The following is a 144,179-nucleotide window of genomic DNA, read 5'->3' as shown; positions in this document are numbered from 1 at the left end:
CTGAGGCACGGATATCTCATTCTTTTTAAGGAGATTCAAGCCCACTGCAGCAAATGTTTTCACCGGTCCAACAGTAGTCCTCTTTGACTTGTCCCCTCCAGGATACAACAGCCTTCACAAAGTATAACTCAACAACTCTGGACAAGAGTTGAGTCCAAAGCTCCACAAAAAAGAACACCTCCTGTAACAAACCCAATAACAAAGACCACTCAATTCAAATTCAAACAACCAACAAGTCTATTTCACTAAATCGTAATTGAAATTACAAAGGAATTTAAGAACTAAATGGAAATGGAAGAACACAAGTACAAGAAAGGGATGAGAAGAAGAACTCATAGAAAGGGGATGAGAGGACTTGGATATTTTCTCAACAATTTGCATAAGTCCAATTTGCTCTCCCAAGTCGTATTTATCAACCCGGATCCCAAACATAGTCTGGCCCAATTGCTTGTTCTCAGCCCAATAGGTCTTGCCAGCCCAACAACTATTTGTGTGATCTTGGTATTCCTATTGGGTTGGACTTGGTTCATAACACCTCCCTTCAACTAATAAGAACTCTCTTTTTGACAAACTTTATGCACTCTATATTTTTCTTGTGTGTTGTGTGTTTCAAACCAAATGAAGACCACCACTATTTATATTAGAAGAAGTCTTCCTAGCAATGAATAAGAAGATAAATGGTGTAGTAAATAGTGAAGATAATGAGCTTAGGAGTTACATAGGTTACAAGAATAATGGAGGAGTTAAGAATGAGATAATGGAGAACCATTACATCTTCTGCCAGAAAAACCGCAAAACGGACAGCCACTACAACGTTCTCAGCAACGTTATAACAAAGTAATGGCAATTAAGCCAAATGATTATAAAGATGACATCAAATGTCATCAACTGCCAAACGGTAGTAATGCACCTAATGATGTGTTATTAGGCAGAAAGCAAATGACATTTAGCAAAGTATAATAATATTGAAATGCCACAACAATCCCCCACTCATTTTAAGTATTAGACAAGTGAGTATATCAGCTGAAGAAAGACTATTATGCATAATGAAGGTATGCTCTGCATTGAACTTTCACTTAGTGAAACAATAATTTTTACTCCAGAGTCGTAGTGGTCTCAGACTTGAACTATGACTGCTTAAGGGAAATAAAATATCACTGCTCACACATAATAATCAAGGTGTTGACATGAGCTTTATACCCAGCACGTTATGGCCTTGTGCTATCCCGATTTCATGAGTGCATTTGAGAATAAGCCCAATTCTCATAGGAAGAGACCTACTTCCACAGTTAATATCTAACTTTCTGTTTCTGTTCTGAATTTGTTTCGGTGTTTTTCTACTGCTAATCAGTAGTCTGTTTAGTGTTGTCCTTCTCTACATCTACAGAGTTATTGCTTGTCATTTGACATATTTTGTGAATCCTATGTAATTAGTGGTGGACAAAAACCAAACCAACCGATAAATCGAACCGAAAAAAGTATTATTAGTTTATTATTATTGGTTAACGGATTTTTAATGATTTTATAAAAAAAATTATCTGGTTATCGGTTTGGTTTTGGTTTTTTGATATTGGGTTATTGGATAAACCGTAACTCATTAAGATTGTAGTAATTTACTGTTTTTCCCGTACATAAATATTAAATATAATCTCAATACCTTACTAGTTAATGCCTTTGCGGTTTAACCTTCAATTCACACTTCACAATGACTTTGAGTTCACAACTTCACATTATACAAAACATCAAAACCTAAAGTAAGAATCATATTCCTCTTAATTTCTCTTTGTATTACACTTGTATAATTCTTTTCATGTTAGTTATTATTGTTTCTATTTTATGAACATTTGTAAGTTACGTTATTGTCTTGTTGTGTCAACTTGTTGGAGACGTTATATATTAGTTTTATAAGCATTTTCTTATTGGTTATAAACTGCACCAATAATACATAAAATTGAACAGAACCAACCGATGTACACCCCTACTAGTGAGTAAAAAAATTGCCCCATAGAAAAATGGATATTTTCAACATAGAAATAAAATTTGGACAAATATCGTGCAATTGAAAAAGCACAAAAGCATAAGAGTTCTAAGAGTTCAATTTTGTAAGGACTTATGTGATTTCTACAATTCCACATTGGCAATGGCTCCTCTCCCATGCACAAGTAAAACTCACAAACCATTCTCTCAATTTCCATCATTTCCAATGGAAGATTTAATCTCGAAAATCCCTACCCTTCCACCAGAGCTCATCACTAAAATCCTCTCAACGCTTCTAATAAAAACCCTCTTACGATTCCAATCTGTTTCAAAGGGTGTGTTTGGTATGAAGGAAAATATTTTCCTAAAAAATGTTTAATTTCTTGGAAAACAAGTGGATTTCTAATTTATTTTCTCATGTTTGATTGGTGAGTAGAAAATATTATCTGAAAAATATTTTTTAATGTTTGGTTGGTGAATGAAAAATATTTTCTAGAAAATATCTTGTATTTTTTTGGCTTGAGACTAGAAAATACTCTTTAAGAAAAAATTACTCCTTTATTATATTTTGGTATTTTTTTTAAAAAAAGTTTTGTTCTGTTTTGTAAGGATTTTATTGCTATGCCGATGAAAAGTCAAATTACTGTTATATAGGAGTAATTTGGGTGTTTAAATTGTATAGTTAGGTTTTTCTCCCTATATATATATAGTGGCATAGCCACATGTAGTTGAGGGGTGTCGATCGACAATCCTTCGTTGGAAAAATACAGTGTAGCTAAAATAAAAATATTTTTAATGTATATATATTACATATTTACACTCCTTGGCTTCTATGCGATTTTACTTCTTTATATTTTGACACCTCTTAGTAGAATTTTGGTTCCATCACTATATATATATATTATCCGTGAAAAGATTAATTAACTAAGCAAGATTTTTTTTTATTTGATATATTATCCGCAAATAATGGTCCTCGTCCCTACATAAATATCATGCTATTGTCTACAACTCATTATGCTTTTGTGCTTTTTCAAAGTGCACAATATTTGTCCAAATTTTATTTGTGTTGAAAATATTTACTCTCTCTGTCTCTAATTATTTGTCCAATTTTCCTTTTTTATTTGTCCATTTTGACAAATAAAGAAAGGACAATTTTTTTACCTATTATACCATCAATTAATTATTTTGAAAAAGGTAGAACTTCTTGAAAATCTTAGTTTTTAATTCACACACTTTATAATTAATAGAGGTAAAATGGTAAACTCACTATGTCAATTGTTGTTTTCTTAATAGGTGTGTCAATTCAAAAGTGGACAAGTAATTAGGGACAAAGCGAGTATTTTTCAATGTTTTTTTGTAATATAAATGGGGACAATTTTTTTTTCTTACCAGCTCTAAAAACGGCTATTCGTGAAATTTCTCCATCCGTCACAAGGTAAGGGTAAAGTCCGCGTATGCACCACCACACCAAACATCACTTGTAGAATTACATGGAGTATGTTGTTGTTGTAGAATCATAAAATTTTGAAAAGATGAGCAAAAATAATTGCTAGCATTTGCTTTACTTGTTCATACTGGAGGCTAATTACTGAAATCTTCACGGTTCCAAGCCTCTTGATAGTTTGTTTATATTGCTCGGACACTTCAAAAATATCACAGTATGCACCGTGTCAACAGATCCAACATTTGTGCGATGACATTTTTAAAGAGTCCGAACAACATAGGTTTCAGCTTGTTGGCTAGGTTTCACTTCACAAAAGTATAGTACATTAAACATAGCAATTCACAGAGCACCTCACTGATATGTCAAATGACAAGCAATAACTCTGTTGTTATAGAGAAGGACAACAATCAACAGACTACTGATTAGCAGTAGAAAAACACCAAAACAAGTTCAGAACAGAAACAGAAAGGTAGATATTAGCAGCAAAGGAAAAACTCGAAACTATATATCATAGCAACTATGACTATGTCTCAGTCCCAAACAAGATGGGATCCGCTACTTGAACAATTGTGTCCATTTGAGCTTCTGCAACCTTCATTCCTGTTGTATCCTCAGTTCGTTTTGGAAAACGGGAGAAACAGGGGTTATGCATCTTTCTGGTGCGCATTACGTGCTCCCCTACAAGGATGATTAGTTTAATAAATTTGCAGAAACCATAAAAAAAATGGAAACATGAACAATTAAAAGGGAGAAATAGCATTTACTTCATCTGTAATTAGCAGATCAACCTCAGCTTGATTACACACACAGCAGGCATTCAAGGGAAGGAAACCTTCTGTTACAACAATCCTACGAGCTTCCTAAAATACTCTCTCCTTGCAATGCCGTCTTTCTTATGTTATTGTTACTAATAAAGTGAAAGAAGAGAAGATAGTTCCGAAGAAAAGACAATTAACCAATTAGCAGCAAGGGAAGACCAAAACTAGCCCACAAGAAACCGAACACTTAGCTATTCGCAGCAAGGGAAAACCAAAAACTAGATACTTTACCCGACCTTAATCTTTGTACAAGAATTGACGAGATTCCTCTGGTTTTCCTAGTTAAGTTTTTTTCAGTAAAAAATAAAAATGAAGTCGTCCTAGATCGCACTTCTTTGTTTTTTACAAAGTCTAGAGCTATAACATATTCTCGAAACACTGCTCAAATAAGAGAAACAATTTCCAGCGCCATTTTGCATGAAGTTGAAGACAAAATTATTGTTACTTGAAAATAGAGCATAAGGGAAAATGACTAACAAGTTTTAAAATAAGCATAATTCAACAACACTTGACAAGAAAGTACTCTTACAAGTTATTTCATTGTTCCGCAACCAGAGCTTTTCAGTCCCATTTTTGTTGCATCCTCAGTCCCTACTGTAGAGAAAGGACAAACTAGGCTTTCAATGTAGATTTCCGCCTCGTCCCAATTATTAGCCTCAATAATCTTTGAAGATCTGAGCGGGTCACCCTTTGTATTGTATATCATGAAACTTGATCCAAATACAACCAAAATTTCACTTCCACTTGCCATGTGTACACGTCTTTGCCCAAGAAATCCATACACCAATTGATCCTTTGAAATCTTGATGGTAAACATCTTCATCCAAGATTCTTTAACCCCATACTCCTTCATAAGCCAAACATCTAACATATATGTTTCGTCATAATCACAAAAGACCAAACGATCACTTCCCAAGCTCAAAACCTCACCTCTTCCTCCTTTCCAATAACAGGGTAGTTCCATCTCTCCCCATTTCCCATAAGCCAAATCGAAAGAAATGATGCTTTGTTTAAGATCAATAACACTAACCCAATGAAGTTTCCCATTTACAAACATACCTGACTGCTGTAGCGGTGTGATACTTGGACAATTATCAACCATTCTCCAAGAATCGATTTTTAGACTATATTCTTTTACCTCAATTTGAAGTGAAAAGTCATCTCTGCCAATGATAAAAATAACGACTACCTTATAATCATCATGGAACTCATCATATCCAAAACCATATACGGAATACACGAAATTAGTTTTAGTTTTACAATCAGACAACTTCTTATACTTTCTAATTGATGGATTCCATAGAAAGAATTCCTTCAGTTGACTAACAAGACAAATCAATCCATTCACAGAACCTACCATATTAAAACAACATGGAACTTGCCTGGGATAATCCAAGTTGTTTGCCCTGATCGATGAGTTATTAAATAAAGAGCTAACACTACAATCTCGAAATGAGTTATTAAATAAAGAGCTAACACTACAATCTCGAAAAGTGTAGGCAGTACGTTCAAACATCATAACCTTATGGCAGGTGTATTCGTTGTTATTAGCATTTAAGCTGAGATGAGTTTTGACAAATTCAGGGCTAGAAATCAAAGCAAGCCAAGATTTTGAAACGCACATGAATTTCAAGAGGGATTTTACCGGAAGCCTCGAAAGGATTTCAGTAACAAGTTCTTCTGGCAGAACAGGAATTGAATTTTCCATGGTGGTTGATGAAAATTGAGAATTGATTTTACTTATATGAATCTCTCTGTACATATACTAAAACCCTATTCGTATACAACTCCTTTTATCAATTTATTTCCGTTAATTCCTAATAAGAGTCAAACTATTCCCATATAATTTTTAATTATTTTGAAATAAAATTTATAAAACAGTTAATAATTCAAAATAAATGTGTCTAAATAAAGGTGTAGCGCACAATATTTCGTAATTCTTAGACTTCTCTTTATCCCCAAATACTTCGTAGTTACTGATTTTAGCGATATTTTTTACTTATTTCCATTTATAGCAATACATAGCAGTATTATGTTAAATCTGCAATATGTATTAAAAGTAAATTAAGTATGCAATATATATGTATTATAACTGTTTTTAAAAATATATTATGCTTGTTTGATAAGAAGTTGACACATTGTATTATAAGTGTATTATAAATGTATTAAAAGTGATCAAGTGAAAAAAAATGATATTGCTATTAATGGTAAATATTTTTTTATTTATAGTATATTTATGTAAGTTTTCCAAAATAAATAATACACCAATCTTTAAAGCTTTGTATTATCACATGCTTTCCGGTAATATCGGGAAAAAAAATAACTGATACACTCGGTCGGTTCGGTTTTCATTGATTTTCTTAATTATTTTTTAATGCAAAAATGTACGACAACTATAATAATTTTTTCTAAAAAGAAAATTGACAGAGACCATCAGTTTTTTACTTTTTTTTTCTCAAAAAAATTAAGGGGTTCCGATCGATTATTGAAGTGCAACACTGCAATTGAAGAATATAAATTAAAAACAACTGAAGTATATCATTACGATACCCTAGGAAAAAGGAAGGACATCTATATATTTAATAACTTTAAACATGGTTTTCAAACTTGTGGACAAATTGATGTACCTCTATATATGAGATGATGATATTGAAAGGTTTTCGGCTAATAAATCACATTTGTTCCTATTTGTGTTTGGGTCTATATGCAGTGGGTGTACGCACGATTTTTTCAAAGCGATGTCACCATTAAAAGGACTAAAATGGCTCAAGAAGAAAATCAATGAAAGTTTTATTTTAGGCCTCTTGGAGGCCTCATTTAATTAGATAATATTATAAAATTTTAAATTAAACCATTCACATCTTCATATTATTAAATAAAGTTTTATACAACATTATTCAACATGAGATTGCATTGCAAATAAATGATTAACATCTTTAAAAAAAAAAATGTAAAACATAAAATTATTGTTATGAACATATAAGAATAAAAATTCAAACACATAATAAAAAAAAATAGAATAGCAAAAAAATATTAATCTGATGTGGAGATTCGAGAGGCAAATAACAATGATTGATGAACAAGAACGGAAAGAAAATTGAACAAACTCACAAGTCAGAAATATACTAATACAAGGATTTAAGGAGTCAACACTATTTTTATTTAACTATAACTCTAATTGATAAAGGAGATTTTGAGTTTTATATTAATTCTAAAAAAAAAAATGTTAGATTTTGAATGAATTTAAGTGGGTGGGTAGGTTTTTAATGAAGGGACCTATTGTTTTGAATTTAAAACAAAAATTTAATAATTTTAAGAAAAGAAAAAATTAAAATGTGAATAAAACAAACAGAAAAAGTGAATAAAAAACACAGAAAGAAAAACGTACCCCCTGGGAATCGAACCCGTGACGTCGCGTAAAGACTGTGGCGCGTCTGCCATATGAGCTAGCTACATTATGTTGCAAGGATTGCCCTGTAAAGTTTTTTACCCTTTAGTTGTTTTTTTATTTATTTTTAATATAGGTATATTCGGTAAAAAAAATCAACGAAACCGTGTCACGTGACAGTGTCTAAATCCGCCCCTGTCTATATGGACAAGGTGCGCTATTCCAATGGACAAATAGTAGTTATGGATCCTAACGAATAGTTTTTGAGATGTTGGGTTAGTATAGAGGATAATTGATCTCCTCGGGTTGGTAGCCCAGATGAAACAAGGATATTCTACCTATTAGTATTCCAATGAAGTTTTCCATTCACAAACTTACTTGACTGTTATTGTGGCACCAAACATCGATAATTATCAACAGTTCTTCGCAAATCACTCTATAGATTATACTAGTAAAATTACCCGCGCCTCGCGTGAGAATTTAATATCACGAAATTTATAAAATAATACTTAAGACCTATCCGTCATTAAAATTAAAACACTATATTATCTTACATACAAGATTAGGTAGTCACGAACATTAATAATTTCATAAGTTATCATTTTGCTTCCAGGAAGTGTTACTATTTGATATATTTGGGAAATCAAATATACATCAACCTGAGATATTAAATTTTCTAATAAATAAATAATCATTTTTGAAGGGATAAATACATTTTAAAAGACCTAAAAAAGTGAACAAATATTCTAATTTTAATGTGTAGAAAGTTCAGCCCTACCTTTTGTTTTACATATATCATTTTATAGTTTCACATTTAAATATATCATAAGAAATTATTAAAATGGAAAATTAAAGGAAGAATGTATCATATTGGACAACAATTCAACTTATCATATATACTTGAAAGAAAAAGATATTACACAAAAGGATTCCGTTTGTTTGGGTGCTTTTTAAAAATCAACGTACCAGTGTGATGGAGTTCAATTTGAAACTACACTTCTATGAAACACTTGTGTATTTATCTATGTCTTTGGGATTAAAAGAGGCTCCAGTCAAAGTCAAATTCCTCTATAGGTCATTTGGCACATCATGTCAAAAGTTATTAATTCTTGTCTTCTTTTCCTAGTTCACTTCGCACATCAAGGTACGATAAGGTTTTTAAGGTCTTTATGTCCTTACAATGGCATACCAAATTTGAATTTTGTCTTCAAGAGATGGTAGTATAGATCTTTAAGGGATTTTTTTATTGTACCTTCAACAATTGCAGTAGAGAAAACTTGCGTGAATACTCAATTAATGTGTGTTATTTAATTTATACCAAAAAATACTTATAACAATAGCTTTGCAGAAACATAAACAACAAATTTTAAAACATGTACTCAAAAACAAAAATTAATAATATAAGCATAGATTAATGACTATAAAAAATATATCAGGATCTATAACAATAGAATGAAAATAGAAAGGAAAAAATTGAGCCCATTGAGTGCACAATGTCCCTTTAATGAAATTATTCCCCTTTAGTACCTGAAATTTAAAGGAATAAATCCTCACTGAATAGAACGATTCTATTCACCAATGTATTGATACAAAAATAACGTTGTCAGTGAGCCACTCAACATGAGCAAAGTACACGAATATTTAATTGTGCTGTAGAAGAAAAAGAAGAAGTTCAGAATTTTCATTGTTTAAAATGAGAGGTAATCCCTCTATTTATAGACAACAAAGGGTAGTGTGAAAAAATACTTATTGTGCCTTATTGGAAAGGTCACAACTCTTTGGAAAAGTTACAACTTTTCGAAAAGTTCACAGTCTTTCATAAAAGTCACAACTTTTCAGAAAAATCGCAACTCTTCGTAAAAGTCGCAACTTTTCATGAAAAGGGAAGGATAGTTTTGGAAATATATAAATTAAAAGGGAATCATGGTTTGTGGTGGTGCCATGTAGGCGGACCTGAGGTTCTCTTTTATATATACTAGTAAAATTACCCGCGCTTCACACGAGAATTTATAAAATAATACTTTTAACTTATCTGCCATTAGAACTAAAACACTATTTTATCTTACATACAAGATTACATAATAACAAACATTAATAATGTAAAGGAAAATATAACATCTTATAATTTATCCTTCAATCAATCTTCTTTAATTTGATTTTATAATTTATCATTTGTCTTTCGAGAAGTGTTACTATTTGATATTTTTTGGGGAATCAAATGAACATCAACCTGAGATATTAAATTTTCTAATAAATGAATAATCGTTGGTGAAAGGATAAATAAATTTTAAAAGGCTTAAAAAAGTGAACAAATATTATTATTCTAACGTGTAAAAAGTTCAACCCTACCTTTTGCTTTACATATATCATTTTAAAATTTCTCATTTAAATGTATCATAATTAATTATTAAAATGAAAAATCAAAGGGAGAATGTATCATCATATTGGACAACAATTGAACTTATTATATATACTTGAAAGGGAAAAAAATATTACACAAAACTATTCAGTTTGTTTGAGTGTTTTTTAATAATCAACATAACATACTGATGGAGTTCAATTTGAAACTACACTTCTATTCCAATCGCAGTGTTGAGAAACACATTTACTACTTCAAGAAAAATATTTACAACTTGTAGTAAACTTGAGAATCTGTCCATATTTCATATAGAATATGAGCAATTAATTTATTTTGTAGTTATCTATGTCTGTGTGCAGAAGAAGAAGAAGAAGAAGAAGAAGAAGAAGAAGAAGAAGAAGAAGATTAGATTTTTTGTTGTTTGAAAATGAGAGAAAATCCCTCTATTTATAGACAACAAAAGGTAGTGTGAACAAATGCTTATTGTGTCTCATCAGAAATGTCACAACTCTTTGGAAAAGTTATAACCCTTCGAAAAGGTCACAACTTTTCATAAAAGTGATAACTCTTCCTAAAAGTCATAACATTTCATAAAAGTCATAACTTTTCATAAACGTCATAAATTTTCATAAAAGTCACAACTCTTCATAAAAGGTACAACGTTTCATAAAAGTCACAACTTTTCATGAAAGGAAAATGCTAATTTTGAAAATAAATAAATTAAAAGGGAATTCTAGTTTGTGGTGGCGCCACATAGGCGGGCCTAGGGTTCTTTATGTATATATATATATATGATATTTTCACCTCAATTTGAACTGAACTTTATGTCTGTGAATGCTAAAGATAACCACTAGCTTATAAACATCATATCCAAAACCATATACTCGACCAAGGTAATTTTAGGATAAGACAATTTCTTGTACTTTCTAATTGATGGATTCCATAGACAAATTTGTGTATCCCGACTGACAAGACAAATGCATCCATTGACAGAATCTTCAATCGAAACACAACAGACTCATTAAATAAAGAGCTAAGACTACAAGCTCTAAAGCTGTACTTAGGACTTAGAGCCCGTTTGGATTGGCTTAAAAATCGGTCAAACCTACTTTTAAGTCCATTTTTTACTTTTGAAAGTGTTTGACAAATATAAAAAACAAGTTCAAAATGACTTAAAATAAATTACGAAGTGTTTGGCAAGGTAGAAAAATGACTTAAAATAAGTCAAAAATGACTTAAAATAGGTCAGAAACCAAAAGTAGGTCTCCCCTACTTTTTATTTTTTGACTTAAAAGTCATTTCAGTTTGATTTTTTATTTTTGACTTAAAAGCTCCTTTTTTTTAAGCCAATCCAAACAGGCTCTTACACTCATCATAACTTGGGGTGGTAAATTGTTTAAATTGACAACTCTTTTTGAACAAGTATTTTCTTAATATACATGACAACTAACAAGGAACCGATGGAGTATCTATTATCTACTTTAACCTAGAGGCAATAGGGTTAAATTGGTCATTCAATAATATAGATTTTAGGGAGTAAATTATGTGTGCAGAGCCATTGGATTCCTGTTATCACACCTGCATTGAAGGAAGTGCACCAATGTATTTGCAGGAGCCGTAAAACTACGTTCTCGAGCTTGAGGTTTGAATTTCTTAACAGTAGTACAGAAACATCAATCAGAATGCACAATGTCCACTGAAAACACTTGGCAGTAAGGTTTCACTGGTTAAGTACATAACTCTGCCATAACACCAGGTGAAGTGAAAATATCTTTTTTTATGTTTGAAATGATTCATGACAGTATCCCTACTACATGCTCTTGTTTATAGTATTTGGACCGAAAGTACTAGTTACAGTTTCTCCTTAACGGAAGCGGATCTATAGCAACCATGACTCGTGTCATCATATGTATAGTAACTTTGAAGTTACGTATGCTCAAGGGTCTTAACTGTATCATCGGTATATATAGTAACTCCTAACTGATGGTTAACCTGATCAACAACAAAATGCATGGTCCTTGGCAGATTAAGGACATTATTGATCCAGAGAGGTCAATTCTCTTTTGTTCATATTTAAAAACAATGAACCTCACATCATCATGTCCATGGTTCTTCCTAACAAGCAGTCAATGATATAGCCGACTGTTATTATGTCGTACACTCATGATCCTGCTCTATTTTAATTTGAACAGAATATTGAAAAGATAGACAACGACTGAATCATCAAAGGATTTTTGCATTAAAAGAATGCTTTATGGTTCTATCTCCTCCTACCAATTAAGAAAAGACGCACACGTCACATAAATTACTAGTCTAAGACAAAACTATATGCAACTTAACTTCTCTTTTCGACACACTACATACGTACTTTGAGGCCTTAAAATGAAACTAGAATAGTAAATTCACATGAACTGAAGAGAATAACAGAACATCGAATGTAGTTTGCCTGTTCTGAATGCATTAAAGATCACCAACGAGGAAAGATTTAAGGAATAAATAGCTGCTTGAATGCATTAATAAACTATATTAAGTTTGTATTAGTATATGACAGAGATAGACAACTTAGTACAAAATGGAGCATCTTTGCTCAAAGTTGTTTAGGCTCGACATCTTTGAATTCCTGCAATGTGCTAATTCAGAATAACTTTTTTGAATATGCTTGCCCTTCAGAAACAGCGGTTATGTATTGATAAATTCTTATGTTCCTTGATGTTTTGATGATCTCCTCACAAGTGTAGGGACCTGGTCCTCTGCAGAGTATGAATACTCGTCCAGTGGTCAAAGTGCTGGACAGCTGGAAAGTTGTCTGCGTCAGAAAGTTAGTGAGCTGCAGAGTACTCCACCAATCAGAAGTGATGAGGTTGATTGTACGTTTGGTAGTATTTCTTCATGGTGTATATCAAACAACAAACAACATTATCATTCATTCATTCAAAAGGGAAAAAGTTTTTTTTAAGCTTCAAGAACAACAAGGGATTTGATCGATAGCTTCAAGAGCTTCTTGTACCAGCTGTTATTTTGTTTGCTTGTAATAGTGCTTACATTGTAGGATTCGTTTCGTTGTGATAAGAAAAGTTTCAACTTGTGTGAATCATTGTGAGTTCTGAGTTAGAGTTAACTTGGTTCTTACTCTAAAATCTATATTAATCTGGATAGGATTAGTATAGTGGGTAGTGTGGTATCTACTCTAGCTCGTCTAAGTAATAGGAGGTGTTACTTAGAGTTGGGATTAGTAGGATAATCTTGGTTTGTAACTGGCTTTTACTTTTGCTTAGAGAAGATTAGTGAAAAGCAGTTCTAAAAGTCCTGGCAGGCCAGGTCGTAGTTTTACTCCCTTGAGCAAGGAGGTTTCCACGTAAACTCTCTTGTCAATCTTTACTTTTCAGCACTTGTTCTTTACTGTTTTAGTTTCAACTGTGCTGAGGACCTGGTTCCATTGATACTGGTGGACGCATACATTCCAGCAAGTGGTATCAAAGCTTGACTTTTCAGTTGGTTAACACCAAGAAAAGAAAGGATCCTGAAGGAATGGCTGCTCCACTCAATATGGAGGAAGGACAATCTTCCACCGGGCCACCGCGTTTTAATGGACAATACTATGGATGGTGGAATAATCGAATGCACGACTACATCAACGCTGATGACTCTGAGTTATGGGACATCATTCTTAATGGACCATATATTCCTACAAAGGAGATGAAGGATGAGGAGCTTACCACCACTGTTGTCAAAACCAGAAAGGACTACAATGAGGCAGATAGGAAAAAGATAGAAAAGAACTACAAAGCAAAGAAGATTTTGGTGTGTGGAATTGGAGCAGATGAGTACAACAGGATTTCTGCTTGTGAGACTGCCAAGGAGATATGGGATTGTCTTCAAACAGCCCATGAAGGAACTCAGCGAGTAAAAGAGTCTAAGGTTGATATGCTTACCACTCAGTATGAAAAATTCATTATGAAGGAAGGGGAAACCATCTTTGAGATGAACTCAAGATTCACCTCTATCACCAACGAGCTGAGAGGTTTGGGTGAGCCTATTCCTGTCTATAAGCAAATTCGCAAGATCCTCAAGGTGCTTCCAAAATCTTGGGAAAGCAAGGTGGATGCCATAACAAAGGCCAAAGATTTAATGACGCTTCCTATGGATGAACTGATTGGGAATCTTCAGACCTACGAGATGAACAAGAAACAAGGGATAACTGTGAAGGAAGGAAAGAAGGAGAAGTCCATTGCTTTGAAAATATCTCAAAGTGAGGTGACTGAAAAGGAGGATGAGATGACATATGTCACTAAAAGATTTTAGAAGATCTTAAAGAAGCATGGAGGCTTCCAAAAGAAAACCCATTCCAGCAGAACTGCTACTGCAAATGATCTTTTCCATAAGTGTGGCAAGCCTTGTCAAAAGCAGGAAACTCATAACACCAGACCTCGCAAGAGGGACTTGGTCCCAGACCATGCTCAAAGGAAGGCACCTGCAGATCAGTTGGTGAGAAAAGCCTTTGCTGTGTGGGGAAATGACTCAAGTGAATCAGAAGAATATGTAGAGTGTCATGAGGATGTTTCAATGATGGCCATTGAAGATGATGAAAGCATTTCCAACTCTATTTTCTCCTTAATGGCAAATTCTGATGATAAAGAGGATTTAGACGAGGTAACTCTTTTTTATCTTAAAGATGATCTAGATAATCTGCCTATTGAAAACTTGAGGAAGCTTGCTGCTCTGCTTATTGACTGTGTTGATGAACGAACCACTGAAAACTTAATGTTGAATAAAAAATTAAGTTTCTGTGAAGCTAAGAATTCTGCTCTCATGTCTCAAGTTGCTGAAATTAGTGAAAGGATAGGAACTCTAGAAACTAGTAACATAACACCTGAGAAGAACCCTGGAAACTCAGTAGGTGGGAAGAGAAAGCTTTAGCATTTTTTAGGAAGAACTGGAAGAAAAGCTAAAAAATTCTGAGTCTAAGTTAGTCGCTTCTCTTGACACAAATTCTCAACTGAGAAAGGATCTGAGTAAGGTCAAGGAAGAATTAAGTCACTCCCTAAAATGGACTGACTCCTATAAGATACTCTCTAATCTGTCCAATCAAAGTTTCAATGGAAAGAAAGGGTTGGGACGCAAACCAATAGAACCTCCCTACAATCCCCATAGCAAATATGTGTCTGTATCTGACAACCTTTTGTGCACTCACTGTGGTCGAAATGGTCATTTGAAAGAAAATTGTGAAAGTCTGAGAAATGCTAAAGAAAGGCATGTGAGATTTGTTAGATCTGAAATGATGTTAAAAAGGGACACAAGGGACCCGGTCCCCTGTATCGTTTCAGTAAGAACATCCTGCCTCACTGGACAGAAAGGTTTCTTATCAGACCTCTTAATAATTACTGGGAACTCCGTCTGAAGTGGGTTCCTAAATCTAACAGCTAATTTCTATGCAGAAGAGAGGAAGGAGTCAGTGTTGGTACATGGACAGTGGATGCTCAAGGCACATGACTATTGTGACATCTTGCAAGTTGATAACTAGGAAGAAGCTTAAAAATTGGAATTAATCATTTTTGGAAGGAATTCAAAAATCTGGAAATTTTGGTTAAGTATGGGGAAAAGGTGAGTTTTGGCCAACTTTGAGCAGTCATAACTTCTATCTCAGGATGATTTAGGTGTAGTTCCAGTTATGTTTGCGAATTTCGTGGAATGATCTTTCCAACGTCGCTAATTTTTCTCGATTTCGAGTTCGTATGAGTGAGTTATGCCCTTTGGAAGTTGGGCCGTTGGCAGGACAGTTTACCCGAAATTTTGTAAGGGTATTTTGGTCTTTTCCTAGCCTTTTCTTTTGGATATATATTAGTGTGTTAGGCTGATTTTAATCAGTTTTTCTCATTTTAAAGAGTGAGAGTGAGGGTTTGAGAGTGAAGAGGAGAAGAAGAGGAGAAAGAGAAGATCAAGCAAGGTTTCGTCAAAGATCGTCGTGGATATCGTCGGGGTTGATCCCTACTAGGTATGTGAGCTCATAGTGTTGGGTTGGTTCTTTCCCCCACACGCCAAACTCGTTTTAATTCTGAGAAAATATTGATTGTGTTTGTTGAAGTTGTTGGTTGTGATTGTGTTGAAGTTCTTGTTGGTTTGGTGTATGTTTCCGGTGGTGTTCTTGAGTTGAATCTATTGTATGTTGAGGGTTTTAATGATTCTAAGTTTTTGGGGTTGGAACCTTTGAGGTTTATATGGTTTAGAGTTGGAAAAAGGAAGGATAAAAGTTGAGTTTTCGGGGAAAAGGGTTGGGGCGTCGCGCCAACCAGCGCGCCCTAAAAGGGGCTCTGAAGCCCAGTCCTTGGGGCGGCGCGCCAGCAGAGCGCCAGCAGGCCCCTTCTGAAGTTGTAGGGCTGGCGCTCCGCGCCTCTCAGAGCGCCAAGGATGCCAAGTTTTCCCTTTCATTCCTTACTTTCCCTAAGGTACATTTAAACCTCCCGAACTCATCCATAAACATGAGATCATTACCCTTGAATTCATAATACAATTCGAGGAAAGCTTGGATCAAAGTCAAGTGAAGTTAGAGTCAAGTCTAGAAGTTAAGAAGTAAGTCAAAGCAAGTCTTTAAAGTTGTTCATGAGTCTTTGTTGAACGTTTTAACTTCATTTTAAGGCTTAAGTTTCAAGTCAAGTAAAGAGTAAAGAGTTTCAAGTTAAGTCAAGAGTATAAAGTTGAGTTCATTTCTCAAAAGTTATTAGGGAACTATGTATTCCCAAAGTAGTTTTAAAGAAATGTTTTCACATTTAAACAAGATTGGAAACTGAGATTTCCTAAGAGCCTTCGGGCTGGTTTTCCAGAAAAAGAGTTATCGCTTTCTAAATGAAGCAAGAAAGGAAACTGAGATTTCCAAGATAGCCTTTGAGCTAAGTTTTGAGTAATTATCTCAAATCAGCAAAAAGAAGTATGTTCTTTTTAAACATAAGAGCCAGTATATTTTGGGAGTAGTATCGAGCATCGAGTTGGGGGAGCGTTCAAGGAACCCACATCCCCCATAGAACCATGTTAGCCACCATGGGTAGAAAAGGATCATACTTTTTAGATGAATCCTTTTTCAGATAGACTAGTGGATCCATTAGGCAGTTCAGGTCCTATACCTTTTGTCACGCCCCGAACCTACACCCTGGGCGGGACCGGCACCCTGAGACCATTTCTGGCCCCAAGCGAACCCTTGGCCTGGCTTTCTTAACTGAGCGGAAACCTAACCCAACAGAATAACTCAATGCAAATGCAAGGTTACAAAACAACTTAACTTATAAAATCTGGCCACAAAGACAACTCAAATCTCAAAATAGAATATTTACATATATACATAGATGAGAGACTCAAAACTAACTGTCTATGAAGCCTCTAAAATACTGAGAGGGGTGTTGGGACAGACCCCGCAACACCCTAATAAAACAAAACTAAGAACACAAAATAATTGAGTCCTCCGGAATGCAAGGAGGCTCACTACTGACTTTGGAGTGCTCAGTTGGATCAACGGCGTACTGGATGCTGATCCTGGGTACCTGCGTCTGCAACATAAGACGATGCAGGCCAACTGGCATCAGTACATAGAATGTACGAGTATGCGAGCTGGAAAGCTAAACAACCACTTAAGCTTGAAAAGAGTAAAAAGGAACTCTTACCTTGGCTCTGTACGACTCATGAATAACTGAACTCAATATATAAAGCAATAAGACACATGTAATATATAAGGCTTGTAAAATAGTATAAACAACTTAGCTTGTTAATGATAAAACAATAACAATTCAACTTTACTTATATAAAAGTAATATAACTTATATGGGAGGTTCTTTAACTGACAACCACCACTATGAGCCCTAATGATGATACAACGTTTTACCTCATGTTGCCCAAGGACCATCATATACCTTGCCGTGATATAGGAAGCTAACTTTACTAAGTGGATCCACTAGCTTAACTTTCGTGATCATCTAAAAAGTATGACCCGAGAAATCCCATGTTGGCGCATGGTTCTTATGGAGAGTTGAGTTAATATGAACTCGTGTCCCCAATTCGGTGCTCAATACTACTCCAAAAAATACTTTGGCTCATAAGTGTCTTTAAACACATCTTTCTTTAACTTGAGATAATTACTCAAAATCTAGCCGAAAGGCTCTTTTGGAATCGATGTTCCTTTCTTACTTAAATGTAAAAACATTTAGAAACTTCTTTGGGAAATACATAGTTCCCTAATAACTTTGGAGAAATGGACTCGACTTTATGCTCTTGACTTAACTTGAAACTTGAGACTCTTCACTTGGCTTGAAACTCTATACCCTTTACTTGACTTGAAACTTGAGTCTTAAAAATGAAGTTAAAACGTTCACTAAAGACTCTTGAACAACTTAAAAAAACTTGCTTTGACTTACTTAACTTCTAAACTTGGCTCTAACTTCACTTGACTTCTAACTTCACTTGACTTGGAAACTAACTCTCCTTGAACCGAATTATGAATTCAAGGTGTTTGATCACATGTTATGGATGAGTTTGGGATGTTAAGATGTACCTTAAAGTATTGGAAACAACTATAAAACATAGGTACTTTACCAAGGAATATGTATGAAAAAGTGGAGAATGAAGGTAACGGGAAGGATTGGCGTCCTTGGCGCTTTAAGAGGTGCGGGGCGCCAGCCCTCAAACTTCAGAGGGGCTTGTTGGGCACTCTGCCAGGCTCCAGTCCTCAACTTCAAAGGGGCCTGTTGGGCACTTTGCCAAGCGCGCCAGCCCTCAACTTCAATGGTTTCAGCCCCAATCACTTAGAAACATAAAACCCCTCAACATACAATAGATTCAACTCAAGAACACAACTGAAAACATATCCCTCATCAACAAGAACTTCAACAACACAACCAACAACTCCAACAACCAAAATAAATATTTTCTTGGAATTAAAAATGAGTTGGCGTGTGGGGGTATGAACCAACCAACACTATGAACTTACATACAATAGATTCAACTCAAAAACACAACCAAATCATGTCCCAAATCAACAAGGGACTTCAACAACACAATTAACAATATCAACCACACAACCAACAACTCCAAACAACACAACCAATCTTTTCTCAATAATAAAACGAGTTTGGTGTGTGGGGGAAAGAATCAACCCATCACTATGAACTCACATACCTAGTAGGGATCACCCCCGACGATATCCACGATGATCTCCTTGATTGCTCTTCTCTTTCTCCTCTTCCTTCTCTTCTTTCTCTCTTCTCTCCCAAGCCCTAGCTCTTTACTCTTTAAAAAAATGAGACAAACTGATCTAAAATCAGTCTAACACTTTAATATAACCAAAACAATTGATTAGAGAAAAGACCAAAATACCCTTAAAAATTTCCGGACAGAAATCTCTGCCAACTGCCCAACTTCCAAAGGGCATAACTCACTCATACGAACTCGGAATCGAGCAAACTCAGTGGCGTTGAAAAGGTCATTCCAAGGGCTTTCCAAAAATATCTGGAAATACACCTAACTCATCCTGAGACAGGAGTTATGACTGTTTGAAGTTGACCAAAAACTCATTTTTTTTCCACACTTAACCAAATTTTCTAGATTCTGAATTTAGCCAAATTTCCAAATTCTGAATTTTTCGAAAAATGACTACTTCCAATTTCAAGCTTCTTCATATTCATTTTAAATTGTCAGATGTTACAATATCTCCCCCTTGGGAACATTCGTCCTCGAAGGAGTTTACTCTTACAAGGCTAAGGGTGTAACATCAATTCAAACACCCAACAAGCAATCATGCAACAACAACAACAACAACAACAACAACAACATGCCCACTATAATTTAAAGAGCACTAAGAAGGAAATTAATACCTTGATCTGCGAATTCAAAGAGATATGGATATCTCTTCTTCATGTCTTCTTCGGCTTCCCAAGTAGCTTCCTCAACAAATTGGTTCCTCCAAAGGACCTTGACTGAGGCCACATCCTTTGTTCTCAACCTACGAACTTGCCGATCTAAAATTTGAACAGGAATCTCCTTATAAGATAAGTATCCTTGATCCTAATATTTTCAGTTGGCAGGATCAATGAAGGATCCCCTATGCACTTCTTCAACATGGAGATGTGAAATACCGGATGGACCGCTGCTAGCTCCTGTGGTAGCTCCAACTCATAAGCTACATTACCAACCCTTTTGACTATGCGATAAGGTCCAATATATCGGGGACTAAGTTTCCCCTTCTTACCAAACCTCATAACCCCCTTCATGGGTGAAACTTTCAAATATACCCAATCATCTACTTCAAACTCTAACGCCCTTCTCCTAACATCAGTGTAGGATTTCTGGCGACTCTATGCCGTTTTCAACCTCTCTTGAATCACTTTCACTTTCTCCATAGCTTGGTGAACTAAATCTGGTCATATCAACCCTGCTTCACCAACTTCAAACCATCCAATATGAGATCTACATCTTCTCCCATAAAGAGCTTCGTATAGAGCCATCTGGATGCTGGAGTGATAACTGTTGTTCTAGGCAAACTCACTGAGGGGTAGGTGATCATCCCAATTACCTTTGAAATCAATCACACAAGCCCTCAACATATCTTTTAAAGTCTGAATAGTGCGCTCTGCTTGCCCATCAGTCTGAGGATGAAAGGCAGTACTTAAGTTCACATTTGAACCCAAGCCTTTCTAAAAAGATTTCCAGAACTGTGCAGTAAACTGTGCACCTCTATCTGAAATAATGGAGACTGGGACTCCATGAAGTCTCACTATCTCTTGAATATACAACTTGGCATAATCTTTTGCTGAAAAGGCAGTCTTATGGGTAGAAAATGAGCTGACTTTGTCATTCTGTCGACAATCACCCAAATAGAATCATGTTGTCTGCGAGACCTTGGAAACCCTGTGATGAAATCCATATTGATCATCTCCCACTTCCATTTCGGAAGTTCTATTCTCTGAGCCAAACCACCGGGCCTTTGGTGCTCGACTTTCACTTGTTGGCAATTTGGACACTTAGCAACAAACTCTGCAATGCCCTTTTTCATGCCATTCCACCAATAAACTTCTCGCAAATAACGATACATCTTGGTGGAACCCGGATGAATGGAATATCTGGAGCTATGAGCTTCCTCCATAATCTTCTCTTGGAGTCCATCTACCATAGGTACACACAATCTACCTTGATATCTCAATGCACCATCTCCCCCTTGTTCAAAAGCTAATACTCTTTGCTTCTGAACATTTGCCTTCAACTCAAGCAAAATGGGATCTTGATCTTGCTTCTCTTTCACTTCTGACATTAATGATGACTCGGCCCCATTCGCCACCGCTATTCCTCCTTCTGCGGAATCTATAAGTCTGACTCCCAGGCATGCCAGTCTGTGCACATCTTTTGCTAACTCTCTCCTTCCTTCTTCAATATGGGCGGTGCTACCCATAGACAACCTGCTTAAAGAATCAGCAACAACGTTAGCCTTACCTGGGTGATAAAGAATACTCAGGTCGTAATCCTTGAGTAGTTCTAACCACCTCCTATGTCTGAGATTATGCTCTTTTTGAGTAAGCACATATTGAAGGCTCTTGTGATCAGTAAATACATCAACATGCACACCATACAGTAATGACGCCATATCTTCAAAGCAAATACTACATCAGCTAGCTCTAAGTCATGGGTTAGGTAGTTCTTCTCATGAACCTTCAACTGTCTAGAGGCATAAGCTATAACTTTGTAATTCTGCATTAAGACACAACCCAAACCAACTCTAGATGCATCACAATACACCACAAAACCTTGAGAACCTTCTGGTAGCGTCAAAACTGGAGCAGTAATCAACCTCTTTTTCAATTCCTGAACGTTTTTCTCACAAGCTTCAGACCATTGAAATTTCACTGTCTTCTGAGTCAACTTGGTCAAAGGAGATGCAATAGACGAGAACCCCTCAACAAACCTTCTATAATAGCCAGCTAATCCCAAGAAACTCCTAATTTCAGTTGAAGATGTGGGTCTAGGCCAATTCTGCACTGCCTCAATTTTTCGAGTATCAACTTTAATTCCATCACCGGACACAATGTGGCCTAGGAACACCACAGACTTAAGACAAAACTCACACTTAGAAAATTTTGCATACAAATCCTTATCTTTCAACGTCTGAAGAACTGTTCTGAGATGACTAGCATGATCTTCTTCATTCCTTGAATAGACTAGTATGTCATCAATGAAGATGATAACAAACGTATCTAAATAAGGTTTGAAGACTATATTCATCAAGTCCATGAAAGCTGCCGGTGCATTGGTCAAACCAAATGACATGACTAAAAACTCATAATGACCATACCTGGTTCTGAAAGCTGTCTTTGGAATATCACATTCCCTTACTCTTTATTGATGATAGCCTGATCTGAGGTCAATCTTCGAAAAACAAATGGCACCCTGAAGCTGATCGAAAAGATCATCAATCCTCGGAAGAGGGTACTTATTCTTGATGGTAACCTTATTCAACTGGTGGTAATCTATACACATTCTAAGGGAACCATATTTATTTCTTACAAACAAGACCGGAGCGCCCCAAGGCGAGACACTTGGTCGAATGAAACCCTTATCTAGGAGATCTTTCAACTGCTCTTTCAACTCTGCTGGTGCCATTCTATAAGGCGGAATAGAGATAGGACGAGTATCAGGAATGAGATCTATGCTGAACTTTATTTCTCTCTTAGGAGGAATTCCGGGTAGATCACCAGGAAAATTTTTTGGAAACTCTCTTACTATAGGAACTGACTGAAAATGAGGCATCTCAACACTAGAGTCATGAACTCAGACTAAGTGATAGACACAACCCTTCGAAACTAACTTTCTTGCCTTAAGGTAAGAAATGAAACGACCCTTAGGCACTGCTGAACTACTACTCCACTCTATGACTGGCTCATTCGGAAACTGAAACTTGACCACTCGAGTTCTACAATCTAATGATGCATAACAGGTATGAAGCCAATCCATACCTAAAATGACATCGAAATCTACCATGTCTAACTCAACCAAATCAGCCATGGTGCTCTTGTGATTGATGGGAACGGGACAATCACGATAGACTCTTTCTGCTAGAATAGACTCCCCAACAGGTGTAGAAACACAAAAGGGTTCACAAAGTCTTTCAGGAAGAACATCAAACTTATTTGCAACATAAGGGGTTACAAACGATAAACTTGCTCCTGGGTCTAGCAAAGCATACACATCAAAAGCAAAGACTTTGATCATACCAGTGACCACATTTGGAGAGTTCTCTTGCTCAAGACGATTGGTGAGTGCATAGAGGCAGTTTGCTCCTCCGCTCGTACTAGAAGTAGCTTCTCTAGGTGCCATCCTGTCTGGGGAGCAACTGAAGAAGATTGGGCCCTACTGCCCAAATTTCCACTACCTTGCTATTCTTAGGGCACTCCTTCATGAAGTGACCCTCTTGTCCACACTTAAGGCAACATGTCTGGCCCTGACGACACTTCCCTGGATGGACTCTACCACACCTAGCATATGCAGGAAACAAACTACCTCCTTGTGCCACACTACCCGAAGACTGTGCTGGTCTAGCCTTGAAGTCCTTCAAATTCTGGCCATTAAATTCCCCTCTGTATCGGGGTGCAGGTGCTCTAGCAGATGATGGAGCAGGTCCCTTTTGCCTTTGCTGGAAGGACAGACGATTTGAATTACCTCTCTGCTGCACGGACTCGTTACCGGTCTTAGCTCTCTTATTTCTGAACTCTTCTATGTCCCTCAGCTTCTCTTCCTCAACCTGCTGCACATAAACCATCAACCTTGATATGTCCATGTCCCCGATAAGCATTGCAGCCCTACCTTCCTTACTTGACAACCGAGATAGCCCAGCAACAAACAAGCTCATTCTATTTCTCATGTCCGCCACCATCTCTGGAGCATAGCGGGATAGTTGTGTGAACTTCAGACTGTACTCATGAACACTCAAGGACTCCTGCTTAAGTGTGAGGAACTCATGTACCTTGGCCTCTCTCGATTCTCGAGAAAAGAAATGCCCCAAGAAAGCTTCCTCAAAACAGGCCCAACTCGCAGGTGGTGCATTCTCAACTATGCCCCTTTTCCACTGGTCGAACCAAGTTCTAGCAACATCCTTCAATTGATACACAGCTAGTTCAACCCGCTCAATATCTGCCACATGCATCACATCAAAAATCTTCTTCAACTCCTCAATGAAGTTTTCTGGATCTTCAGTAGTACTCGAACCCATGAAACTCGGAGGATTCATCCCCAAGAACTAACGAATCCTTGAAGTGTCAGCTCCTTCATGTCGAGCTCCTTTTTGCTGACCAATTTGATTAGTTACAGCTTGACTCAGAATTCTACTTGCCTCTCTGAACTCGGCATTAGAAATTTCCCCTTGATCTTGCACTCCCGGGGCATAAGGTAACTCTTGATCATCAACATAACGTCAAAGAAGTCGCCCTCTACTAAATCTTCGTGAAGGCATGATTATCAGAAAACACGCGCAAGCACGGATTAGAAAGAAACTTTTTAGAGATCAACTCCAACGCACGAAATGAGTGTGAAAAAAGTGAGAAATCTTCCTAAATGTTGTAGCCTCCCAATTATATATGTGGCGCGCTTCACACCGATAACTAGGACACTACAGACATGGCTTCATAGACTCCCTAGGACTCATGAACTCTGGGCTCTGATACCAAGTTTGTCAGGCCCCGAGCCTACACCCTGGGCGGGACCGGCACCCGGAGACCATTTATGGCCCCAAGCGAACCCTTGGCCTAGCTTTCTTAGCTCACTGAAAACCTAACCCAACAGAATAACTCAATGCAAATGCAAGATTACAAAATAACTTAACTTATAAAATTTGGCAACAAAGACAACTCAAATCTCAAAATAGAATATTTCATATATACATAGATGAGAGAATTAAAACTAACTGACTAACTGTCTATGAAGCCTCTAAAATACTGAGAGGGGTGTTGGGACAGACCCCGCAACACACTAATAAAACAAAACTAAGAACACAAAATAATTGAGTCCTCCGGAATGCAAGGAGGCTCACCACTGACACTGGAGTGCTCAGCTAGATCAACGGCGTACTGGATGCTGATCTTGGGTACCTGCGTCTGCAACATAAGACGATGCAGGCCAACTGGCATCAGTACATGGAATGTACGAGTATGCGAGCTGGAAAGCTAAACAACCACTTAAGCTTGAAAATAGTAAAAAGGAACTCTTACCTTGGCTCTGTACAACTCATGAATAACTGAATTCAATATATAAAGCAATAAAACACATGCAATATATAAGGTTTGTAAAACAGTATAAACAACTTAGCTTGTTAATGATAAAGCAATAACAACTCAACTTTACTTATATAAAAGTAATATAACTTATGTGGGAGGTTCTTTAACCGACAACCACCACTATGAGCCCTAGTGATGATACAACGTTTTACCTCACGTTGCCCAAGGACCATCCTATACCTTGCCGTGATATAGGAAGCTAACTTTACTAAGTGGATCCACTAGCTTAACTTTCGTGATCATCTAAGAAGTATGACCCGAGAAATCCCATGTTGGCGCATGGTTCTTATGGAGAGTTGAGTTAATATGAACTCGTGTCCCCAATTCAGTGCTCAATACTACTCCCAAAAATACTTTGGCTCATAAGTGTCTTTAAACACATCTTTCTTTAACTTGAGATAATTACTCAAAATCTAGCCGAAAGGCTCTTTTGGAATCGATGTTCCTTTCTTACTTAAATGTAAAAACATTTAGAAACTTCTTTGGGAAATACATAGTTCCCTAATAACTTTGGAGAAATGGACTCGACTTTATGCTCTTGACTTAACTTGAAACTTGAGACTCTTCACTTGGCTTGAAACTCTATACCCTTTACTTGACTTGAAACTTGAGTCTTAAATATGAAGTTAAAACATTCACTAAAGACTCTGGAACAACTTAAAAAAACTTGCTTTGACTTACTTAACTTCTAAGCTTGGGTCTAACTTCATTTGACTTGGAAACTAACTCTCCTTGAATCGGATTATGAATTCAAGGTGTTTGATCGCATGTTATGGATGAGGTTGGGATGTTAAGATGTACCTTAAAGTATTGGAAACAACTATAAAACATAGGTACTTTACCAAGGAATATGTATGAAAAAGTGGGGAATAAAGGTAATGGGAAGGATTGGCGTCCTTGGCGCTCTAAGAGGTGCGGGGCGCCAGCCCTCAAACTTCAGAGGGGCTTGCTAGGCACTCTGCCAGGCTCCAGCCCTCAACTTCAAAGGGGCCTGCTGGGCACTCTGCCAGGCGCGCCAGCCCTCAACTTCAATGGTTTCAGCCCCAATCACTTAGAAACATAAAACCCCTCAACATACAATAGATTCAACTCAAGAACACAACCGGAAACATATCCCTCATCAACAAGAACTTCAACAACACAACACACAACTCCAATAACCAAAATAAATCTTTTCTTAGAATTAAAAACGAGTTGGTGTGTGGGGGTATGAACCAACCAACACTATGAACTTACATACAATAGATTCAACTCAAAAACACAACCAAATCATGTCCCAAATCAACAAGGGACTTCAACAACACAATTAACAATATCAACAACACAACCAACAACTCCAAATAACACAACCAATCTTTTCTCAATAATAAAATGAGTTTGGTGTGTGGGGGAAAAAATCAACCCGTAACTATGAACTCACATACCTAGTAGGGATCACCCCCGACGATATCCACGATGATCTCCTTGATTGCTCTTCTCTTTCTCCTCTTCCTTCTCTTCTTTCTCTCTTCTCTCCCAAGCCCTAGCTCTTTACTCTTTAAAAAAATGAGACAAACTGATCTAAAATCAGTTTAACACTTTAATATAACCAAAACAATTGATTAGGGAAAAGATCAAAATACCCTTAAAAATTTCCGGACGGAAATCCCTACCAACTACCCAACTTCTAAAGGGCATAACTCACTCATGCAAACTCGGGATCGAGCAAACTCAGTGACGTTGGAAAGGTCATTCCAAGGGTTTTCCAAACATATCTGGAAATTCACCTAAATCATCCTGAGCCAGGAGTTATGACTGTTTGAAGTTGACCAAAAACTCATTTTTTTCCACACTTAACCAAATTTTTCAGATTCTGAATTTAGCCAAATTTCCAGATTCTGAACTTAGCCAAATTTCCAAATTCTGAATTTTTCCAAAAATGACTACTTCCAATTTCAAGCTTCTTCATATTCATTTAAATTGTCGGATGTTACACCTTTGGCCGGGTATAGGATGATCTAGCAGCGTGAGGTCGATCGTTGTATCATCACTATAGCTCTATGTGATGGTTGTCGGTTAGAGAAACTCCACAACAGTTATTGTATTTTTATACACAGAAATTATTGTATATTTATATACATCAGTTCATTTGTATTTCTATATACATCTTAGGCTTATTGTATCTTTGTATACACACAGAGTTTATAGCAGGTTTTAAACAGTCTTTCTTTATATCGCACTTGTTTTAAATTGCCTTATATTGAAGGAAGTCAGTCAGGTTGAGTTGAGTTGAGCCAGGTAAGTTATTCAGTTTCTTTTAGATTTCCTTCTAGCCTTTGTTGCTTAGTTTTCCAGCTCGCATACTCGTACATTCCATGTACTGATGCTAGTTGGCCTGCATCTTATTATGATGCAGACACAGGTACCCAGGATCAGCATCCAGCATGGCATTGATCTAGTTGAGCTCTTCGAAGTCAGTGGTGAGCCTACTTGCTTCACGGAGGACTCGATTATTTTGTTCTCTTAGTTTTGTTTTATTAGGGTGTTGCGGGGTCTGTCCCAACATCCATATCAGTGTTATAGAGGCTTCATAGATAGTCAATCAGATAGTTTTGAGTCTCTCATCTATGTATATATGTAAATATTCTATTTTGGGACTCGAGTTGCCTTTTTAGGCCATATTTTTTATCAGTTAAGTTGTTTTGTGTCCTTGCATTGCATGGAGTTATTCTGTTGAGTTATGTTTCCGCTGAGTTAAGAAAGTCATGCCAAGGGTTCGCTTGGGGGGGCAGCAATGGTCTTCGAATGCCGGCCACGTCCAGGGTGTAGGCTCGGGGCATGACAACTTGAGTCACTCCAAACTTCCTCTCTTTGAAAGCACACCAAGGTGGTGGTGTATCGTTTGGTGGTGGAAAGAAGGGCTCTATCCTTGGTATTGGTAGAATAGGAAGATTGACTGATAATTCAATAAATAATGTACACTATGTGGAGGGTTTAAAATACAATCTTTTGAGCATTTAACAAATCTGTGATAAAGAAAATGAAGTCAAGTTCATGTCTGAAAGGTGTGTGGTTACAAACTGTGCAACTAAGAAAATTGTGATGTCTGCAAAAAGAGTCAAAAATATGTATGTTGCTGATCTTGATTCTATTGAAAGAGTTAGCTTGTTATGTCTGAGTGCTCAAACTAATGATGCAAATCTTTGGCATAGACGACTAGGTCATGTAAGTACCTCTTTACTTAACAAGCTTGTTGTAGGGGACCTGGTCCGCGGACTACCAAAGCTGAAGTTCTCCAATGACAAAGTCTGTGACGCCTGTGTAAAAGGCAAACAAACAAGATCTTCTTTCAAGGTAAAAAAGGGTGTGAGCACTATCAGACCTGTGGAACTTCTCCATGTGGATATGTGTGGACTTATCAGAATTCAAAGCAGATGAGGTAAAACATATATTCTTGTGATAGTTGATGATTTCTCCAGGTACACCTAGAATATGTTTCTGTGGAAAAAGGATGAGACTGCTGCAATTCTGATCACTTTTGCCAAAGCCATCCAATTGAAGATAAATTGCAAGATAGCTAGTATCAGATCTGATCATGGTACGAAGTTTGAAAACTCTATACTTGAAGGGTTTTGTGCAGAAAATGGAATCAATCACAACTTCTCAGCACCAAGAACTCCTCAGCAAAATAGAGTTGTTGAAAGAAAGAACATAACTCTGGTGGAGATTGCTAGAACTATGCTGATTGATTCAGAACTTGCAGTGAATTTTTGGGCTGAAGCAGTTAATACAGCTTGCTATGTGACAAACAGGTGTCTTATCAGATCAATCATCAAGAAAACACCTTATGAGTTGTTAAATGACAAAAAGCCCTCAATTGCTCATCTCAAGCCATTCGGGTGCAAATGTTTTATGCTAAAAAATGGAAAGGATGATTTAGGCAAGTTTGATGCCAGAAGTGATGAGGGAGTATTTGTTGGATACTCATCTACAAGCAAGGCGTACAGGGTGTTCAACAAAAGAACTTTGTGTGTTGAAGAAAGCATGCACGTCAAGTTTGATGAATTGGGTATAAGAAATGAGAACAATGAGGACTACGAGTGTGAGGAGCTGATGAACGAGCAACAGGATGATCAGGGCACAAAAGAAAATAATGTAGAACACTTAGGAGGACTTGGTCCCTCAGGTTTATCTCAAGAAACAGTGTCTCAAAATCTTGAAGAAGATGAAGGTAATTCTGATGCTGACAGAGAACAAGAGATTACCAGTAAGTCTGGATGGAAACATCAATCTTCACATCCACTAGATAATCTCACCTCTCCACTTGACTCAGCAATTCAAACTAGGTCTAAATCAAGAAATCTAGTTGCACATTCAGCATTCATATCATCCATTGAACCTAAGAACATCAAGGAAGCTTTGAAGGATGTAGATTGGGTAACTTCAATGCAGGAGGAGCTTCATCAGTTTGAGAGAAGCAAGGTATGGCACCTGGTCCCCAGACCACTCGACGAAACCATTATTGGGACCAGATGGGTCTTCAGAAACAAACTTGATGAGCATGGAATCATTACTAGAAATAAGTCAAGATTGGTGGTACAGGGTTACAACCAAGAAGAGGGAATTGATTATGATGAGACCTTTGCTCCTGTAGCCAGAATGGAAGCCATTAGAATCTTAATACATTTGCCGTTCACATGGAATTCAAACTGTTTCAAATGGATGTCAAGAGTGCTTTATTGAATGGGAATCTAAAGGAAGAAGTATATGTCAAGCAGCCTCCAGGCTTTGAAGATGCAGGACTGCCAAATCATGTGCTGAAGTTAGACAAGGCTCTGTATGGGTTGAAATACGCTCCTAGAGCTTGGTATGAACGCTTGTCAAAATTCCTTCTTGCAAATGGGTTCAAAGAGGTAAAATTGATAATACACTGTTTTGAAATCCAGAGGAAAGAAGTTGTTGATTGTGCAGGTTTATGTGGATGATATCATCTTTGGAGCCACTACAGATTTACTTTGCAAAGAATTCGTTGATCTGATGAGAAGTGAGTTTGAAATGAGCATGATGGGAGAACTCACTTTCTTCCTAGGCTTGCAGATCAAACAAACCTCTCAAGGCATTTCAATATGCCAAGAAAAGTATATCAAAGATCTGCTCAAGAAATTTAATCTTTTTGAGGCAAAGGTGTTGGATACTCCTATGAGCACAAGTGTGAAACTTGATAGAGATGAATATGGCGTGGAGGTCAATCAGACCATGTATAGGGGAATTATTGGGTCACTCATGTACCTCACTACAAGCAGGCCAGATATAGTGTTCAGTGTAGGGATGTGTGCAAGATTTCAAGCAGCACCAAAAGAGTCTCACATGAAAGCAGCCAAACGTATCCTAAGATACTTGAAGGGAACTCAGGACCTGGTCCTCTTCTACCGTACGGATGACTCTTTTGATCTTATAGGTTATGCTGATGCTGATTATGCAGGTTTTCTTGTTGATCGAAAAAGCACATCAGGCATGGCACACTTCCTGGGATCAGCTTTGATTTCATGGGGAACAAAAAAGCAGAATTCTGTGGCATTGTCTACTGCAGAGGCAGTATGTGGCTGTTGCATCATGTTGTGCACAACTATTATGGATCAAGCAGCAGCTAGAAGACTTTGGTGTACTTTAAGACACTATTTCTCTCATCTGTGATAACACCAGTGCCATGAATATGGCCAAGAATCCTGTCCAGCATAAGAGGAAAAAACATATAGATGTGAGGCATCACTTTTTAAGGGACAATGTTGAAAAGGAGAATGTGGTAATGAGGTTTTGCAAAACTGAAGACCAGTTGGCTGATAACTTTACAAAACCATTAAGTAAAGAATTCTTCATCAAAAACAGATGAGACTAGGGATGCACAAAATCACCTGACCCCTCGACAGATTTGCACAAAGAAATCCTTCTTATTGATTATGTTAAGGAGGGCAGGTATCTATACTTGTTTTACTGCTTGTCATAAAAGAATTCACTTCTGATACCTTAATGCAGGTATACACTCATGGTGTGTTTAGCTGAACGGAAGGTTTAATCACACAGGAAGAGTTTCAAACAGAAAGGAGGACCTGGTCCTCATGAGGTGAGTATCAAGTATACTACACTGTCTAAATGCCAACATCTCTGCCACGTGTCACTATAAAGCTCTAAACCTGTACTTAGGACTTAGAGCCCGTTTGGATTGGCTTAAAAATCGGTCAAACCTACTTTTAAGTCCATTTTTTACTTCTGGAAGTGTTTGACAAATATAAAAAACAAGTTAAAAATGACTTGAAATAAATTACGAAGTGTTTGGCAAGGTAAAAAAATGACTTAAAATAAGTCAAAAATGACTTAAAATAGGTCAGAAACCAAAAGTAGGTCTCCCCTACTCTTTTTTTTTTTGACTTAAAAGTCATTTCAGTTTGATTTTTTTATTTTTGACTTAAAAGCTACTTTTTTTAAGCTAATCCAAACAGGCTCTTACACTCATCATAACTTGGGGTGGTAAATTGTTTAAATTGACAACTCTTTTTGAACAAGTATTTTCTTAATATACATGACAACTAACAAGGAACCGATGGAGTATCTATTATCTACTTTAACCTAGAGGCAATAGGGTTGAATTGGTCATTCAATAATATAGATTTCAGGGAGTAAATTATGTGTTTGCAGAGCCATTGGATTCCTGTTATCACACCTGCATTGAAGGAAGTGCACCAATGTATTTGCAGGAGCCGTAAAACTACGTTCTCGAGCTTGAGGTTTGAATTTCTTAACAGTAGTACAGAAACATCAATCAGAATGCACAATGTCCACTGAAAACACTTGGCAGTAAGGTTTCACTGGTTAAGTACATAACTCTGCCATAACACCAGGTGAAGTGAAAAGATCTTTTTTTATGTTTGAAATGATTCATGACAGTATCCCTACTACATGCTCTTGTTTGTAGTATTTGGATACATAGTAACTCCTAACTGATGGTTAACCTGATCAACAACAAAATGCATGGTCCTTGGCAGATTAAGGACATTATTGATCTAGAGAGGTCAATTCTCTTTTGTTCATATTTAAAAACAATGAACCTCACATCATCATGTCCATGGTTCTTCCTAACACGCAGTCAATGATATAGCCAACTGTTATTATGTCGTACACTCATGATCCTGCTCTATTTTAATTTGAACAGAATATTGAAAAGATAGACAACGACTGAATCATCAAAGGATTTTTGCATTAAAAGAATGTTTTATGGTTCTATCTCCTCCTACCAATTAAGAAAAGACGCACACATCACATAAATTACTAGTTAAGACAAAACTATATGCAACTTAACTTCTCTTTTCGACACACTACATACGTACTTTGAGGCCTTAAAATGAAACTAGAATAGTAAATTCACATGAACTGAAGAGAATAACAGAACATCGAATGTAGTTTGCCTGTTCTGAATGCATTAAAGATCACCAACGAGGAAATATTTAAGGAATAAATAGCTGCTTGAATGCATTAATAAACTATATTAAGTTTGTATTAGTATATGACAGAGATAGACAACTTAGTACAAAATGGAGCATCTTTGCTCAAAGTTGTTTAGGCTCGACATCTTCGAATTCCTGCAATGTGCTAATTCAGAATAACTTTTTTGAATATGCTTGCCCTTCAGAAACAACGGTCATGTATTGATAAGTTCTTATGTTCCTTGATGTTTTGATGATCTCCTCACAAGTGCAGGGACCTGGTCCTCTGCAGAGTTTGAATACTCGTCCAGTGGTTAAAGTACCAGACAGCTGAAAGCTGTCTGCGTCAGAAAGTTGGTGAGCTGCAAAGTACTCCACCAATCAAAAGCAATGAGGTTGCTTGTACGTTTGGTAGTATTTCTTCATGGTATATATCAAACAACAAACAACATTATCATTCATTCATTCAAAAGGGAAAAAGTTTTTTTTAAGCTTCAAGAACATCAAGGGATCTGATCGATAGCTTCAAGAGCTTCTTGTACTAGCTGTTATTTTGTTTGCTTGTAATAGTGCTTACATTGTAGGATTCGTTTCGTTGTGATAAGAAACGTTTCAACTTGTGTGAATCATTGTGAGTTCTGAGTTAGAGTTAACTTGGTTCTTACTCTAAAATCTATATTAATCAGGATAGGATTAATATAGTGGGTAGTGTGGTATCTACTCTAGCTCGTCTAAGTAGTAGGAGGTGTTACTTAGAGTTGGGATTAGCAGGCTAATCTTGGTTTGTAACTGGCTTTTACTTTTGCTTAGAGAAGATTAGTGAAAAGCAGTTCTAAAAGTCCTGGCAGGCCAGGTCGTGGTTTTACTCCCTTGAGCAAGGAGGTTTCCACGTAAACTCTCTTGTCAATCTTTACTTTTCAGCACTTGTTCTTTACTGTTTTAGTTTCAACTGTGTTGAGGACCTGGTTCCATTGATACTATTGATACTGGTGGACGCATACATTCCAGCATATATCTTTCTGGTGCGGGTTACGTGCTCTATTATTAGCTTCATATATTGTAGCTGCAATTTGTAGAAAACGGTTAAAAAAATGGAAACATTAACAATTAAAAGGGAAAAACATAACCAAAGGAACTACTGACATTTACTTCATTTGTTTATTCTATATTAGCATAGGGTAATTGATCAAACAAGTTTTCGCTGGTATCTTACAACATAATGTTGGAAAGATGCATAAAGGGTCATTTCGGAGGGTTGGGAAGTTTTTAAGATAAGTAGCAGATGGAATATTACATCTGCTACTTATACTAACAGGAATTCAAGGGAAGGAAATCTTCCGTTACAACAATATTACGAGCTAAATTAGATTCCTAAAATACACTCTCCTTGCAATGTCGTCCTTCTTATGTTAATGTTACTACCAAAGTGGAAGAAGAGAAGATAGTCCCGAAGAAAAGACAATTATCAATTAGCAGCAAGGGAAGACCAAAACCAGCCCGCAAGAAAATGAACACTTAGCTATTCGGAGCAAGGGAAAAGACAAAACTAGATACTTTACCCGACCTTGATCCTTGTACAAGAATTGATGAGATTCCTCTGTTTTCCCTGGTTAAGTTTTTATCAGTCGAAAAAATTAATGAAGTCGTCCTAGATCAAAAACAACTCTAAGTAGGACCTAAGCTAAGATTTTCAAGTCCTTGGTGCTTCTTTGGTTTTTACACTGTCTCGAGGTATAACAACTGCTCAAAACACTGCTCAATAAGAGAAACAATTTCCAGCGCCATTTAGCATGAAGTTGAATAAAAAATTATTGTTACTTGAAAATAGAGCACAAGGGAAAATGAATAACAAGCTCCCCTGGCAACATAGTCTTAAAAATAAGCATAATTCAACAACACTTGGCAAGAAAGTACTCTTACAAGTTATATGTTACTTCGTTGTTTCTCAACCTGAGCTTCTTTTTTTGTTGCATCCTCAGTCCCTACGGTAGAAAAAGGACAAACTAGGCTTTCAATGTTGATTTCCGCCTCACCCCAATTATTAAAGTTAATAACCTTTGAAGATCTGAGCAGGTCACCCTTTGGATTGTATATCATGAAACTTGATCCAAACACAACCAAAATTTCACTTCCACTTGCCATGTGTAAACGTATTTGCCCAAGATATCCATACACCGATTGATCCTCCGGAATCTTGATAGTAAACATCTTCGTCCAAGATTCTTTAATCTCATACTCCTTCATAAGCCAAACATCTAACATATTTGTTTCGTCACAATCACAACAGACCGAAAATTACTTCCCAACACTCCCATGCTCAAAACCGCACCTCTTTCTCTTTTCCAATAACAAGGTAGTTCCATCTCTCCCCATTTCCCATCAGCCAAATCGAAAGAAATGATGCTTCGTTTAATACACAGTTTAGGATCTATAATAGTAATCCAATGAAGTTTCCCATTCACAAACCTACCTGGCTGCTGTAGTGGCACTATACTTGGACAATTATCAACCGTTCTCCAAGAATCACTTTTTAAACTATATCTTTTTACCTCAATATGAAGTGAAATGTTGTTATATATAAAAATATCAACTACATTATAATCATCATGAAACTTATCATATCCAAAGCCATATACTCGGAGGAAATACGCCAAAGTAGTTTAGTTTTAGGATTAGGCAACTTCTTGTACTTTCTAATTGATGGATTCCAGAGAAACAATTCCTTCTCCCGACTAACAAGACAAATCAATCCATTGACAGAACCTACAATATAAACACCACATGGAACTTGCCTGGGATAATCCAAGTCGTTTGCCTCGATAAATGAGTTATTAAATAAAGAGCTAACACTACAATCTTGAAAGTTGCACACAGTACATTCAAACATCATAACCTTATGGTGGGCGTATTCGTTGTTATTGGCATTTAAGCTGAGATGAGTTTTCACAAATTCAGACTAGAGATCAAAGCAAACTAAGATTTTGAAGCGCACCTAAATTTCAAGAGGGATTTTACTGGAAGCCTCGAGAGGATTTCATTAACGAGTTCGGCTGGCAGAAACGGAATTGAATTTTCCATGGTTGATGAAAATTGAGAATTGATTTTACTTATATGCATCTAGTTATACATATACTAAAACCCTATTCATATAAAACTCCTTTTATCAATTTATTTTGGTTGCTTCCTAAAATGAGTCAAACTAATTAAACCAATTAATGTTTGATAGTGAATTCACATATATTTTTTTAATTATTTTGAAATAAAATTTAAATATTTAGAAGTTACATAAAATATATAAGAGCAACTTTCACATATAGCAAACATAAAAATCATATTTATATGTTATAGTTATAGTTTGCATAATTGTGCTCCATAACAAATTATATGCTTGCTATGGAGCTTTTGATTTGTATAATTCGCTACAAATATCCAATTTTATACAAATTGTTCAGTTTTGTATAAATTCATTTACACATTGTAATTTGTATAATAAGATCTGTATTTGTATAATTATAAGTGTATAGGACGAAAATATATGTATTTGTATTTGTATATACACTTTTCTCTCGCTTTATACAAACACTAACGCATTTTATACATTTTATACCGAAATGTATAAAATGGCTAATTATATATCCAATCAGATGGCAAAAAAAGGGGATGTTTGCTGCGAATTACAATTAAAATAAACTATGTCTATAGTATTTAATTTGAATTAATAGTTTGCTATTTCATACAATTTTCCCAATATAAAATAGTTATCAATTCAAAATAAATATGTCAAAATAAAGGGGGTAGCACACAATATTTTTTTTATAAATATGTAGAAGGAAACTTTGTATAATCATATGCTTTCCGGTAATATCGGGAAAAAAATTGATAGACTCGGTCGGTTTTCAATGATTTTCTAATATTTTTTTAAAGAAAAATCGATGGACAAACGTCGATTATTTTTCATGCATAAATGTACTATAACTATAATATTTTTTTATAAAAAGAAAATGGACTTTAAACATGGTTTTCAAACTTGTGGACCAATCGATGTACCTCTGGGTGCTTGGGCCTATATGGACAACTTGTGTTATTCTGTTAAAGAATGACAAAAGTCCACATTGGTGATTAATGAGATGGGTGAACTCCTTATAAGGCTTGTGCAATCATCCCCCTTTGAGCTAGCTTTTGGGGTGTGAGCAGGAGCGAACCCACATGGAGTTCTCTGGGTGCTTGAGCACCCATTAACTTCCCGATCTTAAAAAAGCAACCACAATTTTAGAATCTTGAATCAACCACTGCTCATGTCTATTATGCAACTTAATCTCTCGAAAATATAAACAATCATGATCTTCCATGTCTATTTACTCTTTCTTTCTCATCGGTCTAATTAGGAAAAATGAAAAGGGAAGGCAAAATATTATTTTCTAGCGACTTCATTTAAGTTCTCCAACTCAAAAAAAAAAAAAAAATCCTCCTTCTTGTTGGTTTGCCTTTTTGGTAATTACAATAGTATGTGAAGGTATATTGTTCCTCCTACTTTTTTCTTGAACCAACCCAAAGAATTCTGATTGGCTATGGCATTGAACTGGAAAAAAATGCTCTTGTTGAGAAAATTTAGCGCTCAATTACGCTTTTTGATTGACATAAGTTTATATTAAAAATAGTGACACCCATAATCGTAAAATCCTAGATCTGCCACAGGGTGTGAGTTAGGACTAAGATCTAATTTAACATGGTAACAGAGCAGGGCCCATCTCACCCAATGTTCGGGCCCCCAAAAGTCAAAGTTGTCCCCCAAAAAATTAAAATTGTCCACGCACTAGATGCTCAGCATGGGACGTGAGGTGGGGTGTCAAAGAATGACAAAAGTCCCACATTGATGGTTAATGAGATCGGTGGACTCTTTATAAGGCTTGGGCAATCCTCTCCCCCCTTAAGCTAGCTTTTGGGCTGTGAGTTAGGCCTAAGACTTAAAGCTGTTTTTTGAAGGCTACTAAAACCTGCATGACCAAAACAAGTAGTACTAATTAATTAACTCATATTCATACTTGTTAATGTTGTGTTTGAATGTGTATATATATACCTGGTTTTCCTTTCAATTTCTGCCATAAATAATCAAAGTGATTAAGAAGGCGGACACAAAAAAGACGGTAAGAGAGCCTGCTGGAATTTTGAATTTGCCAACGCTAGGTTCCATAGTGGCAGCTTGTTCAACAGAAAATGTAATCATTTGTGCATAAGTTGTCCAGAAAAGTATAGTTGTGGCCCAAATTGGAATCAACCTAGCCATCATTTTAACTTCCTCCACTCGAGTGACTGTGCACAACTTCCATGGATTTGGATTTAAATCATGATCCACAAAATATCCTTGTGCTACAATAGTCTTGTATAGCATGACAACATCATACGGAACATCCATCTTCCTTTTCCTTGTAGCAGCCAAAATGACTTGAAATATTTGAACTATAGGACTTCCTGAACTTCTCTTGTACCGATATCTTTTAGTACCCGAGAAAAAGATTATAATCGCAATCACCATAGATATACAACAAATACCATAAGCCCAGCTTCTTCCAACTTCATCTTGAACATAAACATGCACTGTAACTGCTGCCAATATTCCAATACTTAAAATATGGGGAGGTAAATTGTTTGAACAAGTATTTTTTCAGTATACATGACAACTAAAAAGGAACGGATTGAGTATCTATTATCTACTTTTACCTGGCAATTATAGGGTTAAATTGGTCATTCAATAATATAGATTTCAGGGAGTAAATTATGTGTTTGCAGAGCCATTGGATTCTTGTTTTCACACCTGGGCAGAGTGACCACTTCTCTTGTGTTTGGACCAATGTAGTATTTGGACCGAACATACTAGTTTAGGAGACTAACAGTTTCTCCTTAACGGAAGCGGATCTATAGCAACCATGTCTGGTGTCATCATATATATAGTAACTATTCTCAAGGGTCTTAACTGTATCTAGAATAGTAAATTCACATGAACTGAAGAGAAAACAGAACACCCAATGTAGTGTCTCAGTGTACAGATATTTCAAATTTGAACATATTTGACTGAAAATCTAATAACTTTTACAAATGAAACAGTGCATTTGGAGATAAAGTGACTGCATCACCAATCCAATAAAAAATAAAATTTGTCCCTAGAAAGAGCCAGCTTTCCACTTTTGAACTCTACCGGATGCCAGTTCTGATTTTCCCAATCAAATTTGTAGGTTGTTACTTCTTGTAATTTACTACGCAAAAGGCCTGCTTTCATGACTCGAACTCTTCATATTCATTAAACGATCCATAAAACATGAAATCATTTTACTAGTTGTGACAAGGAAGACTTTTCTAGGATGACAATTCCATTGCAAATTTGCATCCACAAAAATCTTAGGAATTTGATCTCCTATATACTTTAGTGATACCAAATTTGGAGAATTGATAATATCCAACATAGGATACCCTTCCCCAGCATCAAAATAGTACAAGTGTTCAAGAGTTGATGCTTCAATTTTAACACGTTGGTTTCTAAATGTCTTAATAGTAACTGACTTGATCCTTTGAAGATTCAACAACTCAATCTTTTCCAACCCAAAACAATGCTCTAGGACGAGACTGACAATCAATGAACATTTATTAAGTAGAGTCTGGAGCATGTTATCGTCTAAACTTATATAAGAAAGAGAAAGCTTTCTCAACGAATTGTAGTTCACCACATCACTAGATAACGGAACACGCTTCTAATTAAAACCATTCAGAACCAATTCTCTTAAAGATTTCGCTGCAAAGATTGTGAAAATAGGTAAGGTGTATGATGTATAGCGAGGAACTCCAAAGATGATATCTTTTACACCATTCTGAAGAGCAATGTGAAGCCACTTATCAAACAAAGGAAAAATTTCTTGGGAATAACTAGAGTCAGATAATTCAAACCTTTCTATAGGGATTTTTTTTTCCATCGTGATATCTCTCCATGATACTATCCACTTTTTTCATATTGTCATTAATCAACTTTGAATTCCAAATTGGGATGAGTCGACCAGACTCGTAACATGTTTTGGAGAGAATGCTCATCTTGGTTGCTTCTTTAAAACTAAGAAAAGAGAGTATGATAAGTGCTAATGCTCCTAGATGTTTTGATGATCTCCTCACAAGTGCAGGGACCTGGTCCTCTGCAGCGTATGATACTCGTCCAGCTGTCAAAGTGCTGTAAAAGCTGTCTGCGTCAGAAAGTTGGTGAAGCTGCAGAAGCAAGGAGGTTGCTTGTACGTTTGGTAATAACTTTTCATGTCTAAATATATCCACACAAAAAAAACTAATTCATTCATTCAAAAGGAGAGAGCCAGCACGTATTCTCAAGAACTTATTAAGAGAAGTTTGCAAGGGACCTGGTCCTTGCAAGACTGCGATGTGAAAGGACGACAAGACATCTGTCAGAAAAGCTGCCACTTCTGATATGGTAGGTGCACAACCTTTCTAAACAGCAGGCTCTCAACCAATGGGCGGTCCCAAGGAGTTTGTGTTCATTTTAATATAGTCTCTTCCAACAAAACACAAACTCAAGACTTGGCAAAAAAAAAAACTCAGATTTTCTCTGAAAAATTTACAAGCTTTAAAAGAAGGCCATCTTCAAGGAAGAACAATACTCATGCTCAACAAAGGGACCTGATAAAGTGTTGAAGCGTCTTTGTTGAGTTTGAGTTTTGTTAGTTTTTGCAACTTGAAATTTCTCAAGAACACTTGCAAAGACTCACTTTCAAGAAGTATTCTCCGGCAAGCACAACTAGGAACTGATCAAGCTGCAAGCATCTGAGTGTGTCTTAGGAGTTATACTTCCGTGCTTATATTGTAAATCTGTTCCTAGTCTATAAAGGATTCAGATATTTTTTTCTGTGTGGAAAGGTCTAAGTCGGTTAGAGTTAGCCGATTTAGTGAGTAGTGTTGTATCTGCTCATTCAAAGTCTAAGTCATCTAGGAGCTAGTTGATTTAGTGGGCTGTGTGGTATCCGCTTAGAAAAGTCTAAGTTATCTAAGGTTAGTGGGCAGTGTTGTATATGCTCTGGCTCATCTAAGTAATAGGAGGTATTGCTTAGAGTTGGGATTAGTAGGCTAATCTCGGTTTGTAAACTTGCTTTTACTTTTGCTTGGAGAAGATTAGTGAAAGAAGTTTGAAAAGTCCTGGCAGGCCAGGTCGTGGTTTTACTCCCTTGAGCAAGGAGGTTTCCACGTAAAGTTGTTGTGCAATCTTTACTTTCAGCACTTAGTTTATTTTCTGTTATTGCAACTGTGCTGAGGACCTGGTCCCATCTAGACTAGTGGACGCATACATTCCAACAGAGTATTTTGTGAATGAGACAATCAGACAATATGTCAGATGTGGTTCTCGTCATGATTAGTTTGTTGATCTCTCTGGAAAAAGTATTAGGTGACTCTTGAATTTATAGCTTTTGGTTTCGTTAATGCATAATTTGTCCTTTTTTCCTTAATTGTTCCGATTGACACTTAAATTCTAGGGAAAAGGGTCTCTGATAAACCCTAAACTTTGTAATTTATAACTCATATACCCTTGTTATAAAAATTACACATATATACCCTGACGTTACACAATTGGCACATATATACCCTTTTCATAATCCATGTATAAAACTCATTCTATCAATTTATTTTGGTACGCGAGATAAGGTGAGATTTCCCAGGATTAAGTTTATACAGAGTTTGATGACTGTATAAATTTATAATATCTGTCTGTGTTCCAAAAGAGTTGTTTTTTAAGTAGGAAACAGAAACGGACAGAGTAAAAGAAAAAATCCCCAACCTGTCAAGACTACATCTTTCGGTTACAAAGGAGTATGCTGTTAAAGAATCTTGGACAAAAATGTTTGTATTGTGTTTACAGTGCCACTTTTAGTTTCAAATTTCTTATGTTTGGACAAAATTTCTTCTTGTACAATCTGAAGGATGAGTCAATCAGATATCCAAAGTTTAATAAGTTTTGTTTCTGCCTAGTCAATTTGCCTTGAGAGCCTACTTTCTCCGGTTTTACAAAATGAACAAATCACAAACACAACAAGAATGAAGGATGCTCAGATGGACACAATTGTGTAAGTACTGACTTGTAAGAGTACTTCCACTGGATACATTTTCTTGTCAAATATGGAAAAAATACATTGCATTTATAACTATTAGATAGCCAGTTCTAAAACGTAAAGTAAATAGTGAGGTGTATGGGGTACCATGCTTTTCCCTAACTATTCTTACAGGGACCTCCTTATCACTGATTGCACCAAACTCCCCACTTTCATTTTGCGTAACCCCAAAGCAATGCTCCAAACCATCTACCATGTACCATAGCCAACTCATTCCTTCTTGTTGACATTTGACTCGAACTTAATCTTGTATATCCTCTTTAACCGGATATATAATTGTTGTGGTTAATCCTTTATATATCATACTTTATCAGAAAAAATCATATGAAATAGAATTTTACAGAAGGTAGCTTCTGATCCACTTTTTCATTATGTCTACTCCCTTGTTCAAATAAAATTTTGTTGAATGATTCAATTTAAAAGTTCCGGTAGATACAAGTTCTTTAATGATCTAAAATAAAGCGTAAAGATAAAGATCTTATCAATAGATTTGGTTAAACTATATCGATAACTAATTAATTAAGTAGAAAAATCTTTAACTATCATGTTTAAATTAATATGGAAATATTAGCCTAGGAACATTCCAACATAATGTTGGAAGTCATTTTTTTCATACACTAAAGAAAATTGAATATTAGAATAGGGTGATCCGATAGCAAAAAAGGGAATAATATCCAAAATAGGTTTTTTTAAATTGTCCTCTAAAGATGTATATTAGAAGACTCTGACAGTAGTACACAGTCCATATAAACTCAAATGGAATCGGAAGCCGCCTATCAACAAAGCAAACCCACAAAGTCAATGTTGCCATTCTCTATCCTTCCACCGGAACTCAATACTGACATCCTCTTAAGGCTTCCAGTGAGTTCCGTCTTGAAAATTAGGACTGTTTCAAAATCTTGTCTTGCTTTCACCTCTACCCCTGAATTTATCAAGGCCCATCTTAGTGTATCTGCTAACCATAAGCTTTTGTTGAGTTTTAGTCAACCCAACTTCAATCTGAAAGAATGTTCTCTTACATCTTTACTTTATAGCTCTGTTCTAGATACATCAGACTTGGATTATCCCATGAAAACATATTTTTGGTTTATTGTAGGTTCAGTCAATGGACTGATTTGTCTTTCTAATAGGGCAAATGAATTGTGTCTATGGAATCCATCAATTAGAAAGCACAAAATATTGCCTAATTTTACATTCAAGTTTAGGGATGCTGCAAGATTTATTATGGTTTTGGATATGATGAGTTTCATGATGACTATAAGGTAGTTGCATGTATTTACCTTCACGGGAGTTTGCCTTTATTTGGAGACTACGTCAAAATATATAGTCTAAAGGATGATTCTTGGAGAAGCATCAATTTTCCCCGGGATTGGGTGAAATCCTTTAACTGTGGTAAGTTTGTGAATGGGAAGCTTAATTGGGCTTATAGGTCTTACTGTACGGGTCCTTTTTGGCGTAAGGGTTGGAACATCATTTCTCTTGATTTGGCTGATGAGAAATGGGAAAAGGTAGAGACACCTTGTTATAGTAAAGAAGATGGTGTTTTTGAGTTGGGAGTGTTGGAAAATAATCTTTCTGTGATACGTAATGGCAATTATGAAGGAACTGACCTAGATGTCTGGGTTATGAAGGAGTATGGGGTTAAAGAATCTTGGATGAAGATGTTTACCTTTCGGTATCCTCATCCTTGTTTGATGTTTTTGTTTAATCCACCCCATTTAATTTCAAATAAAGGTAAAATTTTGTTGATGTGCGGAAAAACTTTCCTGTTGTACAATCTGAAGGATGAATCAATCACCTATCCCAAGTTTACTACGTTTGGATCTGATCTTGTTTCTGTGGAGTCAACTTACCTTGAGGGCCTAGTTTCTCCGGTTTTACAAAACGATCAGGGACACAACAAGAATGAAGTGTGCGAAAGCTCACATGGTCGCAATTGTGTAACTAATGACTTGTAAGAGTTCCACTTTATACATTTGTCTCATGTGTCTTATGTGTAGTTGGTAGTGAAATAGAGCTTGTCTTTTGAATTAACTAAGATAAGAGTCTCTAATCAAAGTTATCTTTGATGCATGTTAATGTAGGCTGCTGCGCATGGGATAGCCTTGCTTCTGCCGCTTTCTACAGATGTGTATTATTGAATTTTCAGGAACTGAAAGCTGATGTTAGAAACAACTGATTCACGCCCCATACTGATTGCACTTATCAAAATGATGAAGCGTGGTTATTCCATGTTCTCAACGTTCACTATGATATGCTAATATTATTTCCATTTCCATATGCAAGAACATATATTTTTGAATGCTAGTTCATTATCTTACTTAGTGAGTAGCTTGAACCTTGAAGGTTTGTTGTGACAAAAGATTGAGTAAGATTCTCTTTTCCTTGAATGTTTGTACGTAGTATCAGGTTGAACTTCGTCTGGCAAGAAGTTAATGTCCCCTTTGTTAGGTTGTTGCTTCATTATCTTAGTCATGATTTGTTCAATATGTAATACTTTTAATCAGTTGTAGAGTTTTTGGAACTCTGTTTATTTGAGTTGTTTTTGCAAAACCTGTGAAGATCAGCATGGTCAATCTATGCTTAGGATCAGGTGTCGTGACACAGAATTCCAGACAAGATCAGCAACATCCGGTTTCGCTTGGTTACCAAACCGTGTAAAATAGTCACTTGTAATTGAATACTTCCCACTGTCAGTAAGGAGGAACTGCCCCTGTGCCTAGCCTTCCTGCATCCTATCGTTTAATAAATTGATCTTCCGCCAATATCAACTGTGCTGTCCAGAGGAGCTTTGTGAGATCAATGCTCCTTTCTTCCAATGATCTTCTAGAACTAAATTGACTAGGTGCAGATTTCGAACAAGCAATGCACCTGGTGGCTGCTAAATCCTGTCTCTTTACCAAAACTTTATAAATCGAAACACAATCACTTCCAATCTTTGGGTCTCAATCATGCCAACCATTTCTTGTGCAAAGTTTTAATACCTTATGTAACTTATTCTTTCTCATGCTAATTCCTCCCCTTTCTCCTTTGTTGCTTTAGTAGCATCCCCTGTATCTTTTGTGTTGTCATTAATTAGCAAGGTTGCAAATGCATTATGAGTATTGATACCTTCGGTATCTTTTCCAGTTTCTTCCTTCTTTTTTGCCATTGTCTGTACCTATTATCTTTTGCATATTTACTTCTTCTCTGCATCCATTCCTGCTTTTTTTGTGTATTTCCAACAACTTTACCACTTCTCAATATTCTGGTCTGTGTGGCAGCAGTGCCCACCTTGTCCTTGTTCTCCCCACAATTCTCTCTGAATATCTTTCCAGTTCTGGATGTAATTTAGCTTCTCTATGTCCTTGTAATTAACAATGATTGCAATATTTCGGTAGATAGTCAACTTAATGGTAATCCATTTAGAATTAACTTCCCTTCTGACTTCATCTCATCCTCTTCTGCAATTTTGATTTCTCTTAGGTCTAGTCTACCTCAACTTTTACCTTTGCACAACTAGCTCTAGTCATATTTTGTGTCGCCATATCTACTGTTAATGGTTTTCCAACTGCAGAAGCCAGTGAGAAACTGCTTCTCTGGCAAATAAATTAGGTGGCAAGTCTGGAAAACTAATCCATGCTACTGCTATGGAGGTCTCCTCCTCTGGAACAAACCAAGGATTCCACTTCAATGGCCTCGTCTGACAGTATAGATTGTGAACCTTCAGATAGTATTTTGGGGTGGGTCGACATCATCTTCACATAGTCCTTCAGTAATGATAGTCGAATCAAGACATATCTATTTTCTAAGAGCCCTATGTTGCATGGCCTTTTGATCTCGCTCTGTGCTGGGATTACTCTGCATATCTATTTTCTAAGAGCCCTATTTTCCCAGAATTGCATATTGTGTTGAACTTCTGATGACTTCCAAGTAATTTGAGGCTCTCCATGTAAATATACCACTGTTTTCCTCTGAATTGGTTTCGTAATCATGTTGTTTTGGTCTGGTTTTAAAACTTCCGAGTACTTTGTAGTGAGGGGTGGAGGTTGTATTATGGATGTGGACAGAGTGGTTTTTAAAACTTCTGAGTACTCTGGTGGAGGCAGTCCGCCGACCACCAGGGCCATTGATGGCAGTACAAAGTATAATCTTTTGCAAATTAAACACCTCTCCGTCCCCTGACATTCCACACCATAATCTTCGACTCTACCATAATATATCCTTACATTATGTATCTTCTGATCTGCAAAAATGTTATTGGCTGCACATCAGATGTTAAGATTTCTCTGCTTCTGTTTGACATCAGTCACAAAGTTGTACTTTGTCGAAATGGTTGCTTAGATCTGTCCTCCAATAGCTTCAGCTTCTTCCTTAATTTTCAAAGCTGAGGCCTCCAGAGATTTGCTCTTGCACAATTTAATCTTTTTCAGTGTTTGAATATCTGCAAAGCTAAGGGGAATCTCCTAGAGCTCGTGACACTTTTTTATAACAAGCCTTTCAAGAAGGGGAAAAGATTCCTCAGACACATCTCATCTTGAGATGTTTAAGTACTCCAATTTCAGGAACTTAAGTTTATGGAACGTGAGATCTCCAAGGCACCACTCTTCCAATTGAATAAAATTTGGAAGACCCCAATGGAAGAAATTATGCTTTCTAAACGAGTACCCCATCGTACTAACTTCTTTAAATTTGAATGCAACTGTAGCTTGGATATATTTAACTTGAATGAGTCAATGGGAAGGCAAAGTATTTGAACCTAGGTAAGACTCTCCAATTGAAAAATCTCTACACAATCTTCATCGCACCAAATATTGATCTCAAGTGCTTGAAGATTAGGACACCTCCGTAATATCATCACCACCAATTTTAATCGCAACTTGCCTTAACATCCTCAAATTTTCCAATTTAGAGAATTCTTAAAAGATCCATTTCCTGTTGGTTTTCAAATCAAAAACAGCATCATTAATCTCAAATGTTTTCATTTTCCAAAAAATTGGTGGTAACACTGGACGCCTGAATGGACACAGCACAATAAAGGTTTCTAGATGGGAAAAAGATGTGATTCGGGATGAAAATAGAATTTATTTGCAGAAACTGCCAAGTAGTGGTTGCAATGTAACTGATAACAAACGACCCACTCTATGGGAACTCAAATTCAAGACCTTAAGAAGTTTCAATTTACTAATGAGATCCATCAAGTAACCTTCAGCTACTTCTTCCAATCTTCCAGATTTGACGTTTTGCATGAAACCTTCCGCAAGCCAAAAATTTGACAATTAAGATGCTGAAATGATGTGGTCCTCTGGAAACATCTCCATGTAAAGAACGCAAGGCTTTAAATAATCGGGTAAGTTATCATAACTTAAATGCATAGTTTTTAACTTCATGCCACCAAGATTCTTCCATCTTCCTTTTTATGATATCAGCTACCAAGATTACCGCTAGGGGCAATCCTTTGCATCTTCTTGCAACTTCTAGACTCACGTCATGTAGTTCAAACTTTTTTCTGCAACAGTTCCCAACTCTCTTTTAGTGTGAGGAATGGAAGGAAATAAGGATTGGTGTGGTGCTTGACATACTCACCCGCTTTCTCAAGTCAAGTTGAAACTACTATTCTACTTATATTCTCATCATCTGGGAGAGATAATTGCAACTCATCCCATTCCATACCATCCCACATATCATCCAATGCGATGAAATATCTCTTTCCCAATAATCTTTTCTGCAACATATCAGCAAGTTTGCCAACCTCATCCACCTTGATCTTGAAACCAGTAACTTGGCTGAAAATATATCGTAATAGCTCTCTCCAGTTATATGTTTGGGAAATGATGTACCATGCTCGAACATCAAAATGAGAAACAATGACTTCATTATTATACAACAATCTCACACAAGTTGTTTTGCCTTGTTCCCCCATTCCAACAATTGGTATGACATCTAGCTCATTTGTCCCTCGAGTCAGATACAGAGAACTGCAGCTTCTATTTTATCTCTTAAAAGATACAAAATTCACAGATATCACAAGTCTAAAACAGAACATATGCAACTGAACTTCTCTTATTTATGCTCTGCTCTGTGTCGAAAATGTTTGTTTCAGTAGAACTCATTGATTATATGTTACATTCACCATGTGCGCTAAATATTACTAAGTAACCCTCACTTCAACCTATCTGGTGCTCTCAATTCTGACGTTAATTTTCAGCAACAAGAGTATAAAGTTAAATGAAGACGAATGCACGACAAATTAAAGGTGATAGGGAGGGGAGATTGTCTTTCTGAGACACCCATGAAATAGAATGTTAAGAAAATTCGTTAAAAGAAAACCAGCGTTGGCATCATCACGTAATTGTGGAATGAAAACTAGTGCAACAACTTTTGTACATAAGTCCCCACAGACAGGTCTCACTCAGAACTCTACTGTGAGTGACATCTTTCAAAATGGAGACTGGAAACTGCCTCGAAGAAAGGGGCACATCTGACTTACCAAAACATCTGTCGAACGACATCTATAAGTAAAAAAGACTAACAAACTGGGGCATTTTTATTGAAAGGGCAAACTATTACATAGTAGTACTGGAACAAAAGTAAAGTAGTAGAAGGACTCGAAGCTTAAAACATGTAAAATAAAAAAAACTAATAAACCATCAGCGACTCCCAAGCACACATACAAGTATATGTGCATTCAATTTGCACATAGAAATAGAATGAACTGCATCACCACTCTAACGTAAAATAAAATTTCTCCCCTTCCTTAAGGATCCTTGTTGCCCGCTCCTCACTTCTGAACTCAACAAGCTGCCCAATCAAATCTAATTTGTAGACTTTTACGTCTTTTAATTGACTATGCAAAGACTTGCTTCCATTAGGAGTAGAATAATTTGGGCTCTTCATATACATTAAACGGTCCATGAAAGATGAAATCGTTTTACTAGTTGACTCAAGGATGAGTCTCTTAGGATAACAACTCCATTGAAAATTAGCATCCACAAAAGTCTCAGGAATTTGATCTCCCTTATACTCTAGTGACACTAAATTTGGAACATCAAGCATATCCAACATAGAAGACTCTTTTGGAACACTAAAATAAGACAAGTGTTCAAGTGTTGGTGCTTGAATTTTAACTTGTTGGTTTCTACCTTTCCAAATGGAAATTGACTTGATATTCTGAAGATTGACCAGTTCAATCTTTTCCAACCCATCACAATAATCACATACGAAACTGACAATCAAAGGACAACTATTAAGTAGAGTCTGAAGCATCTTTTCGCCTAATGTAACATAAGACAGAGAAAGTAATCTCAAAGAATTGCAGTTTACGACACCACTAGATAACGAAGTACGCTTTAGATGACAACCCCACATAACCAATTCTCTTAAAGATTTTGTTGCCAAGATTTTGAAAATAGGCAAGCGGTATGATGAATATTTAGGAACGTTAAAGGCGAGATCTTTCACACCATTCTGAAGTGCAATATCAAACCACTTATCAATCAACGGAAAACCTTGAGAGGAAGAATCAAAGTGTGATAATTCAAACTTTTCTATAGGGATTATTCCGTCCCTATATCTCTTCATGATATTATCCACTATATCTAAATTGTTTCCGTGATAATCAACTGTGACATTTAAATTGGGATGAGTCAACCAGGCTTGCAGCCATGTTTTAGAGAGAATACTCAGTTGTGCTGCTTCTTTAAAACTAAGAAAACAGAGTATTTTGCGAATCACACACTCAGGTAATATGTCAGCTGTCTCTCTCCTTATAGTCATATAATTGTTCATACATACCTTAGGAACCTGTTCTTCTACTTCTGTTTTGCTCGAAAACTCGGTAATCAGCTCTTCGTCTCGCTTCTGCACTTTCCACTCAAGTCTTTCAGTAGATTCAAACATTCTTTCGACCAAAATTTTGTCCTCAGTTGCTTTCTCCCATTAGAATGCTGTTTTTTCTTAGAGGTTTCTATGATACATATTCTTCAATTTATACATATTAGTTTACATAATTCAAAGAGAGAGACGCAAATAATTAGTTACATCTCCGAACTATTGACCATCTTAAAAATACCCTCATACATCTCCGAACTATTGACAATCTTAAAAATACCCTCTTACTTGACTAACTGAACTTAAATACACCCCGATCTTGAAACATGAGTGAAATACACCCTTAAATTCTCGTCAAGTTTAGGGTGTTTTCAACACTTCTCTCTACTTTTAGGTGGCAAATCGGGAGTGTATAGAGGTTGTAACTAAGTTTAGTTAGTAAAGTACAAGGATGTTTTTAAGGTTGTCAATAGTTCGAGGACAGAACTAATAATTACGTCAAGTTACAACCCTTTTTCAGTGACACAGGTATATTTAAAGTCAATTTCCAGCAACTTCTCAAGTATAATCATTTTATAAATATTAAATTATAAATAAGGAAATTAGTAGTATAAGGTAACTTGGACACTACATGTAAATATTATATCAGAATTTAATTAGGATTATAACTCTGTTTACCTGTAATAGGCTTTAAATAGTTTAAACTTGAAGGTTTTATTTTAGCGTGACATATTTTTACCAAATTAAAACCTATGAAGAGAGTAGAAGGATATTATCATAACGAAAGAATGTTTGAATTCGGGGAAAGAATTGGGTGGACATTGCAGAATGTAGATGAAAAGCTGACTAGCGACTTCTGCAGCAAAATTGGAGTAAAAAAACGGGTTTTAAAGGTATGGTTGTACAATAATAAGAAGAAGAGTTATAGTAAATATCAACCAACAATATTACATATAAAATAAGTTCGGGGGTAATAGGACCTTAGTAAAGGTTAGGTGTGTCTCTGGGATTTCGGGCATAGGCTGGGGGTACTTATGCATTTTCCCGCTGAGTAATTGTAATCTGGTGTACTTTTCTTCATTACATACTAGTCATGTGGGGAATTGTCATTCTTTGAGAAAGCTTTCTCTAAATAATGTGACGGTAGATGACAACATGCTACAGGGTCTATTTGGTAATTATCCCTTGATTGACAATTTAATCATTCGCCATTGTCATGGGTGGAAATAGCTTGAGGTGCGGAATCTTCACTTAGCATTACGATAGAGAGTGATGAACAGTTAAAATCCAAGCACCAACTCTTGAACACTTGTCATATTCTTTGGAAGAATTGGATATTGCTGAATATCCGAATCTGAAATCTTTAGAGTTATCTGGCCTTTCTTATTCAAGAAGGGTTAACATTGGCAGAAGTGAATCCTTGAGGGACCTGAAGATCAATAATGTGCTCTTTTTATACCCTCAGAAAATTGAAGTAGATGCTCCAAATTTGGTATCACTTGAGTATGAAGGAGATGATATTCCGCAGCTTAAACTTGCAAAAGAATCAAGTAAATTCAACAACTTAACTCTTAATTCCCGCATATACACTTTAAATGATGAGTGGTTCTGTCGGTTGATGGAATCTCTATCAAATTCTACCTCTTGGTCTCAAGTTTCACTTCATATTTACAGTTGTGATGAGATCAATATGGGGCATTTGAAACAACACTATAGAGTTGCAACCCCAAAAGTAGACGTTTTAGATGTAATTATAGAGTCAAGAGTCGATTTCCCAACATTTGTGGATGCTTTGTTGTGGTGTTTTCATCCTAGGAGACTCAACATATCATCATCATTCAAAATGATTATATATCTCATCAATCGATTACTGTATATGAAGAATTCGAGTCATTCTACTGATTCTCATGGAAACGAGCCTCAACTGAGTCAATTAAAAGAAGTAAAAGCCTACAAATTTGATGGGAAGAATGAGAGTTGGCATCCTGTGAAGCCTGAGAGCATGAAGCTGAAAGCAAGGGACCCTAACGAAATGGAGAAATTTTATTTTTTATTAAATTGGTGATACAATTTATTCTATTGTAAATTGATTGGTCTTATTCATTTATAAAGTTCATTTGGATTTCTGATATCTGTAACTTTTGCATCTTTTTGTGGTATGGATTTTGTCCCAGTAATGACAACTTCCAACTATTCTGTGATAGACCTATGTTGCCTGTTACAGTAAAATATACTCATTTTCAGTACAAATGAATGCGCTTATTTGTTCTTTTTCAGCGTAAGGCCCCAATAAATTTGGATTCGCGTCTAGTAAGATCAATTAAAGGGAGAAGAGCCAATGCTTTGCACAGAGTGTCCCCTCCTTGTGATTGGTCTTTAAATGTTTTCCCCTGTTTTTTCACTTTGTTTGAAATTCGAAGTCAATTATTTTTTTACTGTTTCGATAGTATGAATCTTGATTATTTATGCTTAGCCAAAAAAAAGTGAGGATATATTAGCTCAAGGAATTTCACCACTTCCTCTGCATAACATGAGTAATTGCCTTCTTTTAGTGAACTAGTTTCGGGCACATGCGTTTGCCCAATGCTAAGTTGCATGAAGTTGTTGTAACGATGTATATATATATATCACATCTTCCACACAATAAAAAATACAACCATATTGAAATAGACATCCTAATTATCCATTGGGGATGTTGACCTCTATGATATTAAAGACGAAGAAACCACAAATATTGTGAAAGAAAAATAACTATATGTTAAATGGGTGTACATTTTGATTTAGTAATTTACTAATAGAATAAAAATAGACTAATAAAAAAATAGTTACAAATTACAATAATTGATTAAGAAAAATATATAGAGAACTTTCACATATATAAGAAATATTAGGCAAGATAGAACGCATACTCATATTGCAGCTATCTCAAATTTTCTTTTCGAGAAAATCAACAAAGCCTTTCTTTTGTAATGGAAGATTTATGTACTTTTTTCTTGTAAAGATGGGTCTTAACTTAAGTAAGAGAAAAATAATTAATTAAATTGGAGAATTGTAACTTAAACTTCATGTTAAAATTAAAATGAATTAAATGAAAGAAAGTGAATGAGGGGAAACAAAGTCTCAAACATCTTTACATATTTCACCAGTAGCTAGAGGCCTAATTAGTAGATGGATATGGTCAATATATTGAATTACGTTATTTAATTATTAAGTAACCCTTCAAATTCTTTAGATTTTCTATTTTCAAAGAGTGTTATACTCAATAGAAATTTATAGGATTATTTTAGTAATCCAACCTTTAACTTTGTTGCTTCCCACTTTTAATAGAACTAATAATTCTATTTTTTATTATAAAGTTTGTAAAATAAAATAGTAAATCAGGAAAAAGTACTTTAAAAGCTATACAACTTACATTTGTGGTCACCAAAGCAAGAATAATTATCAACCATGCAAAGACTTAAATCATAAAATTTGAAGTCTTATTGTGTACAATAATTTTTTGTTTGTAGTTATTTATTTATTGAATTGGAATTAACTCGGAAAAGAAAATAGTGATTTTTTAATGGTAAATAAAAGAACACCTCTAAAGAAATCAACAAAAATATTATAAAATGAAGCTAAAAGTAACAATGTGAAAGAAGAAAGTAGAAAAAAATGTAGAGAGATAAGAGATGGCAACTTTCTTTATTCTCTTCCAATTATTCAAAATCTCTTCCGGTGTGTAGAATGTAATGTCCAATGCCATCCTTTATAGTTTATAGGATATAATTGAGGGACTCAAAGGATTGTCATGAATATGTCATTAACATGGATGAAAGGTGAAAGTAACAAACATAATATTAATGAACGTCAATAAATGTGTAACATCTTCATTACTAATATAATAACACAAAAATAAAAAATTCCACTTGAACACATAGAAAAGAAATCTAAGCAGATCTTAGTTAATCTACAATAAAATTATCAATCAAATATTAAGATACAAGGAGTGAAGAGAAGTAGCTATCATCAAAACTAAGACAATATATATCATGGCACAATTTACAGATCGAAAAATCAGTGAAGCACGCAATGATATTTATAGCCAAGAAATATAGAAACTCAAAAGTCAAGTTAGAAAAAAATCATTAAAATATTATTAAATTTCTTTATAAGTGCTATGAAGAAGTGAAAGGACACTTTATATTTTATTCTTTAAAAATAGTTAAATTTCCAAAACTATTAAATCCAAATTTGTAGTTATGTTCAAAGTTGAAGCGTATGACTATATTATACAATATATATACTTACTGAATTGTAATAGATAATATACTAATACACATAGAAGAATATGAAGAAACAATTTTGAAATTGTTAAGATGCGCGTTGCATATATAAATGACTTCTAATAACTTCTTTAAATTAGTAATTGATATGTGGAGAAGCATATAATTATGGTTGATTCATTGTATTGTACTCAATATGATACTTGGCATTTATTTCAACGTATTTTTACATTTTTTGCACAAATTATTAAAGGAGTATTTTCTTTATTTCAGGATTAAAATGTTTTATTAATTATATTAGATGAATTTAATTAAATATTTTATAACATTTTCATTTAGTGTAGGAGTAAAATGGTAATTCAACTTTTCACTTTAGAGCTTTCCTCTTATAATATATATATATATATGATGATATGATGATTATCTCTGAGATACTCAAATATTAGATTGTCCTTGATGCTTGATACTTCCTTTTTTTTTGGTTTCCCATTTGAATTCTTGCATAGGAGCTCATTCGAGAGAAGCGCTCCCTACCAAAGATTTTTCCGTAAGCTCGAACCTGAGACTCCACCACATCCTTTGGTGGTATGCAGTCTCCCAACTTACTACCAGGAATAATGCCTTTTCCTAGAGAAAGTACATGCAATATACAGAACATCCAGTACCAGAAATGTATATTGCTCATCATTCTCAGGCAAAATACATAAGAAAAAACTTCAGATATACAGTACATTCCACATAAACATAGCAAGATAAATCTTCTTTAAATAAAAGATACAATACAGGGTTTTTATCCATAATGAGCTCCATAACTATATTATCATGGCTAATTTTTCAACTGCTAGGGTTCTTTTCACTCACTTCACATGCTTGGTAAACCAGTCCAACATATCCTGATGAGCTTCTTCAGCACTCTGCACAGTCTTCTTGTCTTCCACGTTGTATCGAACAGTCCATCCATGGGAAACACCAGGATAAATTTTCACAAATCTGTCCACCTATTTTGATGGATGGCAATAAAAGAAACGGAAAGGATAAATCTAAAACTCTCTTAAGAAATTCATCAAAGTAGGTATCCACTTATCTCAATACATCCACCAAATAAACAGGTGTGTACTATTTCACAGATAAGTCTTTCTGAAATAGTAAGCTTTAAACATAGGAGTGTTCGCGTACCTCAGGTTTTGATGATAAAATCTCCTCAAACTGCTTAACAAGCTCAGGAGGAGATAGCTGATCTATTTCAGCTCCCAAAATAGCTATTGGTACCTTCACCTCTGCCAAAAGATACATAATCAGCTCCATACGGGAGAGGGAAAAAATAAAGATAAAAAAGGAAATAGGAAGAATCTAAAAAAATGATGCCGTTCAATTTACTCACCATAATTCAAAAAACACTTGATAGCAAATACTACTTAAGACGAAGGAATATCGAAAGCACTAATAATTTTTCATATAAGAATGAAACTAAACTTTGAACGATAGAACAGCAATATCTGGACGGAGTACTAAACATCAAACTGAATCTCCCTGCCTCATGCAGAGAGAGCCTAACTTGACTGAACAAGTCACCAGTATTCTAGTGCCATTGAGACATCAAATGCTTTGTCCCATATGCAACACACTTGTACAAAATCCAGCAGTAATAGCTAAATCCGATCACAAATGATTCTGGTAAAAAACAATCGTACCCTTAATATCATCCACAGAGACAAATGATGGGTGCAATAGCACTGCAGATTGAATGCTGTCAGACTTGGCTAGTTCAACAACCACCTTGCCTGTTAAGAAAACAGAAGGTCAGAATCTTAGACAACTACAAGAAATTGACCCTATACATCCTAGGCAGGCAAGGGATGAATAATCCTAAAAGAGAAAGTTGAACAACATACCACCCCAGCAAAACCCTGCCGCTCCAATTGGAGATATGCCTTTTTCTTTTAAAGCTGCAATAACCTGCTTTGCATCTTCAAATCCCTTATCCTAACAGAACAAAGGAAAAAACGAATGTCACGGCGATGAACCCAATTAAATTAATGTTGCACAATGGAATTCCCAAGCATGATCAAGTTAATGGATGGAAAACTCTGATAATGATGGTGTTGTTTCCTCTTATTCTTGATGCAAATTTATGGCAATATACAAGAAGAAATCAATCAGAAGGCATACTGTTCCATGTGATTGTATCCAGACTTGTATAGGCTTCTCCTTATTTTCAGGATTGTAAGGATCCCCATAAAGAAAATCAGGAACTACCACATAGTAACCCCCAGCTGCAACTTTGTCGGCAAGCTTCCTATATAACAGCAGTTAAGTTTTGGGATCATCCCAAGATAAAATAGAAATTCATGCAGCTTAATTACTGAAAAAAATGCGAAGAACAATCATCCCAACTTCTTCCATTAAAGATACAGTCAGTGGATCAGTCAGTGGATCGCCTGAAATCTGTAATTCAGAGTCTTTTTTTCACATAGGTAAAATCTGTAATGCACACTCCTCTCTCTCTCTCTCTTCTTATTCTTCTTTGTTCTTTCTTTTCCCTGGTTCTGATGGAGTTGTGGTTGTATTTTGTATTTCTGGTGTCTAAGGTGCAAAACGTAAAGTTATCAACAGATAGAAGCACCCTAAAGCATCGACTCTTTATCTTAAAAAAAAAAATGAGTTGTGGCAGTTTAGTAGTTAGCAGTTCATTGTCTAGCGGTCCATTCAAATTAGTAGTCATAGTATTGCTTCGATAGTTTCTTTTCCTTCAAATTCTATTACTATTTGTTGTTCCTTGTACCTCATTGTATTGCAGAATTGCAGTTTCTATTCTATTACTATTTGTTGTTTTTTGTTATTATCTGATGTTTCTAGAACTTCCGTTTACTTCCGAAGGTTTATTGAAAACAGTCACTCTACCTTCAAGGTTTACCCCACTTTGTGGAACTACACTGGGAATGTACTGGGTATGTAGTGTTGTATTCTGGATTTTGATGAATTAACAAACTATGGTGCAAAGGGACCTGGTCCACAGTGGGATCAAGCAGAGGACAGGTCAATGGTGTGCAGCTGTAAAGCTGCAGTGGTTGGCGGGCACTGCAGCAGAGGCGTGGAAAGCATAGCAGTCCTTAACCAATGGCGTTGCTCCTAGGTTTTTGTCTCTCTTGTAAAGAGAACATGATCACAAGATTAAAACTAGTTTTTGCAATCAAGAATATTCAAAAGCAAAAGTCATTCTCAAGGAAGAACAACTCTCATATGCAGCGAAGGACCTGATCGAGTGTTGCATTACCTTCAGTTGTTAGTTGAGTTTAATGTTGTATGCTTTCATGTTGTAGATCTACTCCTATGATATAAAGGAGTGCAGATCATTTCATCTCTTATCATTGTAATTTGAGTTTTCGGCTAGAGTTAGCCAAGTCGTGTTTGTGCAAGTCTATATTAGCTAGAGGTAGTTGATATAGTAGGCAACGGAGTTATTGTTTTGTGTCCTGTAATAGAGGAGTTACAAGGTGTGTAGGATTAATAGTTTAATCCTTTGTAAGTACTCGAGTTTGTATTTACAAGTTGCTTGAAGATTTTGGAGCTTTGAGAAATCTTGTGTAACAGGTCGTGGTTTTTCCTTCCTTCGAGCAAGGAGGTTTCCACATAAACATCTGAGCCATTTACTTTGAGCATTTATCTTAATACTTATGTACTAGTTTTGCCAAGGGACCTGGTCCCTTGACTCGTGGTGGACTCATACAAGCCATAATGTTATTGTTAGTTGTTATAGTCGTGGTTGTATATGATACTGTTATATCCATTAAAGTAAGAAACGAAGTTGTTGACAACAGAGAAGCATCCAAGAGTATACATAAGGTGCAAACATTAGTACAGAAATATATGAAAAAAGGAATAAGGCACAAGTACCCCCCGAGTATGACCAAAATCCTCTTATAGAGGTTTACTATGTCCCCAACTTCTCTTTATTATTAAGAAAGTAGGTTGTCTACTATATTAGATTAAGATCGTAAAAACAGAAGCCCCAGAGACACACCTTAACTAAACTAAGGTCCTATTACCCCTAAACTTATTTTTTTTTGTAATTTTGTACACCTTTTGTCTTACATGGCACACTTCGTGACTCCACGCAATTGAGGCGCGTGAGAGATATTTGGATGCCACGTAAGCCAAAAAGGTGCACAAAATTACAAAAAAATGGATTCAGGGGGTAATAGGGTAATAGAACCTTAGTTTAGTTGAGGTGTGTTTTCGGTCATAGTCTAGAAGGGTACTTGTACCTTTTCCCATGAAAAAATAACAATAGTGAAGTGGAAAAGAAAAAGTAATTTTAGAAGGTACTATTAGACAATTCCAAGCTGAACTTGAGAAGCAGTGCATACCTCAGATTTGGTGCTTCATAACCTGTAAAGTATTCATAACATTAAGAGATTGTCTTCGACATAAATAATAACAATAATCCTTACACCACAATATGCTTCTTTCGGCTCAAAAGAGAGATGTCCAACATTACCAAGGGTCAAAACATCTAATTTTCAGTCTAAAATCCAACATTTGAAATGAAATTTACATGTTTAGATACTACACAGAGAATACACTAGTTCATAACATTTAGAATTGAAACATTTGTAGTAATAGAAAAATCCGCTTAACTACCAAAATAGCAAATGACACAGATAATGGGACACAAGAAGTAGTTTTGAAAAGGAAGTGCTGAGTTCTTTTCCTTCTCCCATATACATCTATTTGTCCTTGCTAATCCAAAACAGGTATTTGTTGTACTCTACAATTTTCTTCAACTTTGAGATTCTCAAACCAAACTACAGCAATGTTTTTCAAAAATAAGTTATTTTATGGTGATTGATTAAAACAACAAAAACATACTCATTGTAATCCCTAGCTTGGGAGATAGAGATTTTGTTACCGATAAACCTTACCCCTATATTGCCGGAACATATTTGCAAAAAAAAAAAAAAAACCACTTTCCATCAAACTGGAAAATGACTTATTCACTTTTGAACAAAGGCGAGCGCCTAACACCAAAGGTTACTTTACTAAGTAAGATACGACAAGAAGCCAAGGCGTAACTACGGCACAAATAATCATCTTTCTACAAAACGATAGTATATCGCTATTCCATTGAACATTTACACATTATTATCAACCTTTAACACTCACAAAGCACTACCCGATTAGTTTCCTCCACAACCCAACCAAATATTTTTCAAAAAAATGTCTTCCATGGTACCAAATTGATCAACAGATTCCTCAATTTTTCTGATAAAAAAAAGGGCAAGAAAGAGAAATAAAGTGCAAATTGAGCAGAACCCAGATGCCCAAATTCATAAAAGACAAAAGGGTTAAAAGGGTTAGTACCATAAACGTCGGAGATGAGAAGAATGGCGTGTTTGGAATTGGAAGAACCAGAGACGTAGGTTTTGAGTCCTCCAAGTTCCAAAATAGATCCATGTCCACTGCTTGAGCTCAAAGCTGGTGGATTCTCGCAGCACTGAGGCCCTGCCATTTTTTGCTATACAGTAAGAGATGGTGTCCTTTACAATCACTGATGAATTTTGGGGAAGATTTATGAGAGAATTTTAGAAAGCAATATCTTCTGTAGTATTCGATTGGCAGGTGAGTTGGGGGACTGGATAGGTTTTGAATAAGCGGTTGGCCACACTGTACTTGAGGAGTTAATATATACGGTTAAATTTATTATTTTTAAAAAGATTGTTATAACAAAATAAATTATTTATTTACGTCATATTTATATAGACCCTATAAATAAATTAATTAAAATTTAAAAAAAAAAGTTCATTAAGTAATTGAGTAGTTTTATTGATATAAAACAAAATTTAATTACTTTATTAGATAAATTTCTAAAGTTTAATCACCTTTGAAAAAATCTTCTTGAGGAAGTTTTCACTTTTTTTTTATAGAATTTTGAATCAACGGAGTAAAGATTTCAATGTTTACCAAATTTTTTGAGTTATTTTCTCAATTCTGATTGATTATCTTTTTGAGATATTAACTCCTCCGTTGACAGTTTCTATAAGTCACAAAATAAAATGGGATGATACATGAATGTGTAGCATTAGACATTTAAATTTATATAAAATTAAATAAATAGATATTTATGGCTTACATAATATATCGTATATGGCGTTTTACGTGCATTATATCATATAGAACGTATATCTTTATTTGTTCTATTTTATGATAGTTTAAATGTTAACTTCTGGTGTCCAAAGTTAGATTAGTCACATTAACAATCAAGCAACCATTTAATTTTATATAGAAGGGGTGATTATTTGATACTTCTGCTTTAGAGAAGAGGAACATTGAGGTTCTTTTTTGACATTATAATATGCTCTGTTGCCTTCAAAAGAAACAATATAATACTCACTAAAATGAAAGTTATAGTTATGGGTGTACAAGTCAAACCGTAAAGTCAAATTGAATCGAAGAATCAAATCAAATTGAAAAAAAAAAAATGATTTGTGGTTTGGTTTGGTTGGTTTTAGCTGTTGAAAAAAAAACCAACCACTCTTGGTTTGGTTTGGTATTAAAAGAAAAAAAGTCAAATCGAACCCAAACCAAACCGAGATAATATTTATATATATAATTTTATTTTATTTATAGATAAAAAATATTATTTATAATCTACTTTGTTGATATATTTTTAGTAAGTTTATAGTTTTCAATGTTTATATATTTTATTTCAAATTTGGGCTTGTAAAATTTTGTAATATATATATATATATATATATATATATATATATATATATATATATAATTTAATTTTATTTATAGATAAAAAATATTATTTATAATCTACTTTGTTAATATATTTTTAATTAGTTTATAGTTTTCAATGTTTATATATTTTATTTCAAATTTGGGCTTGTAAAATTTGTAAATATTTTATTTTGTATTAAGATCCAAAGTTACAATTATATTGTCATAGTTTTTCAAATTCGAAGTTAACAATTTACTTTGTAAATATTTTGTTTTGTATTCAGTTTGCCTCTAGCCTTTAATCTTATTAATTTAACATAATGAACGTTGATATTTCAAAAACAATATTTTGTACTCATGTGAATTTTACCGTCTTTTTGAAAATTTATATTCATTTAACATTTTTTAAGTTTAGCTTATCACACAGGTAAGTGAAAATATATTTGATCTCTTTTTCAAATACCATAAAGTCGTAAAAAACCGAAAAAACCAAAAAACCGAAAAAAATCAAAAGAATCAACTAAAACCGAAACCGAAAAAACCAACTTTATGCGGTTTGATTTGGTTTTTAGATTGGGAAAATGCATAAGTACCCCCCCCCCCTAGCCTATGCCCAAAATCCTTGAGACACACCTAGCCTTTACTAAGGACCTATTACCCCCCCTCCCCCCGAACTTATTTTATATATAATTTTCTACCCCTTTTCGGCCTACGTGGCACTATCTTGTGGGCCTAGCGCGTGTTGACAATTTTTTCAAGGATAGTGTCACGTAGGCCGAAAAGGGGTAGAAAATTAATTAAAAAATAAGTTCGGGGGGGTAATAGGACCTTAGTAAAGGTTAGGTGTGTCTCAGAGATTTTGGACATAGGCTGGGGGGTACTTATGCATTTTCCCTTTTAGATTTAATAAATTGACATAATTGATTTAGGTTTTTTTTAATGAAGAATCAAACCAAACCAACCTATGTACACCCCTAGTTATACATCTTTTTCTCTGATTTTAATAGATTTCTTATGTACTTTTTTTTTTTTTTTGATAATCGAAAATCCGTCTGTGACTGCCCTTTGGACCAATCACAACCTTCTAAACTCGGTGGATAATGGGCCCGTCCCTCTACCCTTCTCCACTTAAATACCGGGCTTCGCTTTGCATGGTTTGGGAATTGAACCTGCGTCCTAAGCCACAAATCCTCCACCTGTTGCCACTTGAGCTAGGCCTTGGGGGCGATTTCTTATGTACTTTGTGTGACATGAATTTCATAGACATGGCTCTTATTACACAGCATCCTCAAGATGTTTGTCCGACTATTTATGTTTTAGACAAAGAAACTCACTTAGTTAAAAATAATACCCAATAGAGTGTATTAGTAATGCAAGTATTAGTAATGTATGTATTAGTTATACTTGTATTAGTTATGCATAGATTATTTTTTATGCATTGTTTGGTTTGATGTATTCAAAATAGTATGCATTGTATAAAAATATTTATTTACAAAAGTATCCTTCACAATTATGGTGGAAAAGATGTAAAAGTATTTTTGAGGGGTAATTGGATCTTTAACCATATTAATGCATGTATTAAATCATTTGCATTACTAATACCTAGAAATTCATGGTATTAATAATACGCTCGTCAATACACAATAGAGTGTATAACTAATGAATTATACAGAGCATGAAAAAATGCACCAAACAAGGGATTACTAATGGGAAAAGGCATAGATTCCCCCTTGAACTTGTCTCGAAAAGTCAGTTACATGCTTAAACAATCACGGTGACCTATTGCACACCTTTAATATTCAAAAGTGAATTTATTACCACCCTGAGACGTGTAACACCACTCTCACATTATGTGGTGTATTACACTCGTTGTCACGTCAGCGCCATGTCAATATTATTATTTTTTTATTTTGTTTTCTTTATTAATAAACTTTTCTTTTATTAACTTTATTTTACTCTAATTAATCTCAAATTAATTCTTTAATAATTATATCTTCTTCATCACTAAATCCCACCCATTTTCAATTCTCATTTCATTGGAAAATCATATCCAGCCCCACCTTCACTATTGATTTTGTTCTTCACCACCATATATCGTCTTCAATTCTTCTTCTTCTTTGTCACCCAACACCAAATATCACCATCACCATTATCAATATTGATTTTTTCTTATTCACCACCTTCAATTGCCTATTTTAATTTTTGCCACCCGCCACCCATCACCACCAAACCCATAAAGTTGCTATCACCACCAAACCTAAAAATTGATTAACAACCAATTTTTTTTTAACAAAGTCAAAAAAATGAAAAAGATAGAAACAATCAACCGAAACTTTTCTAGATAAAATACAATTATTCACTAACAAATCTATGGGAATTAACCTAATTGCGAATCAAAAATAATTGTGCTCTAGCTTTTAGGTTGTGATAAAAAAAATAAAGAAGTGTGATAAAAATAAAGAATGAAGAAGAAGAAGACAATGGGTGGGGTGTGAAGAAGAAGAGGTGTGGGGGTGGGGGTAGAAAAGAGGAGTCTAACTTTTTTTTTTACTTATTTTTCAAACTGACGCGCCTATTTTTTATTTTTGTTTTATTTTTTTTGTCACGTCAGTTTTAGGGGGTTAGAAAATTCACTTTTGAATAGTATAGGTGTATAATAGGTCACTATGATAATTTAAGCGTATAGCTGACTTTTCGGGATAAGTTCAAGAGAGAATTTATGTCTTTTCCCAATTACTAATACATATAATTAATGCACGCATTATTTTTGCTAATACACTCTACCAAACGACCCCTTAGTTTCTAAATTGGGCCATGAATATCTCCGTCTATTCAACCAACATCTTTCACCATGAAGAAATACTTTCATCTAAGAAGAATAAATGAGTTTATGTAGGCTACTCTATATCACTATGAAAATCATTAGTACTTCAAAATTTGTTATGTTAAAAGAAGTGAACTTTATTGTTCGTAATAGTACCTACTCATTTAAAGAAGGTAAATATGTTCTTTAACTTTGAGTGTGCACAAACAGATACTTAAACTTATATAAAATTAAACAAATAAATATAATAGGCACTTAAACTTGTATAAAATTGAGATTCGAAAGCTCTGGGTATGTCTTTTGTTGCTATTAAAATTGCTAGGATAGGTTGGATTCTGATTTTTGTGCAGGTTATAAAGTTTTGGAGGTTCAGATGGTGTGTTAGGGTTGAGAGTGTTCGGCACCTCTTTGTTTAGGGTCAGATAGGATACTTGTTGAGCACTGTTGTTGTTTTGGTACTCACTCCCTTGCTTTTCTACACTTGTGTAGATTGCGGGCCCGATTCGTTCTGATCATCATCTCGCATTAGTGTCCGAGGCTTGCACTTAAGAGTACGCGAGGTAGCTCCTAGTTGCTCCAGCATACGACACATACCTTTATTTTTATGCCTTATTTTGATTCTAGAAATGGAGACATTCACACTTGTTCTTTCATTACATTTGTATTATTATCTAGTGTTTTGTACTCGTGACATCAGATTTGGGGAAGGTTATGTTTATATTATGATTTATGTGATATGTTGTCATCAGTTCTATGTTTTCTCTCGTATTTTCGTGTTTGCCCTTATAGAGGGTAGTTAGGTTAACATGTCTTGGTGGGATAAAACAGGGGCCATCACACCCTATTTTTAGATCGTGATAGAAAATATGAAATTAAATTATGATAAAAAAAATAAAGAATATTATGATTTGAGAAAAAAAATGAACGGAAAGAAAAATAATGAAAACCAAAAATAATCGAAAAAAGGAGAAAATGAGAGGAAAGGAACAAGAAATAAAAAAATTAAAAAAGATCAAGTACAAAAATAAAAGGAACCAATAAATGAGAAAAAAAAAGGGGAAAAGAAAAATAAAAAGAGGACAAACAATTGAATAAAGAAATAAACGAAAAAAAATAAAATAAGTATATATAATATAAAAATTGAGTACGAATTACATTATGGTGTAAAAAAAAAATTAAAATAAATGGACAAATATACATAAAATTTTAAAAATAAAAAAATAACAAGAAAATAAAGAAGTAGAGAAAAAGTAAATGATATAGTAATAAATAAATAAAAAGAAATAAAGTATATAAAATAAATATTGAATATAAGTTGGATTATGGTGTAAAAATAATTAAATGAACAGAGAAATATAAATAGAAAAATAAATAGCAAAAGAACTAAAAAAGAAGCTAAATAATTAAAGTTAAAGGAAATGTGACATTTTCTATAATTAGTGAGGATATTTTATGGAAGGGCATTTAGAGTCTGTTTGACATTACTATTGGATAGTCACTAACACTTATTTTGAGAAAAAAATATTTTTATTGAAAAATGATGTATTTGATAAATTAGTAGAAGTATTTTTAAATAATTACAAATAGTTTACACTTATTGGACATACATGTACTTTTTTCCCTTAATTTTTTTAGAATCCGCGCAAACTCAATGATGATAGATAGAGTAAATAGATGCGACAGAAGTAAATAGGTGATATATATTAGTTAAGATTTTATTTCAGATGTTAACACTTCTATTATAGGTTCTAATTTATACGACTATAACATATACATGACTTTTAATCATTTTTATTTGTACTTACATTAAAAAAAATTAAATCAGTTACGAATTTTTTTCGTTAATCTGTTGCTAAATTGCTTGTAGCTAAATAGAGTTTTAAGTAATCATCACTAAATAAAATTAGTGACGAATTTTATTGTTTTGCTATAGAATTTGTATGTCGACAATTTTTTTTCCTTTTAGTAACAATATTAGCATAATACTCGCTTGATGATTAATATAACTAATCTCAATTTATTTGGAATGATCGTAACATAATTAGTATTGTTGTTATTTCAACATGCTCAAGTAACAAACATAAACTAATATTGAGATAAACCCTTAGAACATATTTTTTTTTTAATTCATTAGCCAATAATAAGGCATTAATTAGATTTACATGAACACCTTAAATTTTAAATAGCTATATAATAGCTAATTAGAAGAGTCTTGCAAGCTCAGTACTTTGCGACTAATGATAACATTTTCTTGATAACCAGTAGAACATTGTGATCCATCACAACACCTACAAACTCCACCAATACATCTTATATCGTAGCAGGTCCAGGTGTCACAATCATGAACATAATCACAAAATTTTACTCCTGTCACCACATCTAAAAATTAAAATATTATTAGCACATCGCTAAATAATTCATAGTTAATAAAAAAAAATTAAAAATTGAATTGATATACAGTTAATATTGACTCATGAGAAACATTGTCAGAATATTTTTTAAAAATAAAATATTATATACAATCATAAATAAGAATAAAAAAACTATTAGGTACTTCAAAATATATTTTTTTAAAATACTATTACGAATTGAATAGATTGGATTTTGTCCCCTTCTTAACTCACTTCACTTGACACCCTTAATAAAATCACAACATGAATAAATCTTGTTATCATTATTATAAAAAAAAGTTGAATAATGTTCATAAAAAAAAAAACAGATTGGCGAAGAAAGAGACTAACCGGATGAAAAGATCATAGAGATAACTATGAAAATCACAATCATCGAAGCCTTCTTCATGTTATATTAAGAAAAATAGTATATATATTTTTTACTTTGAAGTATATGCAATTGTGACAATATATATAGTACAGAGTGCATGAACTTATTGTCAATCTTTCTAGTAAAGAGATAAGATTAAGTAAATACATAAGAGTGATATAATTATTTTCAATTTTGAACTTTTGTTTTTATCTTAAATTTTGGTCAAAGAATTTTTTCTTAGTCAATAAAGTAATAATGAAAAATGGCTAGTATATATAAAGCCTATTTTCGAGATTTATGTGATTATGTCTTCATCTTATGAATCTCCTTGAGGTCTGTAAATAAATAAGTTTAAATACATAAGATTGATATAGTTATTTTCAATTTTGAACTTTTGTTTATATCTTAAATTTTGGTCAAAGAATTTTTTTAGTCTATGAAGTAGTAAAAGAAAAATGAGTAATATATGTAAAGCCCGTTTTGAGATTTATGTCATCTTTTTATGAATCTTTTAAAAATAGTTTGATACATCTTTTTATGAATATTCTTAAATGAAAGTCAGTTTTTTCTTTTAAAGATAGACTCACTTTAAAATTGTTTTCCTATTTTTAATTTGTAACTTTGAATTATGATAATTTGACATGTTTAAGTAATCTCACAAAATAATTTAATACAATATAGCATGACGACATATTGATCTGTCATGTGTCATAATTTCAAATTAATTTTTCACTTTTAATTTGTAGTCTTAAAATTATGACGATTTGATATAATTTGTGAATAATTCAATAGAATAACTAGCTAAATATACATATCAGACTATAATGATTTGCATGTCATAATTTTAAATTTAAATATACACATTCAATCTATAATGACTTGCATGCCATAATTTTAAATTAAAATAGAATAGAGGGAGTAATTTTTATTCGTTAAATATTTTCTCTATATATTTATGTCATCCCCATTAAGGTGATTGTAGAATGTAGTCTTCAAGAACAATAACTATTAAGGATAAAATGGAATAATAATAATAATTTTGACTTACATTTTTAAAACAACAAATAAATGACACGGGTATGAATGAGCTACTTTTGTAACATTCTCTAAACCATATAGTTTATGGGTATATTTAAACATAGAAAAGAGTCAAATATACACCTATACTATTGAAAATAGTTTAAATACACTCATCGTTAAACTTTCGTTTCAAATATACCTTCTAATTATATTTTCGGTCCATATATATCCATTCCACTATACTTTTACATTAATTTATCCTTATTTTTAATCGAAGAACACGTGGTGATCTTAAAAATAAATAATTCATCTCGAATCTTAAATATCTCATTTAATTTGCAAATCCTCCCCAATATTTAATATGTTATAAGAGCAATAAAGTCAGGTTCATTCGTATTTTGACTCTCGATCCAAACTCTAGTTTAAGCTTGACGTGAAGGAGGTGTTTGTTCCACACTCCAGGTAGGTCTTGCATGAAAGGGTTGTGCGGTCTCCACTTATTAACTAGAGAATTGTCACGATCCAAACTATCAGACCGTGCTAGCGCTTTAGAAGAATTCTTACCATCCAATTTAAAATTGATAATTCACAAAAATAAATAAAATTCAACAAATCAACTTAATTAATTATGAAAACCAATTGTCAACATTAACAAAACACATCTTTGAAAATATCTACATCCCTCCTTAGAAACTAGTTTAAATAGTTACAAAAGCTTCTAAGAAAGTACAAATAATGAACGAAAATAAGGCACAACTCCCACCATAAAGAAAGAAGGTAGAAGTTGTCGAAAATCATTATCCTCTTCACCTAAGAAATATCAAAGATCTTGCAATGAGACTATGCCCAGTGGCACAACAAGAGTAGTATCAGTACAAACAACATGTACTAATCAGCACTATACATCAATCCAAATCCGCCACATAATAACATGTAAATAATTAGAACAAAACATTAGACATGAACAATCCACCCCCAATCTTTTAGCCATTGAGTCCCACCACCTTGGATTCATACATTGTATTCCCAAGTCACCCACTTTATTCCACTACCAACTCCCCATTAAGAGTCGTTTCACTTTCCTAGTCAATATTCGCCTAACCTTTTATCACTAATGACTTTTCAAGGCCACACACTATGCTAAGACCAGAGTATTTTTTACTAAATCCATTCCTGATCTCAAATCTACAAACATATAACTCTATTAACCAGTAAACCCTTCTTATTTCTCTTGACTCAACCTACACATGATTCAAACATCATCACAAATAATTTGGACTACCTAAGGATCCCAAAAACATTGTCTATGGTATTTAACATGCAATCCCGATCTTTATAAGGATCACTTTAGCATTTAAATACACTTAATCACTCAAGTACCAACATGTGATAAATACAATACAATAAATAAATTTGGTCCACTGAAGGAACTAACACATAGAGAAAACACATGTACCATGCGTGATACTTGATCCAATCGTTAGTAAATGTGTACTTATGTGGTATATGTGCCAACCAATAAGATATTATATACTTGACGTGGTATTCGAGTCAACCGAATATGTATTGAGCATGGTACCTGAGCTAATTAAGAGATATCATGTATCGGGTGTAGTACCCGTGCCAATTGTTAGTATATATGTACTAGGCATGTCACCCGATCCAACCAGCAATCAGACATCATAATCACAATCAATAAAATCATACTTGTATACCCAAGTAAACATATTCAATTGCATGAGATTGACACAAGCTAGCATTTCAATTTATACTCATTTTATATCTATAACCATAGATTATACAAGTAATACTAACGAAGCAGTTGGCAAGCACATATATAACATCAACAAATATCAAACAAACATCACCAACTCTAAAAGACTCCCTCCAGTCCGTTTCCCGCTCACTATCCAATTAGCCACAATCCAAATCCCTCAGAATAATACCCAACACTCAGCATAAGGTCAACATTAGCTAGTCAAGTCCATTACCACCCCAACAATAATTGGTAATGCATTTGACCCATCCAGATTCCATGCTCGAAGGTCTATACATATAATTTCTCGATAACGGACATAGTATTATATAATTAAAGACATGTCTAACTACCTAGTTAAGACTACCTGAATGCCAATCAACTGTTGAAGAACTCTGATTGCGAGCTTCTGGCTCCATAGGGGCAAATTTTGATGGACGTAGGCCAGAATCCTATAGATTTCAACACTTCTTGTGCTGAAATCCCTCATCTCCATTGTTCCCAAGCTTGGAGCAGCTTATGAGGGTATTTTTGAGTAAACCCTAGCTTATTTTACCATTAAAGAGGAGGAAATTAAAAGAATCCGTGTTTCTATCTCGTCAAGCCTACTATAACGACTGACACGCTGCTACAGTGGCACTGTAATAATGAATTTTTTTTCATTATGGCGGGATGACATCAACCCAAATCAAGTTCCAATTACAATTTTTTCATCGTGCCACCCAATTTAATTTGGTAGTGTATTTCAATTTTTTTGGGATTTCGCACAAGGTTCCTTTTGGGATACGACCCATCCGTCGTTATTCAAAAGGCACCTCGTGTGAAATCTCAAAAAAAAATTAAATACACTACCACATTAAATTGGGGTGGCACAACAAAAATTTTGGATTTTGAATTTGATCTGACTGATGCCATCCAGCCATAGTTGAAATTTTCTTGCTATATCAACGGTGCTATAGCAGCGATAGTGGGGTTGATGGAATAGAAACTCAAAAAGTCAATTTTTTTAATTATTCCTCCGCCACTTCAATAGTAAAATAGACTAGGGTTACTCAAAAGACCCTCTCAAGCTACTTGAAGCTTGGGGACAATGAAGATGAGGGATTTCAACGTAAAGGAAGTCAAGACCCACAAATTTTAGGCCTATGTCCATCAAAATTTGCCCCTACAGAATCAAAAGCTTGTGTTCAGAGTTCTATAGCAATTGCTTGACATCCAGATAAGCTAGGCTTAACTGAATAATTAGACATGTATTTAATTACATAATACAATGTTAGTTACAGGGAGATTATATGTATAGGCCTTCAAACACATAGTCTAAATAGTTAAATGTGTTATTAATTTCTGTTAGAAGAAACGTCGCGGTGACTCAAAAAAAAAAACAATTAATTCAATTTTAAAAGAATTTTAAGAATAAACGAATTTTAAGAGAGTCGCCACCTAATTTTAGGAAAAACTAGGAAACCATTTAAACATATCTACGAAATCAATAAACTATAGGTAAGGGGTTCAAGTTATTCCGAAAGGAAGGTGTTAGGCATCCTTCGAAATCCACAATTGTGGGTCCCGATTGAATTCATTTTTTCAAATTGAGGAGGAGATAAAAACAAATATAAATATATAATAAACAAGTGATAAACACAAGTAATAAAATGAAACAATAATATAAGAAACGACCTAAAGTTTGTCTAACATCGATATATAAAAAATATAATTCGAACTTCATTCGAATAAAGCTTCAATGGGAAGCAACTCTATGTACCTGTAAAGACATTTAGTAAAAGTGTTAGTAATAAATAAATATTAATAAAACTAAATGAATTAAACAATAACTTAAAAATAAAAACCCGTCTTATTAACATTGGAGCCTTGAAAATAGACGGTAATTTCTTCATCGACCAATTTTAACAAACAAAATATATGAATTTAAAATAAATTTCCGTCTTTTAACATTAGAAAGGCCTCCAAAATCGATGAAGAGATTTTCTCATTGGCCAATTTTAACAAACAAAATATATAAATTTAATGAAAGGACAAAATATTTCAAATAATTTGAGAAATATAACCAACATATAAGAAACACCTAATCAAACAAATTACTTATCTCAAAATAATAATAATAATAATAATAATAATAATAATAATAATAATAATAATAATAATAATAAAAAAAAAAAAAAAAAAAAAAAAAAAACAATTCAGAATAAACTTAGAACTAATAAATGAATCTAACATTGCAATGAGGGTATTGTAGAACATAAACACTCATAAGAAAAATGCAAATCAATTCAAAATTATATTATGAAGGAAAAGATAAATCAAAATACTCCTTAAGTTACTCTAACAGTGCCAACAAAATAATATCAGGATCAATGTTTGACCAATCTTTCAAATTAGTGATAAGAAATACTCCAAAAAATATAATAATTAATATATATACGATTCACACAACCATAATATAATAATAATAGCAAATAAACAGATTATTAAAATATTAGTAAATAACTAAAGTAAAATAAACAAAATGGCTCACGGGACAACTTTAACATATTAATATTAGGGCATCTCCAACCCAATCCTCTATTTTACTCTCCAAATATAGAGTTCTCTATTTTTTCAGATAACCAACTTCAACCCAATTCTCTATTTTACTTTCTAAAAAGGAATTTTTTTCTCTCTCCTCCTCAGTATTATATTATTATTTCAATTTCATTCTTATTTTCTTATTTTCTTATTTCAATTTCATTCTTATTTTCTTATTTCATAATATAAATCCTTTATTTCGTTTTCCCAAATAATTACTTTATATAATTTTTAACGTGATATAAAATTATTTTTTATTCTAAATTTTTAAATAACATAAATTGCAAGAAAATATAATATAATACATAAATTAGGGGACAAATTCAAATAAAAGTGACATACAATTACATAAACACTTAATTTTCAAAATTATTACGTTGCTCCCATAAATGCTCTATTAATGCATTACGGAGTTCAAAATGAGCATTTTTGTCCTTAATTTTTTTATGTTTAGCTAAAAATTGTTCAAACCGGAGATTTTCATCTACCACCATTTCTATAGTTGGAGTTGGAACCTCTACGACATCTTGAATTGGTGCATTGAGATCACGTTCATCCTCAATTATCATGTTGTGCAGTATAATTCATATAGTCATTATATCATGTAGCACTTCATTTCTTCAAAAACGTGACGGTCCTGCAATAATTGCAAAACGTGATTGCAAAACTCCGAATGCACGTTCAACATCTTTTTGGCATGATTCTTGTTTCATCGTGAAATATTTCTTTTGTTGGGAATGAGGATCACGAATAGTTTGAACAATTGTAGACCATTTAGGATATATATCATCAGCTAACTAATAACCCATATTGTATTCTTTTCCTTGAATAACATAATGGGCGGGAGGCGCAATACCGCTAGCAAGATTGAAAAATAAATGTGATGACTCTAAAACATTAATATTGTTATTGGTGCTAGGCAAACCAAAATAAGCATGCCATATCCAAAGGTCATAATCAGCAACAACTTCAAGAATAATTGTTGGTGATCCACTACGACCTGCGTATTGCCCAGCCCATGCCGTTGGACAATTTTTCCATTTCCAGTGCATGGAATCTAGACTACCTAACATTCCTGGAAAACCACGTTGCTCACCAATGTGTAGAAGCCTCCCAACATCGTTAGGTGTTGGTGATCTCAAATATTGCTCACCAAAAACCTCTACAATAGCTCAACAAAATCTCTTCATACTTTCAATCGTAGTTGACTCTCCAATTTTCACGTATTCGTCAGTGGAATCCGCTGGCAAACCGTATGCCAACATTCTAAACACAGCGGTAATTTTTTGCAAAGTAGATAATCCAAATCTACCTAGTGCATCAATGCGTTGTTCGAAGTACGTGTCGTGATCTTTAATTGCATCAACGATACGAAGAAACAAATTGCGGGACATTCGATAACGACGGCGAAATATTGCATCATTAAAGTGTGGTGTGGCTGAAAAATAATCACGAAATAAATTATCATCAACCGTCTCACGATCACGATTGATTACCACATGACCTGGAATGGAGACACCTATGAAAACTTCATTAGTATGGTATTGTAGAACTTGTTGGAACATGTAGTTGTTCATACGTAGCTGATTTATTAAATTATCATGGTGTTCTGTACTAGGAAAAAAATCCAAATCTAACGAAGATGATGACGAAGAAGAAAAATCTTCATCATTATTATTAGAACAATCTCCAAGATTGAAATTCATTTTCAAAGGACAAACCAAATTACTTTAATATGTTTTGAAATGAAATGAATGTGCAGACTTCAAGTGGTAAATGGTGTTCATTATATAACATGTAATGTTTTATCTAAAAAATATTAAATGTACTTATGAGAATCTCATCCAACCGTTTATAATAAGATGAAATCCATCTAATGGTGAATATGAAGATTACATTCTATCTTAATATGGTAAAATCTTATCCACACGGTGTATACATTAAACGAATACAATTTTTATTGTTACGTAATAAAGTAAAACACGTGTTAATTAATTAAAATTGTGTAAAATGAATTATTAATTCAAACACATGAGATGCATGTATTAGATTGTTGTATACATTATGTGCGGATAAGTTTTACTTGATTAATATCTACATATAATTTTATTTATCTAAAATAACTTTGAGATAACTATGAGAATCTCATCCTACGGTTAAAAATATGGTGAAATTCATCCATAGTAAAAATCAAAATTACATTCTATCCTATTTATCTACATGTAATTTTATTTTATCTAGAAGTAATTTTTTGAGATAAGGATGAAAATCTCATCCTATGGTTAAAAATATAGTGAAATCCATCCCATGGTGAAAATGAAGATTACACTGTCCTATTAATATTTATAGATAAATTTTACTTATCTAAAAAAAAAAATGAGATAAGGATGAAAATCTCATCCAATGGTTAAAAATATAATGAAATCCATCCCATGGTAAAAAGCAAAACTTACATTCTATATATATAATATTATGTTATGTATTGTATTGTTATCTTGTATTTAAATTATTATGTTATGTATTGTATTGTTATCTTGTATTTAAATTATCATATCATGTATTGTATTTTTAAATTAAATTTTTTCATCTTGCCATTTTAATTTTGCGTATTCTTTATAATGAAAAATAATAATAAAATAAAATTTTATTATTCACGAAAATTAGAAAAAAAAATAAAATACTATTAATTTGAAATTAAAATAGTATATATTTAATAATATTTTTTTAAAATATTATATTACATTTAAAAAGGAATTATGAATATTAGATATTTAATTAATGGAATTATATGTAAAATAATATGTTAATTAGAAACTAATAGAAATAATAATAAAATAATGAAAAGGTGAAATAGAGTGTGAATAGTAATTCTCCAAATTTGAAAAACAACTATTCAACTCTCTAAATTTGAAGAATAGAGGGTGATTTGGAAATGGGTTGGAGTGCCCATTCTCTATTTTACTCTCCAATTATAGAGAATGGAGAGTAAAATAGAGGTGGATAGATTCGAACTCGCTGGTCGTTGGTGCTTGCCGGAATACCTGTAAAATAAATAAAAATCGTAAAGGGGGAAGAAGGAAAGGGACTGGCCATTTGGAGTTGCTATTTTGGGGTCGTTTCCGGTGACTCTTTCACAGGAAAAAAGGAGAAAAACGAAGGGGTTTTGGTGGTTGTTTCGAGTTGGGGTCTAGTAAGGTTTCGTTTGTCGGAAAAAATGGAGATTTGGTTGGTTTTTTGGCTACTGTTTCAGGTGTTTTCCGGTGGTTTGGAACTCAGAGCTCGGTGGTTGTTCGCTGGAAGAAGAGAAACAAGTGGTGTTTTTGGATCGATTTTGGGTTTGTTTCTTGCGAGGGAGATGACAGCGAGAAGGGTTGCTTGGTGGTTCTCTGGTTGGTATGATTCTCACTGGAAAAAGAGGAAAATGAATAGGGTTTTTGGGTGGTCATTTGGTTCTCTCAATAGGGTTTCGCCATGGTTGCTCTGATTTTGGAGCTGGCAGTGGGATTTGATTCGTTTCTGGTTTGGTATATGGAGTTCTCTAGTTGTTGTTAGAGCTGAATTCGCCGGAAAAAATGAGTGAAGGGTCTGGTAAGCTAGAAAAGTGAGGAATAGAGGTTGTTTCAGGTGAGCTCACAAAGCTGTGGTGGTTGAACAAAGAGGCAAAATTGACCAATGGGGTTGGGTGGTAACTGGTCGGAAAGTTCGCCAGAGAAAGATAATGAACTATAGAATAATAAAGTAAAATTTCTGAAAATTTAACCCTAATTCTAAAATTTAGTCACCACCTCTCTAATTTAATGACCAAGCTATTCCTTATATAGAAAATCGAAAACCACATATATTACAATACCACTATCTTAAAATTATGAGCTAAAACCACTAGTTAATAAAATATATGTGTATGAAATTTTATTCATATTTGAATGAATTTCTAGACTGTGCAAAATATCAAGATTAATATATTAACAAATGTAACAATTAAAATGAATATTAAAATATGTGTTCAACGTAACTAATGACATGTAAAAAATGCAATTTAACAAAAATAACGATTTAATTAAAATGAACAAATATTTGAACGTATTTAACCGACTGTAACAAAAATAATGTAATTAAAATTAACTAATAAAAAATCCTGAAATTTTGACAAATAAGGATAAATATTGATAAACTTATTTAAAATTATAAAAAAAAATTGTATTTTGAACTATTGAATAAATAAAACTTAAAAATTATGAATTTTGAATTTTGAATTTTGAATTTTGAAAATGTTAGGTCAAAATTGGGTGTCAACGGGTGTTACCTTTTGATCGTGGGTAATCAGATTATGAGGAAAAATGGTCTAGAACGAGTCTTTTAGAGTAGGTGATGGTTGTTTGATTTCCATTGATGTTATATGTGTTCGCTGACTGCTTCGTTGGTATTACTGTAATAGCTAATTGTTAGGAAGGTAAAAGGAGTATAAACTGAAATGTTAGCTTGTGTCAATATCATGCAATTGCATATATTCACTTAGCTCAGTGGTGATTGCGATATGAGATTGTTGGTTAGCTCGAGTACCATGTCTGGTACAGACTAATGGTTGGCACATGTACTATACATGATATCTCTAATTAGTTGGCTTGGATACCATGTTTGGCATATATTCACTTAGCTCAACTACTATTCCTGATAGGGAATATCTTATTAGTTAGCTCGGGCACCATGCCGGTACAAGTTCATTAACGGTGGGGGTGGACATAAATATCGAAAAATCGAAAAATCAAAAAATCAAATCAAACTGAACTAATTCGGTTCTTCAATTTCAGTTTTTCGATTCGGTGTCGGTGTTATTTTTTCAAAAGTTCGTTTCTCTAATGTAAGAGTCTCAGAACTTCAGTGCACCGAAGAACTGAACTTATATATATATGCATTCTCTTAACTAAAAATAAAAAGTCAATTAACAATTAAATCATTCATAAACAAATCAAAGTAGTAACAAATGTATAGTTCAATAGTTAACTTCAAATATTAATTTCCAAGAGGAACCAAAACATATTTTTTATCAATATACATTATGTAAAGGAACTTGTCTTCGTCCTTGTTTTTCTTGAGAAGTAGCTTGAGGCACAATATTTCTGACAAAGATAAATATAGTCTTTTAGTAGAACAATAAGTGTTCCATGGCGTTTAAATTTAGGTATCTTATACTTTGATTTTGTCCTCATTTTATTTTTTATTCGCACCGAAAATCGATTTAAAGACACCGAACTAAATTGAATCGAACCGAATTTGTTTTGTTTGATATATGGTGCACATTTTTCTAAAACCAAATATCAAAGAAACACATCAAAGTTTAATAAAACTAAATCGAAGAGCCGAACACGCACCTCTAATTGACGTACGGTTAGATCGGGTACCACCCCTGGTACATGTGTTTCTCTATGTGTTGGTTTTGTGAGTAGATCGAGTTTATATATTGTGTTGTATTTATCACAAATTAATCCTTGAGTGGACGAATTGATATACTAGAGTGGTTTTTGTGTAGACCGAAATTGCATGTTAAATAATGGAGAAAATGGTCTAAAGCCCCTTCCATCTATACCCGAAATCCCAACTACACACTCCAACTTCACGGGTGTAATGACCCTCATGGTCATTTCTGTGTCTTGCCTTCTGTGTGTCGTTTAGAGCGTTCTTATAGCGACCCCAAGTCATTTATGACTTGCTGAGACTGACAATTCGGTCACCTGGTCGTTCGTTTGGTCACCAGAGGCGGAGCTCGGGGAGGCAGGTTAGGTGGTAGATCAGATGCATCGGGCAGAGGTGCTCAGGGTCATTTCTACGCAGCCCCGGCGAGGGTGACGACTGAGGCATCTAACGATGTTATCACATGTACGCTATTATTATGCCATCAGCCTGCTACAGTATTATTTGATCCCGGGTCCACATTCTCGTATGTATCTATTTATTTTGCTCCCCGATTGGGTATGAGGTCTGAGTCTTTGGCAGATCCAGTTCATGTTTCGACCCGGTAGGTGAGTCCTTAGTAGTGGATCATATATTACGATCTTGCTTAGTGACTATCCAGGGTTGTGATACTATAATTGATCTTATTTTGCTAGATATGGTTGATTTTGATGTGATTTTGGGCATGGACTGGTTATCCCCCTACCATGCGGTCTTGGATTGCTATGCCAAGACCGTTACTTTAACCATGCCTGGCATTTCCCTAGTGTTGTGGCAGGGTGCTTATAGTCACACACCGACAGGGATCATCTCTTTTATGCGGGCTAGACGGTTGGTTGCTTCTGGGTGTTTAGCTTATTTGGCTTATGTGAGAGATGTGAGTAGGGAGGGCTCTTCAGTTGACTCAGTTCCTGTGGTTAGAGAGTTTGCAGATGTGTTCCTTACAGACCTACCTGGCCTACCTCCAGATCGTGACATTGATTTTGCCATAGATTTGGAGCCCGACACCCGTCCTATTTCTATTCCGCCTTACCAAATGGCTCCTGCAGAGCTCAGGGAGATCAGTGTTCAGTTAGAGGATCTCTTAGGTAAGGGGTTTATCCGTCCGAGTGTGTCGCCTTGGGGTGCTCCTGTTCTGTTTGTGAAGAAGAAGGACGGGACTATGAGGATGTGTATTGATTACAGGCAGCTGAACAAGGTGACGGTGAAGAACCGTTACCCCATGCCTCGTATTGATGATTTGTTTGACCAGCTTCAGGGTGCCGCCGTGTTTTCTAAGATTGATTTGAGGTCTGGGTACCATCAGCTGAGGATTTAGGACCCATTATGGCCACTATGAGTTCTTGGTGATGTTGTTTGGGTTGACTAATGCCCCTGCTGCCTTCATGGACTTGATGACCCGTGTGTTCAGGCCATACCTTGATTTATTTGTTATTGTCTTCATTGATGACATACTGGTATATCTGCGGAGCCGGAGGGAACATGAGCAGCATTTGAGGATTGTGCTCCAGACATTGAGAGATCAGCGGCTTTATGCCAAGTTCTCAAAGTGCCAGTTTTGGTCAGACTCTGTAGCGTTCTTAGGGCATGTTGTATCCAAGAAGGGCATTAGGGTTGATCCGGCGAAGATTGAGGCTATTCGTGATTGGCACAGGCCCACTTTTGTTACTGAGGTTCGTAGCTTCGTCGGGTTAGCGAGTTACTACAGACGCTTTGTTGAGGGTTTTCTACTATTGCAGCCCCGTTGACTCGATTGACTCGTGTTGATGTTCCCTTTGTTTGGTCAGAGGAGTGTGAGGCGAGCTTTTTGAGGCTCAAGGAGTTATTGACCACCACTTTTATATTGACTATTCCAGTTGAGGGGAGGGCTTCACAGTTTATTGTGACGCATCCGGCATTGGTTTGGGTTGTGTATTGATGCAGCAGGGCCGGGTTATTGCTTATGCATCGAGGCAGCTTAAGATCCATGAGCGCAACTACCCCACTCATGACTTAGAGTTGGCGGCGGTAGTTTTCGCGCTTAAGATTTGGAGGTACTACTTGTATGGAGTTCGATGTGAGATCTATACCGATCATAGAAGTCTTCAGTACATCATGAGCAGAGGGACCTTAATTCGAGGCAGCGTCATTGGATTGAGCTCTGAAGGACTACGACCTCTCTATTTCTATCATCCGGGCAAGCGAATGTGGTAGCGGACGCTTGAGCCGAAGGCAATGAGTATGGGTAGTCTAGCCTTCTTATCTTTGAGAAGCGACCTTAGCTTTGGACATTCAGTCCTTAGCTAATACATGGTTCGGTTGGATATCTCAGATTCTAGACGAGTCTTGGCCTTTATGGGAGTTCAGTCTTCTTTGCTTGATAGGATCCGTGGTTGCCAGTTTAGGATGATACCTTGGTGGCCCTTAGAGATCGAGTGTTAGCGGGTGATGGTGGTCAGGCTACCTTAGATCCTGATGGAGTGTTGAAATTTGCCGGCCGCATCTGTGTTCGAGAGTTGGAGATTTGATACAGTTGATACATTTTTAGGCCCATGAGTCTAGATACTCTATCCATCCGGGCACAACGAAGTGTATCGTGATTTGAGGCAGCATTACTGGTGGAGTGGCATGAGAAGAGATATTGCTGACTTTGTTTCCCGTTGCTTGTGCTGCCAGCAGGTAAAGGCCGAGCATTTGAGGCTGGTGGCAGTTCCAGAGATTACCCATTCCGGAGTGGAAGTGGGAGCGTATCACTATGGACTTCGTTTTGGGGTTGCCTCGGACTTCTAGAGGTGTTGACAGCATTTGGGTCATCGTGGATCGATTGACCAAGTCAGCACACTTCCTTCCTGTTCATACTACTTTCAGTGCCGAGAGGTTGGCTCGTATCTACATTCGGGAGGTAGTCCGTCTTCATGGCGTGCTGTTTCTATCATTTCAGACCGGGGTTCACAGTTCACTTCCAGCTTTTGGAGGGCTTTTCAGGAGGAGTTGGGAACCCGTGTCCACCTTAGCACAGCTTTCACCCACAGACGGATGGTCAGTCGAGCGTACTATTCAGGTCCTTGAGGATATGTTGCGGGCCTGTGTTATGGATTTTGGAGGTCAGTGGGACCAATTCTTGCCTTTGGCGGAGTTTGCGTACAACAATAGCTACCACTCTAGTATTCAGATGGCCCCGTTGAGGCCTTATATGGTAGGCGTTGTCGCTCTCCAGTTGGTTGGTTTGAGTCTACAGAGCCTAGGCCGCGTGTACAGATTTGCTTCAGGAGGCCCTGGATCAGGTGAGGGTGATCCAGGATAGGCTCAGACGGCTCAGAGTAGGCACAGAGTTATGCGGATCAGAGGCGTCGACCTTTGATATTCTCTGTTGGTGACCGGGTATTCCTCCGTGTGTCGCCCATGAAGGGCGTGATGAGGTTTGGGAGGCGGGGCAAGCTTAGCCCCAGGTACATTGGGCCTTTTGAGATACTCGGACAGTTGGGAGGTTGCTTATGAGTTGGCCCTACCTCCAGTATTTTCAGCCATCCACCCAGTGTTTCATGTTTCGATGCTGCGGCGGTATGTTCTGATGAGTCCATGTGCTCCAGTATGATGCAGTCGAGTTGGATGATCGTTTGACATTGTAGAGGAGCCAGTTGCCATTCTAGCCAGAGATGTGAGGAGATTGCGCTCGAGAGCCATTCCTGTTGTTAAGGTCCGTTGGAGGCATCGTCCAGTCGAGGAGGCTACCTGGGAGACCGAGCAGGAGATGCGAGAGCAGTTTCCCGGCTTGTTTGAGCCTTCAGGTACTTCTTGATCCTTTCTTTCGCGGACGAAAGTCCTTTTTAGTAGTGGATATTGTAATGACCCTCATGGTCATTTCTGTGTCTTGCCTTTGTGTGTCTTTAGGCGTTCCTATAGCGACCCCAAGTCATTTATGACTTGCTGGGACTGACAGTTCGGTCACCTGGTCGTTCGTTTGGTCTTGGTGCGAGTTTTTGTGTTTTGGAGCTTATGAACCTTGAACGATCATTTTCGATCAAAAGTTCAAGAAGATGACATCGGAATCCAATTCTGACGATTCCATCAGCTCCGGAAGGGTCATTTTAGGCTAGTAGCATGGTCGACATGACTCCCGAGGTTTTCAGTGTGAGTCGGTGCGATTAGGCGTTTTAGCTTTAAGTTTAGCTAAGTTTGACCTTGGTCAACATTTTGAGTAAACGCGCTCAGATGAGAATTCCGTCAGCGTGGTTAGCTCCGGAATGTCGAGTTTGGTCTAGATTGACCCTTCTTTTGTGTCTGGAGGTTTTCGATATCTATCCGAGCCCTTTTGTGGGTTTTGACTTAAAATGACTTTTGGAAGTGGGACCCACTTTTTATCGAAATGACCTCTGATGGAAATTTCGACCGCGCCGTTGAGTCTGGAATATCGAATTTGGTATGGTTGCATATCTCGTTTGCGTGCACGGGGTTCCGAACGAGATCGGAGCACCCCGTCGGAGTTTTAATTTTTGAAAATTGCAGAAAATCTGCTATTATTGCAGAAAAACCAGTTCCCAAACTTCAAACCTCATAACTCTCTCATCTCTCAACCGATTTGAGCGATTCAAAAGGCAAGTTGTGAGATTTTTCGAGGACAACGTGTTGGTGAGCTCGGATAGTGATTTGGAGTCCCCGTTTGAGGTAATTTTCGAAAAATACCTGCTGCCAGACCTTTTTGTAAGCTTATTTTGGAAATTTTTGAGACTTGTTTTCTCAGCCATTTTAGGTCCGATTTTTGATTTTTTAGGCTATCTTGAGTGGTTTTTCGAGGAGAACATTTTGGTGTTGTCAGAGTTTACTGTAGACCGCCCGTTTTTGGTAAATATGTTGAATTAACTGCTGTCCTATTCCTTTAGTTCTTGAGGAAAATTTGAATTTTGGTTGTATGTTGGTACTGTGTTGTTTCTGAGCCCCGAATTGTGTCCCATCATGGAATACAAGTTCGGGGACTGTTAAGAACCTACTTTTGGGGTAATTTCGAACTTTTAGCGCGGGTCCCACGATTCCTGTTTTGACTCCAAAATTGACCCATCTCCGTTTGTTGTGATTTTGGTGTCTAAACGACTGTAATAATGTTGTGATTCTATTTTTGATAGCGGGGGCAGCGTTTCAAGGACGTTCGGAAAGGGAAAGCTTCGGAGAAGTGATTTTGGAGCGCGTGTGATTGGCCTACAGGTAGGCTACAATTTTCCTCTCTTAGATTGAGCTCGAGAATGTGAATGCATGTTGATTATTTGGGATTTGAGTTGGGTAGTTATTGAATCTTGCATAGGTGTTAAGAAATCATATTTTCGGCCTATTTCGGGAATTATCGGGTAACTATGAGCATGCTTTGTGTTATTAATGGACCCTCGGAGTGCTTTCATGCTTAATTCTTGTCTATTTGAAGCATGTTGGGCCTTAGTTTAGGTTTGACTAGGGCTTGCCTTAGAAATACATTATTCGGATCCAATAGGCCTTAGTTTTGCCCTGACGTCGCTCGGCCGGCTTAGATCCATGTAGACTGGTGTAGCAAACTTGAGTTTGATAGTTTGGGCCTTAGTTAGGCGATACTCTTTCTCCGACTATAGTTATCCTTATTTCCCCCGATGTTACGGCTTCACGAATTACATCGGCGACACTAGTTCTACTTCGCGGTTTGAATTTGATTTTCGATTTGGTTCCAAGGACTTACATTGATTGACTAAGTATGGACGGCGTTCCACGGACATTTATGAGTGTGGATCGATTAGGACTCTTTCAGCAGCTACATTGGCACCTTTATAGAGCATCCGATTTAAGTTCCGGTCTCTATTGCCCAGATACTTATATAGAGCATCCGGTTAGAGTTTCGGCCTCTATTGCCCAGATACTTATATAGAGCATCCGGTTAGAGTTCCGGCCTCATATACTTGATACTTGTGATTGGTTAATTGGGTACTTCTGGTGAGCATCCGGTTCGAGGTCCGGCCTCCGTACTGTCAGATTCTACTAATTAGGGTTAAGGTTCTGGTTCGATGTTCTTCGTTCTTGGGTTCTTTTATGCAATTCTCTTTAGTTATAGTTATTCTGTGTACTCGTCGGGCTTAAGGGGGTCCGTTCGCGTTTTTATTTAACTTGCGCACGAGTGTACCTTCTGGGCTTATGGGGGTCCAGTTAGGTGTAGTTAGCTTATAGATTACTTTAGTTAGTTCTTTCTACACTCGTGTGCATTCCATTGTTACTTAGATTTCCGCTCTTGACCATCGGTTTGTATTATTCCTTCTTTTCATATTGCCTTTACTTTTCAAGTTCAGTCGGCCTATGATGCCTACTGGGTACCTGTTGTTTTGGTACTCATGCTACGCTCTGCATCTATTTTGTGATGCAGGTCCGGGCACTAGTAGCCAGCGTTGATCGAGCTTGGAGCAGACTGATCCGGAGACGGGAGTGAGCACACGACGTTTTGTACTTTTCGGTCTCCATCTGTATATATAGACTTGTCTTTTACCTTTCGAGACAGTCCAATCTATGTTGTCCACTTTTGGGACTTGTACTCATTTTGTTAGTAGCTCTGTACTAGTAACTTCCAGGTTCTGGGAGGGATCTTTATTTGTATTTATGTTTTGGTTTGCTTCCGCCTGTGTATATTGTTATTTGTCTACTCTTGTTTAGTTTCTACCCTCAGACCCATTATTTGTTGTTCCGGGTTACGAGTTGGCTTACCTGCTGGTGGGTTATAGTAGGTGCCATCATGACTTGAGGAATCGGGTCGTGACAATGGATGTCCTATCACCCCCTGAACCGTTTAAAACTAAAATAATTTACTCCTTAGACGCTTACGTGGCACAGTGAGTGTATTTCACTCTTTTAGAGAGAGTGAGGACCAACACAGGTAATAAAACTTTGTTTTTGAAATTTTCATAAATATGTGTGTTTTTAGTTATTCTTTTTTCTTATTCACTTCCTTTCTTCTTCACAACAACATAAACCAAATCTCTTCACCACTCACCTTCTCTAAGCCGCCGCAACCGTCACATTCATTGAATTCACCATGGAATTTCATTATTTCTCTTGATTCTAGAATTTTGATTTTTCAATTTGCGCATGAAATTAGGAAATTTTGAAAATCACCTCTTTATTAATATTATTAAAATTGTTAATCATCATTTTACATTTTAAACCACATGGCCAAATGGGTTGGAAGATTCCTATCTTGATTTGCACTAATTTAATAATTTAAATTCAAGTTCTGAAAGAATTTTAAGTTGTCAATGAAATCCATATATGATTTTGAAAATATAAATGGAAAGATCCATTGTTATGTATCCATTACCCCAATTTGAAGAATTCGACAAATGCAACCATGCAACTAACTTGAGTATCAATCAAATGATGGATGAAACGATTAAGAATCAAAATTCTTGACAGATTTTTACTCTTCAAAATTGTCGTTGCGGTCATCGATAATGAAAACATGAAATGTGTCGTCACCTCCTCTTTAACTTGAGTTTTTTTTATATATCAAAGGTTTAAGACTTGATAATATTAATGGTAGGAAGGAAGGAGTGAGTTGGGTTGATTGATGTTTGCAAGGTAGATGAAAATGGTGGAAAAAAATTGATCAATGGAATAAAAGAAATAATATTATAGATTTGTAATTTCACCTTTCAATAATAAAAGTTGAAATTTCATAACTGCACATTTCATTATTGTAAGCTTAACGCCGTCACAAATAAAACTTGAAATTTTATCTTCAATGGCAAAAAAAGTTTCATCAAACAATTGTCAAGAAAAAGAAAAAGAAAAGAAGAAAGGGGCTGGAAAGAGAAGAAAAAAATATAAAAGAAAAATAGAATAAAGAAAATATGATATTTTTTAATTAAAAAATAATATATATTACGTGGCAAGGGCAGTGTATTCACTTTCTAACACAAATCTAGGTGTGACCTTTTAGGGGGCTATATATTCCGTTTTAAAAATGTATAGGGGTAATAAGACTCCCGTGAAGTATAAGTGTGTAGTTGAAAATTCGGTAATAGGTTGGGGTGCATTTGACTATTTTCTCTTAAATAATGTAAACAATGTTTCAGGGATCCTTGGATAGTTCAAATTACTTGTGATGGTGTTGAATCATGTGTGGTCTAAGTCAAGAGAAATAAAAAGGGATTTATCAATTAATAAAATTAGTTAATGGACTTGAGAGGATATAATAGAAAAGACTCTAGGATTGGCAGAGTAGGTGGTTTCGATAAGTCATTATATGATATAAGGGTTAGGCAACGATCAATTGGAAAGGTGAAATTGCTCTTAATGAGGGAGTTAGCAGTGGAATAAGTTGGGTGACTTGGGAATATAGTGTATGAATTCAAGGTGATGATAATCAGTGGCTAAAAGACCGATGGGGATAGCTCAAGTTTTATGTTTTCTTTTGATTATTTACATGTTATTATATGGTGGATTCAAATCGACTGACAATGTCTATCAGTATATATTATTTACTGATACTATTCTTGTTGTGCCACTTGACATAGTTTGGTTGCATGATGTGTTAGGGTTTTGTCTTAATTTTCTTACCTTATTTGAAGTTTATTTTTTCCTAAAAGAAAAGACAAAATATTACCATAAATATTTTTACTTTTCATGAAATGAAAATATATTTTTCTTCCATATTTGGTTGATTCTTTACTTGGATGAAAAGTTAGAAGATCTATAAATTGAAGACCCCTCTTCTCATATCAAACACAACAATAGCATCCACAATGTAGTCAATAAAGAATTTTGTTTATGAGGAGATTTTTCCTCAATAGTTTTAATATTTTTTTTATTAGTTTTTCATATGTAGGCCGTTGGCTAAATCATATAATAATATTTTGAGTTTTAGTATAAGTTTTTGTTATCTGATTTATCAACCATATGATATGCAATTGTAAGCTTCCGCATGATGCCCTAATCACTTTCGAACCCAATAAGGTCACGTGTGATGTTTCTTAGGTGAAGACGATGATGATATCAAACAACTTCTACTCATCTTTCCTGGTGAGAGTTGTGTTTTATTTCCTTTCATAATCTGTATTCTCTTAGAAGCTCTTGTACCTGTTTAGACTAGTTCTTACAGATGATTTACGAGTATTTTCAAAGACAAGTTGTATTATGTTAAGGCTAGAAGTTGTTTTCTGAATTAAATAAGTGATTTGTTGAATTTTTATCCACTTCCGCGGTCCTTTAGTTCAAAATTGGGTGATAAAGGTCTTTCTATCTAGGTGTTAGAATAGGTGTTCATACGACCTGATGAATTTGAGTCGTGACAACACAAATAGACACTTAAACTTGTAAAAAGTTGAACAAATGGATATATAAGTCCTACTTGACATTTTATGTGACAATTCACATCATACACGACATTTTACGTGATATCCTATATATATATAATGTCATATCATCATACGTGTACTTGTTCAACTTTATACAAGAACAAACTACATTATTCTTCTCCTATTTGGGACCTATAATTTCTCGAAAATAGTCTACTTTGAGCTAGAACAACAAATTCATGAGCAAGGACGAATTTAAATGTGTACTTAGGCACTCAAATAATTTCTTTCCACCAATCATCATAATCAACATCATGACATCTATGTCAAACGTGGCACCACGCGCCACTTGAGTGTCTGGGCCTAGTGTAATTTCCTCAGCATAGCGGTGCTACTAGTACATAGCAATTGAGTATCTATATGCGTCTTTGAGTTTCCCTATATACGCGCTAATATTCAGCCACGTGGTTACACGCTCTCCCCCATCTGCCCTATTTCTTCTCTATATTTTTCAGTCTCTGTCTCAGGCATATCGACTGTCTCAATCTCATTCTTCGGACTCTCCGACTCCCTCAGTTTCATGCTCGTAAGTTCTCTTTCTCTGCCCTACATTTGATGTTTTTTTCTTCATCAAGCTGAAATCAAGTATTTATTGAATTGTTCAATTTTTATGGCTAGAAGTTAGAGAGTTGCATTTGTGGTTTGTCTGAGTTAGGGTTCATCTGCGGAGACATTCGTTTGTTGGTGATTTTTTTTTTTTTTTTTTAACTTGTGATAGTAGAAAAGGATGCTTTCAATGTTTCGAATACTGGTTTGCCTTGAACTGACTGAATTTTCTAGTTTAAATTGGGAATGCTTATGATTATGTGTCCATTTTGGGTGTTCCTTCCTTTTTTGTAAAAAAAAAATTGGGGGTCGGGGAAGGGGAGATGGGAAAGGGAATTACAAGATGGGGAATTGAATCATCGCCAACAAAACAAGGTGATTTTTCGATGTGTGTGGGTTGCTTTTGTGCACCTCGACTAATTCCACCTGCTACCTCCCATAGCAACATGTATCAGATAACTCTGACCATCAAGGTTAGGATAGATAGTAAGAATCAACTAGTGTTTTTGTCTCCACTAGGATTTGAATGTGAAACCACGGGATATGTGGTACCTCCCACCAACAATAGGTACTAGGTAGCTTTGTCTACCAAGGCTCGGATAGATGAGATTTCCTTAGGTTAAATAAACAATTTGTTTTGGGTAGTCTTAGATGCACACTATACTCATTTATGGTAAAGCTTTAGAATATGCTCACAATAGAGAGATGCTCTTGTGTGGGTGGTAAAGCAATAAATCTCCATGTTTTATGCTCACACTTGAGATAATATTTCCCAGTATCCTTAACCCCTTTTCCCTTCCTTTCTGGGTTGCGTTCCTTGCGGAGAGTGGTGGGTGGATTTTTTTTGTTGGGAGGGGGCTCAAAAGGCAGGCTCGTCACCATGGCCAGAAGACAGCTCTAGTCAACAATAACATAATGTGCGACTTGACTCTCTTATCAAATGATGCAATATTTTGGCACCTTCTTGTTTGAAAATTGCTACACCCATTTTTGGTGCACATCACAAGTTATTGCGGACCAAAACAGGTGTTATTTACGTGGAGAAAGGTAGAAGGGTAGACCCATTATCCACCGAGTTTCAAACCATGCACCAGGTCCCAGGTGGCCCCCAGGATTTATCGGTTATCAGAAAAAGAATTGGTGCCTTCATTTTGATTATGCCTTGATCATAGTTGTTTCTTTATGTGCACCTCCCTTACATTTTGCTTGTTGTTTCTCCAAGATAAAAAAGGTCCCAGGGGGCGGGCGGAGGAGGTTTTTGTCTATAGAAAGTAGTCTATATACCCCCAAAAGAGATATATATTAGGAAAAGTAAAGGACATGCAATGCAGTTTCAGAAGGTATTGGTTATTTGTCATATCATGCAACATCCTCATCTACATATGACTGAAAGCCTTGTTCGAGTTCTGTCTCTGATTCTTTCTCATATACACTCTGGTTTTTGTAGGCTCACTGAGTAATTTGGAGGTTGGCATTTAAATCCACTAAAAGATGCCGGTCAATCCAAGAGTAAAGAAGGCATTTCGTGCTATGAAAAGTATTGGCATCTCTGAGGAAAAGGTGAAGCCAATCTTGAAGAGCCTTCTCAAACTATATGACAAAAATTGGGAGCTTATTGAAGAGGAAAATTATAGAGCACTTGCAGATGCTATATTTGAAAAGGAGGATGCAGAGGTTCAACCAATCCATCTTTCTTTCTTTGCTTTTCTTTCTCTCATATTTCTGATCAAGTCAGAGCTTCGTTTTTCTTCTTTCCTTAGAAAATCATTAAACGTGCTCAATGGAGTCTGAATTCTCTTGATTGACATCCTATTGCAGGTGGCAGAACATAAGAAGCCTGAAAATAATGAAGTACATGATGTGGTATGTTTTCATGTGTTCAATTTATGTCTCCCTGTAATTTCTATAGGATCTGATATTTTTTCCTTCCCCATTTCTGTTGTATCTTTTATTGGTCCCTTAGCCGCTTGTGCAGCGAGAGGAAGTTTTAGAGGAAGAAGCAGTGCCTGAGGAGCCTGAAAGACCACTAAAGAGATTGCGATTAAGATATCAAGAAGGTCAAGCTTCACCTTCCTCTAACAATTCTAGTGCCGGGACTTCTCTTAAAAGGCCTAGGCGGGAGGAGGAAGGTGAATTATCTGGACCTCGTTATCAGAACCAGTCACAAGGGGAAGCAAATCCTAGTTCTGTTAGGAAAAATCTCAGGTTGAACGAAACTGAAACATCTCCAATCGCGTCCAGGGGTCAGAGTTCGGTTGCTGCTAAATCTTCCCATGCATTAAAACTCAAAGAGCCAAAGACAGAACCAGGTGTAGAATTGTCCTCTAAACAGAAGATGTCGGGATCCCTTTCTTTAATCAAGCCTAAGGATGAACCATATACTGATGATATGCCACAGTTTGAGGTTCCTATTGCTGTTATTCACCCAGGTATTTAATCTTGGATGGCCAAATGTTGATATATACTGTGTCACAAATTATTTTACTTGGTTACAAAATTTTCCTTGCCAATATACAATTTTTTTTCTCTATACTGGAGTTAGAAATGAATACAAGACATAACTAGATTGGTTTACATAGTTTACCCATTTCGTATTCTGGAAGTATACCCATATATTTGGATAGTTCTTGGCATATAGAAGCTATGGAGATTACAAATTTAAAACTTTGCCATCTTGGTGGATCTCTGTATGGAATCTTGATCATTGTGCATAAATTAAGCTACAGTTCATAAATTATTGTACCTTCCTTGGTCTTTGATATTCTCATCAGAAAGTTCCCTGGGAACATCTACAAAGTTTTCCCTTCTAAATGGCTTTGTTTTGATTCCGTAGAGCCGTCAAACAAGGGAGATACTTCAAGTGGTAACACCTCAAGGAGACATTCAGAAACTCCTGAACCTTTAGCGATAGAACTAAGAGGTGGAAGAGATTCAGTTGAGGAAATTACGACTTCATTGAATGGAGTGACAACCAGTCGTGAGCTGATAGAAGTCCAGGATAGATGTCACACTGATGTAGATATTGCCTCCTCACCATCTGGAGAGGTAAAAATCTCTATTTACTGTGACCCAGCTCTTTGTAGATCATCAGATTTCCATACGCCGAGTGTAGAATCAGTTATGAAGATGGTGGAGCTGAAATGTCTTAAATCATACAAAATCCTGGACCCTAACTTTTCTCTGATGAAGCTGATGAAAGACATGTGTGAGTGTGTTTTGGAACTGGGAACTCAACATAGTCCTGAATTGCAATCAACCACAGATGTTGCTGCAGAAAATGATTTTGGCTCGAGAAGCATGACTGTTAATTCCTCAAATGGATTTATGAATTTTGAAATTGATGCTGGGGATGCTCAACCAAAGATACCCCGACCCTCTCCTCCTCGTAATGTTGAAGACTACATTCAAGCTGGTCAGATTGCATCAATGGGCAACTGTGGTAGTATTCCAGAAACTGACCAGAATGGTATTGAGCAGACTAATCCATGGAGTATGGAGGCTCCATGTGAATTAATTCTAGGTGAAATAGGTACATTTGATTCCTTAAATGAGTTGCTGAACTCTGATCTTGGTGCTGGGGAAGCTCAACCAGAGATACCCCATCTCAATTCTTATTTTGGTGAAGACAGCACTCAAGCTGATCATACAGCATCAATGGGCAACTGTGGTATTGCTCCAGAGACCAGTCAGAGTCGTCTTGAGGAGGTGGTTTCGCGTGAAGCGACTCCACGTGATGTAGGGTCTGTTGAAGTCATTGATATAACCAAGGGGCAAGAAAATGTTATAATTTCTTTGGTGAATGAAGTTAATAGCAATCATCCACCATCATTTCACTACATAGCTTCCAATGTGGTTTTCCAGAATGCATATGTAAACTTTTCTCTGGCTCGTATTGGAGATGATAATAGTTGTTCAACTTGCTCTGGTGATTGTTTATCATTGTCCACACCTTGTGCTTGTGCACACATAACCGACGGTGATTTTGCCTACACAAAGGAAGGCCTTATAAAAGAAGAGTTTCTTAAAGAATGTATTTCCATGAATCGTGACCCCAAGAAACACTGCCAGTTCTTTTGCAAAGAGTGCCCATTGGAAAGATCAAAAAATGAGGACATTATAGAAGCTTGTAAAGGTCATCTGATGAGAAACTTCATAAAAGAGTGTTGGTGGAAATGTGGCTGTAGTAAACAATGTGGCAACCGTGTAGTACAGCGAGGTATAAGCCATAAGTTACAGGTACGAATGTGTGTATGTTGATTTCTTTGATCACGTTCATAATAGCTAATGCCTTAAATTTAACTGCTATTGTGCTCGTCCTTTGAGCTCCACAAGCTCCTTCCAAAACCATAGTTGGGTTCCCACTATTAACTTGCTCTATACTTGTTGCTCTTCTTTCAGGTCTTTATGACTCCGGAGGGGAAAGGATGGGGCTTGCGGACCCTTGAAGACCTTCCTCGAGGTGCTTTTGTCTGTGAATATGTTGGAGAAGTTCTGACCAACACAGAACTCTTTGATCGTGTTGCACGGAGCCCCAATGGGGAGGAACATTCTTATCCAGCCCTGCTGGATGCTGACTGGGGTTCAGAGGGTGTCCTAAAGGATGAGGAGGCTCTTTGTTTGGATGCTACATTTTATGGGAATGTTGCCAGGTTCATCAATCACAGGTAAGTTCGCAAAGATGGATCCCAAGTTTTATCTTTTTCTGTATCTCTCCAGCTTGGGCTGGCTTAATCATTAAAATCAAAAAACAACAACCTGATTGAATTTAGGTCTAAATTTGTGTTCCCTTGTCCTCAGGTAAGTCTCCTACTTGACTTTGAACTAGATTTCAGTGCATCTTTGAACTTCTGTATTTTTCCTTTACTTTTCAAATTCACACAACTTTTCTTTTTCACAATTAACAAAAAACAAAAATTTGATAATTCATAATGCTCGTCAAGCAAAGCCCATTGTTGAGTGTCAACTGTTCAATATCCTTCCCATTAAACATCCACATCCTGTTTTATAAATAAATTCATCTCATGTCATGCTTCTTTTCTTACATTACCACGTTTAGCTCCTTTAACTACTTCGCCTCTGGCAGACCAGAGATACTATGCGTTTAGCAATTTGCATCTTCTTGTCATGTAAGAATATTCAAAAACAAAAATGGATAAAAAAAAAACAATAAAGAAAGAGGGCAAAGAGAACCATGCATTTTGTATCTGTTTGATGTTTAATCATACATAGATGTCGGGAACATATTTTGATGCATTTACTTCTTTAATTGTTGTTCTGGTCCAGATGCTTCGATTCAAATTTGGTTGAAATACCAGTTGAAATAGAGACTCCTGATCACCACTACTATCATGTATGCTCCCTGAATCTTTAAACTTCATTTCATCGTCAAGAGCCATTCCTTCACATTGATAGCTTTGTTGGATAATATCATGTGATTGCTTCTTGCAGCTTGCTTTTTTCACTACAAGAAAAATTAAGGCAATGGAGGAGCTCACTTGGGTGAGTAGGCTTTATTTCATTGTATCAATGTGCACTTGTTTTGTTGCTCTTTGATTTGCCACTATAAGTACACTGGTTTGGTTTGCTTCGGACCAACTTTTATGTGTTTTCTGATCAGTTTGCTGACAATTCTATTTACATTGAGCCTATGTTGCACAGACAATTCTCTTCCTCTTAATCACTCTTTCATGGCCACAATTTTTGTTAATTTCTTCCTCTCTTAGTACTTTAGAGCTTGTAATGATGTGATATATCTTGAAAATGTGAAAGTGATGTTTGTGTTTTAGGTTTACTCTAATCATAAAGAGTTAAGCACAATGAAAGTCTCCTCTTTACTTGGGAATTATGGTTACGTATGTTGATCGTTAATGGAGTGAAACCAAATTTAGGTCCCTGATTTTGAGAGTTAATTCAAAATGTCAACTTTCTGTGTTCTATATTGCGATAGTCAACAACACTGAGCTATGTCCTAAATATGCCAAGAAGCAGCATAATTAGATGAAAATTGTGTTGATATCATTGAGAGAAAACATAAGCAGTAATTTGAAAATGCTCAAACTTACCAATTGAAATAAGTCAACAATACAGAAATTGTTGCTCCAAGGAGTGGGGATGTCAAACTACTCCATTATGACACGAATATTAGTAAGTAATGGTGGCTCACCATTTCAACATGTGTAGTCTTTTTGTGCCGTGAGTGTTCGCCTGGTAGAGACAAAAAGATGCTTGCCTAATGCCTCCATACCTTTCAGAATATATGCTTTGCTATTTGGTTAGTATCTGCTTGATGAACATAAGATTTGGCTCTTGCAGGATTATGGTATTGATTTTGATGATCTTGAACATCCAGTAAAAGCATTTAGCTGCCATTGCAGTAGCAAGTTCTGCCGAAATATGAAACGTCCAAGCCGTAAGTAATATTGGGAATCATCTCCTGGTTTTTATGGTTGGAATTTGTGAAAATTGTCGTAGTTAAGTTGTAAACTTGCCCAAATTCTCAAAAAGAAAATATGAATTGTGTCTATCTGCAACTATTGCAGAAAACAATTTTTCTTTAAGTGTGTGTTTACAATTTCTTAATGTAAGTTGGTAATTCTGCCATCCGAACAGATATTACCAATGGAATTGGTGTTATGGCTTGTCACTAGATTCCTGAAAGAAAATGCAGGATCAGTAACTTTGTTTGGTCATTAAGTTCCAGCAGATTCCTAGAAGGAATTGCAGAATCAGTAACTTCATTACTGTTCACCAGTAAACAACAACAGTATACCCAGTGTAATCACACAAAGTGGAGTTAGTTGAGGGTAGAGTGCACACAGACCTTACCTCTACTTCAGAGGTAGAGAGGCTGTTTCCGATAGACCCTCGGCTCAAGGCAAAAATAGTCTAGAAAAAGACGTAATGGAAGTATAAGAGACAACAAATAATAACAAAAACAACATATAGTAGTAGAATAGTACTACAACAAAATAATACTATAATTGAACTACACGAAACAACAGATAGTAATAGAAATCGAAGAACAAGAAACTACAAGAATAACACTATGACTACTCATAAGCACATCAAGGCAATGCACTTCCTTCCTACTAGTATGGATGTACTCCTACCAACTAATCTTCTACCCTAATCTGTGTCCTCCCAGTGTTGTCAGAGGCATGCTTAAGCTTTGAAGCGAAGCTCAAGGCGTGTTGAGCGCTTTGCCACACTTAATGTGCTTATTAGTGTCGTCATCAAGGCTTTAAGACATATTTTCCTTACCAGTAAACCTCTTTAGGCAACACTAAACAATTGATATTTCACTTTATTATTATTATTATTATTATTTTCAAATTCTTTGTTGATAAATTTGTCATTCACTAGTATCTAGACACGTCTGTTGCATGTGTGTCCCATGGAAGTAGTACAAACGATATGAATCAGATTAAAACGGTAGTGTAATGAGTAATTAAATTATTAAATGAAAAAGGTACAAGCTGAAAATACCTTGAATAAGTTGTTGCATACTACAATTACTATTTTTTTGTTACTTGAGTACCATTATGCTATAAATATTTAAACTTTGCTTTAAATCGTAAAGGAAGATTTACAACCCAACATATGTCACCCTAATTGCTATTTACAAATTACAACCATAAGCACATGCATGAAAAACTCCAACCTTGCTTATAAATAAGTTTCAAAATCAATTCAAAACATATACCACTTACCAAAACAAACCATTAAAAAAATATACTTTCAAATAAAAAATTCTTAATACACTTAATACTTTAGTTTAATATTCCTTGTAAGCAAATATGAGCTGAACTTTTCCTTTGAAACCTTTGGACATTATGAAGCAGTTTCCGATTGATGCTGCAAGAAAACTATTGGAATTAGATAAACTTAGGCGGTAATGTTCATTTGAATTAATATGAGAAACTACACAGATAAAATAGAAAAATGAAACTATTATAGCTACATAATAATGATAGGATGACACACAAATCGAGAAATGGTCCAAATTTTTTCTTAATATAATTTTAATTGTCAAAAAATAATGATAATGAAAGGGATCAGATAAGGAATACTTTTGGAATTTGTGGTCTAAAACAATCCTTAGATATTTGTGTGGCTAACAATCATTTCATTAAGGGTAAAAGGGAATTTTAAAGTTAGATTATTTCTAATTATAGTAAGGTGACATTCTTTTTGGGACAGGCTAAAAAGGAAAGGGTGTCACATAAAATGGGATAGAGGGAGTATGATATATGAGAGAATTTTAAGCTTTTAAGTAAACAAAACTAAATGTAAGTGGAAGAAGCATACCTGCTAAGTTTGTTTCATCCAATGGTGAGGGTCAGACATATGCTTGATGTCTATTCATATAAGATGTTTAATGACTAAAGGAAATATAAAATCATCCTTGATGGTGTTGGATTAATGAAGGAAAACATTGGGCCAAAAACGGCTACAATGCCATAATTTTTGTACATGTACAAATTTTAAAAGGTTGTAAATGGTATTATTAACATTGGGTATAACATTAATTAAGGCAACCAAAAACATTGTGAGTGTCTCTACAAATTTTGAAGAGGCTATAAAAGGAAATTATTAACATTTAGCTTAACTTTAAATAAGGCAAGAATGTGTGGATTTTTTTTAGGAATTTGAAGAGCCTGCAAAAGGTATTATTAGCATTTACCATATAAGATAGGGATTAAGGAGCAAGTAATTAAAACGCATGAAAAGGAATTACGACTAATTAGTTTTAACATGCAACTTCTTATTTCCTCACTTGAATATGTAATCCAGCCTAGTGGTACTTAAAATTATTATTTAATTAATCATTAATGAGATGGTTATTTTGATTTATTTTAGAGGTAAAATAGCATTTCAACTTTGCACTTTGAAGCTTTCCACTTTTAATATTATATGATATGATGTTTTATAATTACTAGCCTTGGACTAAATATATATATTTGTATTTTTCTCCATTTGTGTCTTTTTTCATTAAAGTCCACTCTTTATATGCGCTTCACGCTTAAAGCTCCAATGGACCTTAAAGTCTTTTTGCGCTTTTCGCTTTTGATAACATTGTGTCCTCCACACCTTCCTATCTAAGGTCATGTCCTCGGTAAGTGTCATTGTGCCATGTCCTATCTAATCATCTCTTCTGAATCCATTCATAGCCAACCTCTCACACCTTTGCATTGGAGAATCTGTGCATCTCCTCATCACATACTCGAACCAATTCAACCTCGCTTCGCGCATCTTGTCTTTCACCAAAGTTACTCCCACCTTATCTCGGATATCCTCATTTTTAATCCTACCTCTCCTAGTATACCCACACATCCATCAAAGCATCTTCATCTCCACCACTTTCATTGTCGGGACGTGAGAGTTTTTGACTGGCCAACACTCCACCCGATACACCATAATGGTTAACCACCACTTGTAGAACTTGTCTTTAAGTTTTGGTGGCACCTTCTTATCACACAAGACTCCAGATGCAAGCCTCTAGTTCATCCACCTTGCACCAATATGGTGAGTGACATCCTCATCAATCTCCCTGTTTTCCTGGATAATAGATCCATGATACTTGAGACTACCTCTTTTCTGGATGGCGTGCGTATCAAGCCTCGCTTCCTTGTCAGCCTCGTGCGTCATATCACTGAACATGCACTTCAAATACTTGTCTTGGTCTAGCTCAACTTGAACCCTTTATACTCCAAAGGTTTGTCTTCAACCTCCAACTTAGCGTCAACTCCGTCACGAGTCTCGTCAATACATCCATCACCAAGGCAAATAAAAACTGCTTGATTGATGATTTAGTTTCTAATTATTTGTTCTAATGTATATGGTTGGTCTTTGCTATTTCATTAGCAATTGTAACTCCACCAAAGGAATGATACTTTGAAGTTAATAGTCTGTCTAATCCCTAGAGAGAAAATAGAGGTTGTGTTTGCTCTTGAAAATTGCTAAAAAAATCCATCTATTTTCCGGACCGGAGTAGCTTTTAACCTGACACTAGAGGTACTGCAGAAACTGAAAGACTTTTCTCTAACAGCATTTGGTTGAAGCAAATTCCAGAACTTTTTGACCAACAAATGCAACATTGGTGCGTCAAATGGTTGATGGGTTGAGTCAAGTTTCGGCGAGTCAAATGAGATGGAGTCAATGAAACTGTGCAGAACTCAACTCAACCACTGCTTGAGTAAAATAATATGGTTTGGGTCAAAATGGACAACCGACTGGTCATAACCAACCCCCCCTCCTCCCTGGCCCCGGCCAATTCAAAATTATTTCCCTGTTTTTTTTTTTTGTAGTTCTTTAAACGTCTAAATTAACCAAAAATCTTTTCTTTATAGAGAGTTTGTGTTTTAGTATCTCTTTCAAAAAGTTGATTATATTTTTAGTTAAAAAGGTTCTTGTTCTTTGTAGTGAAAACATAGGTGAATTTATTGAGAGGAAAATACATGACAAACCAATAAAAAGTTCTTTTCTACAGGTGAAAGGTTGAGAAAGAAAGATATAAATAAAATCTTCCTTTCCATCCATAGATAGAAATGAGTGAACTTTCGTTTTTCTTATTAAATAAAAATAAATAAGGGAAAGTGAGTGAAATTTTTATGTACACCAAAAATAATTTTCCTTTTCTAAAAGAGAAAGCGTATGAAAGTATAGAGTGAGAATTACATCCCACAACCAAAAATATCCAACTTTTGTTTTCTTTTCTTTAAATGAGAAAATCAGGTGAAATCTAGAGACAGATATACCCATCAAACCAAACAATGAATACATTTATTTTCCTTACAGAGAGAAAGGAAGTGAAAGTGTTCAGTGTTCAGTGTTGAGAGAGATGTATATTCACCAAAGCCAAGTTAAAAGCTCTAGGTGAAGTTATTGAGTGAGAGATTTTACCCACAAAACCAAAAGATAAAACCTTTTCATTTCTTTATAGAGAGAAAATTGGTGAATATGTAGAGAGAAATACACCCCAAAATTAAAAATAGGGTTTTCCCTTTATGGATAGTTATGTGTGGAAATGTAAAAAATGAGCAAGGCAATATTTTCTTTGATTTTTTGACACAGCTTTCCGCAATAGAAAGTTACCCGATTTTGTTAATGTGCAAGTTTGTTTACGGGATGGGTGGATATGTTCATGCATTGGGGGGACATCGGTTGTTTATGTGATGGATCTTTAATATGGCTTGGACAATCCTCACTTCTTGAGCTAGTTTTGGGGTTGAGTTAGGTCCAAGTTTCATTTTCTTTATTGTTAAAATGGAAAAAAAATGACTGAAGGTCTGGTTGATAATCTTCAATCACTTTTCATGAGTTTGTGCCTTGACTCATACTTAGAAGTCATGAATGTTGTGCTAAGATTTGGTACCATAAGTCACTTTGTATTATGCCTTGTAGGATCTAGATCAAGAAGGTAGAGCCCTGAGATGGTGATCTTCTCCAAGTATTTTTTTGCCACGTTCCTGATTTTGGGCAGTTCACGAAGCTGTTGTGTTCGAACTAAGTTAAGATGATGTTTTTGTATCTCTGAAGGGTTCTAGCGCCGATGTGCATATGCAATGCTAAACATGCTTATAGTTGTATAAATGACACTATCGAAGCGCAATTTTTGTATAGAAGTTTCAAGGATGTGACTCAGAGCTGGGTTAGCTGCATTTTGGTTGTATATAATGATGTTTTGGTCCATTGGACATATGCCAGAATACTTAGCCTTTTGTTCTATGGCATGAGGTTAGCATAATGCAGACGGCGCCTTTTCTTGAGTCTTACTTTGCTGCAACTTTTTTTTCTCTTGTGTCTTCTCTCATTAAGCTCTTTTATCTGCCCATTTTGTTTCTTTTGAAGTCAAAATGAATCTCAGTATATTTTCTGGACAAGAACACTATGGTGGATGTGTAAGCCTTGTAATACTTACCACTCAAAATGTTTTTACTGTATGTTCTATTATTTACTGGTGAAGATTAATGCTGCTGACCTTCTGCTACCCAGGTATTAATCGTAATCGTAGCCTGTCTATAAATGTTTGTTACCTGAATAGGTCAATGTTATTCTTCGTTATGTTTTTTGCTCAAAAATGTTCTCATCGTTGTGTTTTTGGCTAAAAAGAAAATGCTCAACTAATTGCTCAAAATATTTTTTTATCAATAATTTGCTCCTACATAAGGAAAAATGGGTCAATATTGTCTTTCAACTATTTTGAGTAGGTCAGTGTTGCCCTTAATAACATATAAAGAAGGTAGTAAAAACATTTTTCATTTTATCAATTAAAAGTGATGACATGACTTTCTTTTGGCTCGTTTTTTATATCTTAAAATGATATCATGTATGTTTCTTACCTAACTATTTAAAATTTATCTTTCTACATTGATAATAATGAGTTTGTTTACTAAGAATGCTATAAAAGTAATCAAGTTCAATTATACATTGGTATGTTATATTACTTATTGTAATTTTAAGTGATCCCAAGTTTTAGTCAAGGGCTTCCAGTATAATGGTTTTGAAAGAAAACAATAAAAAAAAAAATTAGTTGGAAAATTAATTTACGTAATTAAATTTCATATAAAATGTAAAATTGGCATTATATAAAAAAAAAATCATTTAAAATAGTCAAATTAATTTCATAATCTTTTAAGTTTTGGATTAAGTCTTACAATTAAGAATATTTTTCTTGAACTTCAAATAGAGGGCAAAGCTATCTTATTTCGAATAGTTGGGCAAAACTATCTTATTTCGAATAGTTCAAAGGTATATTTGAGCTATTTTACTAATTGGATGACATATTTTAGCCAAAAACTTAAGGATGAGTATATTTTTTATTAAAAAACATAACGATTGATAAAATTAACCTATTTTGAATCATTCATAAATATATTTGACAACTGGTTGCCTCCTTGTTCTATTCACTGAACCATTGTTGATGGTATCAATATACTCTAATAGTATCAAACAGTAATTGAACAAATTTTCATGAAAGACCGTTTCTTCCGACACCAAAATGGACACTTTTTGAACCCTAAACACCAAAGGGATCCTCTCTAAAAACACAACCAAAATGGACAGTTCGCTCATTTATGGGTGAATTATAACTAACATCCCTTAACCCCGTCATCCCCGTTAACTCCCAATTATCCAAAACAATATTACACCAACTTTAAAGGTAGTTCGCCCACAAATGGGCGAACTACAATTCCTTTTATTTCTTCCTCACGTGAATATCTTTCTTTTTCATGTGAACAATATTTCTTTCTTTCTCATGTGAACTATATATCTTTCTTGCTCACGTGAATTTATCTCTTTCTTTCTCACGTGAATTTATATCTCTTTCTTCCTCACGTGAACTATCTCTCTTTCACTCCACATTTTTTCATTCATCTTCTACTTTTTTATACTTTATATTTTGATTTTTAAAATTTGATAGTCATGTCTCAACAATTCCAAAAGTTTGTATATTCAATTGAATCATTTTTTTTGTAAATGCAAAGAATATTGTAAAATGAAAACATCGAGAACTCCAAGAATTCACGGTCGTAAGTTTTGGAGTTGTGCGCGTTTAAAGATGAAAAAAAATTAAGTTGTTCACTTTAAAATATTTGGATGTTCACATGATTTCTTGTTTTGTTATTTCAGGAAAATGATGGATGCGATTATTTTCGGTGTAATATAAATTCATGTGAGGAAGAAAGAGATATAAATTCACGTGAGGAAGAAATAAAAGGAATTGTTGTTCGCCCATTACCTTTGAAGTTGGTGTAAATATTACTTTGGATGAATTGAGAGTTAACGGGGTTAAGGGATGTTAGTTATAGTTCGCCCATAAATAGGCGAACTGTCCATTTTTAGAAAGGGTCCCTTTTGGTGTTTAGGGTTCAAAAAGTGTCCGTTTTGGTGCCGGACTCATCAGAGTATATATATCTATATTACTTTAAAAGCATGACTCCTAACTTGAATGTTAAATAACTATAATATCCTTAACTTAGGTTGTGACTTTTTCGATGAGTTGTGACTTTTGGATAAGTTGTGACTTTTTTCGAAGGGTTGTGATTTTTCCATGAGTTGTGACTTTTCCAAAGAGTTGTGACTTTTTCAATAAGTTGTGACTTTTCCAAAGAGTTGTGACTTTTTCAATAAGTTGTGACTTTTCCAAAGGGTTGTGACTTCTCGAAAAGGTCATGACTTTTCAGATAAGACATAAAAAACATTTGTTCATACTACCATTTGTTGACTATAAATAGAGAGGTTCTTCTTAAATCTTTTTGTGTGATTTGTTGTCATTGAGCGAGTTCGAAGTTTAGCGGAATATGAGGTACCACTATTCTGATGAAGTAAGTTGTTCTATCCTAAGAGGGTATATTCCATAACCTCGAGTACTTAAGAAAAATAATTTTGATGATATAATAATTATTTTTTGCTTATATATACATTAGTATGTAATGTTCCAATATATGAAGTTAACATGATGTAGTCTAAATTCATTTGTTTTTGTTAACAATTTCTCTTCTGATGTAGATGTATGCTTTTGAATATCTTTTTCAAAATTTAGAGAATTGTCACAATTTATTTTTGATGCTCAAAACAAAAGAATGACTTTATTTATCAATGTTACTTATGTGATTTAGATTCTCGTGAAGTTTGCTTCAAAATAGTAATTACTATATAAACATTGCCCTTTTTGTTTTTCTTATTTACTATTTCTTAATTTTCAGTATTTTAGACGAAGAAAAGTTCATATGACTTGTAATAACGTCAGTTGAAGTTTGTATTATTTTAATTTTTATTATTTATTTATTAGTTAATTTTATGAAATAAATATTTTCATTAATGCAAATATATATTTATATTTGGGTAGGTATTTGTATTTAAATTAAAGTATTATATATGCCACAAAAGTATTATCAAGTTAATAAGATCTTCTAACTTTAAAATATATTATTTTAAAATGCTCCGAGTTTTTCTTTAAAAAAAAAACTCATAACCAATGTGAAAATATGTGAATATATAAAATGTAGTTGTTCTCATCACATGTTCATATGATAGCTAAACAATTTAACGTGAAATACACATGCAAAACACATCTGGTTAGATGACAAGAAAAATACAATGCAAATATTGTCTATAAGGTAATATTAGTATTATAAGACTAATTACATGATTAACCTCATCAAATTGAAATAAATATATAAATTATTGAGTTTAACTAATAAAATTTTTCATTGACCATCTTTATAGGTTTGCGTGAATAAGAAATATATATGACAATCCACATTGAACATTCACAAAAGAATCTGCAATATTATTTTTTGCTAAGCTTATTATTCAAATCTCGCTTAAATAAGCAATACTATTTACTATAGCATATATTTTTGGAATTGGTAATCTGTCAAAAAACTAGTATATATATATATACTCCAATGGTATCAAGGAGTATCTAAGTTGTGTGTTTACTGAAGGACTGATTCTTCCTCTTTGATACCATTAGAGTATATATACACTTTGATGGTATCAAGCAGTAAACGTAAAATTCTAGTTAAAGATAGGGGTATGAAAGTAAGGGATAGCCGCTTGTAAATAGTTTTCCTTTTTGGACTATAAATGTTCTTTTTCCTACTATAAAAGCTTTAAGATTTTACCATTTTATTTAAGTGGGCTCCTTCCTTACATGCTATACACATTTTTCTATTTTCGAGATAACTATTAATTTATTTATATTTAATTTAGAGGTATGGAGGTTGAGAACTAGGGTATAAGGATAGGTAGTCTATCCAAATATTTCCGCACTTCTTTAGGAGTATTATTTAATATCGACATATATCTTATTCTTCAATTTTTATTACTATCCATTGTTCTATTTGTGTTGTCTATCTTTCTATTTTGTTGTCCTTATTTTTCTTCCAATTTTGTTTTGATTGTACTTCTTTTGAGCCAAGAATCTATTATTGGCAACCTCTTTCCCCACAAAAAATAGCAGTAGGATTTACGTATATCATACCTCCTCAAATGTCACTTGCATATATTGTACCTCCTCAAATCTCACTTGTAAAATTACCCTGAACTTGTCGTAGAACAGAATGCTAGGTTTCTAAACATAACATAAATTTTTTGTTTCAATGTGGTTACTGGTGATAAACAAACATAACATTGTTTTGCAAACTTAGCCAAGTTAGTGTGAATTTAATTGAATTCTCTTATGCATTAATTATTGTCTAGCTAGTTAGCCAAGTTAACTCATCATGAGACATGTTAAAGGGATGGACTGTTACTGAACAATCAAGAGGAACTGGAACAATCTCTATGCATTGTCCATTCCATAGTAAAAAATGCTGCTAAATTCTCACCTTTCTAAACATCATTTGATTCCCCAAATCCAACTTTCACATGTAAATTGAGCTGACAATTCTGAATACCAGCTATCGGTGATGAGTTCACCCTCGAGATGCCAAAAATGTATTAGACAAAGCTAAAAACAGAAGAAACCAGTGAATGATATATGCAAGAGAGAAATACACCATGAGAAAAGACCTAACTTCTAAACATTTTACTCGAAATGCATGAACATGAAGAAATTTCCGCAACAGAAAGATACACGAGTCTTTCTGTAGATGGCTTAGTCACTCTGTAGCCTAGCAATGTATTTGTCATAGTATTTTGCAGCTCGTTCTATGTCCCCAAGCTCAGTATAGCAATCGGCTATTGCTCCATAAGCTTCGGTGCTGCCGGACTCCTCCCCATTTCTTCCCGAGATATCAAGAACCATAGAGTGGTATTCAATCGCTTCCTTGTACTTGCCCTGCCTTTGTAATGATGCCCCTGAGAAAGAGGTGAAGCTTTGAGGGTCAATACATCGTGACACAAACATATACAAGAAAGAGAAACAACAGTAGGTTGATACAAGGACTAAGATATACCAAAGTCGCTTTTAATAAGTAAATTTACCAAAATCTGTACATCCAACTTCTAGCGGGATTTTGCATTTTCTTCCATAGATTAAAAAGAAAATGAGCCAAAAAAAAGAAGCAACATGACTCTGTGACACCAAGAAATTAGGAATAAATGATAACAAGAAATATGGTTAAGACAGGATCTCATTCCCAGGGAACATACTCGTTACATTGTTTAGACATAAACAAGCAACCATAAGACTCATCTCCGGAAAATTCTAACTAGATCAAAGAAGACAAAAGATGCATGCATGTGTAATTTCAGTCAAGATGCAGCGTCACATACAGAGGAGATTTCTATTCGACCAACTTCACAAGTCCTTTACTGTCTAACCATGTTCAATCAAGATAATATTAGGCTAAACTAAAAAAGGAGATCTGACATACCTAAGCCCCTTGCTGCCTTCTTTTCCTCTATAGGGTCTTTTAGATCCTGTGCAAGCTCAAGAGCTGTTTTAAACTCCAAAAAAGCCTTTTCTAGAGCTTGATTTCTCAGAAAATTCTTCCCACTTTTCAAGTGAGAAATTAATTCCTCCTTTTTTGGATCAATAATCACTTCACTTACTGAAATTTTACCACCAACAGGAGCATAACTTAAGGTAGGTGCATAGGACTCTATATTGGCTTGCCTTCTAAGTGCCGTATTAATCTGGCGGAGCTGCTCATTTAACCGCTGCAATTCCGCTTTTCTCTGACGTGCAAGTAGTCCTGAAGTACAATTAAATGAACGCACACACATACTTGTGTCAAAAGGTGGAGAAAAAAAGAGTAAAACCAAGGAAAATTGTGAAAAATAACACGGGGAAAATATTATTAAGATGTGTATCCACATTATTGCACCGAGCCACTATTTATAGTCATATTCTAGAAAATACATACTGATAATTTTTTTCATGAGGGACACTATATACATTTATGAATTAACCCCCCCCCCCTCCCCACCTCAAGCAGGTGAGGGACTGGATCAATTGTAGTGAAGACATTTTGAAAACGAGATCTCATTCTCTCCTACACATATTCCCCCATTTTAGCACAAACACGTCATGCCGTTGTACTCAGAGTTGACTCAAACTTGAAATGTTTTATTTACAAACAACCATTTCAAATTCCCATTATTTTTGCCAAACAAAAAATATAAGAAAAAAGGAGGAAGAGAGGAAATCTTTAGACAATAAGAATCTTTTCTGAATAGTGTCACACCCCTTTTTGCGCAGGCGGCGGAAGGGTTTTTCCAATTTAAGTGACGTTATTGATTAAGAGATTATTTTATTGTTTCAGAGTCGCCACTTGGAATTGAGTTATGGAGTTCCAAGTCACCTTTTTGTTTAATCCCTAATCATAAGGAAATGACTCTTTATTTGGTCTACGAATCAGAAATTCGGGTAAGGAATTCTGTTGACCGAGGGGAAGGTATTAGGCATCCCTCGAATCCCGTGGTTCTAGCACGGTCGCTTTTATTGACTTATACTTATCTTGATATATTATTATTTTTTTTTGGATAATTTGTGTCTATATGCCATGGTTTGCTTATTTTTAATTGTTGAATTTTTATTAGTCTTAAACCGGATGCATAACTGTATTCTCGGTCTTGACATTTGGAGACATAACTGTCTTCTTTGCATCACACCTAATAATCTATTTCTTTTTATATAAGTCTCTACTTTAGATTAATAAAATTTAATTATATTATTGGACAAGGTGCATCACTGCATCCTTGATTTTTTTTATGTCTCCAAAAATATGCGCAACCGCATTCTTAATTGAAACAAATATTTTTTAATATTTCTAAAACTCATCTAGTCATTAAAAAAAACAAATATTTTTTCCTTTATACATAAAACTAAATAAAGTAAAATGAATCTAAATGCCTAGGATACAATATAAAATTTTGGATTATTTTGTATTTTTTTTATTATTTATTTACTCTTAAATTTAATATTAAAATTAGACATACACATATTATATATTTTATTTTAATCTTAAAGTTAATGAAAAAAAATAAAAAAATTAGGCATACACATTCTAATCAAACAAAACAACAACGAATTGTAAAAAATAAATCTCACTTTTTGTTTGATAAACTAAAACAACAATAATTTATTTATATATTTATGTTTTTGCCTAACTATACCTACTTTATCATTCTTATCTAAATCAAGACAAGAACAATGTTACGAACCGTTCATTTTTAAGAGATCACAACTAATAAATAAAAATAAATAAATAAAAAACAAAATCATCAATTAAAGCTACCTTCATTCATGAAATAGAGATATAACAACTAACAAATGAATCATTTCTATCAAATTCATGAAGGAAACAAAATATAATAAAACTTGTCATAAAATTACATCAAATTCCATGAATAAATTAAATAAATAAGGCAAAGTAAAGTTGAATACCGCAAAATCTTAACCGAAGCTCGATTAGAATACCCACAAATTTTTGTAGGTGTGTGTGGTGGTATATGTATGGTGTTTATATGAAAATAATAATGAGAAAGGAAGAGAAATGTGAATGTGTTGGTGAATTTTTAAAAGGATAATGAAATAAAATGGAAAGTTTTTCTTTTTGTTTTCTCGAGTGTAGTATGTTTTTCCTCTCCTTCTTTCCTGTATGTTTGTGTTGCTGTGTGTGTTTTTCTTTCTTGTGTTTTTTTTTTGGTTTTTGCGTCCTCCTTTTCTGTTGTGTATGTTGGTCAGTATATAGGTTGAAGGGGTGTGTTGTTGATGTTTAGTAGTGTGTGGTACGTGTGTGTGGTTGAGGGGAGTGATGGATTAATGTGGGATTGTGGGGTGAGTGTGAGTGAAATGGGTAGAGGTTTAGGGGGTAATGGGTAGTTTAGGCTATTTTTTATTTTATAAATTAAATATATATAAAAATTTAAATTAGTTAGTTTGAACTAAAAAATTAAATAGCCAATCTAAAAATATAATTTAAAAACATAGGCTTATTTAGTAAAATCTAAATTAAAAGAATACATATTTTTTTGTAAGTTTTCATTTCTTTTTTAAACAAGTGAAAAATAAAACTTACCTTAAAAAGTAATTCTATTTTTGTTGTTTTCAAATCTTTAAAATAAACTTAATAAAATAAGATAAAAGTCAAAATATTTAATTTAGATTTATAAAATATTTAAGCTCTAAAAATGGTGTTAAACTTAAGTTCGGTCAAAAAATTACGTGTCTACAAATAGTTTTTGAATTGTCCCAAAAGACAACATATTAAGTATAGAGTGAAATGAGCACAGACGGACCATAATGGATTTTGAGGATCCATATGTCAACCACAACAGGTTTGGGATTTACACACAGTTCTTGTTGACAAGTTCTTTAATAGGCTCATTTTTATGGCTAATGGCATCTATAATGGTCATTTCCACAAACATACATAGGCTCATTTGTAAACCTCGTGGATTAACTAAGATTTTTATCTAGTGTTCTGGCAGATGAACTGCCGAATGAAATGACCATATTAACTCCTGGAATCTATACTGCGATGTACTTCAATGCATCAAAAATATTTTAACTTCATTTCATTTAATCCAAATTCTGTCTCATATCTGCATGTACTATTTTTGACTTAGCTTTGTGAAGAAGTATGGCAATGCAAGTCAAACGTAACTGGTCTTATGACCATCCAAGTTACTTGCTTATGTAATCTTTTGAATGCCTCAACAAAAAAAGTGTAGTTTCTGCCTCATATGGGATGTAATTTTGATGTGAAGTTTATGTCCATGCTCTATAGTTAACTTGGGGTCTATGATCTAGAGTTCCATCCAGCCACAATGACTTTCTGTCATTTCAAAGTTGAATGCTCCGAACTATGCAATAAAGCAATGGCAGTGCTAAACTTAAAGTACCTTACCTCCCACGGTGGCCCCAACTAGGGCAACAAGCAGCAATAATGGCATATTAGAAACAGAAGTATTGGCTTCACATGTTTGAGCCAAGGCGTCTAAAGGTGTAGCCATCATCAATGCATTAGTCACGATTAATGCTGCTGCAGGGTGTCTGAACTGCAAAATATCCTGCCATGTGTATAACAATTGAATATTGAACAAGAAAAAGAAGCCAAGAAATTAATTCAGCTAGTGCCTTTTTGCTATAATTACTGATTGAATACCTTGCATTCTCCACTAGAATAACACGAGTTTATCTACTGTAACATGTAGTAAGAACAGAACAGAGCCAGCAAAGGAGTGCGTACACAGATAATGAATGGTTTAGAGCAAGAGAAATGGTAGTGAAATGACATCACTGTCAGTCTATAACATGTCTTCCCCAGGTTTCATGATTTTGGAGTGGTATTACATAGTGACGAACAATTTAGACATGGTTTTAGTAGAGAGTATCTTATAAAAGTCCTTTTGACATTTTAGCTTGATGGCCAGTGAGGCCAATACTACGGCTATATGAATATTCACCAGCTAAATTTAAAATCATTGCATACATCTATCACCTAGTAGTTGTGATATTTCTTGGGGAAATTAATCTCTGTGACAACAACTACAATCAATCTGTTGTAAATTCTCTCAGTGATATTGAAGCACTTTCGCATCATTGATTAGCGTTATTAAACTTCTACATATGCTTCGAACACAATGAAATCCTTTCGTCTTTTTTTCTAATAACAACAGACAGACTAAGGCCTTTCTTCTTCATTTATTTACATTTCATATACAGATTAGCTCAAAAATTGAGTAGCCTCTCTAAAATATATTAAAATGAAACTTATTCTTCACTTTTCTAATAAGATTCAACAACAACTACTACTATATACCCACTGAAATCCCGCAAAGTGGGGTCTAGAGAGCGTAGAGTCTACGCAGACCTTACTCCTACTTCAGTGTAGAGATGTTGTTTCGATAAACGTCAGTTCAAGAAAAAACAGCCCAAAGCAACAAAAAAACAGAACATAAACTACAACATAATAATATGATATTCGAGGTACAAGTAATCAACACATAGTAACAAAAATCCAACTACATGAACAATACTACGGCTACTAATATGCACAGACAGCAAAACAACACACTGCTAGCTAGCTACTAACCTTCTACCCTAATCACTATCCTCCACACTCTCCTGTCTAATAAAACTCCATCAAATTTCCCCAAAGAGGATCAAAACCTTCACATTACTCATCAATCGAAAAACCAAAACAAAAAGAACCAATTTTGCAACAGACCCATTAGCTAAAACCTTGAAATAAACAACCCCAAAATCCTAAAAAGCAAAATTCAGTCACCTTGAAATCAATATGGATGCATCTTGCACCTTTCTTGGTATGTCTGTAGAAAAGCTTCTGTGGTAGAGCTTCTCCCCATTTACTACTGAACTGCCCAGACTCCAAGAAAATACATTTGACATGACCAGATTTGAAAGGGTCAGATAGAAATTGACTCTGTGAAAGAACCCATTGCTTCACCATCATCGTCATCTTCTTGAAAATTGCTTTAGCTTAGATGATTTTTCTGTGTGGTCTGAGGATAAGATTTTGCCTTTTCCCTTCTACTTTTGCCGATTGCATTATTGTAATTATTGGAATATTAGTAGCAAATTTCAACTTAATTAACAGTAATTCAAACTTTGAGTACGTAAGTATCCACAGTATCTTAAAACCAGAGGCGAAGCTTAAGAGTTTGGGTTCTAAATTTTGTTAATAACCATTAAATCAATTTTGTTAGGGTTCATAATTTAATATACATATATATTTAATTAATTTTTTAATACAATATAAAATCTATGAAAAAATTATTGAATTCGTCCGAACCCATGAACACCACCTACCTCACCGTCCGCTTAAAACCACGGCTATTTAATCTGTTTAGATAAACATTCTTCTAAGAAAAAATAATAATAATGTCATTGTGCACATGCCTTTTTTGTTTTTGTTTATTGCTTATTAGCTTTGTTATTATTGGGAAAAGCTATTAAAAAATAATAATTCTCAATTATCCTTAAATATTAACTTTGGGGATTAAAAATAGGGGGAATTTTTAAACAATATAGGTCCAACATAAAATATTACGTCAAGTAGTTATATTTTTAGTTTATACAATATTATACATTATTATATGTGGAGAAAAATATTATATATAATGTGTTAATCTTTATGAAAATGTATAATAGTATATAAAATGTGTTTATATGCAAATATGAGCTAAATCGGATAACAAACCCAAAATATGGGCTAAAACATATACATATTTTCCTCGGTGGACATAGAGTGTAGATTTCTCTGAAAACAATTCCTCATTTTACCTATTAAACGAAGGGGGTCGTTTGATACGAGGGATATGGGATAATTATTTTAAGATAAAGTGTAAGATTGATTTATCTTGTATTTAATTAGGGGTATTAATTATTTTCAAAATTATTTATCCCACCACTTAAAATATATGAGATATCTCAAATAATGAACCATCAAATAACTTTATCTATCTCTTTAATTTTCGTTTACTATTAAAAATGTCTCTTTGTTATCGGAATTATGATGTGATACTCTTATATGTCAAACTTTAATTAATTAGGTGATTCTTGATTTATTGGTCCAACTGAATTTAAGGCTCAACCTTCAACTGATTTGACTCATTTGAATCTATTCATTTGGAATTGTTGGGGTTGATTTTTTAAGAGTTCATAATTATTAAAGGGTGAACAAGTTGAGTCAAATCTAGATCTTAAATCGATTTAAAATTGTTTGTATCGATTTTGAATAAAAATAACAGCTTCAAGTGAATAAGACATTGTTGTCTTTTAAATCAATTTAGTTGCAAAATGTGAAGCATCAAAGTAACTGAATGAGTAAATGGTTCTCAATGCCAAATTATTTATGTTTAAGGACCATATAGATTAATAAATTAGCATAATTTATTTATTTAATTAAAAAGAGCTTCTGAAAATGACTATAGTTTAGACTTCGTTGGAATGTATGCATCCACTTAGGTCAATGGGACCAGGTCCTCAGCACAGTTACAATAACAGACAGAAAATAAATGTTGAAGGTAAAGATTGCACAAACAATTTTACGTGGAAACCTCCTTGCTCAAGGGAATAAAACCACGACATGTTCTCAACAGGACTTTTCAAACTGTTTTCACTAATCTTTTCCAAGCAAAAGTAAAAGCTAGTTTACAAAATGAGATTAGCCTGCTAATCTCTACACTAAGCAATACCTCATATCACTTAGCTGAGCCAGAGCAGATACAACACTGCCCACTATACTAATCCTAATCGATTAATATAGACTTTTAAAGTAAGAACCTAAGTTACCCTTAACCTAGTTCTTACAATGATTCAAACAAGTTTGAAACATTTCTTTCACAAGTGAAACGAATCCTACAAGATAAGAACTATTACAGGCAAGCAACACTACAGCTAGTACAGAAAGCAATTGAAGCACTTCTATCAGGTCCCTTGCTGTTTTGAAGCTTAAAAGTATCTCCCCTTTTTGAATGAATGAGTAATATTGTTGTTTGTTGTTGAATATATATCATGAAAAAATATTATCCAATGTACAAGCAACCTCCCTTCTTCTGATTGGTGAAGTACTCTGCAGCTTCACCAACTTCCTGACACAGACAACTTTTACAGTTGTATAGCACTTTGACAACTGGACGAGTATTCATACTCTGCAAAGTATCAGGTCCCTGCACTTGTGAGGAGATCATCAAAACATCTAGGAACATACACACTTATCAATTTCCCCCTTTTTGATGATGACAAACAACCTGCATAGCTCATCAAGTGTGAACAAACATTCATTCAAATACATAACAAACTCCCCCTTTGTTAGTGCACCAGTAACAACTACAGTTCCCCCTAAGTTCAATGCCCCATTCCACAGCCAACTTTACAACAAAACTTCCCCCTTTTGACATCATTGAAAAGGTGAAGCAGTAAACATATTCAAGTTAAATGCAAGGCAGTAAAGAATTCAGGGCCTTGGGCCACACAGAACATGTGTATGTAAGCATAAAGAGAATATTAAACCACATAAGAATAGGGCAGAAACATAAATAACATTAAATCACAAATACTGACCATTGTAGTTAGTCAAAACAAACACAAAGCCACAAGAGTTTTAATCAAGATTGAAGAACAAAGAGGGAAACTAGGGAAACAAGACACTTTTAGGACGGAGGGGGAAGGGGATTGAGGGTGCGCATAAACAGAGACAGACGCTTATTTGCATCCTTATGAGCCTTGATAAGCTGCATGTTGAGAGCCTTAACTTCCTCACTGGGTGAGGCATTTGTCTTCAGCAGCCTTTCATTTTCATCCCTCAACTTTTGCAACACCTGCTCATTTCCATCGTTGGTACCAGGTCCCCTCGAAACCGCCTTCTGTAATTCAGACCTCAGTGAAGCTATTTCAATCTCCTTGTTATTCAGAATCTCAGTAGGATCAATCACTTCCCGTTTCAGAGCAGCATGCTACTCTGGAACATCTGCCATTTGAGATCTGCCCCTAGCTTTTCCTTCAACATACTCACATTCCAACATAATGGCAGGGAGGTTGATCTCTTCAAGTTCATCAAGATTCTCCATGAGAAAAAGATCAGCAACAGATGCCACTGTTCTCTTTTCATTTCTGGGCACTAACATCTTGTTGATGAACTAAAAAAGCAACTAATATTCCCTTTTCAGAAACCTTTTTGGTAACCCTGCATTCTTTACATTTCCACGTTTTGTGGCAAGTTTTGTGAAGTCACTGGATGGTTTACAAACTTCGATCGTTCGAATTCCTTCCACAGGAACCCCTAAAATGATCCCTAATATTTCTTCATCCAGACATGTTTCAACATTCCTGACAATAGTTGCGATTCCACCACTTTCCAGAAGTTCCATTTTATAGAAAAATTCACGTACCTCAGGTTTGTGCAAGTACGGAACTGATGGTTCAAAGAGATGGTTCCAACTTTGAATGGAGACAACATCAAAAAGATTTGACATGCCGAATTTGGTTAGGATGTCAAGGTCAAAGACTCTGCCATTCAAAACCTTTTGGTTCTCCATTGTCGTTATCCGCTCCTCCCTTGTCATTTCCTTTTCTTCACTTTGTTTTTGCACCCTAGGACCTGGTCCCTTTATGAGTTTTAATTTTCAGCCACCTGTTTTCTAACTTTCTCCCTTTTCACAAGAGATTTCTTTGCAACCTTCTAGAGTAGAAAAGGAGAAGTTGAATGAACTAGGGTTTTCAACTTCTTGGGAGATAGGGATTTTTGAAGAAGAATTAGAGTTATGCATTTTGAGAAAGAGAGAAAAGCTTTGGAAAGGGGATTAGTGAATTTCAACAAGAATTATTTGATGAGATTTTGTAATTTGATTCACTAAGAGAAGTAGTATATAAAACCAAAAAGACATCGGATCCTCAACAGTAGCGACCTTTGGTTTAAAAGCAAAAAAACGTCTGAAACTGACATGATGAATGGGCGAGTGACACGTGGCAGTAATGTTGACATTTAGACAGTGTAGTATAATTGATACTAACCTCATGAGGACCAGGTCCTCCTTTCAGTTTGTAACTCTGCATATGTGATTGAACCTTCCTTTCAGCTAAACACATCATAAATGCATACCTGCATTAAGGTACCAGAAGTGAATTCTTTTATGACAAACATTAAAACAAGTATAGATACCTGCCTTCCTTAACATAGTCAATAAGGAGGATTTTTGTGCAAATCTGTCGAGGTGTCAGGTAATTTTGTGCATCCCTAGCCACATCCTGTTTTTGATGAAGAATTCTTTACTTAATGGTTTGGTAAAGATGTCAGCTAGTTGGTCTTCAGTTTTACAGAACGTCATCACCACATTTTGCTTTGTCCTCTTGTGCTGGATCAGATTTTTTACCATGTTTATGGCACTAGTATTATCACAATTAAGAGGGATAGTGTCTGTAAGTACACCAAAATCTTTCAGCTGTTGTTTGATCCATAGCAATTGTGCACAACATGAAATCAAAGCTGATCCCAGGAAGTGTGCCATGCCTGATGTGCTTTTTCGATCAACCAGAAAACATGTATAATCAGCATCAGTATAACCTATAAGATCAAAAGAGTCACTAATAGGGTAGAAGAGGACCAGGTCCTGAGTTCCTTTCAAGTATCTCAGGATGCGTTTGGTTGCCTTCAAGTGAGACTCTTTTGGTCCAGCTTGAAATCTTGCACACATTCCTACGCTGAACACTATGTCTGGCCTGCTTGCAGTGAGATATATAAGTGATCCTATGATTCCCCTGTACATGGTTTGATTTACCTTCACACCATCTTCATCTATATCAAGTTTCACACTTGTGCTTATGAGAGTATCCAACACATTTGCGTCGAGCAGATTGAATTTCTTGAGCAACTATTTGATGTACTTCTCTTGGTATATTGAAGTGCCTTGAGAGGACTGTTTGATTTGTAAGCCTAGAAAGAATGTGAGTTCCCCCATCATGCTCATTTCGAACTCACTGCTCCTCAAATCAACAATCTCTTTGCAAAGTGAGTCTGAAGTTGCTCCAAATATGATATCATCCACATATACCTGCACAATTAACAATTCTTTACCTCTGGATTTTAAGAACAATGTATTATCGATTTTACCTCTCTTGAACCCATAGGTGAGAAGAAACTTTGACAGGCGTTCATACCAAGCTCTGGGATCCTGTTTTAACCCATACAAAACCTTGTGCAATTTCAGCACATGATTGGGCAGGTCTGCATCTTCAAAGCCTGGAGGTTGCTTGACATATACTTCTTCCTTCAGATTCCCATTCAAGAAAGCACTCTTGACATCCATTTGAATTCCATATGAGCAGCAAATGCTATCAAGATTTTGATGGCTTCCATTCTGGCTACAAGAGCAAATGTCTCATCATAATCAATTCACTCTTCTTGGTTGTAACCCTGTACCACCAGTCTTGACTTATTTCTAGTGATGATCCCATGCTCATCAAGTTTGTTTCTGAAGACCCATCTGGTTCCAATGATAGTTCTGTCGAGTGGTCTGGGGACCAGGTGCCACATTTTGCTTCTCTCAAACTGATGAAGCTCCTCCTGCATTGAAGTTACCCAGTCTACATCCTTCAAAGCTTCCTTGATGTTCTTGGGTTCAATGGATGATAAAAATGTTGAATATGCAACTAGATTTCTTGATTTAGACCTAATTTGAATTCCTGAGTCAAGTGGAGAGATGAGATTGTCTAGTGGATGTGACGATTGATGTTTCCATCCGGACTTTTTGGTAATCTCTTCTTCTCTGTCAACATCAGAATCACCTTCATCTTCTTCAAGATTTTGAGACATTATTTCCTGTGATGAACCAGAGGGACCAGGTCTTCTTGAGCATTCTGCATCATTCTCATTTGTACCCTGATCATCCTGCTGCTTGTTCATCAGCTCCCCAAACTCATATTCCTCATTGTTCTCATTTATTGTATCTAATTCATCAAACTTGACGTGGATGTTTTCTTCAACACAAAGAGTTCTTTTGTTGAACACCTTGTACGCCTTGCTTGTAGAAGAGACCCAACAAATACACCTTCATCACTCCTAGCATCAAACTTGCCTAAATCATTCTTTCCATTATTCAAGACAAAACATTTGCACCCAAATGGTTTAAGATACGAAATTGAAGGTTTTTTGTCATTTAACAGCTCATAGGATGTTTTCTTGATGACCGATCTGATAAGGCACCTGTTTGTCACATAGCACGCTGTATTAACTACTTCAGCCCAGAAATTCATTGCAAGTCCTGAATCAATCAGCATAGTTCTAGCAATCTCCACCAGAGTTCTATTCTTTCTTTCAACAACTCCATTTTGCTGAGGAGTTCTTGGTGCTGAGAAGTTGTGATTAATTCCATTCTCTGCACAAAACCCTTCAAGTTGAGAGTTCTTAAACTATGTACCATGATCAGATCTGATACTGGCTATCCTGCAATTTATCTTCATTTGAATGGCTTTGGCAAAGGTGATCAGTTGTCTAGTTGTCTCATCTTTCATCCGCAAAAACATGTTCCAAGTAAACCTGGAAAAATCATCAACAATGACAAGAATATATTTCTTACCTCCTCTGCTTTGGATTCTAATAGGTCCACATAAGGCCATGTGAAGCAGCTCTAGAGGTCTCGTTGTACTGACTCCTTTCTTGGATTTGAAAGATGACTTCGTTTGTTTCCCTTTAGCACAGGCATGACATATTTTATCATTTGAAAACTTCAGCTTTGGTAACCCGCGGACTAGGTCCCCTGTAACAAGCTTGTTTAGTAAAGAGGAACTTACATGACCTAATCGTCGATGCCAAAGATTTGCATCGTCAGCTTGAGCACTCAGGCATGAAAGGTTGTCCCCTTCAATAGAATCAAGATCAACAATATACATATTCTTAACTCTTTTTCCAGACATCACAATTTTCTCGGTTGCACAGTTTGTAACCAGACATTTATCAGCCATGAACTTGACTTCATTTCCTTTATCACAAATTTGTGAAGTGCTCAAAAGATTGTATTTTAAACCCTCCACATAGTGAACATTATTTATCGAATTATCAGTTGATCTCCCTATTATGCCAATACCAAGGATAGATCCTTTCTTTCCACCACCAAACGACACACCACCACCTTGGTGTGCTTTCAAAGAGAGGAAGTTTGAAATGTCTCCAGTCATGTGCCTTGAGCATCCATTGTCCATGTACCAGCAGTGACGCCTTCCTCTCTTCTGCATAGAAATCATTTGTTAGATTTAGGAACCCACTTCAAACGGAGTTCCCAGTAACTATCAAGAGGCTTGATAAGAAATCTTCCTGTCCAGGGAGGCAAGATGTTCTTACTGAAACGATAAAGGGGACCAGGTCCCTTGTGTCCCTTTTTAACATCACTTTCAGATCTAACAAATTTCACATGCCTTTCTTTAGATTTTCTCAGACTCTCACTCTTTTCTTTCAAATGACCATTTCGACCACAGTGAGTGCACAAAAACTTGTCAGATACAGACACATATTTGCTATGGGGGATTGTAGGGGGTTTCTATTGGTCTGCGTCCGAACCCTTTCTTTCCATTGAAACTTTGATTGGACAGATTAGAGAGTATCTTAGAGGAATCAGTCCATTTTAGGGAGTGGCTTAACTCCTCCTTACCTTACTCGATCCTTTCTCAGTTGAGAATTTGTTTCAAGAGAAGCAACTAGCTTAGACTCAAAATTTTTTAGCTTTTCTTCCAGTTCTTCCTCAAGAATGCTAAGCTTTCTCTTTCCTCCTACTGAGGTACCATGGTCTTTCTCAGGTGTTATGTTACTGGTCTCTAGAGTACCTATCCTTTCACTTATTTTAGCAACTTGAGACATGAGAGCAACGTTCTTATCCTCACACAAACTTAATTTTTTATTCAACATTAAGTTTTCAGTGATTCGTTCATCAACACAGTCAATAAGCAGGTCAGCAAGTTTCCTCAAGTTTTCAATTGGCAGATTATCTAGATCATCCTTAAGATTAAAAAGAGTTACCTCTTCTGAATCCTCTTCATCATCGAAATTTGCCATCAAGGAGAAAATAGAGTTGAAAATGCTTTCATCATCTTCAATGGCCATCATTGAAACATCCTCATGACTTTCTACATCTTTTTCTGATTCACTTAAGTCATTTCCCTACACAGCAAAGGCTTTTCTCACCAACTGATCAGCATATGCCTTCCTTCGAGCATGGTCTGGGACCAGGTCCCTCTTGCGAGGTCTGGTGTCATGAGTTTCCTGCTTTTAACTGGGGCAGTCCCTTATGAAGTGACCAGGCTTGCCACACTTATGGCAAAAATCATTTGCAGTAGCAGTTCTGCTAGCAGGGGTTTTCTTTTGGAAGCCTCCACGCTTCTTTAAGATCTTCTGAAATCTTCTAGTGACATATGCCATATCATCCTCCTCTTCAATCACCTCACTTTGAGATGTTTTCAGAGCAATGGACTTCTCCTTCTTTCCTTCTTTCACAGTCGTCCCATGTTTCTTGTTCATCTCGTAGGTCTGAAGATTCCCAATCAGTTCATCCATGGAAAGCGTCATTAGATCTTTGGCTTATGTTATGGCATCCACCTTGCTTTCCCAAGATTTTGGAAGCACCTTGAGGATCTTGCGAATTTGCTTACAGACAGGAATAGGCTTACCCAAACCTCTCAGCTCGTTGGTGATAGAGGTGAATCTTGAGTTCATCTCAAAGATGGTTTCCCCTTTCTTCATAGTGAAATTTTCATACTGAGTGGTGAACATATCAACCTTAGACTCTTTCACTCGTTGAGTTCCTTCATGAGTTGTTTGAAGGCAGTCCCATATCTCCTTGGCAGTCTCACAAGCAGAAATTATGTTGTACTCCTTTGCTCCAATTCCACACACCAGAATCTTCTTTGCTTTGTAGTTCTTTTCTATCTTCTTCCTATCTGCTTTATTGTACTCTTTTCTGGATTTGACAGCAGTAGTGGTGAGCTCTCCATCCTTCACCTCCTTTGTAGGAATATATGGTCCATCAAGAATAATGTCCCACAACTCAGTATCCTCAACGTTGATGTAGTCGTGCATTCGATTTTTCCACCATCCATAGTAATGACCATTAAAGCGAGGTGGCCTGGTAGAAGACTGACCTTCCTCCATATTGGGTGGGGCAACCATTCCTTCTGGATCTTTTCTTTTCTAAGTGTTAACCAAAATGAAAAGTCAAGCTCTAATACCACTTGTTGGAATGTATGCGTCCACTTAGATCAATGGGACCAGGTCCTCAGCACAGTTACAATAAGATACAGAAAATAAATATTGAGGTAAAGATTGCACAAACAACTTTACATGGAAACCTCATTGCTCAAGGGAGTAAAATCACGACATGTTCTCAACAGGACTTTTCAAACTGCTTTCACTAATCTTCTCCAAGCAAAAGTAAAAGCCAGTTTACAAAATGAGATTAGCCTGCTAAGCTCTACACTAAGCAATACCTCCTATCACTTAGTTGAGCCATAGCAGATACAACACTGCCCACTATACTAATCCTAACCGATTAATATAGACTTTTAGAGTAAGAACTTAAGTTACCCTTAACCTAGTTCTTACAATGATTCAAACAAGTTTGAAACGTTTCTTTCACAAGTGAAACGAATCCTACAAGATAAGAACTATTACAGGCAAGCAACACTACAGCTAGTACAGAAAGCAATTGAAGCACTTCTATCAGGTCCCTTGCTGTTTTGAAGCTTAAAAGTATCTCCCCTTTTTGAATGAATAAGTAATATTGTTGTTTGTTGTTGAATATATATCATGAAAAAAATATTATCCAATGTACAAGAAACCTCCCTGTTTCTGATTGGTGAAGTACTCTGCAGCTTTACCAACTTCCTGACACGGCCAGTTTTTACAACTGTACATCACTTTGACAACTGGACGAGTATTCATACTCTGCAGAGGACCAGGTTCCTGCACTTGTGAGGGGATCATCAAAACATCTAGGAACATACGCACTTATCAGACTTAATTAGAAATGCATAGCTATAGTTTGCTTAATAATGATTCATAAGTAATGTTATGAGAAAGAGGCGAGTGAAAATTAGAAGAGAGAGGAGAGATGTTGTATCAATAAATACAATTGTTTGTATCAACAAATACAATTATATCAAACTAATACAATTGTATCAAGTTATATCAACAAATATAATTGTGTCTTTTCGTTATGTATTCACTTTGTATCAAACGTATCAACAGATACAATTGTATCAAATTGTACATTTGTATCATGTATTGTATACTCTTTCAGGATACGATTGATACAATAATGTATCTCTCCCTCGTTCAGGCATGCTAAGAGTCTAAGTAAGAAATCAAAAATAAAAAAGTAAGAAAAGAAGTCCCCACCATCTCTCTATTGTTTTGTACAAGTAATATCCCCAATTTGTATCAAGCGGGAGATAAAAGAGAAAGTGGGATGAGATCAATTGGGGAGAACTAAAGTCAAGAGGCAAGCGAAAGAGAAGCGATGTGAAAGAGGGAGAGGGGGGAGAAGAGAGGCGGAGCAAGAGTTTGAGGGAGAGGAGATATTTTCTAAAATAGCATAGTGATGTAATTTAGAAAATACATAACACATGTTTATCTTACCTATGTCATTTTTTCGAAAAAAAACTCAAAGCTCAGAACCAGATAGCAGGCCTAAAGAATTGGGCCACATGACAGGCCTAACTTTCAAGTATAACTGGGCCAAACGAGTGTACTGGACCGGCTGCCATGGTTATCCAAGTAAAAAAACCCTAGTCAATTTTACAGATTTAGCTGTATATAAAACCCTAACGCCTCCAAAGCTCCATTTTTCTCTTCAGATTTTTGGGATCGTGAAGAACAACACCGTCCGGGATGTCGAAACGAGGTATTACTCAACCTTATTCCACTTCTTTCTCTGATTACATGTAATTATTTATCTCGATTTGATGTGTGAAACATTTCAGGACGAGGAGGTTCCGCCGGGAACAAGTTCAGAATGTCACTGGGTCTGCCGGTGGCGGCGACGGTGAACTGCGCCGATAACACTGGTGCTAAGAACCTGTACATCATTTCCGTGAAAGGGATCAAGGGAAGGCTTAACAGGTTGCCTTCAGCTTGTGTTGGAGATATGGTGATGGCTACTGTGAAGAAGGGTAAGCCAGAACTCAGGAAGAAGGTCATGCCTGCTGTCATTGTTCGTCAACGCAAGCCTTGGCGCCGAAAGGACGGTGTCTTCATGTACTTTGAAGGTATATTTTAAAGTATCCTTGTTCTTATTTTGTTTGTGAAAATGGGCTGGAATACACTTGATCATATAGTATATTAAATAGTTTGAAATTGATGTGGTAGATATCAAAATGTTGATTTTGTAATGCTTTTTCTAGTTGTATTTAGCTGAATTTTGCTATTTTTCTATGCTGTTAAGAATTTGAATAGAGAGTTTAATGTGTATGTTGAAGTCCCGTGAAATCCACATCCGGTATAAAGAAGAAGGATATAATGGAGATAATATACTAACAAATAACAAGAAACCGTACAAAAGTAGCCAAAACAACAATTATATGATGTCATAATTGAAACTTGAAGTTGCTAGTATTATAAACAAATAAGTAGCTATACCATCATAGAGGTGGCTTTATATATCTTAATCATCAATTAAATTTCAATTTTTGTTGTTTTTGAGTTGCTACATTAGTTGTTATTACCTGTTTTTCCATTTTGAATCAGATGGACTTGAGTATATAGTCGCAAGGCATTAACTGGAACAGGATTGAGTGGTCTTTTCATGTGTCTCTGTCATGAGTTTGTTTCTTTGTTGTTCTTCTCGTTGCTGCCAATTGTTCTTTTTGAATAAGAGGCTTATTGACTGATCGTATCATTACTATTTAGTCGCAATTCTATCTCTTCTTTGTGAATTGCTTGCCTGCTTTGTTTTTCTGTGTGCGCCATTATGTTGTGTTTACACTATTAATAACTGAATAGCCTACACGAAGACAGTTTCTTCTGTGGCACAAGTCTTGTTAAAAACTTGTCTCTTATTCATTTGTTTTTCGTTCTGCAGATAATGCTGGTGTGATTGTGAACCCCAAGGGAGAAATGAAAGGTAACTCAATCTACTTTTTACTATTCTATTTTGAAGTCACTATCCTCTTTAGAAGATACAAATATACGAACCTGTCTTGTGCTTTTCCTTAACCGTATTCTTTTGATGTTATGTTTTGTAGGGTCTGCCATCACTGGTCCAATTGGTAAAGAATGTGCTGATCTATGGCCTAGGATTGCATCTGCTGCCAATGCTATTGTGTAGAAGAAGTAGGAGCACCCCTAAGTAGTTTATGATTCTTGTTTTTGTTGGTTTGTCATTAAGTTTTCGGATATCTGAGGAACGGGTTATGTCTTGATAACAATTATTTGCTCGAAATTTTGCGATGATCAATGGCATCAAATGGTTCTCATTTCCATGGTTTTGAATGCTTTTATCCAAGTGGGTGATAAAGGAAATTTTGCGATGATCAATGGCATCAAATGGGTTCTCATTTCCATGGTTTTGAATGCTTTTATCCAAGTGGGTGATAAAGTTTTGATATGTTTCTTCTCTTTAGTGATTGTAATTGTTTATCTATGAATGCTCGATTCTCTTCTATGGATGCTTGAATGTGAATTTATCTTTCTGTCTACCTAATATGGGTTGTCACGTAGTCAGACAAAGAGCTTAAGTTTGTGTTTGGCGATAGATTTTCAAATATTTTTGCTAGGAAGTATTTTTAAAAAAGAAAATTAGGACAGCGCCATATTCGCTTTTGCCATTACAAAATTATGCTGTCTTATCTGACTCTTTGTATTTTACCTTGAAGATTTTGGATCACTGGAATTGTAATGCCAAATAAATTTTAGTTTCAATTTATTTGTCATAAAATACAATAATTCACAACTTCAAATATTTTTTTAAAAATTGGATGATTCTTGAAATTTCGCTCTAAAAAAAACCTTGATAAATTGGAATAGAAGAAGTAACATATATGATTTAAAAGTTCCGTTAAAAAATTATGAATCATAATTACTACCATTTTAAAATCATATACAAATTTGATTCACTCTTCTAATTTTATTTGTGGCACTTAATTTGAGACCCATGAAGTATTGACATAGCCCATGCTTCTAGTAGCAATTAGAACACAAGAAAATAATAATCTTGCAAAGATGTCTTTCCAAATAACTTAAGTACAAAAAATATTTTAATATTTTTTTTATAAAAAAGATACTCGTATAAGATAAAAATAATTTTTTAAAGAATTATAAAAATAGCAATTGACATTACTTAGGGAATGAACACGTCTAAGATTAGATTTATTTTAGGAAAAAAGAAGAGAATAATTTCCTTTAAGGCGGGAAAATCCCGGGCTAGTGTGAGAGTGTGTTGGAAGATGGCAAATTGGTCGTACCCAGATGCTTCTCTGGAAGATTTGCTGAAAATGGTGAAAGGGTTCATAGATATGGTCATTCTTGCTTCTGGGTATCAATCATCTGGTCGTCTTGCTCACTGGGATTCACATAACATCAAAAATGCGCTTCAATGGGCTCTCTTTCTCCAGGATGTCAGTGCCTCTTCCCTCATTATATTTTCTTTTCAATTCCGCCTTGTGAAAATTCCATAGTTGGTTCTAAGTTACAGAATTGATAACTAGTTGTCCCAACCAGTGGTGGAGCAAGAAGTAGTTCAACATCTACAGTATGTATGCAAAAAATATAATTTTAACTATGTATAAAATAGTGTAATTTTCTGCTGAATGGGGTTCCAATGAACGTCCTGAGCTCTTACTAGCTCTGCCCCTGGTCCCAACTAGTTTGGGATTGAGATGCAGTTGGTTGATTGATTGGTTGATTCCTTTTCTCTTATTAGTCATCATTACTAGTTAACATAACATTTGGATCTTCCCTTACCTGTTTTGTCTTCGAGTATAACTGTCTCAATTGAAGCTGGGATTTGGGAAAGATGTGGGAGACAGTTCGTCACTTGCAGTTTGTGTACCTAAAAATTATAGATGTGTTTTTTCTTATGCTTGTGTTTGATCTGTTGGGAAAACGCGGACTAACACAACAATATATATGGTCAAATGATAGAAATAAAATGGGAAAATAATGACAGAGAATTTTACGTGGAAACCCTTTTAAATAAGGGAAAAACCACGGGTAGGGAAAAACCACGGGTCAAGAGAAACAACTGATCACTATAGTATCCATTTTACACTGTGTAGTTACGAATACAATACTCAAAGTAACTACTACACACTCAAAAGGAATAAACTCTTTTGATTTTCACATTATTAAAATATCGCTCACACTCTATTTTTCTTATATAGTCTATGGAATACCTCATTTTGCTCTCAAAATATATTTTTTCTCTCTAACTTGGTGTATTTTTTTAAATGAGCAAGAGCTCTCTATTTATAGGAGAAATCTACTCCTAATGATGTTACCAGTGACAACATAAAAAAAAAACACCAAGGTTTCAACCTTTGCAACTATGCATATTTCTTGGTAAGATTTTAGTTGAAAAAAGAAATGGTGAGCTTTGGTTTGTTGCAGCATTTGTTGACTTTAACAATAAGCAACAAACATTTCAACCTTTCCTGCGTTTCAACTTTGCTTATATTTATCTATAATGGGTATGGACCCCACAAATATCCACTACTGGATATTTGTTTACTTTTTCAGGGGGAGCTATATCATGGCAGTCGAAGTTGTAGAAGTGTGTTGCACTAACTACAACTGAAGCTGAGTATATTGCCGCTACTGAAGCCGGCAATGAGATGATATGGATCAAGCGATTTCTTCAAGAGCTTGGTTTGCATCAGATGGAGTATATTGTCTACTGTGACAGAGTGCAATAGACTTGAGTAAGAACTCCATGTATCATGTAAGGACAAAACACATCGACGTCAGATATCATTGGATTCGTGAGGAAGTGGAGAGTGAATCATTTCACGTCAAAAAGATCCACACAAGTTAAAATCCTACAGATATGCTGACCAAGACGATACCGAAAGACAAGTTAGAGTTATGCAAAGAACTTGTCGGTATGAGCTCTCTCTGAATAAAATAAAGTTGCCTTCCTCCGGTGAATGGGTCTAGAGGGGGAGATTTGTGGGGTCCATACCCGTTATAGATAAACATAAGGAAAATTGAAATGCAGTAAAGATTGAAATGTTTGTTGTTTATTGTTAAAGTCAACAAATGCTGCAAAAAACCAAAGCTCACCATTTCTTTTTTCAACTAAAATCTTACCAAGAAATTTGCATAGTTGCAAAGGTTGAAACCTTGGTGTTTTTTTTATCTTGTCACTGGTGACATCATTAGGAGTAGATTTCTCCTATAAATAGAGAGCCCTTGCTCATTTAAAAAAATATACCAAGTTAGAGAAAAAAAATATATTTTGAGAGCAAAGTATATTTTTTCCATAGACTATATAAGAAAAATAGTCTGTGAAGAAAAATAGAGTGTGAGCGATATTTTAGTAAGGTGAAAATCAAAAGAGTGTTATTCCTTTTGAGTGTGTAGTAGTCACTTTGAGTATTGTATTCGTGACTACACAGTGTAAAATTCCTTACTATAGTGATATCAGTTGCTTCTCTTGACCTGTGATTTTTCCCTTATTTAAAAGGGTTTCCACGTAAAATTCTTGGTGTCATTATTTTCCCATTTTATTTCTAAAATTTGACCATATATATTGTTGTGTTGGTCCGCGTTTTCCCAACAAACTAGTATCAGAGCCAAGGTTTTATCTGAGTATGCTCTGTGGTTGCAGCACAGTCTAAACTTCCACATCAGAAAAGATTTACTTTGGTTTGCAATAACTATATTTTTTGGGGATAAACAATGGAAACCAACACAAGTAGAATGGTTACTTTGAATGGTGTTAATTATGCCATTTGGAAGAGGAAAATGGAAGATCTGCTTTATGTCAAGAATTTTTACAATCCAGTCCTTACCACTATAAAGCCTGATAATAAAACAAATAAAGAGTGGAATCTGTTGTACAAACAGGTTTGTGGATTCATTAGACAATGGGTTGACTATAATGTGTTGAGCCATATTTCTGGGGAGACACATGCTCGAACCCTATGAGAGCATCTTGAAAGTTTGTATGCTCAGAAGACTGACAACAACAAACTGTTCTTAATACAACAGATGTTGAGTTTAAAGTATCATGATGGTTCTCCGATGACAGACCATCTGAATAATTTTCAGGGGATCATGAACCAATTATCTGCTATGGGCATCAAATTTGATGAAGAAATTCAAGGCTTGCTTCTACTTGGTTCCCTACCACTCTTGGGAAACATTTAGAACTTCATTGTCAAATTCTGCTCCGGATGGTGTGATATCTAAGGATTCTGCCAAGAGTAGTGTCTTGAACGAACAGATGAGAAGAAAAACTTAAGGTTCTTCTTCGTCGAATGTCCTGATAATTGGCTCCAGGGGGAGAAATAAAACTCGTGGTTCTCAGAATAGAGAACAAAATAGGAGCAAGTCCAGAGGCAGACTTAAGGATATTGAGTGCTATCATTGTGGCATGAAAGATCACACAAAGAGGTTCTGCAGGAAGTTGAAAAGGGAGAACAAAAACAAAGAGGAAACTAAAGAAGATGGCAATGAAAGTTGTCTAGCCACCGTCACCATCGAAGATCTTGTTACTGTCCTTGATGCGGATATGATAAATATTGCTTGTGATGAGTCAAGCTGGGTTGTGGTGAGGCGTTATTGACCGCTGCACATGTTATTAATCTATCTTCTGCTGTTGCTTTGCAAAGTGATGTACCAAATAGTGTTTGGTATGGAGAGGATGTTTCCTATGATCATTTGAGAGTATTTAATTGCAAAACTTTTGTACATGTGCCGAAAGATGAGAGATCAAAGTTAGATGCCAAGACAAGGCAGTGCATCTTCATAGGATATGGCGTTGATGAATTTGGTTACAGGCTATATGATCTAATTGAGAAGAAACTCGTGAGAAGCCGTGATATTATTTTCATGGAGAATCAAACAATTGAAGACATTAAAAAGCGGAGAAGCTAGAATCTTCAAATTTTGATAGCATAGTTCATCTAGATGAAGTTCCTCACACAAGTATGCATGATGTTGTTGGGCTTGATATCATGGTGACGCCCACAATCATGTATCGAATCAACATGCTGATGTTGGTAAAAACAATGATATTGTTATTGATGATCCTCCTGCTCATGAAGTTGTGACGAATCAAATATTCCGCTTAGGAGGTCCACAAGACAGCGGGTTCCTTCCTCTCGTTATTCACCCAATGAATATGTGTTACTCACTGACGGGGGAGAACTTGAATGTTATGAGGAGGCCATGCAAGATGAGCACAAAGATCCAAGGATTGAAGCCATGCAAGATGAGATGAAGTCTCTACATGAGAACCACACTTGTGAGTTGGTAAAATTCCCCAAGGGCATGAGAGCTTTGAAGAACAAGTGGGTGTTTAAAGTTAAAGTTGAAGAACACAACTTGAAGCCCAGGTACAAAGCTAGATTGGTTGTTAAGGGATTTGGTCAAAGGAAGGGTATTGACTTTGACGAAATATTTTCTCCTGTTGTGAAAATGTCCTCGATTCGTACAGTCCTAAGTTTGGTTGCTAGTCTTAATTTAGAGATTGAGCAGATGGATGTGAAGACGGCTTTCCTTCACGGTGACCTAGAAGAAGAGATAAAATATGGAACAATCTGAGGGCTTCAAAGTAGATGGTAAAGAAAATTTTGTGTGCAAACTCAGAAAGAGTCTCTATGGCCTAAAACAAGCTCTTAGACAGTGGTACAAGAAGTTTGAATCTGTTATGGGGGAGCAAGGCTATAAGAAGACTTTATTAGATCATTGTGTATTTGTACAAAAATTTTCTGACGATTATCATCCTTTTGCTGTATGTGGATGATATGTTGATTGTGGGCAAGAATACTTTCAAGATTGACGAGTTGAAAAAAGAGTTGTGTAAGTCTTTTGCTATGAAAGACTTGGGTCATGCCAAGCAAATTTTGGGCATGAGAATTACTCGTCTCAGAGATGAAAGGAAGATTTATTTGTCCCAGAAGAAGTACATTGAACGTGTACTAGAGCGCTTCAATATGAAGAATGTTAAGCCTGTTAGTACCTCTTGCTAGTCATATGAAGTTGAGCAAGAAGATGTGTCCTACAATTAGGGAGGAAAAAGAGAGCATGGCCAAAGTTTCATATTCCTCCGTTGTCGGAAGTCTAATGTATGCAATGGTATGCACTAGACCTGATATTTCTCATGCAGTTGGTGTTGTCAGCAGATTTCTCGACAATCCGGGAAAAAAACATTGGAAAGCAGTGAAGTGGATCCTCAGGTATCTTAGAGGAAGCTCAGATGAAAGTTAGTCACTTGCAGTTTGTGTACCTGAAAATTATAGATGTGTTTTTTTTTTGTGCTTGTGTTTGATCCTCGGTCATGACTCACGATTGCTTCATTTTGCTACTTTAGTGGAAAACCTTGATGCGTTAGGTTGTCTATTGAGATATCTATATCTTCTTTACTTCCATGAACCCTCCCTGGAAAACATTTTGTAGATAAAACTGTGGCTAATTCTGCACAGGTGATGAGGGACTTAAGTAGCTCAGATGACTATAAAGACTCTTTGGAGGAGCTTGATGCAGCTTTATGTGAAATAAACTCTAATCCATATTTCCCTCAGGTAGTGTATTTGTTGTTACATGTCCCTGATATATTATACTCCATTAGCTTGTTTTTTATGCTTTTTATATTTCTAACTTCTACCGGTTTCTATTGTTTACTATTGCAAATTAAATAATTCTGAAAAGAGGGAAGGCTCCCTTCTGTTAATATTTTGAACAGGGTCTAGCCCATATTTCCTCGAAGGTCCTTAGCAAAGCGAGTGAATTTATGCTAGAACATCTCATCAGTGTCTTTCCACTGAGAGATGAACACTTGAAAGCTTTACTGAATGCAAGTGTTGAGATGGATTATCACATGCACCAGAAGACAGATAGTAGATCTCTCAATGACATTTTTGAAACTTTGATGTGTAATACATCTAAAAACGCTATTCCTAATGAGAACAAATTTCCAAGGGAGGAATCTCTAAACTCATTGCCAAACTCTTCTCCAAGTGAACAAGCTGATGATTCAATCAGATGTGAGTTTTCTCTCTTCACTGCACAAGCGCTTGAAAGGAGGCAACTATCAGTTTCATTGATATCTGCAGCAGAGACAGGGCTGAACATTTTGTCTAGTGGCTTAAGAGATCTGTATGTGAGGGAGGATGACAATGCTTTAGATGTAAAAATGATGCAGACAACAAATTTCATGTAAGTGATGTAGACACTCTGTCTATTTAACAAACACGAAGGCCATTTTCTGCATGTAGTGTATCAGCTTTATGAACTCACTTATATGAAAAGAAAAAGTTTATCAGCTTTATGAATTACATTAGCATATGCGTCTTCCAAAATAACTTAATAGCCAAACGTCGTAGATTCTTCTTCATCATGACATGCGCTGGAGTAGTTCTTTATTTTTATTGAGTCTGTGTTATTTGGACATTTCACGTAAAGGATGCAGACAATCTGTCTATTTAACTAACTCAAAGACCATTTTCAGGTCGGCGTTTAGTGTGTCAACTTCATGAATTCTATAAGCATATGTGTCTTTCAAAGAAATTAAAAGCAGAATGTGTGAACTTCTTCTGCATCATGGAAGGGTTGAAGTAGTTTCTTGTCTTGATTTTTGTCTTGTTTGGGGTTTCTTTCTTAAAATATAACGATTTTCGAACCTCAAAGCCTTTAAAGTAGCATAAGAAACCATTACCATGATGCACCATACCACTTGTCATGAAAAGAAAGAAACCATGTGTCATGAAAAGGAGCATATTGCTTGCATCGTATAAACAAGCTGAATCCCATATGAAGAAAAATCACCATAGCACCTCTGACCCTCATGGCCAAAAAATACTGATTGCTTAGTCCACTGGCATTTGCATTGCAGTACCTTTGGAATAGTAACTCGTAAATGATGATTTATATTCAGTAAGCTGTCTATCAATATTTCATGACTTCTTACATGATCTCATTCTAATGCTGCTTCAGTATAATTGGAGGGAGAGGCTTAAGCTAAAACCTCCTAAGCTGTAAATGGTGGGGTGGCAAAAGTATTTAATAAGCTTGATTACTGCTGTTGTGACAGAATATGATTTCTTGTATTGATCATGTATACATATTTTTCCTTCATTCTTACATGAGTAGTTAAGTATATACGGACCTCATTTGTAATGCAGTAAAAAATAAAGTCTTTTCTTGTCAATGCCCCAAGGACTGAAGAAAAACCAATTGGTTTGGCTGTCTGGAATTATTGGAAATCAAAATGCCTCTCATATTTGCTTGACAAGAGAACTATTAGACTGGTCTCAGGTGCCAGCCTGGTGTTTTCTGCCCCGAAGAGCCAATGGATTCAAGTGTTTCAGCGGATAGATATATCATCTCAACTCGAAGATAGTTTGTGTGAAATAGTTGTAAGTCACTTTATATATCTTTCTCAAAGATTCTCTGCTTCAAATCTTCTTTTCTGGAGATGTTTTTATTTTTAATTTTCGTGACGGTGGTGTCCGGGCAGCTTGCTCACTTTGACTATTCCACCCAGTACCTGCTATGTCCCACTAACAGGAGGGTATTCAAAAAAATCAAACGGGAATGCAAAGTTTTGATTTTTCTAGTTAGAATAGATTGGTCGCACCTATCCAATCAATAACTGTTATGACTGACTTGCTATTTACTCGGTTTTTGGGTCATAATCATTATATAGGAGAGATGGCCGAGTTGCTTAAGGCATAACATTGGAATTTGAGATGCTAATTGAGATGAAGGAGTGGTTGTTCTAGGACTTTTTGCTTATTCTTTTCTCGGTTCATGAGCTATTCTTAACCTAAAATCACATGGCGTGAAATTATTTCAAAGATTACAAATTCTTACATAATAGGAAAAATGTATATATTAATTAAAGTGATACTAAGTAGTTGGTGCTGTTTGTTAGGAGTTTCTTCAATATTTTTGTTAGAGACTTGGATGCTGGTGTAGGAATAATGGTTAGATTGTAGAATCTCAATTCGCATCAAAGACAAATTAGCTAATAGTGATGTTAATTCGGAGTAAATAGAGTGGAGTAGATATACAAAATTCGTAATCCGAACTGGTTTAGGATTGTGGCGTAATTGATTGTTATAACTTATAAGCTATGTCAAACTGTACGGCTAAACCACAATTACCTTAATGTAGAAGACTGTTGAATTTGCACCAGTTCGTTTTGTTCTTTCAAATATATGCATGGACATCTGTTATTCAAGTGCTGTTCTGTAAAAACCTATTGTGGTTCATGGGATTGTTTTCTTTGATATCTAAAAAATAAGCAATTCCAATTGAATTGTAACACTAATTGCTGCTGCAAATTTTCTTAAAAGGTAATTAAGTTGATTGGTTTGTCTATGTTAGTTTTAATAAGACTGATGACAGATAACACAATGAAGACAATATCTAGTTTGCTACAGAAAGGAAAGCAGGAGAATACAAGGAAGTTAAATGTGAAGATGACTAAGAGAAAAGCTTATGCAGAGAGTTGTATTTCTGTAAAAAGAACCAAAAATACATAAACATACAATTAAAGAAACTGAAATAGATCATGGTCCTATTTTTAAGTCATGGTGCTAACCATGGTAACTACCCCTAAAATAACTGCAAAAAGAAATACAGGAAACTTAGAAATAGACACTGCAGTCCTAAAGCAACTAACTAATACTCCTCCTTGCATTAGGAGCTGCAAATTTCAAGTTGTTGCCTTAGGAACCCGAACTTGCTGACAGGAAGGGATTTCGTAAATACATCTGCTAGCTGATCTTCAGAGTTGCAATAAACAAGAATCACTTCTCCTTTTTTCTGCACATCCCTCAAGAAAAAAGCTTGATGTTGAAGTGTTTAGTCTTCCCATAGAACACCGGATTATGCGAAATGGCTATTGCAGCTTGATTATTAACATGAACTTCAGTATTAACTTTTTGGTCCATATGCAAATCAGAAAGTATTTTTCTCAGCCATAAGGATTGATTTACAGCTGCAGTTGCAGCAATGAATTCAGCCTCTGCCGTGGATTGTGCCACAGTTTCCTGTTTTTTTGAACATCAAGAGAAAATCCCTGATCCCAGACTGAAACAATATCCTGATGTACTTTTCATTTCGTCAATGGATCCAGCCCAATCACTGTCTGAGAATCCATACAACTTGAAAGTCTCACACTTCTTGAATTTGACACCATATTCAACAGTACCTTTAATGTATCTTATAATTCTTTTTGCTGCTCTCAAATGCATTTCAGTAGCACAATGCATAAATCTAGATAAAAGACTTACAGCAAATAGAATATCAGGCCTTGTAGCAGTGAGATACATCAAACATCCAATCAAGCTTCTGAAATTTCCTTCATCAATTTGATCAGTTCCATCCTCTTTGCTTAACTTCTCCTTTGGATTCATTGGTGTGGTTGTTGCCTTGCAATTTTCCATATGGAATTTCTTAAGTATCTCTCCAGCATACTTCTTTTGACAGATAAAAATTTCATCACTGCCTTGCTTGATTTCCATTTCCAGAAAGTATGTCATTAGTCCCAAGTCTGTCATTTCAAAAACTTGCATCATTTCCTTCTTAAACTCTTCAACCAGCCACACATTGTTTCCTGTCACCAAGAGATCATCAACATAAAGGGAAACAATGAGAAGATCAATTTCTTTATGTTTGACATAAAGAGTAACTTCAGATACACTTCGTACAAACCCCAAACTCAACAAGTGATCATCAATCCTGCTATACCAAGCTCTTGGAACTTGTTTTAAGCCATAAAGAGCCTTTTTAAGCAGACATACTTTTTCTTCTTTTCCTTGCTCAGAGAAACCCTCGGGCAGCTCTACATAGATTTCTTCCAATAGTACACCATTTAAAAAAGCAGATTTCACATCTAGCTGGAACACTTTCCAGCCCTTTTGTGCTGCTATTACTAGCAACAACCTAATGGTATCCAATCGGGCTACTGGAGCAAAGGTGTCCGAGTAATCAACACCAAATATTTGGGCATATCCCTTGACAACAAGCCTAGCCTTGTATTTATTGATAGAACCATCAGAATTGAGCTTGGTTCTAAACACCCATTTTACTCCAATGACCTTCCTATCTTTCGGTCAGTCAACTAACTCCCAAGTTTTGCTTTTCTTGATCATTAGCATCTCCTGCTCCATGGCGTTTTTCCATTTTTTATCTTGAAGTGCTTCATCGTGCCCTGCAGGCTCACAAACTGCGACATTACTTTGTTGGTAGATGTTAGAGAGTAGTCTTGTACCTCTAATTGGAAGATCATCCACCAACTCATTTTTCCAGTGATCAGATGCCTGCTCCTCTGAAGCTTTGACTGAAAGTTGATTGTCCTTCCAGTCCCATTTCTCTTCCTCAGCAAAGTGCACATCTCTACTGACAATCATCTTCCCTGTTTGTGGATTATATACTTTGTAGGCCTTGGAGGATGAGCTATAACCCACAAATATTCCAGGAAGTGCCTTCTTGTCAAGTTTGTCTCTTTTAATCTGTGGCACATGGAAGAAACAAACACAACCAAATACTTTAATGAAGCTTAGTGATGGTTTGTATCCATTCCAAGCCTCGAATGAAGTTTTATTCAGCAATGCCTTAGTAGGAAGCCGATTTTGGAGAAATACTGCCGTATTAGCTGCCTCAGCCCAAAAACTTTTCGGCAACTCTTTTTCATGCAACATGCACCGCGACATCTCCTTTATATATCTGTTTCTCCTTTCACTAACTCCATTTTGTTGCGGAGTATATGGAGCAGTAAGCTGATGAGTAATACCCGCTTCCTCACAAAATTTGTTAAATTCTTCAGAATTATACTCTTTTCCATTGTCAGATCGCAGAGATTGGATTCTGCAACCACTTTGATTTTCCACCATCTTCTTGAACTTCAAGAAAATTCCAGCCACTTCTGATTTATATTTCATAAAAAATATCCAGCAGAATCTTGTATAATCGTCAATGAATATAACATAGTATAGACTACCATTAAGGGATGGTGTTCTTTGAGGTCCTGCAACATCTGTGTGAATCAGTTGCAACCTTTGAGAAGTCCGCCATGTTGCTTTAGGAAATGACTTCCTATTTTGATTACCAAATTGACAAGCTTGACAACTTGGTAAGTGATCAACTAGAGTTGGTAGTCCCCTTGTCATATCTTCCTTCTTCAGCAACAATAGTGCTTGTAGGTGACAATGGCCAAGTCTCTTGTGCCAGGTTTCTGTTACACTTGCCTTCATAGAATAAGCTAGTTGCTCTTTCTCTGTTGGATCAAAGGAAAAATTCCTTCCTCTCATCTTCACCCTGAAAATTTCATTTCCAGTAGAGTCACTGATTTGACAGTGATGATCTTCGAAGAAAACTCTGAATCCTTTTTCCATCAGATGTCCTACGCTTAGCAAATTCTGATCAATTTCAGGAACATAAAGAGCCTCTGAAATTTTCTTTGTGCCCGTGCTCGTCTTGATAGCTATGGTTCCAATTCCTTTGACAGGAAGGTGATCTCCATTTCCTATTCGAACCTTGGAAATTTCAGTGGGCTTCAACTCCTTGAATAAACTCTTGTCATGAGTCATGTGGTTAGTGCAACCACTGTCAATTAACCAAGAATCTGTTGAGCTCTTACTTGAAAAGCATGTTGCAACAAAAAGATGATCCTCTTCTTCTTGATCAGCAACTTGAGCATTTCCTTCCTCCTGCGGGGTCTTATTCTTGCAAATCACTGCTTCGTGTCCAAGCTTATTGCATTTCTTGCATTTAGCATCAGGTCTCCTCCAGCACTTGAATGGTGGATGGCCTTTTCTTCCACAATGATGACAAGGGGGATAACTGTTCTTCGCGCTTCCTCCCTTACTTTTGTTGTTGGCTGATGTTTCTCCTTCACACACTGCTTGATTCTTTTTCTTCTTCTGAATTTTGTTAACCTGTCTTTGGTCACTTTCATTGTCAAATAGGCTTTTCCTTCGTATACCTTACTTACCTCGACCTAGCGAAGCACAACAAAAAAATGTAGTCTTCTTTTTCTGTATTCAACCAAGAAAAACCCCTCCACCTGGATTCGAATCCTAATACTATTATTAAATAATAATGAAATAATAAATAATAATTAAATAATAATAAAAGGAATATACCAACACAAGATCTTCTAAATCTTGAGATGGCAATTCCTATACATTCTCTTCTATTTGATTACTTGTTCTATTCTAAATCACTAAGAAAAAAATGAAAATAAAGACCTCCTGATTCTATTTATAGAAATAAATAGAAATCTTTAAAGAATTTCTAATTAAAGAAGAAACAAGATAAGTAATTAATTTCGAATTCCCCGTCTTTAGAGAAAAAAACAAGAGAAACAGGAGAATTTGTCGAAGTATATAGTTAGAAGGTTCTACTAACTAAATAAAATGGAAATAAGTATAATGGAAATAAAATCGGATTCCAGTCGATGAATCTTGCAATGAGATATGCCCTACAATAAACCAATAAACAAAGCAAACTAGGCGGTTCGACCAAAATGAATTCTTGTTTTGACTAAATAGTTATGGATGACTTGACAATTCCAATTCGAATCGACCAATTGAATCCGATATATTTTCCACGTTCATAGGAGTGCGTTTGTCAAACTAATCTTTGACAAATCCTTAGTATTTTCTAAGGTTGTAATTGTTGCTTCATACCTTTCAGGAACTGTTACAAGGATCTTCTCAACAATTCTCGAGTCTGAAAATGTAGAGCCGAGTAGCCTCACCTTATTTGCAATATTTAGAAGTCTATCTGAATATTCCTTCACTGTTTCAGATTCCTTCATTTTTTGCAATTCAAACTCCCTAATTAAGTTTAAAACTTGCATACCTTTTATTTTCTCATCTCCAGAATACTCTTCCTTGAGATAATCCCATACTTCTTTAGCAGTTTTCAGAGACATCATTCGCGTGAAAATTGTTGACGATACAGCAGCAAATAAACATGCCTTGGCCTTCGATTTCTTTGTCTTCTTTTCCTTGTGTGCTTTAATCTGAGCAATGGTAGGATTATTTGGTAGGGCTGGAATATCGTAATTCCTCTTCCACAGCTTCCCAGAGATCCAAAGCATCCAAGTACATCTCCATTCATACTTCCCAAATCTGATAATTATCTCCATCAAAGACCGGCGGAGCAATTGGTGAGAAACTTGCTTCAGCATCCATGGCTTCTCCAACTCGATCACAGATCCCTTAAGATGAAAGCTCTGATACCGACTGCTAGTTTTAATAAGACTGATGACTGATAACACAATGAAGACAATATCTAGTTTGCTACAGAAAGGAAAGCAGGAGAATACAATGTAAATGTGAAGATGACCAAGAGAAAAGCTTATGCAGAGAGTTGTATTTCTGTAAAAAGAACCAAAAATACATAAACATACAATTAAAGAAACTGAAATAGATCATGGTCCTATTTTTAAGTCATGGTGCTAACCATGGTAACTACCCCGAAAATAACTGAAAAAAGAAATACAGGAAACTTAGAAATAGACACTGCAGTCCTAAAGAAATACAGGAAACTTAGAAATAGCCATTGCAGTCCTAAAGCAACTAACTAATAGTCTATTCAGAGTATGGAATTTCTTGTTATGCAGCTAGATCTTCTTTGAGAGAAGTATTTATACAAATATATGACTAATTTTCCTTGTTGAAACCCATCTTCTGCAGGAGCTCGCGTTACTAGCATGTGTAGTGGATAGATGGAGTTTTCTGATTGACCGTTTGATGTTGACCTCTTATGAGTTTGTCACCACTTTGAGGCTATACAATGAGGTGCATAGCTCGGTACAGAGAGATTGTAGGGAGGAAACCAGCAACTCAAAGGTAATCATTTTTTTGGAATGAAATCCCTTCATTGTCTAGTAGGAAGAGCTGCATGTCAAGCCTATGAAAATAAAATTGCAATGGTTTAACTGAAATTGAAGTATTATTTGTTCGTCATACGTGGATTACATGCCTGTATGGATCTAGTCATCTAGATATAGGTTAGATCGTTTTATGTTTTAAAATAATAATTTATTTTGTTTGTTAGATTGTCCCACATCGGAAGGGGAGCCTTGGAGCAACGGTAAAATTGTCTCTGTGTGACCTATAAGTCACAGGTTCGAGCCTGGCTTGCCATTTAGATTATCCCACATTTCTTGAGGAAATATGTTGTTTCCTTATATGGTTTTAGGCAGTCATCACCTCATGACCTAGGCTTTAGGATTGAGTTAGGCTCAAACTCTATTTTCCTTATATTGTAGAGCCATACCCATTCCTATTTCTTGATTTACCCAATGTGGATTTGTTTGTTATATTATCCATGCTCTAGATGTTCATTCCTGATCGGGGGTGGGGAGGTGTTAGATTTTCACATTGATTGAAGAAACGAGTTGTTTCCTAAATGGTGCTGGATAATCCTCACCTCGTGAGCTAGCTTTTGGGGTTGAGTTGTGTTGAATGTCCATTTTTTTTACATTGTCTACAACAACATATCCAGTGTAGTCCCACCATATAAGGTATGAGAAGGTAGGGTGCACACAGACCTTACCTCTACCTCAGTGGTAGAGAGAGACTGTTTCTAATAAACCCTTGGCTCAAGGAAAAATAGTCCAAAGCAGTCATAGGAAAAATAGCGGAAGTACAAATAATAGAAAAATCAACAGATGGTACCAACAACATAAACTACAAGTAACAAGTGATTGTAACAGAAATAGAAGGACAAGAAACTACAAGAGCAATACTATGACTACTAATATGTACGGATATCAAGACCACTGTGACCTTCTAACCTTCTACCTTGATTTGTGTCCTCCACCCCTCCTATCTAGGTCATGTCCCCATTAAGTTGAAACTGGGCCATGTCGTTTCTTTACATTGTCTATTACCTGAATTTTTTGCTTGTTACTTCTTAATGTACATAGATCACTATGGCAGGAAAACTAAGTCTAATGTCTTGGACATGATTGTGTTTAGTTAGAAGACATAAAATTCATTTGAGAAGAATGAAATTGTAACGTCTAATTTATATTGTGCAAAAAAGCAAATCTATGATGTATCCAACTATACTTGGAACAATCATTGTGTACACACCAAGGTGAGGTTTACTTGTTTGTCGTGTTCGTCTTCATGTCACACATTACCAGATAGATGTACACTGTACCTCTTTAAATCACTTTTTGAGCAAAGTTTTTATATTCTTTTTGATTTATTCACTTTATATTTTAAGTTTTCTTATATATATCCTGCGGAAATTATAACCTGTACAAGTAGCATCTGCAAAATTCCAAAACCAGGCCAGAATGTGAGCATTCACCTCAAGATATTCAACTTGTTACCCTAACATGCACTGTATCTAAATTTCACTCTAGATCTTAGACTCTCTCTCTTGTGTTAAACTGTACGGAAAGTAAGCATTTCTATTCAGTTTGCATTCTTTTGTCAATTTTCCACGTTATGAACATTCTTACATTGTTGTTCTCTTTGTGGATGGTTTATAGTCCTTTACTTTTTTCTTTTTTTTTCTCTTTTTGTTGTAATAGGAAAAAGGAATTATTGAGTACCTTGAAGTTTTCTTACACAATCGGCTATATCTCTTGTGGGAACTATCTCCAGTCCTAGCAGCATTTGCAATTCCTTCCTGGTATGAGATTCATATCCTGTTGTCTGTTGAGATTTCTCACAGTGAAGTGATCAATCCTTTTACACCAGTCAGCTTACAGACTTTATTTTTTTTGGAGTTTATCAATGAATAGCTGGTTTAATTAATGCAGGTCAAATTTGTTCAGAAAATATCTGACAGAGCTTGACAGTCAAGTTACAGGAGACTTTTCATTAACTAGGTACACTTTCATGTCACATGCTTCTGTTGGTAATAATGATCAGTGTTTCGAATATTGAATTTCTTATACTTCAGCTTCTTATCTTGGCTAAGAGCTTTATTCTGCTGTTTATTCTTCCTTGCTCTTTTCTTTTACGCAGATCCGATAGTAGTACTAAGGAAAGGAAGAAGTATAGAGAATGTGGGTTTGCTATGATTTCTTCCTATCTTCCTTTCTCTCATTCTGTATTAATGTTATGTATACATTGATTGACTATGACCACATTTTGGAAAACTATGAACTGAAATGTTTCACAGACTATTTTATCTACTTCTCGAAGGCCTTTCTGCATAGCATTTAGTTAATGTCTTTCATGAAGCCAGGAATTTTACTAAGTTCAAGTTTTATTGTTAGACCTGAGGGAACAATTTCTATTATTTCTGAAACGAACTCTGGAAGGATTGGAAATCAAATTTTTATTGTTGTTATATTCAACTTAAATAGATAAAAGTCTTCAGGCATAAATAACCTTTCCTGTTTCAGTTACACCTAGATGTAGGTAACATTACTTGCCTTCTAGGTCTGGAGTTTCTCAGTTGTTTTCTGCCATTAGGATAAAATTAATACCCTTATCTAATACTGCTTTAGAAGCTGGACCTATCAGCAGCTTTCTATTAAGGCTGATTTGTCCGTGACATCATTTAATATGAGATCACTAAGTGAAAGAGTTTTGCCGGTGAACTACTAGGTGATATCTTTCCAGGCATTGTATAATTTCTCTATGGATATATGGGTTTTCAGAGACCATGTAATAAAATTTGGTTGTTTCTGCTATTTGTCTTCTCATTAGGTTATTTCATGTTAGCCTGAACATCTCTTCTGTTTGGAGTATACTATGTACTCTCAAAGCCTGATTTATGTTCAACACTTGCAGGTGATGTTGCTGAGAGAATTTGGTGCCTTCATGTTTGTCATGTTGGTGGTTCTGATGTCGAATCTGGTTCATTTAGCACTTGACAATATTTTCTCTTGAAGGCGTAACTGGTAAGCCTTGCTTTCATAAATGTATTTATTGTGACTATACGTTTTTGTGCATTATTTGGAGAATAGCCAAAATATTCTCACCATTGAGTTTCAACTATTGGTAAGGCGGTCACATTGATGGAAGAACCTACGTTTCATTATTTCATTTTTAAGGGTGATCAGAGCTGTGAGAGAACTTGGATGGCATGTAGTCCCTTAGTCATGATAAAACCTAACTAGAAAGTATTTCTATTGTTTCTTGCTGTGCTTGCTTAAGATGGAATGCACAAAGTGACAAGAGAAAACCGTTCCTTGTCCAATAGGATTACCACTCACTTCATGTTGACTGTTGACTCCTTGACGTAGGATCATCTTTATTATATTAGAAGGTAAAAGGTTCAATTTGGGTCTCTTTTTCATTCATAGGTCTCACGTAGGATCATCTTTATTATATTAGAAGGTAAAAGGTTCAAGTTGGGTCTCTTCCTTCTTCATTCATAGGTCTCACTTTTTCTAATATATTATCTTTTTCTTATTCCAGTTAAAGAACAAAGAAAAGAATAAGAAAAAGGTCAATAAAGCAATAAAGGAAAGCTAAAATAGTGACAAAAGTAGATAACAAAGAGACATGCATTGAAAGATGCTGAAGCATTCTGTGACACACGTATCCCCTTTTGATCTTTTTTTTTCTTTTACTTGTTAGGATAGTAGTCCGTTCAATTGAATGATCTACAGTGAAAGAGTTGGCGGAGAGATTTTTTTTTTTTTTGTATAGGAGCTGAAGGGAGCCTGCATTTGACATCATAACAAGCTCCTATCATAATGATTTTAGATAAAGAAAATATCACTGGGCAATAAATGGGATTGTGTTGGTAAGATTATGTCTAATCCCTTAATTAGTGCCTTAACTACAAAAAAGAATGACATTACATCAATTGGAATAGCCTTTTGAAGTTTGAACGGTCAGGCCCTACAAGAAACAACACACAGCTGTCGCATTTGATATGAGAGAACCACCTCCACTCACTGCATATATGAAAAGGACATCCAATATAAACGAAGCTGATGCCTACAAATGGCATATATACACTTGAAAAGCACATACATTATATTCCTCTTTACACATTCCATTAAATTTGTAATTTTCAAAGTCCTCTAAAACGAACAGATATCTATCTACTTTCTTATGTTTGGTAAGCAGGCGAAGGTCAAAAATCTTGATGATGAGAAGTTCAAAGATGATTCAGATGTTGAAGTGTCACAGACGGAGAGTTGCACACAGCAGCTGTGATGTTACACTGGTTAGTGTTGAAAGAGGATCACCGGTTAATTGTTTCAAAGCACTTCACATTGCTAGGCAGTTATATTGGAGGTTAAAGTCACAGTGGAGGCAACTTCTATCGTGGCAGAGAAGTTCTGTTCGATTTAGCTATGATGCTTACAGTTACTCTCAAAATTTCGATGATGGATGCTCCAAGGAACATCGTTCACCTTTAGCTCCTCCGTAATTTTCATTTCTCAGGAGTTCATCAGTAAAACAATTAGCAAGTTGAGTAGAGAATTTGGTCATGTTTCCATTACAATGAAGTTTTACTTGCAACATATTTTTCTGAATTATTCACATTCACTGGTTATTACTGTGTGTATATATATAAGTGGATGAACTTTATCAAAAGAAAATTCTGTCAAAAATTTGATAATGCTAATGAGTACAATTTCTCCATTTTAGCATAGTAAATTATAATGTTTTGGTTTGATGAACTTTATCAAAAGAAGAAAATAATAGGTGTATGGATAGCAAATGTGGGCCTCAACTCTATCCAGTACAAGTTCTTTTCAAGGCCACAATTAATGGGATTATAGATGGAATAATAAACAGTTAAAAAATCCTAGGAATGCGATGTTGTCTTCTTATATGATTTTGGGTGATTTTTATCTTACGAGTAACTTTAGAAAATGAGATAGGTTTAATATGTTACTCTTAAAAGTTTGAATAATTTTAATTCTATGTTATGTTGATATTGATATAGATGCAACTAATTAAATTTGTGATTTTATAAAAGCTATTGGGAGAAAGAATAAATAAATTAGAACTATTGCAATGAATAATGATGTGGCAAAAAATGACCCACTCAAATAATTCTATGATTATAATGGCAATATAATGGATACTGAATGATTAAAGTGAAAAAGTTCGAGTTGTATGTGTCACATGAAGCTGCTCTTTTTTAAAAAGCAGAGAAAAATCTACACACGGCACTTGTGATGCATCAGTAATGCTTTTGCAGGTTTGCTAATCTCATGTTCGGGATAATGGATAATTAATTTCGAGATTAACTTTAGGATAAGTTTATTTTATATTGGTTGGAATAAAATTGAAATTATTTATTTTGAGATTGTAATGTTATTTTTATCCCACATAGAAGGTGGGATAACAATTTAAGAATAATTGTTTGATGTATATACCACAATTACAATAAATTATCGTGTTAAGGCGTGGAAATTTCATTCTCTATGAGGAGATTCAAACTCATTGAAGTATAAATTATAATCTACACCGATCCAATAATATATCTTTTGACTTGTCCCTTCGACCATCCAACAGCGTCCAGTAAATAAATTGAAGACTAAGAATATTTTTTCTATTTCTCAACTCTCTTTCACAATACTAACCTCAATACACATTATAGTACTACACGATCACCTTTTCTTACACGCTCAACACAACGAAAAAACATCATTTATATAGGTGTAGCCGTGTAGGATTCCTTCCACAAATAAATGTCAAGAATGTTGACAGTCATTTGAGGATTGTGAGACAATTCGTAAAAGATAACAAGGAGAACAATTGTGGTTACATGAGTTACAAAAGATTATGTCATCACTTTCTCCACTTTATGCCTACTAATTATTATGCACTTAATATTTAAACTTCTAATATTAAAATACAAAATAACATCAGCAATAGCCCAACATAACTTATTTCCTACCAAACAACATCTTTCTTCCCTCGACACCATTAATAAAATTTCAAAATGGCTAGATAACTAATTTAGTCTATGGTCCTCATATCCACTCTTTTTTTTCTCAAGAAACACAATTTTGATGTGTCTTATTTTCCTACTTTGACTTTAATATTAAGAGAGATTTGATTTTATAATTCGTTATTTATGTTATAATTTTTGTTATATGATTCTTCACGAGAGATTAATAAAATAATAAGATCTATAAATAAAACACATGAGATTTTTATATAATCATTTTCTTTTACTTAAACTTTTAGTGAACGTCTCAAATTATTTTCTCACTTATTAATTCCCTTCTCGCTCAAATAATACTATATATAACAGTCGTTTGGGCATTTAGAAATTTATTTCAAAATATTTGACATCTTTTTGCCACTGTTGATAACCTAATCAAAGTTGGTTACCATGGATGATCTGCTCTCATCTTGAGGTACAAATCTATTATAAAAAATAGAGAAAATTTTGCATTTATTAATTTAAAATAAATGTTATAACTATAGTTTCATTTCATTTCAATTCGTGACAAACACATTGCCATTCTCGTCTCTCTCCCTTGAATCTCACTCGCCACTCTCAATTCTCTTCCTCACCTCTTTCACTTTTATACAAGCACAAATGTATAAATTGTGTTTGTGTTTTTATAAAACGAGAGAAACTGTATAATACAAATACAAATACATATCTCTCCGTCCTATACACTTATAATTATACAAATCTTCCCATGCCCAATTCTCTTTTGCCCCTCTCTCTCTCTCTCACACACACACACTTTATACAAACACAAATTATACAAATACAATGTACAATTTATGTTTGTATAAAGCGAGAGAGGGATTTGATATACAAATACAAATGTTTTAACTCGATTCAATTGTATACAAATTCAAATTTTATGCAGATATAAACTTAATCATTGATACATATACATAGTAGTTACATATATATAATTATCTAACCGATATACATATACAATTCATCTCTCCCTACTCTCTGCCCTCTCTCGCTCGCCTCTCTCCTCTCTCTTCTAATCTTGATCACCACTTTAGTCTAACACAAAGAACATATACATATACAAACACAATTTTCATAGACACAAACACCTAATTTATACAAATCACCGCAATTTATACAAATCGCTGTGATTTTATACAAATCAGAGGCTCCATAGCAAAACTATATCTATAGAGCGCTAATATAATTTTATTTTGCTATTTCTAAAATTTAATGACTTCAAAATTGAATGATAATAATAAATATGTTGAAAAAGTAGTATAGGACAAATATAATTTATTTCATAGTATAAAGATCTATTACTCTTTTTCGGGAAAAAAATGTGCTTAGCTTTTATATGCATTGAAAGTGTATTTTTTTAATTTTTTTTTTTATATTTAAGTTATCAAATCACATTAAAGATATTTACAGATAACTTTCAGAAAAAGTAACTTTTGTGATACTGAAAATAAGACGATTATTTGTTATAATAATAGATAAAGAAGACAATATGCCAGTGTAATTATTTTTTTGACACTATCAATTTGTTCAATGTATCTTAATATAAGTTGAAGTAAAAAAGATTTTTTTTTTTTTTTTTTAGCATCTAACAGTTTTTTATTAAAACAAAAATCCTCAACAGAAATAAGTCCAAGCAAGGGGGGCTAGGCCTTACCTTGTCAATCCTATGGGGTAACAGACCTCTACTAATTAACAAGCATGAAGAGAATAAGAGCTAGAGAACTAGATATTCTATGATCATCACATA

The 144,179-nt window shown here is 35.3% G+C and overlaps 10 protein-coding genes and 2 pseudogenes across 13 annotated transcripts; 5 read left to right on the top strand and 7 right to left on the bottom strand.

Annotated features, from left to right (window-relative positions):
• Window positions 1-4,771: 4,771 nt before the first annotated feature.
• Window positions 4,772-5,947, bottom strand: LOC125814791 (F-box/kelch-repeat protein At3g23880-like). The gene has a single exon (XM_049494235.1). The coding sequence runs from the start codon at window positions 5,945-5,947 to the stop codon at window positions 4,772-4,774; it is 1,176 nt and encodes a 391-aa protein (XP_049350192.1).
• Window positions 5,948-11,969: 6,022 nt separating this feature from the next.
• LOC125814820 (uncharacterized) lies at window positions 11,970-14,903 on the top strand. Its single transcript, XM_049494262.1, has 5 exons — window positions 11,970-12,037; window positions 12,762-12,846; window positions 13,262-13,341; window positions 13,451-14,240; window positions 14,394-14,903. Exons 1-5 carry the CDS (start codon window positions 11,970-11,972, stop codon window positions 14,901-14,903), a joined length of 1,533 nt encoding a protein of 510 aa, XP_049350219.1.
• A 19,756-nt stretch (window positions 14,904-34,659) lies between these two features.
• On the bottom strand, window positions 34,660-35,814 carry LOC125814819 (F-box/kelch-repeat protein At3g23880-like; annotated as a pseudogene).
• A 6,827-nt stretch (window positions 35,815-42,641) lies between these two features.
• Window positions 42,642-44,064, top strand: LOC125814818 (F-box/kelch-repeat protein At3g23880-like). Its single transcript, XM_049494261.1, has 3 exons — window positions 42,642-42,977; window positions 43,091-43,825; window positions 44,035-44,064. Exons 1-3 carry the CDS (start codon window positions 42,642-42,644, stop codon window positions 44,062-44,064), a joined length of 1,101 nt encoding a protein of 366 aa, XP_049350218.1.
• Window positions 44,065-46,948: 2,884 nt separating this feature from the next.
• LOC125814817 (putative late blight resistance protein homolog R1B-17) lies at window positions 46,949-48,376 on the bottom strand (annotated as a pseudogene).
• Window positions 48,377-48,584: 208 nt separating this feature from the next.
• On the bottom strand, window positions 48,585-49,763 carry LOC125814816 (putative FBD-associated F-box protein At5g56690). The gene has a single exon (XM_049494260.1). The coding sequence runs from the start codon at window positions 49,761-49,763 to the stop codon at window positions 48,585-48,587; it is 1,179 nt and encodes a 392-aa protein (XP_049350217.1).
• A 4,896-nt stretch (window positions 49,764-54,659) lies between these two features.
• LOC125814793 (endo-1,3;1,4-beta-D-glucanase) lies at window positions 54,660-59,583 on the bottom strand. Its single transcript, XM_049494238.1, has 7 exons — window positions 59,321-59,583; window positions 58,327-58,348; window positions 56,129-56,255; window positions 55,852-55,942; window positions 55,651-55,740; window positions 55,136-55,236; window positions 54,660-54,957 (listed from the first exon to the last, which is right to left on the bottom strand). Exons 1-7 carry the CDS (start codon window positions 59,466-59,468, stop codon window positions 54,817-54,819), a joined length of 720 nt encoding a protein of 239 aa, XP_049350195.1. The 5' UTR covers window positions 59,469-59,583; the 3' UTR covers window positions 54,660-54,816.
• A 12,842-nt stretch (window positions 59,584-72,425) lies between these two features.
• On the bottom strand, window positions 72,426-73,334 carry LOC125814815 (uncharacterized). Its single transcript, XM_049494259.1, has 2 exons — window positions 72,881-73,334; window positions 72,426-72,790 (listed from the first exon to the last, which is right to left on the bottom strand). The coding sequence occupies exons 1-2, from the start codon at window positions 73,332-73,334 to the stop codon at window positions 72,426-72,428; spliced, it is 819 nt and encodes a 272-aa protein (XP_049350216.1).
• A 13,527-nt stretch (window positions 73,335-86,861) lies between these two features.
• On the top strand, window positions 86,862-98,680 carry LOC125814786 (probable inactive histone-lysine N-methyltransferase SUVR2). 3 transcript variants are annotated; one of them, XM_049494224.1, is made up of 10 exons: window positions 86,862-86,937; window positions 88,405-88,631; window positions 88,776-88,820; window positions 88,921-89,386; window positions 89,791-91,193; window positions 91,356-91,621; window positions 92,241-92,307; window positions 92,406-92,456; window positions 93,270-93,366; window positions 98,361-98,680. In XM_049494224.1, the coding sequence occupies exons 2-10, from the start codon at window positions 88,449-88,451 to the stop codon at window positions 98,378-98,380; spliced, it is 2,598 nt and encodes an 865-aa protein (XP_049350181.1). In that variant the 5' UTR covers window positions 86,862-86,937; window positions 88,405-88,448; the 3' UTR covers window positions 98,381-98,680. The 3 variants fall into 3 exon arrangements, with proteins under 3 accessions (XP_049350181.1, XP_049350182.1, XP_049350184.1); XM_049494225.1 differs by having other exon boundaries at window positions 88,776-88,808; window positions 98,361-98,520; XM_049494227.1 differs by having other exon boundaries at window positions 88,933-89,386; window positions 98,361-98,520.
• Window positions 98,681-103,417: 4,737 nt separating this feature from the next.
• LOC125814792 (protein FLUORESCENT IN BLUE LIGHT, chloroplastic-like) lies at window positions 103,418-109,508 on the bottom strand. Of its 2 annotated transcripts, none has more exons than XM_049494236.1 (4): window positions 109,148-109,508; window positions 107,765-107,927; window positions 104,285-104,605; window positions 103,418-103,766 (listed from the first exon to the last, which is right to left on the bottom strand). In XM_049494236.1, exons 1-4 carry the CDS (start codon window positions 109,337-109,339, stop codon window positions 103,564-103,566), a joined length of 879 nt encoding a protein of 292 aa, XP_049350193.1. In that variant the 5' UTR covers window positions 109,340-109,508; the 3' UTR covers window positions 103,418-103,563. The 2 variants fall into 2 exon arrangements, with proteins under 2 accessions (XP_049350193.1, XP_049350194.1); XM_049494237.1 differs by having other exon boundaries at window positions 107,765-107,915; window positions 109,148-109,439.
• A 10,653-nt stretch (window positions 109,509-120,161) lies between these two features.
• On the top strand, window positions 120,162-121,773 carry LOC125814797 (60S ribosomal protein L23-like). The gene is made up of 4 exons (XM_049494243.1): window positions 120,162-120,266; window positions 120,346-120,630; window positions 121,443-121,484; window positions 121,606-121,773. The coding sequence occupies exons 1-4, from the start codon at window positions 120,254-120,256 to the stop codon at window positions 121,686-121,688; spliced, it is 423 nt and encodes a 140-aa protein (XP_049350200.1). The 5' UTR covers window positions 120,162-120,253; the 3' UTR covers window positions 121,689-121,773.
• A 1,025-nt stretch (window positions 121,774-122,798) lies between these two features.
• LOC125814798 (uncharacterized) lies at window positions 122,799-139,416 on the top strand. Its single transcript, XM_049494244.1, has 9 exons — window positions 122,799-122,976; window positions 128,008-128,106; window positions 128,268-128,740; window positions 129,741-129,939; window positions 136,237-136,392; window positions 138,093-138,193; window positions 138,324-138,392; window positions 138,532-138,572; window positions 139,306-139,416. Exons 1-9 carry the CDS (start codon window positions 122,806-122,808, stop codon window positions 139,386-139,388), a joined length of 1,392 nt encoding a protein of 463 aa, XP_049350201.1. The 5' UTR covers window positions 122,799-122,805; the 3' UTR covers window positions 139,389-139,416.
• Window positions 139,417-144,179: the final 4,763 nt, after the last annotated feature.

The sequence above is a fragment of the Solanum verrucosum genome, unplaced genomic scaffold (assembly GCF_900185275.1).
Source record: "Solanum verrucosum unplaced genomic scaffold, falcon-dt-bn FXZP01000351.1, whole genome shotgun sequence".
Lineage (NCBI taxonomy): Eukaryota > Viridiplantae > Streptophyta > Magnoliopsida > Solanales > Solanaceae > Solanum > Solanum verrucosum.
Note: the sequence above shows the minus strand (reverse complement) of the source record. Positions and strands in the feature narration are given on the sequence as shown.

Excerpts from the sequence above, each read along its gene's own strand:
- LOC125814791 (XM_049494235.1), bottom strand. The coding sequence starts at position 5,947 with ATGGAAAATTCAATTCCTGTTCTGCCAGAAGAACTTGTTACTGAAATC.
- LOC125814797 (XM_049494243.1), top strand. Across the intron at positions 120,631-121,442 it reads TGTCTTCATGTACTTTGAAG|ATAATGCTGGTGTGATTGTG; the intron begins GTATATTTTAAA and ends TTCGTTCTGCAG. Across the intron at positions 121,485-121,605 it reads CCCCAAGGGAGAAATGAAAG|GGTCTGCCATCACTGGTCCA; the intron begins GTAACTCAATCT and ends TATGTTTTGTAG.
- LOC125814793 (XM_049494238.1), bottom strand. The coding sequence starts at position 59,468 with ATGGCAGGGCCTCAGTGCTGCGAGAATCCACCAGCTTTGAGCTCAAGC. Across the intron at positions 58,349-59,320 it reads TCTCATCTCCGACGTTTATG|GTTATGAAGCACCAAATCTG; the intron begins GTACTAACCCTT and ends AATACTTTACAG. Across the intron at positions 55,741-55,851 it reads GGCAGGGTTTTGCTGGGGTG|GCAAGGTGGTTGTTGAACTA; the intron begins GTATGTTGTTCA and ends TTTTCTTAACAG.
- LOC125814798 (XM_049494244.1), top strand. The coding sequence starts at position 122,806 with ATGGCAAATTGGTCGTACCCAGATGCTTCTCTGGAAGATTTGCTGAAA. Across the intron at positions 128,107-128,267 it reads CTAATCCATATTTCCCTCAG|GGTCTAGCCCATATTTCCTC; the intron begins GTAGTGTATTTG and ends TATTTTGAACAG. Across the intron at positions 138,194-138,323 it reads GCATTTGCAATTCCTTCCTG|GTCAAATTTGTTCAGAAAAT; the intron begins GTATGAGATTCA and ends TAATTAATGCAG.
- LOC125814815 (XM_049494259.1), bottom strand. The coding sequence starts at position 73,334 with ATGAATTTCAATCTTGGAGATTGTTCTAATAATAATGATGAAGATTTT. Across the intron at positions 72,791-72,880 it reads GTTTAGAATGTTGGCATACG|AGGTTTTTGGTGAGCAATAT; the intron begins GTTTGCCAGCGG and ends GAGCTATTGTAG.
- LOC125814818 (XM_049494261.1), top strand. The coding sequence starts at position 42,642 with ATGGAATCGGAAGCCGCCTATCAACAAAGCAAACCCACAAAGTCAATG. Across the intron at positions 42,978-43,090 it reads AAACATATTTTTGGTTTATT|GGATGCTGCAAGATTTATTA; the intron begins GTAGGTTCAGTC and ends ATTCAAGTTTAG. Across the intron at positions 43,826-44,034 it reads GCTCACATGGTCGCAATTGT|GAACTGAAAGCTGATGTTAG; the intron begins GTAACTAATGAC and ends TTGAATTTTCAG.
- LOC125814786 (XM_049494224.1), top strand. The coding sequence starts at position 88,449 with ATGCCGGTCAATCCAAGAGTAAAGAAGGCATTTCGTGCTATGAAAAGT. Across the intron at positions 88,821-88,920 it reads ATAATGAAGTACATGATGTG|CCGCTTGTGCAGCGAGAGGA; the intron begins GTATGTTTTCAT and ends TTGGTCCCTTAG. Across the intron at positions 92,308-92,405 it reads CTGATCACCACTACTATCAT|CTTGCTTTTTTCACTACAAG; the intron begins GTATGCTCCCTG and ends TGCTTCTTGCAG.
- LOC125814820 (XM_049494262.1), top strand. The coding sequence starts at position 11,970 with ATGGTTAACCTGATCAACAACAAAATGCATGGTCCTTGGCAGATTAAG. Across the intron at positions 12,038-12,761 it reads GACATTATTGATCCAGAGAG|TGGTCAAAGTGCTGGACAGC; the intron begins GTCAATTCTCTT and ends ATACTCGTCCAG. Across the intron at positions 13,342-13,450 it reads TTGAGCAAGGAGGTTTCCAC|CAAGTGGTATCAAAGCTTGA; the intron begins GTAAACTCTCTT and ends CATACATTCCAG.
- LOC125814792 (XM_049494236.1), bottom strand. The coding sequence starts at position 109,339 with ATGACGATGATGGTGAAGCAATGGGTTCTTTCACAGAGTCAATTTCTA. Across the intron at positions 107,928-109,147 it reads GCATCCATATTGATTTCAAG|GATATTTTGCAGTTCAGACA; the intron begins GTGACTGAATTT and ends TACACATGGCAG. Across the intron at positions 103,767-104,284 it reads GAAGGCAGCAAGGGGCTTAG|GGGCATCATTACAAAGGCAG; the intron begins GTATGTCAGATC and ends CCTCTTTCTCAG.
- LOC125814816 (XM_049494260.1), bottom strand. The coding sequence starts at position 49,763 with ATGTTTGAATCTACTGAAAGACTTGAGTGGAAAGTGCAGAAGCGAGAC.